At 44.0% G+C, this 121,896-nt stretch overlaps 2 protein-coding genes and 1 long non-coding RNA gene across 6 annotated transcripts; 1 reads left to right on the top strand and 2 right to left on the bottom strand.

The window, feature by feature from the left end:
- Window positions 1-3,149: 3,149 nt before the first annotated feature.
- On the bottom strand, window positions 3,150-5,051 carry LOC131506795 (uncharacterized). The gene is made up of 2 exons (XR_009259141.1): window positions 4,828-5,051; window positions 3,150-3,460 (listed from the first exon to the last, which is right to left on the bottom strand). It is a non-coding gene; the product is annotated as an uncharacterized LOC131506795 (long non-coding RNA).
- On the top strand, window positions 3,833-48,675 carry ZNF395 (zinc finger protein 395). 2 transcript variants are annotated; one of them, XM_058720773.1, is made up of 10 exons: window positions 3,833-3,946; window positions 32,269-32,515; window positions 34,121-34,326; window positions 36,273-36,382; window positions 40,291-40,526; window positions 40,988-41,088; window positions 41,826-42,102; window positions 43,682-43,774; window positions 44,655-44,758; window positions 45,059-48,675. In XM_058720773.1, exons 2-10 carry the CDS (start codon window positions 32,282-32,284, stop codon window positions 45,168-45,170), a joined length of 1,473 nt encoding a protein of 490 aa, XP_058576756.1. In that variant the 5' UTR covers window positions 3,833-3,946; window positions 32,269-32,281; the 3' UTR covers window positions 45,171-48,675. The 2 variants fall into 2 exon arrangements, with proteins under 2 accessions (XP_058576756.1, XP_058576755.1); XM_058720772.1 differs by lacking the exon at window positions 3,833-3,946 and adding an exon at window positions 3,955-4,109.
- A 1,676-nt stretch (window positions 48,676-50,351) lies between these two features.
- On the bottom strand, window positions 50,352-73,530 carry PNOC (prepronociceptin). Of its 3 annotated transcripts, none has more exons than XM_058720776.1 (4): window positions 73,396-73,530; window positions 62,796-62,953; window positions 53,794-54,187; window positions 50,352-50,769 (listed from the first exon to the last, which is right to left on the bottom strand). In XM_058720776.1, exons 2-4 carry the CDS (start codon window positions 62,919-62,921, stop codon window positions 50,684-50,686), a joined length of 606 nt encoding a protein of 201 aa, XP_058576759.1. In that variant the 5' UTR covers window positions 62,922-62,953; window positions 73,396-73,530; the 3' UTR covers window positions 50,352-50,683. The 3 variants fall into 3 exon arrangements, with proteins under 3 accessions (XP_058576759.1, XP_058576760.1, XP_058576758.1); XM_058720777.1 differs by lacking the exon at window positions 73,396-73,530 and adding an exon at window positions 73,123-73,215 and having other exon boundaries at window positions 53,736-54,187; XM_058720775.1 differs by lacking the exon at window positions 73,396-73,530 and adding an exon at window positions 73,123-73,215.
- Between the last annotated feature and the right edge of the window lie 48,366 nt (window positions 73,531-121,896).

Here is a 121,896-nt window from a genome sequence, read left to right as displayed (position 1 = left end):
TATTTTGAACCAGGGATTGCCCAGATCATGGATGAAATAGCTCTATCAGTCCCCCAGTCCAACTAGCAATTCATTGTTAATCAATGTTTATCAAGTGCCTACTACCTGCTGGCACTGTACCAAATGTTGGGTATTCAGTGGAGAATAAGAGACGTTCCTCGTCCTCATAAAATGTTTAGTCTTATAGCGGATTAGGACAAGAGAAAGAAGCTCTCAAGACAGTGCAGTGGGGTAAGTATGGGGTACTATTGGACACAAGGGAGAGGCACGTAATCCAGTCTTGGAGGCTAGAGAATGTGCTATGGAAGCCAGCCGACTCCTGAAGAATGAGTAGGGATAGTTAGGTAAAGAGGTGAGAGACAGGGCTGGAGAGTGTTCTAGGCAGAGAAAAGAGCATGTATCAAGTAAAGAAAAAGTCTGTTCAGGCAAAGGACAAAAATTCCGTTTAGCATGTCTGGAGTGCAGTGTGAAGGGGGTTGAAACAGAAGGGCAGGTAGTAGCTGGAGAATTAATTAGGAGTCACACCACGAAGGATCTAAATGAGCTTTGCCAGGACTTTATTATAAAGCTATGGGAAGAAAGCCTTTGAGGAGTTGCAAGGCAGAGGGAAGAGGCCATAGTAAAGAGTGAATTGGAGGGAGGCAAGGCTGGAAGCAGTTACATCAGGGGTTTGGGGATAGTGGCAATCTCAGACTCCTATTGCCCTAAAAATCACCTATAAATATACCCATATGATATGAGGCAGAGCCTGGGCTGCTTTGCTTAACCTTAGCTAATGGGAGATGCTTTCCAAGAAGATAATTACTGTGATGGAAAAGAGATACAAGATGCTTGCATTGTAATGGGGGGCTAGGGTATGGGAGGAAGCAAGGTGGAGGGAGAGCCTCCAGGAAGGGCAAGCTCTAGTCGCTGGCTGGCGGTGGGGGGAGCCAAGATCGCAAAGCAACAAGTTAAAGTCTTTCTACAGTTTGCTTTGTGTAATGTGTGTGCTATTCTGTGCGTCTTTAGGACAGGGCCTGGATTCTGTGTGAAGCGGCTGAGTGCTGGGTGTGTGTTTGGTACTGGATGTTTGTGATGGGAAGTTCTCTCTGAGTCTCTGTTAATGTGCAAAACTCTGGAATGCAAACTGTACAAGTACATACCTGCAGTGGAAAGGGGTATGCGTGCAGTACATGCTGTGAGAGAGCACAGGCCTTTTTCTGGCCTGTGTTCACAAGATAGTCTCAAACAGCATAAACTACGGGTTCTGTTCAAACTTAGAGACCCTTTTGGTTCATTTTGCACCCAGCGGGAACTCACTTATTTGTCAAATGAATGATTGTTCCTGTTTTATTAAAGTTCAATCGTTTGGGGGGGAGGATTTATAGGTTTGGTTACAAGCAGGAACTAGATGTTTTAAGAAAAATAAACTGACAGCCCAGCACCAACATCCATTTACAAAATCTGGCAGTTTACGTACTGTAATGGAGTTTATATACTAGTTGGAGTCCTACCTTGTGTAAAAAGCTTTCACTATTTCATTTTGTTCGACCAACATTTACTGAACACCTCAGCCACGTAGGCAGCACCGGGCTGTTGCTGCCGGAACTCATTTCCCTCTCCTCTGAGCCACCTTAGTCTGGGTGCTGCAATTAAAGCTTAATTATATGCTATCTTGTATTGTTCCTTAATTGTTGCATGTGCATGAATCCACTTCAACTAGGCTGTCTGTTCCTTGGGGGCAGGGACTATATTGCAAACTTCAGGAATAGGCGAGGAACTTAGCAAAGGTGAATATACAGTCAATAAACACCCGCTGTTTGAGAAAAAAGGGAAAAAACACGAACCTATTTGTAAACCGTAGTACTACATAACATATACGATACCTTAATAAGGGAACATAACATTATTGTAATTAACGAAAATATTCTTGTAATAATAAAATGTAAAATTCGAATCTGCGTTTTCCTGTTAAAGAAAGGTTTTGTGCATTAATAGAATTGCTATGATCCTCACAGTGGCTTCATTCTGGTTCTTTTTAATGCAAAACAAGAATGTTTCCTTGAGGATGAGATTCGAAAGGTACAATCAGTCTTTGGTGAACTATTGGATAGCAGTATTATCCGAAGCAGGATTTCTCAACAGTGGCACTATTGACATTTGACACCAGGTAATTCTTTGTTGTGTGGGGCTGTCCTGTGTGTTGCAGGATGTTTAGCAGCATCATTGGCCTATACAAATTAGATGCTGGTAGCACTCCCCTCCTCCTACTGCCCCCCACCCCCACCTCAGTTGTGTGCAGACATTGCTACCATCTCCTGAGGGCAAAATCACCCCCAGTTGAGAACACATGTCCTATAGGAATTTTGTTCTATTTAGATATTTTTCTAATGTAACAAATGGTGGGAGAAAGGGGATGGGAAACGATATTTATTGCCTATTTGATAGGAGCTAGGCACTATACCCATGTTTTCTTTTTTTTTTTTAATTTTTTTTTTCAACATTTATTTATTTTTGGGACAGAGAGACAGAGCATGAACGGGGGAGGGGCAGAGAGAGAGGGAGACACAGAATCGGAAACAGGCTCCAGGCTCTGAGCCATCAGCCCAGAGCCCAACGGGGCTCGAACCCACGGACCGCGAGATCGTGACCTGGCTGAAGTCGGACGCCCAACCGACTGCGCCATCCAGGCGCCCCAATACCTATGTTTTCTATTTCATCTTACAGGTAGAGAAGCTGAGGTTCAGAGACATAAAAATCTGCTGAAGATCATAAAGATAAAGCAGGAAAGTCAGGATTGCAAACCAGTCTTGTCTGACTGCAAAGTTTAGTCCTTTCCAGCACACACCCCACTGACTCTCTGCAAGAAAAACAGCATACCTCAAGTTGAAGAAGTGCAACAAGTATGTTCAAAAATATTTAAAACTTTTTGGGGGAGGGAAATTATTGCTTCTATTCCTTAAACTTACTTGAATGTAACTGTATATTGCCCATACCTATCGACCCAGGGGCCCCTCACTACCGTTGTAACTCTGGTCTTATCTCTGAAAAACATAGAGCAACACAATGGAATAGCTTCAATTCTCCTTGTTACAAATTATACAAAAGCCAGAGCCTAACGGTGCCAAAAGCAACTGGTGTCGTTTACATAAGGGCTCGAGAGCTAATAGTTAACTTTCTCTCATTTAATTCCAGAAAGAGTAAATACCGCCTTACTTTACAACTACAAACGGGTAAAATCGAGTAAAATGTCATAAAATGGAGAAGAAAACATTAACCCAAAAGGAAAATGGAAAGGTTGGCTCCGACGCTCCCTCCCTCTCACGCTTTCGTTTGCGCTCCGGGCGGGTGCCGGCTGCGCGGCCTCGGACTCTATCGCCCCCGCCAAGCTCCCGTCCTTGGCGCCTCGAGCTTTCTGGCTTCCTTTCCCGCCCTGGGGCGAGCTCGGCCTCTAGCGGAGAAGCCCGTCCCGGAGCCAGGCCTGGAAAAACAACAGCAAGAAACTTTGGCTCGGTTTGCGGTTCAGTGAAACAAGGCAAACACTCAAGTTTGGTTCGGGGCTGCAGCCGCCTGTTCCGATTTTGGGGTGGGGGTGGGGGGAGGTGTCACAACTCGGTCAGGTTCAAGTGCGCATGTGCGCGTGGAGTCGCTCGGGCACTTATTGAGCGCCCACTGTCTACAAGCCGCCGGGGGTGTGTATCCCCGGCGCGCGGTGGGTGTGCGGGGAGGGCGCGTGCGCGCGTGGCCGGCGGGGGCGCGCGGGCCGCGTGCGCGCGCGCGCGCGCGCGCGCGGCGCCTGTGGCTGGGGAGGGGGGCGGGCGGGGGGGTGTGTCCCCGAGGCTCGCTCTTTCGCTCGCTGGCTGGCGCGCTCCTCCGCTCCCTTCCCGGGCGGGGAATCCGGGCCGGGTTGTGGCCGCGGCCGCGTACGTGAGCGCAGTGTCCCGGAGAGGGAGGGCAGGCCGGCCAGGTGGGCGCGAACGGAGCCTCGGCGGGCGGGCGGCCGGAGAGGAGCGGGGCGGTGGGCCGCGCCGGGTGGGCGGGCTGGGGCCGCGGCAGCTGCAGCCCTGAGCCAAGCCGAGCTGTCCGAGCGGGAGCTGCCCGGCCCGCGCTGCTGCTCGTGGCGGGGCGAGGTGAGCTGAGCGGGGACCTCGCGGCGCTGCAGCCCGGGGACTGGGGCGGCCCGGGAACTTCCCACGCTCCGCGCGCCCGCGGGGGCCGGGCCGGCGGCCTGGGGGCCCGGGAGGCGGGCGCCGCCGGGGCAGCGGCCGGTCGGGGCGCGGGGGCGCTGCGGCAGTGCCAGTGCCCGCGCTGGCCGGGTGGGGGGTGGCCGCCCGCTCGCCCGTGCGCCGCCTTGTTTATCTCGCCCGCCGCGGGCGCTCGCAGAGGAACCCCCTCCCCAACTTTGAGCGGTTGTCCGGAGTCGCCTCTCCGACGGAGACTGAACTGCCCCCTCCCTGACCCTTTCCGGCTGGGCCGCCAGCCCAACCCTCCCGGCGCCTCGCGCGTTCCTGCCCACTCCACCGAGCGAGCGAGCGAGCGGGCGAGTGCCGGGCTGCGGGACGCGCGGCGCGACACACCCTCCACCTCGGGGGTTGCCCCCTTCCCTTTCTGGCCCCTTTTGTCCACCCCCACTTCCTTACATGCGGTTTAATCCTGCCTCTCCTCACCGGTGTCCCCTGGCCCTCCTTGGAACTGGCACTGTGGGCAAGTGGGGTGCTCGGGTGGGGGCCTGGGCTGGGAGTTTGTCATGTGCAAACAATTTCAAAGGCAGATTTTTCTTCCCTGTCTTGGAGTTCAGGGCTTAGCGCCTTCACTTTAGGAATGACTCAGAAATCTAAAGAAGCCCACCTGCCAGGCGGTGGGGGTGCCACCGCCTCCTTGATATCAGGCAGTCCTAGGCAGTTTTCTGGAGCTTTGGAACATTTCCACCAGGCAGGCGTTTTCATGATGTCAGGCCGCCAGGCGCAGGGTTACGTACAGGCCACCACTATCTTCTTTACACTCCTCTTTCTAGAAAAGTGTCTCTGGTGCAGTTTGCCTGAAAGTGAGTGATCAACAGGTATCGCAGGCTTTTGTGATGCCCTCCTAAGGTGTGTAAACAGAGGTTCCAGGTCTCAAGGAACTTGAAACACAGGGGAACACGGGAATTAAGTTAAACTCCACAGGCACTTTTGAGGGGCTGCTGTGTTCTCAGCACTATGCCAGGCTCTCAGGGAACGATGATAAGAGGCACACAAGAAATCTAAGGCCTCAGAAATCCCATTGGTGGAAGTGATTTGAGAGCTCCAGTTCAAATTAATGTGCTATGGCTGCCTGAGGCACTGTAAATGCTGGGGGTGGGAGGAGGAATATGGAAGGAAAGGTTACAGTTGGGGGATGGATTTATGGTACTAAGTCATGAAGTAAGTCAGCACTTGGAGAATAACTCGCTGGCCAAGGCCCAAAGGCAAGAGAGGGAGAAACTACAGGTGCCAGAGGTAGCAGAGGTACTGCCAGAGGAGAATAGGTCTGAACAGTTATCTCAGTGAGAGAGGATACAAAAGATACAGGAGATGATTCCGTCCAGGACTTAGTCTCAGGGAGGAGACAGAAACACTTAAGCGTGTGAAATAAGACCTCAAGATAAGGCACAATTAACTGTCGAAATGCAAGGTATAGGAGAGGTGCTGCTGGAGCTCCGAGAAGAGTGCTATGGGCAGGAATCACCAGGACTTTATTCCTGGAGGATGAGACCCTTGAGATGGGTCATGAGGTGTGATTGAACATGGCTTTCCTGAGAGACAGGAGGTGGGCTTGGCCAGACCAGGGAACGTTTCCTGAGCAGGAGATAAAGATGGAGAGGAACAATGGTTAGGATTGTGAAAGTCCTAGAAAGCCAGGCTGGGGAATTGCACTTTACCCTGTGTGTGCTGGGGAGACATTAAAGGATTTTGAGCCAGAGAGTGACGTAACAGGAAGGTATTTGGAAAGGTTTTTTAAAAGTAATGTTAGGAGACAAATCAGTAGACTGTTACAGTTGTGGAGTGCTCAGAATTTGGACTGGGATAACTGAAAATGGAAAAGAGGGTGGATTTTAGAAGCATTACTGTTGAAATAATCTGTTGACAGGGGCAGGGTGAAGGAAGGAGATGAATGGAAATTAATTCTTTGTGGAAATTGATTACACGCCAGGGCCTTGGAACTGCTGTCGTTGGTAACTCGAGAAATCGGAAATGTGTATTTTGGAGAGAAGCAATTGACACTCAGGCCGCGGAGATTTCCTGTATTTGCCAAGACATCCAAACATAGGTGTCCTGCAAGCCACTGAAGCTCTGGGACTGGTGGGAAACCAGGCTGCCCGAACTAGGGGAAAGAAGACCCTCAGAGTGGGGCATCGGCTTGGGCATAGCAGTAGAGGATGCTAGTGAGTGGGACTGAGAGTCTGAACTGGAAGACTGAGCTGTATTGCCATTCCTGTGACATTGTCAGGTACTGAACCTGAAGTTGGCAAAGCAAGTTGGGATTGGAGATTTGACGAAGAATGGAATTTGCTAAACACATAAATTGCTGGGCTTTGAAACAAGTTAAATTTTGCTCTCCACCGAGACCCTTAGGCTAGTAGTCCTGGTGTCCCTTCATAGGTGTGTGTGTGTGTGGGGGGGGGGGTTGGGGTGGGGAAGCAACAAGATGGGGGAGCAGCAAGGTGACAAGGAGCAAGGAGGAAATTTGGGGCCCAGGGATACTGCCTTTCCCAGGGCCAGGTCTGTCCTAACCTGTGCCATTACCAGTTCCCGAGGAACATGCAGTGGGAAGCTAGCTGGTGCCGGTTTTTTCCTGAGCTCTGAATTCTGCTTTCTTGTTGCAAGGATGACTTAGGGTGATTTGCTGAACAAATTCCCCAAGCCTCAGCTTGCAACATCTGAGGGCTGGCGAGTTTGAAGGATGATTGCAAAAAGTTGCAGAATGGAGTGGAGAATAGAATAGCAGTTCCTTAGCCTCTGTATTTCTCTGAAATGCAAGTTCAGTGAACTAGCAGGGGAAGCTGACTTGGGTGGGCAGAGGCGTCCATTGGATATTTTTTCTTTATAGGTAATATATAGGTATAGGTCAAAAAAATTTCACAGAGCAGTGGTTGAGCTAATTTACTCTTTAAGAATAGGGTGTTTTGACTGTGACCTACATTAAGAAATAAAAATTACGTCATGACCTAGGTACACTAAATCATGTATGTCAGAATCTTAATTTAAGTTCACAAAGCACTACCTTCTTTTGCGTGGTGCAATCTCCTTTGGTACTTTTATTCTTTTATTTTTCATTTAAAAATGCTTTTTGTCTCCCACTAAGGTGACTTAACTGCTCTGTAGTGGATGTAACCCATGGTTTGAAAACTGGTTAAAGAGAGTTTTCCAATCTAGTAAGTATTTATTAAGCTGCTCAGGTGCAGGGCTCCCCTTACTGGTGCCGTAAGTGGAAGCAAGCATGAGGAAGAGATTGAACATTTACAGGCTAGTTGGAGAGATAAGATATACCTGTGATTAAGAAGCAAGGCAAGATGATTAAATGCCAGAGTGAAAAGTAAGTACCTGTAGGGTTCATAGGAGGGGGCAAGCATCTTGTGCTGGAGTGGCTTGGGAAAACTTTTGGGAATAGTGAAGGGAGTGTGGGATGAACTCTTTGGGGTGTCTTATGGTGCCGCATAGGTAGGAGGGTGTATAACACAGACAGAGGCTTGGAGTTAGGATGTGCACAGTATATGTAAGAGTGAATCAAAGGGTTCTTGTTAGAGAGTGGGGGGAAACCAGTCTAGAAAGGTGGGTTACGATCAAAGTTAGGGGTTGTAAGCCAGCCTACAGAAGTGTTATAATTTTCAGTACACAAAGGTTTTAAAAAATTGGGAACAACCCAGAAAACCTCCAGGTTTGGGACTCTATAAAGAAGCAGATCAGGCAGTGAGCAGTGGCTGCCTCCTGTGCACGGGAGATGGGCCCTGTGGTCCCCAGTTGTCACTGTCCCCGGACTCCCTGTCACATCAGTGTGGCCGCTTGACACTCCCTGTTTAGTCTTGCAGGACTTTGGGTTTGCGACCTGATCTTTCAAGAGGCTTAAATGCCAACCTGGGGGAATTTGGGATGGCTGTGCAGGCTCCGGGTGGCCACTGGTGGATTTGGGTGGGAGTCTGACATGATGGAATCTGAGAGATTTGTGTGCAAGTGATTTGTTTTAGGCAAGTCAACAGTACTTTCTGAGTTGCTGCTGGCTAAGACTTTGGAATCTTTTTCTGATGATTGGAATGGTGCTAATTAGGGAAGGCTTTGGGCTGTATTCTCTTATTGTGAGGCGAGTTTCTAGTGACCCCAAGATCTCTCAGACACTCCCATTGTCTGCTTCTGGCTGGCATGATTAGATGGTGGCTCCTGGTATGTATGTTCTGAGAATGCTGTTGGGGTAATAATTTGGTGTGATGTGAGTCATGATTGTCAAATGCCATACGACATTAGATTAGATCTTTGGTCATGTGATTCAGTAATAAAGGAACAGCAAAGAGAGGGGCTGTTTCACTTCTTATTTCCTTACTCCTAGGATTACCCCAGGGGGTAGGCCTCTAGGATCCAGAGATTCATAAGCCAGTATTCAAAATGACCACAGAATTATTGGCTCAAACTCAGGTGTTTGTGCAAAACAACTCCTGAAAACTAGGCTTATTTTGGGACGAGCTGAAGTGAGTAAATTCAGGTCTCTGTGGTCTAGAGACAGTTTGGTTTACCCTGGAAGTCCATAGCCACCAGTGATTCAGAACATTTCCCCAGGTAAGCTACAGGTGAGAGGGACCAAACAGTAGTCACCCTGCTTTATACAGCTTGCACAATCTGATGACTTAAAATTTTGCTGTTGTAACATTAACAGAAGTCAAAACTGAAGTGCTCTTTGCTGAAAAATGTGTATTAAGGACATGGGTTTAGGACATGAGGATAACCAGAAGTCAGCCTAATGGTATCAAACTGAACCCATTTCCTGTCTTACGTGGTGGTTTGGTTACTAGAACAGAGGAATGAGGCAGTAGCTATGGTGCATTGTGACTTTGGTAAGGTATTTAACAGTTTCTTGAGATATGATGGTCTGTATTAAATAAGTTGTAGAATGTGCTGGTTGGTGTTATTAATTTGACAGTTGTATGCAAAATCTGTTAATTAGTGGCACTGAGTCAGCCTGGAAGGGGGTCTGAAAATGAGTGTCACAGGGTTCTATTCTTGGCCTTGAGCTGTTAACATTTTTTCCAGTGTTGCAGATGGCAATACAAGAAGGTGCGTTTGTCAACTTTGTTGATGGCGCAGAGGTGGGACAGATTGCTTATTTAGTAGATGAATCAAGGTTCACTATCATTCAGAATGAAGGCCCAAATTAAAAAAGAAATGCAGTAAGGGGTAAATGTAAAGTCTGATGTCGTTTTTAAAATTTGAATTGTAATTTATCGAGATGTTCATTCCAAAATGTAGATGATGTTTTATGCACAGAGATTATTCAGAGGTTTTTTTTTTTTTTTTTTTTTTTTAAACTGGAGTGAAAAATTAGAAACAGCCTAAATATTCAGTGGTATGAGTGGGCTGGAAGTCATCTATAAGTGATTCTGATGGATATGTCTTTATAATGGAATATTATGAAGCCATTAAAAATAACGTTTAGGAATAGCTTTAAAATAACATGGACAAATGTTTCTGCTAAAAGCTAAGGTGCATCTACAATATGATTTCAAATCTTAAAGAAACAAAGTGTATAGAAAATGGCTGGAAATGGGGCACCTGGGTGGCTCAGTCCATTAAGTGTCTGACTTTGGCTCAGGTCATGATGTCATGGTTTGTGAGTTCGAGCCCTGTGTTAGGCTATGTGCTGACAGCTCGGAGCCTGGCTCCTGCTTCAGATTCTGTGTCTCCCTCTCTCGCTGCCCCTCCCTCCCTCCCTCTCTCTCTGTCTCTCAAAAATAAATAAACACAGGGGCGCCTGGGTGGCGCAGTCGGTTAAGCGTCTGACTTCAGCCAGGTCACGATCTCGCGGTCCGTGAGTTCGAGCCCCGCGTCAGGCTCTGGGCTGATGGCTCGGAGCCTGGAGCCTGTTTCCGATTCTGTGTCTCCCTCTCTCTCTGCCCCTCCCCCGTTCATGCTCTGTCTCTCTCTGTCCCCCCAAAAAAAACCCAAAAAAACAAAAAAACAAAACATTGAAAAAAAAAATAAACATAAAAAAAAAAAAAAAGAAAATGGCTGGAAGTAAATATATTAGTAATTCTGATACCAAAAGACTAACACTGGATAGATGGATGGAGTTAACGGACTTATTTTTACATTTTACATTTATTATTTATATACTCTATAACATGTATTTATAACATAGTGGGGAGAAAACACTGCTATATATTTTTAAATGTATTTTCTAGAGTAGTTTTGGGCTTACAGCAAAACTGAGAAGGTACAGAGATTTCCCATTTGCCTGGGACGCATGCATAGCCTCCCCCACTATCAGTTTCCCACCAGAGTTGTACAACTGTTGCAATTGATGAACCTACATTGACCCATCTAATCACCCAAAGACCATAGTTTACATTAGGGTTTACTCTTGTACATTCTAGGAGTTTGGACAAATGTATAATGCCATGTATCCACCATTATTACAGTATCATACAGAGAGAGTACTTTTACTGCCCTAAAATCCTCTGTGCTTTGCCTATTTACCCGTCCCTCCCCCCAACCCTTGGCAACCACTTTTACTTTTTCCTGTGGGCAGTTTAGCTTTTTCCAGAATGCTGTATAGTTGGAATCATACAGCATGTAGTCTTTTCAGATTGGCTTATTTGGCTCAGTAATATGCAATTAAACTTTCTCTCTATCTTTTGATAGTTTGATAGCTCATTCCTTTTTAGCACTGAAGAATATTCCATTGTCTGGATGTACCACCGTTTGTTTATCCATTCCCCTACTGAAGGGCATCTTGGTTGCTTCCAAGTTTTAACACTTTTTAGGAATAAAGCTGCTGTAAACATCTGCAGCTGTGTAGGTTTTTGTGTGGACATAGTTTTCAACTCCTGTGGACAAATGCCAAGAGGTGTGATTGCTAGATCGTATGATAAGAGTATGCTTAATTTTGTAAGGGACTGCCAAACTGTTTTCCAAAGTGGCTGTACCATTTTACGTCCCCCCCCCGCAGTGAATGAGAGTTCCTGCTACTCCACATCCTCACCGGCATTCGGTGTGGTCATTACTCTGGATTTTGGCCATTCTGGTAGGTGTGTAGTGGTGTCTTGTTCTAATTTGCATTTTCCTAGTGACATGCAGGTGACATCTCTTCATGTGATTTTTGCCATCTCTGTATCTCCTTGGGTGAGGTGTCTGTTAAGACCTTTGGCCCCCTTTTTAAAATCGAGTTGTTTTCTTACTGTTGAGTTTAAAGAGCTCTTTGTAAATTATGGATAATTGTCCTTTATCAGATGTGTCTTTTGCAAATATGTTTTCCCAGTCTATGGTTTGTCTTTTCATTCCCTTGAACACTGATGTTTAAAAACACAAAACATTTTATTGTTCAAGGACAGGATAGGGTAAGGGTAGATGGTTTATTCAGTGACTGATCTTGAGTACCTACCTGCTATGTGTCAAGCAGTGGATTAGGCACTGGAGTCACAAAATAAGACTCAGTCCCTGACCTGACGTTGATGATCTGATTGCAAGGGGGAGATCGTCCTGTGAATAGACAAGCACACTGTAGCCTGGGTGGTACCGTAGGCACACTGAAGAGGGCAAATCACATGGGGAACAAAGTTTTGAGATTGCTCTGTTGTTCACGGTTTAATGTGAGCCCTGAGTGGGATGAGGCTTTTAAAAAATTGAATCTAGTTAGTTCATAACTGGATCAGAAATTCATTGTTCCAAGCAAAGGATCTAGTTTTAGCGACCTCTACCGGTCATTTGACATTTGGGCCATGAGGGGGTTTGGGAGGCATGATTTAAGGAAACATGAACAAGAATGACTTTATCCCCAGGAAGGACACTAGGATGATGCAGGATCAGGAATGATGGGAGTGAGGATGCTCGTGGGGTGGGTACACAATAGTGCTTTTGAGTATTTTCATGTATTAGCGGGTATAGGAAAGAGTAGATTTACTCATTGTTGCTTTTGGTGTTGGAATATGACCAGTGGATAGTACAGTTGGTTTATCCTTTCTAGCTTCAGATTTCTTATCTGTAGAATGATTATACATTATAGGATTCCTTATCTGTAGAATGATTACACCAGGTTGATGAGCTCTCAGTTTCCTTTTAACCCTAAATACTGGGAGAACAGACATCAGTTCAATACGAAAAAGGGCTTTTTAGCTGGCAGAACTGTCCAACAATGGAAATGTCTGCCCATGGAATAGTAAGTTTCCCGTTGTCAGAGGTATTCAATTCGGGCTGAATGCTGTTGATAAGAAATGCCGTAGAAGAGAAGGACAGGAATTAGGCTGACCTCCAAAGTCCTTTCTAGCTGTTAGGGTCAGGTTATTATGTGACTTGTCAAAGCTGAAAGATAATGTGGAGGAGGGGATATACCTTTAGTTGCGTAGTATTTGAGTCAACATCATCATGTAAGCTCTTGTAAAAATGTTTCTTAAAAAAAATGTTTTTAAGTGGGTCCCCACACTTGAGAGACACCTTTGGGGTCATTTTAGAAAGGTTGAGGAGACCCGTTTCCAGGTTGGTTAGGGTTGTGGCCCCCAGGGCTGCTGAAAATTGAATTTGGTCTTTACGAAAAGCAAGAAGGTGGTGGTGGGGTGGAAGTGGCAAGTACTAATAAAAGAGATTAACATGTAGAAGACCAATGTGTTTATTGGCCAGTTTTATTCAGTAATAATGAATGAATCAAGATGGGGTCCCTTAATTGAACACTGGGTTCTCTGCTTGGCTTTGGAAGGACCAGGGAGTGCCGTTGACCATCTCCTTCCTAGTTCATTTCCCACATTGCACACATATCACCAGGTATTGCACGTTAAACACCATCCTGACATCAGGGATAACACCGAGCCTCGTGATGGCTTTGTAGGTTTAGGGACAAAGAGAATGAGGGATGGATAAATTTAAAGAAACTTTGGAGTGGGATTTTTCAGGAATGTACATAGTTAGTTTATATCAGACAATAAGTTTGTGGTTTGAGTTAAAAATGTTTACTTTTTCATTTTTATTTATAGCTTACACGTAGAAAATTTGATTTAATTTTGTCTAAATTTTACTTAAATGTATGGTTTGTTTAGAATCCACTCTGATTATGTAAAGTTTTTAGATTTTCTTCCTGCTACTTTTGGATTACTTTTTTGTTGTTGTTGGGGGCACTGTTAGGGCTAAATCCATAGCAGAAGTTTCTCGGCTCTGCAGAGAGAATGGAGGTTTATCTCATCTTTGGAGAATATCATGAGATGGTTTCTGTCTCCATTGTCCATCTTCACATTTTGGCACTTGAAAAATCAGTATTTGGCAAGAAGGTGCTCTTTTTGCACAGAGTAAAAGAATTTGGGGGTACACAAAATAGGGAACGATAACTTTAGCTGCGTGTGAGAAACATAGGCAGAACTTGGTCATTTAGAACTGTGGTTGGAAATGCTTGTGTACTTAAAGTGCTCGGGTGTCCTCTATCTCAGTATCATTTGGGGCTCACAGTGTGCGGCACATCAGCTGTGCTTGTTGAATTGCTGTGAACTGGTTCCTTGGGCCACATACAGGAGGCATGGAAACCACTCAGAGTATCATACGCTTTTTTTTTTTTTTTTTTTTTTTTAAAGCAAAGTATGATAAGAGATAACCGCTCACAGCCTTTTTTGTCCTCTGAGTATTGGGAAGCCATAAAACTCTTTTAGTAAAAACAACCACATTCAGTGGCTGTTTTTTTTTTCTTTTCCCAAAGTGCTGGTGGAATGAAAAACTCCCTCTCCTCTTTCTATTTTTCTTCTGCTGCAAATGAATTGCTCTTGGTGTGCCGTTCTTAAATTCATGTGTCCTCTATCCATTTTAATCTTGTTATCTATTTTTATGGTGACTGTCGCCATGGTACTCGAGCTCTTTACATAGCACAACAGAGATTTCAGATGTCTGATAGGACAGCTCAAAGTTCTGCTGCAGCTAGCAGAGAAACAGTGTTTGAGTAGCTTTTTTTTTTTAATTGAGGTATAATTTGCATACAGTGGAATGCTTAGATCTTAAGTGTGCTGTTCAATCAGTTTTGACAAATGCATTTTGAGATAAGACATTTCCATCACCCCAGACATGTTCCTTATGACCATTACCAGATTATCCTCCCCTGTAACCAGAAGTATTTCAGCTCTGATTTCTGTCACCCTGGGTTAGTTTTGCCTTAGTAGGTTCTTAATTTTAAAATGTGTTTCTAGTAGTGCTTTGAAGAGGTGGAGGAGTATTCTATATGGCTAGGTGGCCCTGGTAAGTAAATAATTTTTGGCACTTGTGTGCTGGGGCATTCAGATTCTTTCTCATTAGTCCACGGCATCCAGATTAATGTCAGAAATTCTGATTCCCAGGTAGAAGAGTCTGAGGCACAGCCAGCCCAGTGTGGGATATGTGTGGTTGGGCAAGGGTGTTTAGTTGGTTGTGTTTGGGAGAGCTAGAACGCTCAGCCAGAAGAACTGGAATTGCTCCTAGGACATCCCCTTGGATTACCCAGAAAGCCCCCTGACATACTTTCTATCTTTTGCCTCTTCCTTGAGCTAGCATATAAATTTAAGAATTCACAGAGTTACAGTGTTGGGCTTGTAATATTGTAACAAGATTGGTGTTACAAAACCCACTCTCTGCACTGCTGAGCGCTCAGCCTCCTGGAAAGCATGTGTCAGATTCAGATAGAAATTGCCCCCAACACATTATGAAATGTATTGAACCGGGTCAGTTTCTTTCTTTTTAAAAAACTTAAATGGCTAAATGAAACTTTCATTACAAAAGTAGTACATGAATACATTCTCTGTAGGAAAAAAAACAATGCAAACCTTCCAGAGGAAACAAAATCTTCCTTGACAGCCACTCCTAATCCCAGTCCTTCTCCAGAGGTTAACCACTGTTAGGAGTTGTTGGTGTCCAGATGCTTTACATACTTGGGTTTATACCTATAGAACTTAAAACAAGTTAAGTGTATTTAACTGGCACTAGGAGCACTGTGCTGTGCTCCCTGTCTTCCACAACAGAACATCTTGGTGATTGCTTCCCGTCCGTATGTATATCTAGGACTTCTTGATTTTGTCCAACTCCTGCATGGCCTTCCTAAGAACCTTCCTAAGCAATGGACATTTAAATTATTTCTAAATCTACGGTTACAAAACCTGTTACAATAAACTCAGCTGCACATGCCTCTTTGCAACACAGGTGAGTATTTCTCTGGGGTAGGGAAAGAGCAATTGCTGAGTAATGGGGCACTCCAATTTGAAATCTTAAGGAAGATACATTATAAGGCTAGTTCTTAGCTTAGACTTAATGTAGGCCTGGGCATACTTGAAGCATGCTCACATACAAAGTAAAGTCTTCCCTCCCTCCCTCCCTCCCTCCCTTTCCTTCCTTCTTTCCTTCCTTCTTTCTTTCCTTCTTTCCTTCCTTCTTTCCTTCCTTCCTTCCTTCCTTCCTTCCTTCCTTCCTTCCTTCCCCCCTTCCCCTCCCTCCCTCTCTTTCTTGTTGACACACAATGTTATATTAGTTTCAGGTATACAACACAGTGATTCAACAATTCTATATCACATGTGTAGCTACCATCTGTCACCATGCAACTCTATTACGATACCACTGACTGTATTCCCTATGCTGTGCCTTTCATCCCCATGACTTAACTCATTCCATGACTGGAAGCCTGTACCTCTCACTCCCCTTCACCCATTTTGGCTGTCCTCCCACCCCTGTCCCCTCTGGCAGCCATCAGTTCTCTGTACTTATGAGCCTGATTCTGCTTTTTTATTTGCTTTGTTTTTTAGATTTCACATATGAGTGAAATCATATGGCCATTTGTCTTTCTCTGACTTATTTCACATAGCATAATACCCTCTAGGTCCATCCATGTTGTTGCAAATGTCAAGACTTCTTGTTTTTATGGCTGAGTAATATTCCATTGTGTATATACCCTGCATCTTATTTATCCATCCATGGACACTGGGTTGCTTCCATATCTTGGCTATTGTAAATAATCCTTCAGTAAACATAAGGGTGCATATATCTTTTCAAAATTAGTATTTTTATTTTCTTTGGGTAAATACCCAGTAGTGGAATCATATGGTATTTCTATTTTTAATTTTTTGGGGAAACTCCATGCTGTTTTCACACTGGCTGCACCAATTTGCATTCCCACCAGCAGTATATGAGAGTTCCTTTTTCATTACATCCTCACCAATACTTGTGATTTCTTTTTTTTAATATTAAAATTCTTAAAATTTCTTTTTGATTTTAGGCATTCTGACAGGTGTAAGGTGATATCACACTGTGCTTTTGATTTGCATCTCCCTGATAATTAGTGATGTTCAGCATCTTTTCATGTGTCTCTTGGCCATCTGTATGTCTTAGAAAAGTGTCTATTCAGTTTCTCTGCCCATTTTTAATTGGATTTTTTTTTTTTTTTTTGGTGTTGAGTTGTATAGTTTCTTCCTATATTTTGGATGCTAACCCCTTATTGGATATACTATTTGCAGATATCTTCTCCCATTCACTAGAGTTGCCCTTTTATTTTGTTGCTGGTTTCCTTTATTGTGCAAAAATTTATTTTTATGTAGCCCCAATAGTTTATTTTTGTTTTGTTTCTCTTGCCTCGGGAGGCAAGCCTTGAAAAATGTTGCTAAGGTTTGCAATGTCAAAGAAATTACTGCCTATGTTCTCTTGTAGGATTTTCATGGTTTCAGGTCTCACATTTAGCTCTTTGATCCATTTTCGGTTTCTTTTTGGGTATCGTGTAAACAAGTGGTCATTCTTTTGCATGTAGCTGTTCCATTTTCCCAGCACCATTTATTGAAGACACTGTCTTTTCTCCATTGTATATTCTTGCCTCCCTTGTCATAGATTAGTTGACCAAATAAGCATGGGTTTATTTCTGGATCTATTCTGTTCTTTTGATCCATGTGTCTGTTTTTGGGCCAGTACCATACTTTTTTGTTTACTACAGCTTTGTAGCATATCTTGAAGTCTGGCATTATGATACGTCCAACTTTGTTCTTCTTTCTCAAGGTTGGTTTGGCTATTCAGGGTCTTTTGTGGTTCCTTACAAATTTAAGTATTACTTGTTTTAGTTCTGTGAAAATTTCTGTTGATATTTTTGGTTTGCATCAAATCTGTAGATTGCTTTGGGTAGTATGGGCATTTTAATAATATTAATTCTTCCAATCCATGAGCATGTGTCATCTTCAATTTCTTTCATTGATGTTTTATAGTTTTCAGTGGTATACATAGATATTTTATTCTTTTTGGTGTGGTTGTAAATGGAATTGTTTCCCTAATTTTTCTCTCTGCTATTTCATTATTAGTGTGTAGAAATACAACTGATTTGTACGTATTAATTTTGTGTCCTGCAACTATATTGAATTTATTTATAACTTCTAATGGTTTTTTGGTGGGGCTTTAACTGTTTTCTGTGTATAGTATTATATCATCTGCAGATAGTGACCTTTTAACTTCTTCTTTACCAATTTGGATGCCTTTTTTCCCCCTCTCATGTCTGATTGCTCTGGCAATTGTTTTCTAAGACTAGGGCAGGATTTAGGTTGTGCTAGATGTATGCCCCCCATGAGTCAGGGCTGCTTGGCTAGAAGGGTTGGTGTTGCAAGAACCCCTTTGAGCCTCATGGTTCGTTCTGTTTGGTCTCCCCAAGGACTTTGGTCTGCATGTTGGTTGTGGTTATGTGGAGAAGAATCACAGGATGGATAAGCAGCACACTGAGGATTCTGGATGATAAATTTTAAATCCAGTTAATTTCCTAACGGGAGACCTTCAATGCATGTGTAATTCTTTTCCATGACATCTTTAGAATACAAAGTGTAGCTTAAATGCTCAAGCCAAGGGCGAGGCACATTTGGAAGCATTTTAGTGTTCTTAAAAAAAAATCTAGAACACTGTCATGTTACTTTTATTAACAGTTTCATTTTATTTGAGAAGGATGATGTGTGTCTCTCTGTATTCACACTTCTTGCCATCGTCTCTGGATTTCTGAGAACTCTAGAAATGATGAAAATTCATCATGTCAAGCCAAGTCCTTGCCTTTAGGAGCCAGTGTGGCAAAGGAGGACTTGGCTGTGTCCCTCTTGAAGGCACATGCTGGTGCTGCTGGTCACCTATTTGCTGGTGAGAGGTGGAACCCTTTTGCAGCCTGAATTATTTCACATGTATTTGCCTTCAGATCCCTTGTGCAGATACTAATGAAAACAGTTCTGGTTCTGACCCCAGGGGAACCCCACTGTTGCATTAAAACTATTGTCCAAACCCAGTAATGCATTTATATTGCATTTATATTGCCTTCTTTTGGGGGGGTATTGAGGCATCTCCTTCTCCCGTCTCCCTGGAGTGTTAACAGGCATTCCCTCCTCGGTCATTTAGGATTTGGGGACAAAGTTGGCATCCACCTTATCTCTCCCGTTTGATAGATTCTCTCGAGGCCCTCCTGGCCTTGATCTTTCTGGCTTTCTTAGCATGCCCTCCCCATCACACCACACAGCCTATATTTTACAGTATCTCTTTCTTGTTGGGCAGCAACCAGTGTCCCCAGTGTGGATGAATCTCTAAATTTATGGCGTGGGGGGTAGGTGGGCGGTGTGTTTCTTTTTGTTTTTAGTACTCTTGTAGTGGTGCTGGTGCTGGACAAACAGTTGGTTTGTTCGTCTTTTGACTTTTGTGATCACAGTAGTATGACAGTCTGATCTGTAGTGACATACAGTCCTTTTTTTTTTTTTTAATTTTTTTTTCAACGTTTTTTATTTATTTTTGGGACAGAGAGAGACAGAGCATGAACGGGGGAGGGGCAGAGAGAGAGGGAGACACAGAATCGGAAACAGGCTCCAGGCTCCGAGCCATCAGCCCAGAGCCTGACGCGGGGCTCGAACTCACAGACCGCGAGATCGTGACCTGGCTGAAGTCGGACGCTTAACCGACTGCGCCACCCAGGCGCCCCTATACAGGTCTTTTTATGGCGTTCTGACTGTTGCCCCAGAGCTTTACATGGTTATACTGTTTTTTCCTTAAATGTACTACATTGCCTTTATCATTGTTAAAATTTACTGGCTGCTTTCCGCCTTATTTGTTCAAAATTTCCCCTGTGATCTTCCCATAAGTTTGGCTCATCACTACCCGGAGTTTGGTGCCTTATTTCTATTATTATTATTATTATTTATTTATTTATTTTGGCTATCACTTATCTGCAAGGAAGGGACAACGTTTAGTACTTGAAGTGCATTTTTTCATTTTTTTTTCCTAGGCTTCTCTGTCAGACTGAGGGAATCAGAATCTCTAGGAAGAGGAGTGTGGAGACTCTTAAAAACCAAGACACTTTGGAAAAAAGCTGCATTGCTTCCTCAAAGCTCCAAATTATCCTTTGAGTAGGAGCCAATGTTTTCCTCATTTTACAGGTGAGGAAACTGAGGCAGAGAGGTGAGGTAATCTGCCTGAGGTCACATAACTGGGAAGTTAGAGTTCATTTGCAACCCAGTCTCACTGTGCATTCTCTCTGGGGTATTTATAAAAGTGTTAAATAAGAATAATTGTAGTCCTAATCCTGGGTAAGCCCCACACTTGATACTTGGCTATCATAATGCCCATTTCATTTCCTCTTCCAGGCCCAAACCACCAATACCACATTAACCTCTCAGTGACTCAAAGTTTTTACTAACAAGGAGCCTTTAAGAGGCTATTTAGTCTAGCCTCTTACTCTTCCTGATGCATAGTTTTCTTGCATAAGATAGTAGACAGAGCATAGCTTTTGGAGTCAGACATATCTGATCTGATCACATGTCTGTTCTGTCACTGTCTAGCTGTGTGGCCTTGGGCATATTACTTAACCTCTCTGAGTTTCAGCATCTCATCTGTAAAAAGGAAAAGATGATGGTACTTGTCTCATGAGATTATCGTGAGGGATGAAATGTGATACCGTATATGAAATGCTCAGCAAGTGACTGGCATATAAGTCTTTGGCAGATAATAGCTATTGGAACATTCCTGAAAGAACATCAGTCTTCGAAAGGCTGTTTATTCCATAGAAGATCCCTATTTTTCTTTTGCCAGTTTATTCTCTAACAGTTCTAGCAAAGTGGTTAGATGTGATTTTGTGTGTGTGTGTGTGTGTGTGTGTGTGTGCACACATGGCAGTGCCTTTTCCCTCAAAAGGTCCTAGTCCTCTGAACTAAGTATAGTCTACCTGCTAGCCTGATACAGGGCTGAGATTCCATGTGGTGGTGGCCTCCTTGACTGTCCTTGGGGCAGGCAGGAGCTCACCAGTGCCGCGTAACCATGGCCTGTGTATCTTGGCCTACTGAGCACTGATTTCATCCTTCACTTGTCTCAAAACTCAGGAGCGTGAGCCATCTGGTCTCTGTGATTGATCCACATTTGTTTTGGCATTTTGGCTTAGAACATCCTCTCCAGTGAGTGCTCTCTGACCAATGCCATTAGCCTATCCATTTTAGGAGAAACGTTCAAGAGTGGACACCCTGATATCCTGAGCCAAGACGGGGGTGACTGACCACTCATTCATCCAGTGTCTCCATCTCTGTTTTGTATTTGAACTCATCGTCAGCCCCACGGTTATGGGGGCATGAAGACGCCTTAAACAGCCTTCTTCAGAGAAAGGTACTTCCTTAGTGGTCATGCTTTGGGTAAGCACCTTGTCCACTGTGTTCATTTTTCACTGTGTATTTAAACAGTCTTCCTTTATGATGTCTGTAGTCTTTTCACTTAGGCCGACTTTCTATTTTCTGGGGAAACGTGTCTGTCTCCCTCACTCTCCAAGCACCCAGCCGATTTTTTTTTAATAGATTTATAACATACTTTATTTCGGTTTAATTAACTTATGTCAAACACTTAAAATTTTAACATGCACATTCATCCTAACTTTAGGAGCTTAATGCTAAGAACCGTCTTTTTCTCAGGTTTCAGTGTCAGAGTGCTGGGTGTTCTTTGCCTTTTCCTGAAAGAAGCCCATTCTGATTCATTCATCTAATTATACAGCGCAAATATATGAATGTAGCTCCGGAGCATATTAAGTGCTTTTATAAACAAGTGCTGGATGTGTGATCCAGGTGGGAGCTCATAGTTCTTTAAAGGCAGGGTCTGAAGCTTAGGCTTCTTAATTATTCTGTTCAGTTCATTGGTAAGAGCCTGGCACATGTGTTGAATATCAGCAGGTTTTTAAAAACGCTGTTCTGGGGTGCTTCTTTCCCTGGGTTTCTGGTGAGTTGGTGCTGAATTGTTTCCCATATGGGTCTGCACCAGTGTGGGCCTGATCCGGATCTGGGACAGCTGGAATCTCAGACTGAAGTGCCTGCAGGAGGCAGGCCCTGGAGGTTGTTCAGAGAGGCCGGTCAAGTTACGCCTCAGGGAGCTTTGGCAGCAGGCCTTGAACCACCCTGGGCAGGGCACCAAGAGTGAGATTTTGGCTTGGGGGAGGAGAGCAGGATTGGGACCTGTGTGCAGAGAGTGAAGTGAGTAGGGGCCAGGTCATGTGGGAGACGGGCAGTGGCCTGGGGCTCTGGCTTTCAACTGCAGGGGCAAAGCTGTCTGGCTTGGTGTTGAACTCTAAGCCCTGATCCCTGGGGTTGATTCATTGTGGCCAGCAGGCCTCCAAATGGAATATGCTGGACTCCCCTATCTTGCCGAAATCAGTTTTGTTGTGATTTCAGTTAATCAGTGGCTTACCTGCAGTCTACTTCTTGGTTTCCCTTGGAGCCAGTTGTTGTATTACTGGTTCTGGTTGAATATCCTTTGCTAATCGCAGTTCCCAGATGCCAGCTTGACAGTGGCTGCTGAGCATTCAGAGTGGCCCGTTGTGGTACGTAGCTATCTAGCACTGGTCTGGAGTAAGGGGACGGGGAAGGAAACACGTCTGTCGAGTTCCTTCCTGGTGCTGGGAACTTTTCTCAGTTTTCACAGGTGAGGCCGGAAATTGAGGTTCCAAGATGGTGACTGAGTGTCACAAGTCACACAGGTGGAGGTAGACCTGTTCGCATCCCTATCTACCAGCTGTTCTTTCCCTAGAGAAGTGCCCCCTGCAGGGAGTGTGCCTTGGCTCAGCTTCTCCTGCACAGGCTGGGCGTTCATTTTGATGAGCCAGGTTCAGCCCCTCAGCAGTGTCTAGCCTTTTTTCCTCTCTGAGCCATGGCATTCCTGGGGGATTGGAAGCATTCCCGTTGGTATTGGAGGAATGCTTCCCTCTCAGAGCATAGCAGAGTCTCCCAGGGGAAGGTGATAGAGTGATAGGGTGAGGAGCTGCCCCCCATCTGGAAACAGAAAACACACATAGTTAATTGGGGAGTGGGAATAAAGGGAAAAGTTAGATTAAAAGTTGATTTGTAGTAACTTGCCACCTCCCTTCTCGCCAGACAGGTCTGTAGCCATTGGCTAGTCAGCCATTTTGGTCTTAGAAAATTCTGGTGTCCAGCTCCTATTTCAGGATTTAAATGCTTTCACCCACTAGAATATTCTGCCAGGCCAACATCACGTTTCTTGTGATTTATAGTTTCCGAGATTATAGCTTCCCATTAGCTTGCCTTTTAGACCGGTGCCTCCCAGATGAATCTTGGATTCCTGAGAGATATTGGGGGCACCTTGATCCCTTTCCTTACCTGTTTATCTTTCCTGGTTAGGTGTCTCTGAGTTGACCTGTCTTGTCTTCATGTGCATGGTTTCTTATGTTTAATTTTGGGGCTCACTCTGCTGGCCCGCCCCCAGACAAGGTGGCACCTTTCTTGGGCACCCGAAGCCCCTTTGTGCTCTGATCATTCGCCACAGGACAGGGCTGCTGCCTTTTTATTACCTGTTGATTCCAGCCAGGCAAGGCAGCGGGTGGCTCACACCCTCCTTACAAGCCCCACTATCTGTTTACTTAGCATTGTGGACAAATGCGATTGTTATTTTCTCCAGTGTTATTGAGAAATAATTGACCTGTATCACTGCAGGAGTTGAAAGCATACAGCATGATGGTTTGATTTACATATTTTGTGAAATGATGATCGCAACAGATTCAACTAATACCTGTCATCTCATATAGATACAATAAAAAGGAAAGAAGAAAGGGAGGAAAGTGTTCCTCAGGATTTACTGTCTTAACATCTTGTCTATAGATCACACAGCAGTGTTGGCTCTAGTCATCATGTTGGGACATCACTTACTTATCACTGGAAGTTGGTGTCTTCTGGCCACCTTCCTCTGATTCCCCCCTTCGCCATCTGCCTGCCTTTGGTAACTACAAGTCTGATTTCTTTTTCTATGAGTTTCTGTTTGCTTGTTTGCGATGTTGTAAATGGTAGGATTTACTCGTTTTTCATGGCTGAGTAACATTCCATAGTGTATATATACATCTTCTTTATTCATCCATTGATGGACACTTAGGTTGTTTCCATTTCTTAGCTATTGTAAATAATGCTGCTGTGAACGAAGGGGTGCAGAGATATCTGACTTAAGGTTTTCTGTACCTTTGGGTAAATTCCTAGAAGTGGAATTACTAGTATGGTAGTGCTGGTTTTAATTTTGGAGAACCCTCCACACTGTTTTCCACAGCAGCTGCACCAGTTTGCATTCCCTCTGACAATGCACGAGCGCTCCCTTTTCTCCACATCCTCACCAGCACTTGTTGTCTTTTGTCTTTTTGATGATGGCTGTTCTGACAGGTGTGAGGTGTTATCTCATTGTGGTTTTACTTTGCATTTCCCTGATGATGAGTGGTGTTGAGCATCCTTTCATGCACCCATTGGCCTTCTATATATCTTCTTTGGAGAAATGTCTGTTCAGGTCTTTTGCTCACTTTTAATTGGGTTATTTGTAGGTTTTGTTGTTGTTTGTTTCTTGCTGTTGAGTTGGATGAGTTCTTTATATGTTTTGGATATTAATCCCTTATCAGATATATGGTTTGCAAGTATTTTTCCCCCATTCTGTAGGTTGTCTTTAGGGAATGTGATGATTCATTCAAATGACTGTTGAATCCAAAATAGTTTTTTCTACTTTAACCACTTACCTGAAAAAAAAAAAAAAGAATGAATTTCTCTGCCTTTTTTTTTTTTTTTTTTTTTGTCTCAGGATTGGCACCTTGAGCGTCATTACTGCACAGGCTTCCCTTTTGGCATGTGCACTACTCAGGGCCTTATGCTAATGGGCTCTGGACTGGTAGGCTTTTTAAATTCTCACCTCCATGTTTTATTCTTTTTTTCTAAATTCTTTTTAATGTTTATTTGTATTTGAGAGAGAGAGGGAGAGAGAGACAGTGCATGAGTGGGGGAGGGGCAGAGAGAGAGGGAGACCCAGAATCCGAAGCAGGCTCCAGGCTCTGAGCTGTCAGCACAGAACGCGATGTGGTGCTTGAACTCACCAGCTGTGAGATCATGACCTGAGCCAAAGTCAGACGCTTAATCGACTGAGCCAACCAGGTGCCCCTCACCTCCATGTTTTATATTTTTGGGGGTGGTTCTTTTGTTGCCAGCTTGAGCTTTGCATTACTATGAAAAGTAATAGGTCCCTTCTATTAGATCCCTTCTTCTGATAGATCCCTCTTCCCAGTGAAACTCACACTTTCTTTCTCATAGTCCTATGAAGATCAGATAAGGCCATGGGAAGGCATCAGGGCTGGGAACTCCAGAGCCCTCCAACCTGAGCCCCTGTCCTGCTGCTGGGTCTCCACTTGTACAGAAGACAGAACTAGATCAGAGAGGATCCAAGAAAGCTGCAAACACCACAGCTTGCTAGCTTGGGCAAATAAATGACCTTGAGGAGCCTCAGTTTTCTGAGCTGTAAAATGGAGATTATATTGTCCTTCCATATTTTTTTGAGTTGGTGGGAGGTCAGGAAGAAAAGGAAGACCCCAAATGTGTGCATTAAAGTGAGTGTAAACCCAAGTGTCATTCGAACAGTCCTTGGTGGTTTGAGTTAATGAGCAGATCTCTTATATGCCTACTCTAAAAACTGCTAGAGAGAACTGTTAGTTCTCTGTGGCTCGTTCTCCAGGACATAGTCAGCTCCTGGTTCCCTCCCTCCCACTGGGCTCTGGGTAAAATGCCGAGTCAGCAATCACTCATCTCCCCGCCTCCTTCTGGAACGCTCATAGTTTTAGCCCAGTTGAGATCAGGTTTAACCACAGTGCATGCACGCACACACACGTACATATGTCCTTATGTGCTCTCCCTTCCCCCCATGCATGTACAAAAACAGTGCTGCATAAACTGTCTCCCTCACACAGCACATTTGCAAGCATGTTTTTCCTTAATGCCTGCTACTTTATATAAATTCTCTGCCTGTTTTCAATAGAACACTAAAACTCTATCTTTGCTTTTGATAACCTGCCTTCATTTTAGGGCAATCCGCAGGTATTCTTTCTTATGACGTTACTTTTGAACCTGGGACTCTCCTCACCCACAGGAGTATCATCCATTTAAAAATCCTAAATCTGATGGGCTAAACGAGATTTTGTCCTCAAAGGGCTTACAGTCTAAGGGAGTTGCAGCCCTACTGGCAGCGGTAGAAATAGATCCCTGAGCCTGACCATGTGCCAAGCACTGGCCTGAGAAGTGTCTCGTGTAACACAGAGTAGTGTATGCAGGCCAGAGCAGTGGAACAAAGGGCATCACAGCAGCGGTTTTGAAAGCGACCCGGGGAGCTAGGTGTGAAGGAAGGGGAAGTGCTTGTTCCTGGGCAGAACTGTGAAAACAGCTTTCCTTCCCTGCTGGCAGTGCAAACAGAATGGTCCCTTTTACTTGATTGAATGATCGCTGTGCAGTCAGACTAACAAAAGTGTTTGTTGATGAGGGTCCTTTATTATTTGCTGGAGAAAATTCAGTGTAACTAGATCAGATGACCTATTTCTATGGCCCATCTGCTGGAATATGAAAATAGCAGTGCTATTTGGAACCCTTATTTTTTCCTTCCATTATTCTATTACATGTATTACAATAATGGGAAGGCTCGGTACTCACAGGGGGATGCTGTGGAGAGGATGGGGGATAGGCAGCCTTTAAGGTGCCTGTCAATCCTGATAGTCTATAATTTTAATTTTACTGGTAGTCTAAACCATCATATACCGATGTGGTGTAATCTAGCTTTCTGAAACCATCAGAAAAAGAAGATGATTAGAATGCCCTGAGAGTCCAAATGGTCATTTTTCAAACAGCTGATTTAGAAATGTTGGTACGGAATCAATCACTAATGTGCCCAGTGCTGTATATCTTAAAGCTTGTATTGTGAAAATCTAAAATGCACACCACATATTTTGAAATGCTATAATAGGGCCTGATAAATAACTTGAGAGGTCTGAAAGTTTTAGCTTAGGCCCTTGGCCACTCTTGGAGGGGTTTCTTTCAAAAGCCAGGCTGGGCAGAGTCCTCTGGGAAGAAAGGTTGAGGTATGACCAGTGAAGGCAGTATTTTGTTTGTTAGTTTGTTTTTACTTTTTCTGGAGAAGGCACTCCAGGAAAAAACACAAAGCTTTAGAACCACCAGTGGTAATAACAGAGTATGACAGCTGGTTTCTGCCAGGGTTCAAATGGTGATCTGAAAACTATGAAGACCACAGACATGTTTGCATATTGTCATAAATATGCTGTAAATGCACGTGGCATCTCTTGACAGAGATCATCCCTGGCTAAGAATTGCTGGAAAATGAATTGTGTGGGAATCCTGTTCTCCAGTGAGTTCTGTTGTAAAATAATAGATATGCTTTGCTACAATATTTTGACCTTTGGATGAGCTTAGAAAATCACTGTGGGGAGTGCCTGGATGGCTCAGTCAGTTAAGCGACCGCCTGGATTTCAGCTCAGGTCACATCTCGCGGTTCATGAGTTCGAGCCCCACATCGGGCTCTGTGCTGACAGTGCAGAGTCCGCTTGAGAGTCTCTCTCTGCTCCTCCCCAGCTTGCGCACTCTCTCTCTCTCTCTCTAAATAAAGAAACTTAAACTTTTTAGAAGAAAAAAATCACAGTGAAAACAATTTTAAGTTAAAACTTTATAGTTTTAAGAGAAAAAAATAGCTTTCTGATAAAAGATTTAAGACCGATATGCAAAATACTAGCCAAAGAACTGAAAACTCAAGCTGTCATTCTGGGTAGTGGTTACCCAGTGGAGATCATAAAATAGGCAGAAAGCTGAGGTTTAGTAGAGGACCTGAAACTCTTGGCAGAGGGTTGATGTCCCTCACCATGCTCCATAAACTATTCATTAGAGAGGAAGCAAGCACCCAGGATTTAGCAAATGGGAGCCTTATTCCAAATTTCACTCTCCTTAAAACAACAACAACAACAACAACAACAACAACAAGAAACTCCCAAGAAATCCCATTAGTTGTGTACTGAATCACGTTGCCTTACGACTTGCATCCTGTGCCATTAGGTGATGTCCTGGCTTGCTGCAGTGTCCTTGGGTGGTAGGAGAGAGCAGCCATCGTGCATGAGTACATGCACACACACGTACGTGTGCTGAGACAGGTGGTTGTCCAGCACCAGTCACATGTCAAATAGCAATTTGCAACTCAGAACCACAGAAAGGGTTTGTTTTCCTATTCTCTCTGTTCCAGTTATTTAACTGATGGCAGATGTCCTCATTAAGGGCTATTAGCACATCAGAATATGTTTGCTGAGCCTGGAAAAGAGTTAATCCCTTTTGGACACTGACCAATATATGAGGGCAGCCAACCCCACCCATTAGTGACAACAGCAGGGTGAGAAGCACAAGGTGACTCAGGATCCTCTTAAAACTGTCCATAACTGGGTAGGCTGTTTTTTAGAGTGAGTTTATGCTTCAAAGAATTCTACAGATAACTTCATAAAGTGGGATTTGGCTACTTGTTGAAACACTTTTAGCGTTAACCTGAAATAGATGTTTCTTGATCTCTTTTTGTTGCACTAGACCCATATAGTAAATTAAGGCATGGCTCTTTATGTGGACCACCAATAGCTCCCAAGAGAAAATCCATATGGGGAATGACTAGAAGTAGATATGAGGGAAGAGGGGTTTGAAGGAGGCTATAGTTAGACTGAGAGAAGCATCCTAAGGAGGGACGGTAGGATCCTCACTCAAGGTGCAAAGTAGTAGGTGATCCTAGAAAGTCACTCTAGGTCCAGAGTTAACCTGGCTCCTTTACCCACTTGCATCATAGACCCCTGTAGGTAATGCAGTTCATTTCTGAATCCCTGAAGGACTCTGTTGATGATGTTGTCCATAAAGCCATGTCCATAAAATAATGAGTTTACTAATGAGCACAAGAGAGGCATTGATCGCCCCTGGTGATGCTGCCTGCTCTACATTTAGTCTGATTTGTATTCTTCACTTCCATGCTATCAATTCCCAGTATAAACTTAGCGAAAATTTTCCTTAACTTTTGGGATTGTCCCATTATCTCTTTGTGCCCTCTCAGAGGGCAATCAATAAGTGTGTAAAGGTCTTCCTGAACCACTGAATGATTAACAGTGACTTGGACTGTTTGACAAGGTCATGCTAAAGCACTGACCTTTATTTTGTAGGTAGGAGGCCAAGTGGAGAAGAGATTTTCAAGGAAAGAAAATGCACAAAGAAATGGAGAGACTTGCAGGGAGCTATTTTTTTCTATCAAGGTTCATTGACATAGGAAAAAAATACCATGTAGATGAAAAGTGGCTTAATTGACTGTTTTATTTTGAAAGACCCCACACCTACTAGAAACCTCCCTTCCCCTGCCCAGGAGCACTGGCTCCTATTTGTGTAGCCTCAGCAAGCTGACCTCTCTGTGGCTCAGTTTCCTCATCAGAAATAGAAGACTGTTGATCTCAAGTTGTTTTTGAGGATTTAATTAGGTACAATCTGTGAAAGCTAGTGCCTATTAGGTACTTAATAAAGGCAGTTTCCCTTCCTTGTTTCTCTTCTGCTTTTAAAAATTAAGATGTGGGCATACTATAAATAAATCAAATAATAAAATGTATTTCAGTGGATTTGGGCCAGTTAAAGGAGAAAGGCTAGAGAGAATGAAAGCAAATGCTGGGATGAGCATTGGGTGTTGTATGTAAGTGATGAATCACTAAATTCTACTCTTGAAATCATTATTACACTAACTTCGATTTAAATAAAACTGAAAAATTAAAAAAAAATTAAAAGTAACAACAAAAGCAACGAAACAAGCATCACAACAAAATGAAAGCAAATGCATGTGGGGACAGGCTGGAAGTGGACAGGTTCACCAACTTGACACAAATCCAGCAGGCTTTGGAGGGCTTGGGAGTCACAAACCAAGTAAAAAGTATCCTTTAAATTAAAAAAGAAAAAGGCTTACAAAAACATCGTCAGAGTCTGTTAGCCAAATATTTCAGGCCCCATCTGAAGACTGGAAGCCCAGGAATTTTGGAAATATTATCCTTTCTTCATTTTCAGTGCTAGAAACCTCAAACTTCCTGCTGTGGAAAAGTGGGGGTGGCCACTGTGTTTTTTGGTCAAGAAAAGGTTGGTTTTTTTCCTTTTTTTTTTTTTTTTTTTCCCTGGATGGGTGCTGCCATCTGATGTCTCCAAGTGGCACTGCGGCTTTGCCTCTAGCTCTTAGGAACCCATTGAAATTAAAAAGTCAGAGGTTCTTGTTTCTGGCTGGAGGCTTCAAGGATGAGGGTAGATGACTGAGTTCCTAGAACTGACTTAGCTTGGATATACTTTTTTTTTTTTTGTAGTGGTAAATAATTTACTCCTTACATTTTTCTTCCTTTTTAGTGTTCTAGTAAAGCTTCCCAATAGTGTTATTCAGTAACACTGTGAAGTCACCAGACAGCTAAACAGGAACTCTATAGGATGCTGTGACTCTGACCTTTTCTTATCTGTTCTTTGCTTTCTAGGGAAATCATGGTAGAGATTCCATGCTATCTGGTTCCATCTGATTCCGATACCATGCTATCTGAAGCTTGGAGTAAAATACTTGTAAAAATGAGCCAGTTACTTTTTCTCGGTGTCTGCAACTTTATCGTTATCTTTTAAACTTATTTTTCCCATTTGTGTTACTGTAGAGATGTTTGCTTAGCATAATTTGCTGGAATATGGTTGGAAAGAGGCCAGGATTAGGAGATGTGGAGATAGCATGGGACCCAAACAAAGCCCTGAGACACTTTGGGACAAAGTAGGGAAAGTTTATGGAACTGTTCAAAATAAGTTTGAATTCATAGCTGTGATGATGGTTTTCTTCTGGTGTGAGTGTGGCCAGGGGAGGGGGAGTGGAAGGGAGGAGAAATGTGGCTGGAATAGTCTCTTGAAATGCCAAACTTAAGAGACTGCAGTAGAGTTAGCCTGGTGGGGAATGAATTATCATTGGTATAGAGGTCTATGAACATCCTTGTATTTTATACCTCCTACAGCACTGGGGAATGTGTTTTGCACATAGCAATTCCTCAACTAATTATTAACGAATAAATGACTAGGAGGGTACAGAGGACCTGGAACGGCAGAGATTAGGAATGTGCTAGCGAACCCAAAGGAAATGAACCACAGGACAGCCAAAGAACTATGAGTGCTGTGCAGAAGGAGGGCAGCCTGAGTTTGAAAAGGGGTGGGTCTAACTCTTCTTCTGCCAGGAGACCCAGGCCTGAGAGGTAGGCCCCCTGGTAGGCACCTGCCCCTGAAACCCTGTGTAGGAGCAAAGGGTTCAGGTCTGTGGTGGTGAAGGGACTGCAAAGGCCTGTCCTGTTGTTAGGTGACCAGTGGAAGTCAGTTATCAGGAGTTGGTGAGAAGGGCACCTAAGTAGGCTGGGGGAACCAAGAAGGAGGCTTCTGACAGTGCTACTTTGTATTTCTATCATACTTCACAGGTTGTGAAGAGCTTCTACAGAATGTTCTCATTTGCTCCCCCAACATATTGGTGAAGGGAGTATTAGTGTTGTGATTTACAGATGAGGAAATAGGCTGTGAATAGGCACTGACCATGTGGTCTGAGGGCAGATCTGTGTTTTCCCTGCATCTCACTTAGTGGGAAGGAAGGCTGCAGGGCAGGGGAGGGGTTTCCCAAGGGTAAGCTTGTTGACTGATTCAGATCACTGAGGGATCTGGAAGATGAAGTTCTTGTTTTCTGGAATGGTGTAGGTGCATGAAAGTCAGGGAGGGGCCCAGAGAACTCCTGAGGGTCCCACCCAGCCCTGGAGTTCACCGAGGGCCACAGTGGTTAGAACCCCTCCTCTCTCACAGGAGGATTTTGACTAGTGAAACATCAGACCAAAGTTTCTAGCTTCAGTCTCCTCCCTAGCTTTTCCCTCTCTAGAATGTGGAAGACAGTGCTACCCAGTTCCCTGCTTTCTGCAGTATGATAAATGGGGGTACATGGATGCCTCAGAGTATGCTGAAAGGACACTCCCCATTTTTCACAGTGGCTCCTGTTTATCATGGGATGAACACGCCGACCACTTTTACTGCTGTGAAGTCAAGCTCTCAGCGTTAGTTTCTCAAGTGTAAAGTAAGGAAAGGAGAGTTAGCTTCTCATTTCTGTGGCTCTTTGCAACTTTGAAGCCAACTAAGCTTGAGAATCTACGAGTCTCTGACAAATGTCCTCATGCTTTGACTTAGCGATGTCCTACATAAGGACCTGACCTAAGGAAGCGTCCTTGGTATGTGTGTGCTGAGGTTGAGCTTGGAGGACGCTCCTTGCAGGCAGAGCAGGTTAAACAGCACAATGCAGGATACAGCCCTCAGGTACGATAATAAAGGATGTGTTAAGTTAGCAATGATGCATCTGCCTAAGAAAATACTTTGTGGGTTCTAAAAGCATTTTTTATAGAATAGCATTTAATGATACAGTAGAACCTACACAAACTATTAAGTGAGAATTCATGATCCCATATTTGTAGAAACAGAAGTATGTAAATATGTATGTAGAAGAAAGCATGGAATGTTACATAGGAAAATTGGGTATCATCTCTGGGAGGCAGCATTTTGCCTGGTTTGTTTTTCTTTGTGCTTATCAATATTTTCTAAATGTCCTACTAGACTGGCTATTACTTTTGTAAAAACAAAAATTGTAGAAGTTACTTTACAATGTTTCTTCTACTTTAATGGATACTTCTGGACTCCTGCTGCATGTAGGGCGTTGTACTAAAAATCTTCCTGATTACTCCAGATAGTGGATAAAGGACTCCCTGTCCCCTTTGCCTCCCCAGGAAAGGCAGCAGCATGGCCAGCGTGCTGTCCCGGCGCCTTGGTAAGCGGTCCCTCCTGGGAGCCCGGGTGTTGGGGCCCCCTGGGGCAGCCCCATCCTCGGAGCCTCAGACTGAGCTGCTGGAAGGGGCGGCTACCCAGCACTTCCTCGCCTCTAAGGACACTTCCTGCCGGGAGCAGCCCAAGGAGATCCTCAAGGCTCCTGGCCCCTCGGGCCTCCAGCAGGTGGCCTTTCAACCTGGGCAGAAGGTAGGTTGATTCATGTGTGGCCAGGTGTCTGATCTCCCCAGGCTTGGGGCTGGCAGGCCAGCAGTGCCCTGAGCGACAGGCCACAAACTCTCTGGGCACCAGTTTGTACACAGACCTTTTACTTGTATCCCTGTGAGCCCTTGGGCAGCAGGCTTCTCTAGAGAATGAGCCATCGTTAGCAGACCCAGGGCTCCTCCATGACAGTGCTGTCTGGTGTCTGTTATTCTGGACTTAGGCCTACTCAAAACCTCAGCTCAAAGCATGGTAAGAGCTCAGTTTCTCGTCTGCCTCTGCCTCAGTTTCCAGCTTGATAAAACAAGAATCTCAGGCTCATGAGAGACAGATAATATTTCATCTTTGAATCACCTTTAGACATTTTCAAGAGGCAAAGGTGTTTGTTAAGTCAGGATGACATTTGGATTTCCTTTTCTAGTGTTCCCTCCCCTTGTGGCAGGGCTCAGTCATCACCTGTACCTGATATTATCACCAGGTCCAAATGCATTGCCTTCTCAAGGGCCCATAAATAGAGACTCTACCTTCTACCTCCTTGCTGAGGCTTCTGTTGTCCAGGCCTCTCTTCCCATGATATAAGTTGACTTGCCAACTGCTAGGCATCCCTTGAGAGAAGTCAGCCTACCTCTCCACCCCTCTATCTAGTCCTTAGGTAGACTTAGAATTCTCTGAAGGGAAAAATTCAGAGTGTGATCAATTCAAGGTAATAGTTGGAAATATATAGGCAGCAGATATAAAGGACTTCAAAGGCAAGACGGAGTAAGACATCAGGAGGTTGGATACAGATTCCAAATTCATTTGGTTAGAGAATTTAATCCATTTACATTTAAAGTAATTATTGATAGGTAAGGACTTCTATTTTGTTAATTGTTTTCTGACTGTTTTATAGTTCCTTTCTTCCTCTTGCTGTCTTTTTTTTGTGAATTGTTGATTTTTTTGTAGTCATATAGTTCGATTCCTTTCTCTTATCTTTTGTGTATCTACTAGAGGTTTTTTTCTTTCCTAACAGAAAGCTAACAGAAAACATCTTATGGTTATCACAGTTTATTTCAAGATGATAACAAGCTAACTGTAATTGTACATGGATTCCATGATCAGAAAATAATTCCAGAAAATGGCATGTTTGCTCTCTCCATCTAGAGAGTTTATACGGATCTGTTTTGGGAAGAACTGATCCGCTGTGGCTAATTTGGGTGCCCAGGTGGGAGCAGGTACTTGAGCTGGGAACATCTACTTGAATTAAAAATGAGTCAGAGATAGGGGCACTTGGGTGGCTCAGTTGGTTAAGCATCCAACTTCAGCTCAGGTCATGATATCATGGTTCATGGGTTTGAGTCCCATGTCCGTCTCTGTGCTGACAGCTCAGAGTCTAGAACCTGCTTCGGATTCTGTATCTCCCTCTCTTTCTGCCCCTCCACTACTTGTGCTCTATCTGTCTCTGTCTCAAAAATGAATTTAAAAAGTTAAAAAAATTTAAAAAATGAGTCATGGAAGTAGTTTGTGGCAGGTGGATCCTGGCTCTCACAACTGGGGGCATATGGCATAAGAACTACCAAGTACTGACCACTGGTTGCTCTTTTTTTCCCCCCTCAGGTTTATGTGTGGTATGGGGGTCAAGAGTGCACAGGACTAGTGGAGCAACATAGTTGGGCAGAGGACAAGGTGACTGTCTGGCTTTTGGATCAGAAGTTACAAATCTGCTGTAAAGCGGAGGAGGTGTGGCTGGCTGAGCTGCAGGGCCCCATTCCCCAGGCACCAGCCTATAGGCCTGTCTCCAGGAACATTGATGTCCCAAAGAGGTTTGTGTGGGAGCGCTTGGGCTCTGGGCTCTGGAAGTCATGTGGGTGGTGAGGTACGGGGTTGTGGGACGTCTTGTGATGGGAAAGGAATGTGAAAGTCCTAGCTGTCTAGTTGTCAAGATACTGGACAAATGGGGTACAGAGAGGGGGCATCCTTCCAAACAAACAAACAAACAAACAAACCCAGAATGGCGTCTTTTCTTCCCTGTAACTCTATTATGAGTGGTATATCTTTGGCATGGCTAAGGGCTATTTTTGCCCCTTCATTCTTAAATTAAAATTAGTAGTTTTTCATGATGAAAGATGGGAAAAATGGCTTAGATCAGGAGTTGGCCAACTTGTTCTGAGTGGGCCAGATAGTGAATCATGTAGTGTGTGGCCCAACCAGTCTTTGTCCCAACTACTTAGCTCTGCTGTGGCAGTGTGAAAACAGCCACAGACAGTACACAAAGGGCATGGCCGTGCTCCAATAAAATGTTACCTATGGACACTCAGATTAAAATTTTATCTAATTTTCTTGTGTCACATATCAAGAGAGAATTATTTTTAGAACCATAGAACAATTGTGCCACTCTTAGCTTATGAGCTGTATAAAAATAAGCAGCAGAGCACGTTTGTCCCATAGATTGCTGACCCCTGGCTTAGATCTTCAAAACCGCTGATGAGTGAAGAATGCCTATTTTGCTTTAGAATTTTATGATACAATTTTCCCCCAAGAATGAATGAATATATATATATATATATATTATATGAATATATATATGAATTATGAATGAGTATATATATATATATATATATATATATTCTCATCTCCTAATTTCTATATTATATATTCCATTGGTCTTGTAAGACTAAGAAGGAAAATTGGCCAGTGGGGATTGCCATATGTTCAGGGTGTACAAGTAGTCAAGCCCCATTCCATTATTTCTGTGTCTGTCTGTGGGTACTACCCTTGTTGACAGCATATCCAGTGTCTTCAGACCAGACCAGAGCAATAGTATTTGCTTGTGAATTCAGTAGAACGCTGGCAAAGAAATTGTTTTGTTATTCTATGGAAATAAAAATTCAAAGATGACACACAAAAAGGGGATGCTAATATGTTTACTATATTACTAGTCTTGGTTTAGCTGCCTCAAACATGGTCCCAGATTGAAGTGGATCTGAACTGTAGAGAAAGAATTAATATAGTCCTTTGAAATAGATGAGCCACCTAGAAATTTACTTCAGAATAACTTTTCATACATTGGCCATAACTTATAGACCGCTCTAAGTTTACTTCCACATGATGTTTATATGGATTTTTAAAAGTCCATATGGATTTTTTAACATATGGATTTAAAAAAATTACATGTAAAATTTTATAGACCTCTGGTTTCTAAGCATTGAGATTTACACCAGGAGATTTAGTGTTTCTGGTTTACTTGCTCATTGGCTTGTGTACTACGTTCAGGAGCTATCAGAACACCTCATCATTTTTCTTAAGGGGAAGGGAAAAGAACTGGTTAGTGTAATTGCACCTTTCTTAAATTTCAATAGAAGATGAGGAAAGGAGGGTAATTTTAGTGCCTTTGAATTCCAGCAGGCGTCTTTTATCCCTGTGGTTGATTTTATTGCTTTTGCTCTTCTTCCTTTCCCCCAAGTAAAATTCTCAATTTTAAGCCACAGTTAGAGTTACAAAGTGAATTTCGGGGACAGTGGCGCTGCCTCCAGGTGTCAGCAATGGCATGGGGACCGACCTGTTTGCATTGGAGTTGACTGATACTAGAAATGCAATTCAGAATGGGTATTTTTCATGAAGAATGAGGAGAGAGACCTTCATGCTTTAATTAGCACGCACACTGGCTGAGTGGAGTGGGGGTATAGAAGGGACAGTCCAGAAGTGCAAGACGATCATGCTACCCGCTGTGTCAGGAAGTAACCTTTGGCATTTACCCACTTCAATCTAGGAAGTCGGATGCAGTGGAAATGGATGAGATGATGGCGGCCATGGTGCTGACGTCCCTGTCCTGCAGTCCAGTCGTGCAGAGCCCTCCTGGGGCTGAGGCCAACTTCTCTGGTGAGGAAGGGGTCCCTGGTGGGTACTGGGTGTGGCACAGGCCCGCCACTAACTGCCTCTGCTTAGACCAGTCAATTGCCTGGCAGTAGGATTTCCGGAGTCTCTTCTCACTTGCATCTCAGACTGGCTGAGTGGCATTGAGTTAGATGCTTCCATTCTTTTTCTTCAGTTTCCTCAGCTGGGGAGGAGTTTCCTGGTGCATTGTGAAGATGATTGAGCATGAGGCTGAGCCACACTGGCCACTCGAGTAAGTTCTTCTATGGGAGTAAGTGAGTGAGGCACTTTGGTGGGGGCCTGAACAAGGCCAGTAGAGGAATATTTAGTTCACAGAGAAACTTACTAAATGGTCCCCTAGTGGCCTCAGAAGATTCATGCCCCCATTCCAAGTGCCTAATTCAGCCTTGTAAATTAGTGCGGGCCTACAGGCCAAGGACCTGGAATAAATGAGCTGAAGTCTAACAAATCCAATTGCTTAACACAGAGCAATAGTATGACTTCACAGCAAATTCCTGAATTAAAAGAAAATCCTTCTGGTGCGACCCCTAAAATATATATGATCAGTAATATGGGAGGAAGAAGGGTTGCCTTATGTTAGTAGTTTGACCAGACTGATAGTGAACCTGAAGTTGTTTTTGAACTTCATTATAGGGCTGGCCTAACTTACTCCCAGGGAATAACTTTTCTTCATTGGTGACATCTAACTGAATTGTAGGCTACTTAAAAGCTTACAGGAAAATATGAGTTAGCTGTGAACACTTGTCAGGAGGAAAGTGGCCTTTGCAAGTATCCCTCATAAGGAATTTCCCTAGATAGAAGGTAAATTGAAAGGTGTGGTAAAGCAGGCTTACTTCCTTCACCCAGAGCCTGCCAGACGGCACCTATGTGTGAAGCTGAGCATTGCACACCTGCTCTGTTAGTGCCTGGGAGCTGCACAGGCAAAATGGGGAGGAAAGGAGCCAACTTTAAGTTTTTTAGGAAATTCCACAAGTTTCGGACATCCAGGAGGAAGATCAGGAAAGTGTCATAAAGGCAAAGAAAATCATTGACTCCAATTCCCATCAGGTCGTGTGCGTCTTGTGTGTGTATCATACATAAGTACACGTTCACACACACACATCCCAGCACCAACATTAGGACACATCTAACTGATAATATGCCGTGATCCTGATATCTTAAGTCCCAGTTTGACAGACATTTTTAATGGTCTATTAAAGATTTTTTTTCCATTACAGTATATTTCTGATCTTATGGTTGAAGTCAGTGGAAAAATAAGGTTCCTTGGCAGCTAATTATATTGAAGTATTTTGCCAGGTGAGGTCTATGCCTTGCTGTAATAATCATGGGTACTATTTGCACAGAAACCACATATTCTCTTTGTTCTCTGTACTGTTGGGATGGCTGTGTGTGTGTGTGTGTGTGTGTGTGTGTGTGGAACAGAGGGAATTCTACACATTTCTGAGAAATTCACTGTAAACTCTCATAGCTGTGCATTTGCAGAGGAGCGCTTTGTTTTCATGGTATAGAAAATCTGTTACCCTTGCCCTAGAAGATCTTATGATCTAAGGTAGAGTCATTTATGTTTATCTTATAACATAGAGATTAATGTATGATACTACATTTTTCTTTTGTTTTCTGTTTTTCTCCCATTGTATGTCAATTTGCCAGTTCCAGTGTTTGAGCCATTTGGGCAGTTCCTGTGTGGAAGGCTGCTGTACTATAGGGTGAACCTGCCATTTGACCTGCCCTTTTTCTCCAGAGGCCTGGTCACACTAGATGCAGCACTCTATTCCCTGGCCTGTCTCTCCCTGATATACATGTGTGGGCCTTGGACCTGTTGGCCCATTGGTGGCTTCTGAGTTCTTCCCTGAAGGGTTATCCTGTTTTAAGCCCTACATGTGCATGTTTTCAAGACATGGGTCGCTTCAAACTGGGTTTTCAAGAAGTCATAGCTTTGAGACTTGACAGTGATACTTAGGGAGGGAAGAGTTCTTCCATCCCATTCTCTTCATTTGGAGGAGAGCCTGCCTTGGAAACACGGAATGCTGGGAATTTCAAATGTCTAGATTAGCCTAGAAGTAGGCTAATCGAGCTTGGGAATCGAGCAAGATGAGAGAAAAGCATTAGAGTTTTTATCCTGACCATAAGGGATGTAGTAGTTGACCTTAGAATCCAGGGTAGGGCAGCTGTTTGGAATGGCTACCCATGCCAGCAGGTGGGGCTTTAGGGGACATGGCCATCATATGACACATGTCACAGTTCCCCACCCCCCCCTTCTCTTGCTATTTCTGTATCTCAAAATTTCACATTCTCCTGTACTATAAATTAATCTGGATTTATGGCCTAGTCATGGAGAGTCTAGGTTGGATCTAAAGCAGCAACAGGCAGTTGTTTGTTTGTTTGTTTGTTTGTTTTAAATGTTTATTTATTTTTGGGGCAGAGAGAGAGGGGGACAGAGGATCCCAAGTGGGCTCTGCTCTGACAGCAGCGACCCCCATGCAGGGCTTGAACTTAGAAACCATGAGATCATGACCTGAGCCGAAGTCTTGTGCTTAACCAACTGAACCACTCAGGCGCCCAAGACAGGCAGTTATAAACTGAAAATTGCACCTGTCTCCCTGTGGTCTTCTTCCTGTCTAGACGCACCACTGGGAGCAGGGCAGTGGGTTCGGGGCTGTGTTGGATGGAAGGGCCTCCCCGTCAACTCATGATTAGTTTGAACTGGCTTTGCCACTCCATGGTGGGGCGGGGGGAACCCTAAAACCTCTCATTTCTGAGCTCTGGTAAAAGGATCCCTGCTCTGCACTACTGGCCATTTCTTACCACAGCCACGTGGGTAATCATTAACCGACAGACACACACTGCAACTTTGTTTTATGTATTATTAATAGAAAGATAACGAACTCTCAGAAGTTCGTCTTTCCTTCTCTAGATGTGTTGCTTGTGGATAAAAGCAGGAGTTACCCAGGCTGTAGCTAGTCTAGTAAATGTCACACCTCTTGTAGCCATAAGAGCTGGTGCAACTGTTTTTTCACGTGCAGGTTTTGAGGGCCTTCCCTGTGTTTAAATTCTTGAAAGGCATTTTTCAAGAAAGCCTGGCCCAGAAGCCCTTAAGTTGGCCTTGCCATCTGACTCTGCTGCTGGAGGAAGGATCCCACATGAGATCCAGCAGGCTTGTGGTGCAAGTTCTCATCAACCCTTTCAGGCCTAGATGCAGGAGGAGGGGCTCTCCCTCCCCACACCCCACTCTCATCCCTGCTTTTCTTTTTAACATATAAAGTGAGAAATACATTTTAATTAGGTTATCTTTCTATTAACAACACATAAAATGAAGTTGCATTGTGTGTATGGCGGTTAATGATTACCCACGTGGCTGTGGTAGGAAATGGCCAGTAGTGCAGAGTAGGGATCCTTTACTGGAGCTTAGAAGTGAAAGGTTTTAGGGGCGCCTGGGTGGCGCAGTCGGTTAAGCGTCCGACTTCAGCCAGGTCACGATCTCGCGGTCCGTGAGTTCGAGCCCCGCGTCAGGCTCTGGGCTGATGGCTCGGAGCCTGGAGCCTGTTTCCGATTCTGTGTCTCCCTCTCTCTCTGCCCCTCCCCCGTTCATGCTCTGTCTCTCTGTCCCAAAAATAAAATAAAAAACGTTGAAAAAAAAAAAAATTTAAAAAAAGAAGTGAAAGGTTTTAGGGTCCGTCCCCCCCCCCCCCCCCCCCCCCCCCCCCACCCCATGGAGTGGCAAAGCCAGTCAGAGCCAGAGCCAGGAATTGGATTCAGGAACCCAGACTGCAAACTAGAATTTCATGGTCTCTGACTGGGGCTGTTGGTCTGGATCTGGTGTAGACAGAGGTGTGCCAGAGGTGTCCCCTGCCTGGGGATAGCGTGTGAGCACCCTCTGTCTTCTCTCTGGTCAGTTTCCCGCGCGGCCTGTGATCCTTGGAAGGAAAGCGGTGATGTGTCGGACAGTGGCAGCAGCACCACCAGCGGGCACTGGAGCGCGAGCAGTGGCATTTCTACGCCCTCGCCTCCCCACCCCCAGGCCAGCCCCAAGTATTTGGGGGATGCCTTTGGTTCTCCCCAAACTGATAACGGATTTGAGACCGATCCGGATGCTTTCCTGTTGGATGAACCAGCTCCACGCAAAAGAAAGGTATGTGATGTGGTGTGGGGCTGACGTCAGCTTGGGGCTGGCTTTGGAGGGTATGGGGGGCCCCCCAGGTCCTGGGTGTTCTCAGGCTCCATCCCATTTCAGTTTTCCTTTGTTCCTCTGTTCTGTCATGATATCCCCAGGAGCCCACTCCTCCTCTTTTATGCTTGTTCCTTTTCACCTCTGCCCTGATCCCTGCCCTCTTCGCTGCTCTCACATAGGACCTGTGTGTAAGGGCCTCTGGCAGGGTCTTACCCACAGCACGAAGCACTGGTGTTGGCAGTGGGACCGAATCCTGGGACCAGGCTCTCTGCCCCTGCCTGTCAGTTTCTCTGGTCCCAAATCCCTTCCCTAGAGCCTTTTGTTGGCTTGTGTTTGAAGGCAGCTCAAGTCTCCACTGGATGAGGGTGAGGAGTGGGGAGGGGAGGGGCACATCCCAATGCTCCCATCTTCCTTTCTCCTAGAACTCTGTGAAGGTGATGTACAAGTGCCTGTGGCCAAACTGTGGCAAAGTTTTGCGCTCAATTGTGGGCATCAAACGACATGTCAAAGCCCTCCACCTGGGGTAGGTATCAAGCCCGGGGCATCTTTGCCTAGAGACCCACTCGGGTGTTCCTCCAGCCTGCCACCCACAGCCAAGAATGGTTCTGAGAAAACGATTTGCTGAGAATACCACCTGGTGCCTATCCCCGACCCCTGTGCCTGGCAAAATAACCTGTTGGAAAGAGATCTGTGCTTGGAAGGGAAGACCCTCTTCTCATGGTGAATGATGATGCCATTCATGGGGAAGGAGCGCCACCCATCCTGTGGACGTGTCTTCCTGCCTCACTGTAGGGAGCAAGATGTGTGAATTCTGGGTAGAAATTGGGTAATTTGACGACACCTCATTGCGGCTTCTGCACCTGCTTCCCCTCAGGGAGCTGGGCTCCATTAGCTCTGACTCCCTGGAGCCAGAGCTGCTCAGGGAGGTGGAAGATGACCCCCCAGCCCTCTCCCTTGAGGAGAGAGTGTGACCACAGGTAGGTGGGGCCTGGAGGGGACCCGGGGCAGAGCCAGATGGCTGTTGCAGGAAGAGAGACACGTTCTGTGAGAGGAGGAGCCTGAGGTGCCAGGAAAAACCGTGTTCAAGCACGTAATCCTCTATGACGCCTTCTGGCGTCCCAGGACAGGGCCTTCTGGATGTTCTCGCGGGCTCCTTCCCTGACTTATTGGGTGGGCCTGGGCAAGTGCTCTTCCCTCTTCTGCCATGTGTTTCCTGAGGCAACTTGTTCCTGACCCTCACTGCATCTCCTTCCCTCACAGAGACACTGTGGACTCCGACCAGTTCAAGCGGGAGGAGGATTTCTACTACACAGAGGTGCAGATGAAGGAGGAAGCTGCCGCTGGTGCCCCCACAGCTGACCCAGCCCCAACCCCCAGCATGACCAGCCCGCCCCTTGCTCTCCTCCCACCACCTCCTCCCAAAACTCAGTCCTCAGGCCCAGAACACCCTGGCCTGGAGTCTTATCTGCCCTCTGGTGCTCTCAGCAAGTCAGCTCCTGGCTCCTTCTGGCACATTCAGGCCGACCATGCATACCAGGTATGAGGCTGGGGCACATTGGGAGCTTAGCCGTGTGGCCGTAAAGGATATTTGGTGTCTGACATGTCACTGGCCAGCCTGATCACAGGCCACTGACCACCCTGACCGAAGGCTGAGCCCTTTGGCTAAATTGCTGATCTCTAGCTTCTATAAAGAGGGAAAGAAAAATGATTTCACACTCAACAAATGTGGGAATTCCAGAGTTCTGCATCAGTGGCTGTCATGAGTAGTCACTAGAATCTGGGTGAATCCCTGAGTAACCAGGTGGATGGATTTGGACTGGGGAATCATTACATCACTGCTTATAAAAGTGGATGGAATAGTGCAGTTGGGTTGCCCAGAGTAAATCTGTAACTTCTCTAAAATTGTGTTACATTAACAATCCAGCACCCTTTGTTTTGAATACCTACCGTGTGTCAAACATTGGGCTAAACTTTTTTTTTTTTTTAATTTTTTTTCAACGTTTTTTATTTATTTTTGGGACAGAGAGAGACAGAGCATGAACGGGGGAGGGGCAGAGAGAGAGGGAGACACAGAATCGGAAACAGGCTCCAGGCTCCGAGCCATCAGCCCGGAGCCTGACGCGGGGCTCGAACTCACGGACCGCGAGATCGTGACCTGGCTGAAGTCGGATGCTTAACCGACTGCGCCACCCAGGCGCCCCTGGGCTAAACTTTTTAAATAGAATAAGACATAGTCCCCAACCAACCTTGTGAAATGCATGGTTTAGCTGGAGAGAGAAATGAATATGTAAGTTTGATTGAGTATAATGAGTGGTCAAAGTACCTTACGAGAGGCATGAGAAATTGCTGTGGGCACAGGAAGAATCACGCTGTTATGCCCACGTAGCTGGGAAAGTTGTCATGGAGGGGGTTACATGTAGGATGGTCCACATAGATACTCTGAACACACAGTTTGCTTTCTGGCATTTTTTTTCTTAAAATCCTTTTATGCCTTCAGCTTGGTTTTATCAGACTCTAGGGTGATTTACACGTTAGTAATTAAAAAGCAGTGCTCTCAGTCAGACAGCCGTCACAAAATGAGCCAGCTCTCCTTCTCATTAGAACGAGTGGCTGCCTGGTTAGTTTATGTTTGGCCAACTTCAGGAGGCCCTTCGGGCAGCTGGCTGACCCTGCAAGTTGGGACCTATAGAGGGCGGCTGCATCCGGGCTTCCAGAAGAGTGTTGCTGCTTCCCAGTGGTTGCCTGGGGACATCATATACTTGGTGCAGCAACACCACCTGTGCTCAGAAGGGTTTTGGACTGCTTCGGGGAACTGCCTGTAGCATGTTCTTGGTAGGTGAGCCAGCTGAGAAACTAATCCACTGTGATGATTCAGTCATGGGGCTGGCCTGAAGACCAGCTCTCAGAGAAGGGATCCAGCAAACAACTGGAGCCAGGGACTAAGGAGGGCATCAGAGTTGGGCTCGCTCTGCCGGGAGCAGAGTATTCGCGTGCACCCCCGTCTTTTCCTCTTGGAGGCCCATGCTCTGTGGCGGACCGTGAAGTCGCAGGGAACATGGGCGGACTTGCTAGCTGCCTGACTGGGCTCCAGGCTGACCTGCTCTCATCTCTGGCAGGCTCTGCCATCTTTCCAGATTCCCGTGTCACCACACATCTACACCAGTATTAGCTGGGCTGCTGCCCCCTCCACGGCCTCCTCCCTCTCTCCGGTGAGTGTGCCTATCTCTGAGCCCGTGGGCCCCCCTGGGGGTAAGCCTCCGCGTGTTACCAGTGCTGGAGGCCATCTCCCCGCGCTTGCCTCCAGCGCCCAAGCTTCCTGAAGGCCTCCATACACTCTCCCCCTTGCCTTGCCCTCCCTAGTGGGTCACAGCCCTCCTAGGAGGTGCAAGGAGTGTGTCTGCAGAGGAGAAGCCAGATAAAGCAAGTTTACTGCCTAGGAAGTCACCAGGCAGGTCTGCAGTCAGTGACCTATTGAGCTCTGAGTGTGGGTGGGTGCTCGTTAAGGTTTCAGTGTGGAGAGAGAGGAGGGCAGAGAATATGGAGGAGGTGGGGAGGATGAGGGGAGGAGCATGAAAGAAGATGGGTGCTAGTGGGGGCACTGGGAGGACCGTGGCCTTAGGTGGCTTGCCTCTGAGCTAAAATAAATCAGATGTCCTTTTGAACCACCCATAGTGTCGTGGTCTTAAATATCGCCTACAGGAAGACATCACACATTGTCAAACCTGGGTGCCTGAAGGTGGCTTTCAGGTAGCGCAGTCTCTCCCTCGTTCCACATGTGGTAACTCCATCTAAACCTGCAGGGAGCAGCCCACCAGGAGGCCAGGTCAAGAGCCTCCCCTGTTCAGGGCACTCACTCTTTCGAAAATGTGGTTTAAAGGCCTGTCCCTCACTCTGCAGCCTTTCCTCCCTACCTGGCGCCTGCTCACCTGTGCCTGGAATATCTTACCAGGGAAGGCCTCCTGCCCTCCTGCCACAAAGAGGGGCTTGGCGGGTGTGGCTGACTTTCTGGTGGGATGGTTGTCTCACCTTTTGCTTCTGCCCTCATGCCCTTGGCCTGTGCTTATGGCCTCTCTCTCTCCCCATGGCCAGGTCCGGAGCAGGTCACTAAGCTTCAGCGAGCCCCAGCAGCCTCCACCTGCAATGAAATCCCACCTGATTGTTACTTCTCCACCCCGGGCCCAGAGCAGCGCCAGGTGAGACAGTTTGCTCCGTGGCCTCCCTTCTGGTTTCTGTCCTCACTGTCCCCACTACAAGTGTGGGTTCTGAGTCCACCAACCCTAGTCTCCTGGGTTAGTTCCCCCAGGGTGGCTGGGGGTGAGGGGGTGGGGGTGGATGCAGGAGAGGGTAGATGCAGGGGCAGAGGCCTTTGCTCCTCTGGCCCCTTGGCTCTTGCCCTTCCAGCCTCTGCTGGTTTGCTCAGCCTCTCGCCTGGCCACTGTCCAGGTCTGCAGCCGCCACTGCATGTCTGTATCCTCCTTACTCTTTTTTGCCAGGAAAGCCCGTGGGGAGGCTAAGAAGTGCCGCAAAGTGTATGGCATCGAGCACCGGGACCAGTGGTGCACGGCCTGCCGCTGGAAGAAGGCCTGCCAGCGCTTCCTGGACTGAACCCGCCCTGCCACCGGCTCATCCTCCCTGCTCCCTGCCCCCACCGGCAGCCAGACCGCGAAAGACAGACGCGTCCCACGCCCTCTGCAGAAACCTGAACGATAAAGAGTGGACATTGGGAGTTTGGGTTCTATTGGCTAAGGTTTAATACGTAAAACATTTCCCCCCTCCCTTTTGGGAACATATGAGTTTTTAAAAGAAGAAAGGAAAATACTCCCCCCGTACCCCTAAAATAGGAGAGAGCCGAAACTGACCAAGGGTATTCTGCAGTGAACCAGAGACCAAAGAATTAATTACCCTCTCTTTCCCACGTCTCTGTCTAGGGGATTAGTTTGCATGTATCAAAAGAAGGAACAGCTCATTCTGTTTTCCTGCTGAGTTGGTGAATTCTTTGCTTTCTCAAACTCTTCCAGAAGGGACTGTGAGCAAGATGAATTTACTTTTCTTAAAAAAAAAAAAAAAAAAAAAGAAAGAAAAAAAAGTTTCTGGCTGATGACTCCGAGAGCAGGACCTGCTGTGGTTGGTGGGGGGATAATGGGGGTATCTGTGCACTTTTTAAGGTGCAGCCAGCCCCTCTTCTCCACCCGAATCCAGGAGAAGGGAGAGCCTGTCCTCACCGAGCAGCTTCTATGGAAGTAAAAGGAAAACCCTTTCTTGATGACAACTGTTTGAATCTGGGTTCTCTCTGAAGTTGGGTTGCATCCCAACAAGTATTGTATGGCTTCTTCTTAAAGCCCAGACTAATAGGTTTTTAAAGACTGTCCCCAAATAGCTGAGCCAAAAGGCTATACGAATTCACTTTTTGAAATGTGGCAGTTAAACACTACCTTGATCATTCTTTCCTCTGTTCCTTGAGGAAACATTGGAGGGTTTTAGTGTTCGTGAAAGCCCTCTGCTGTTACCTGAGTGAATAAACTCCCTCTTGATGTTCCTCCCTCCAGTTGTGGAGGTGACACCTTTAAAACACTTTGTTTTCTTTTCCCAGTGTATTCAGAAGCCTTTTATCTGATTCAAGTTCCCTTTCATTTGGGTGAGAGACCCCACCCCCACCCCTGTGCAGGTTCTTCTTTGTCTCTGGCTTTACCTGGGATTTTCCTATTCCCTCCGAAGGCTGCAGTTGGGGCTGGCGTGGGGGATGGAGAGAAAAATAAAAAAAGGAGAGAGAAAGGTAAGTGGCAGCTTGCCCCCATGTTGGAGCATGAGTTGGCAGGTTCCCAATTTTTAGGTTGGGTCAGAGGGCCTGGGAGAATGTGATAGGACAGGACTCTGCCATCAATGCAGGAGGTCTCTGGAATTTTATCAGTGTTGGTCCAGTTCCTGAGATGGGAGGGTCAATTTGATGTGGTGCGACCTTCTGGGAGGTATCTGCTGAGCACCATTTCTTGCCTGCAGGTGGGAGGGGGAAAGTTAACTCTGAAGAACTCTCTGGAGGAGGGGTTGGGTTAGCAGCTCCTAGTGCTTTAGCCCTCGTTTCTGGAGGCCTGAAGAACTGAGAGCAGCCTGGATTGCATTGCTTGGGAAGTAAATATGCAAAACTATTCTTGTTGATGAGGGAGATGTGGACGGGGAGCTTGGGGCCCTGCCGATCAGTGCTTAATTAAACTGTTTCATCCATTTCTTGGATGAAAGACAAGCTGAGACCTCAAGGGAGGGCATGTTTTGTTTTGGGGCTCCCCTTTCTTTTAAGCCTGACTTGTTTGGGAGTTTGTCAGGCCGGCATGAGCATGGCCACTCGGTGCCCAACTGTCTGGGGTCCCAGTACTGCACTTATATCCCTGAAGTCGGGGGCTCGAGAATCCCACCAGACCACCTATCCTGGGGCTGGGCAGCAGTATCCGTCCCCTGGCTGTAACCAGGCCATCCTCTCTTACTCCCAGGTGGAGATACTGGCCTACTGAGGATCCTTTGGCCACTGCATGTGGGACTTGTGCAGGTGCTTGTCAATCTGTGACACACAGAGTATTAGAAAACCTGCCAACCTTAGAAGCATGGTGTTGTGAAGGGTGATAGTGACCCGGGTTTGGTGATGGAGGGAAAGACACTCATTCATAGGTGTCTTTGGTGGTAATGGGGTATATTTTTATAACTTAGTAAAAAAAAATGTGGAATCTGTCCCTAAAGCTAGAAACCAGGCCAGCAAGAGGTGGCCCAGTGTCCTTCTTCCTGTCTCTTCTGCCACCCTGAGAATTAAAAGCTGATGGCAGGTTGTGGATTGTCCTGACTGCTCACTTCCCTCGTTCATCTTCAGATCTTCTTGGTGAGGGGAGGGAGCTTCTGAGACGTGAGGACTCTGCCCAGCAGCATCCTCCCCTCTCTTAATCAGGCTCTTGTTGAGTCTTGTCTTCAGAAAAGCTGTTTTCATTTTCCCCCTCAGTTTGGACCGTGTCGATATAACTGGACAGCAAGACTTCCTCTAAGTGAGGTAGGCTTCTCATGTCCTTGGTACACAGGGCAGAAAAGGAAGAGGAGAAACAAGAAATGGATGAAACAGTTTAAAAACTGAGGTGGCTTTTTTTTTTTTTAATGTTTTATTTTGGTGCAGCTTTCCCCTATCTGTATGTGCTCCTCTCTCCTTTTCCATGGTGATGGCCTCCTCTAGCCTCTGCCCTCTCGCTCCATCTTGTGGCTGTTGTGTTCTTGACATGTGGTCTGTCCTTGGGGTTGCCCCGTTTGTTCTTCTCAGAGGGTGGGGGTGGCTTGTGAACTGATCAGCAATTTTGCCTGTTCTCTACATCTTTGTGTCTCTCCCTGCTTCCCAGCCCACCTGGGCAGCAGAATCTGATAGGTCAGGTGCCACAGGAGTGCATTTGAAACTAACAGGACTGATTTTTGAAAGAAGTGATGTTGGGAAACCCATTTATTCCAGGGATGTTGACCCTATTCAAAGTATTTCTTGGAATTTACCTTTGGGGTCTGTGGTGCCTGCTTGAAATAGCCTTAATGATACTAAATCTGTACCTATGCTCATTCAGTGCAGAGTCTGGTGAATGATGTCTGTGGTCAAGTAAGATCACAGGCGCAAAGCTCATGGATGGACCAGTGAGGAAAATAGCTTGGATTTATGTGGTTCTTAAGCTGGCTGTGAAAGCAGGTTTGTAATTTCAGAGAGCGTTTTGAGTGATAGCCACATTGTGATTCTAAGCCTATAGCTTGACTCCTTGGAGGACATTATTAATTTGGATGTGGAAACTCTGATTTGTTTGAAGAAATCTGTCCTGTTACTTTCTGGACCTCCCAGGTTCTGACTTTACCAGGGGCCAAAAAGAAAAAAAAAAAAGAAAGAAAAAAAAAAAAGAAAAGAAAAAAAAACAAAGGAAAAAAGGAGAGAGAGAAGAGGGAGATAAATCCCATCTGTGAATTTGTCTTATTGGCGCCTTTTCCCCCAGCTGTCTTCCAAGTATTATTTTTACTGTTAAAAATTTTTTTAAAAAAATGTGAAATGTAATGTTTTTACAGCAACAATATGAAATATATTTTATAAGGAATAAAATGGTACATTGTCTGATTTAATGTGTGCCTGTCCCTCTACCCCTTCCCCCTACAAAGGATAAGATTACTGTTGTTCTTGGTGTTAAACAAATGGTGGCATGTGGGCAAAGCGTACACATTCATTCATTCATTCATTCATTAGCTTATAATAACGATAGGGACCAGGGACCAGGCCAAGTGCATACATGAATAACCAAGTGCTGACCTAAATAATCCAATGAGAGAGTTACTACTACTATTCCCATTTTACAGATGAGAAGAGGGAAGCACAGAAGTCAAATAACTTACCCCAGGTCATAAACTATGAAATAACGGCACTAAGATTGTAATCCAGGTAGGAACCATTTTATATACTGCTTGTATTGACAGTGGGGAGCGTGTTCTTGGCTATATCCCTGAGTTGGTTGAGGAGTTGACAAATGACTTAGGAAAAAATAAGTCCTCTTCTGCTTATGGGATGGGTTCTGACTTCAGGGAACAATATGGGACACTCCCCGGTTCTTTGATTCCATGTACTGTGATGGCCCAAATGTATAGCTAAAAGCTGGCCTACGTGGGAAGCAGAGAGCAAACTCCCATCCTTGTGCACTGGGGCTGCTTTAAGCAATTTTAGCTTCCGGGACCATAGGCGTCTCTGGGAGCAGGATCTGGAGACCCCTAAAAGGCCCTGATGGTGAGAGTGGTGTGCCCCTAGACCCAGGGGCTGGATTACATCACTCAAGCCCAGCAGCATGTAAAGCTGGTATGGGGATGGCCATTTTCCTTACCTCGTGGTAGAGCACAGGGCTTCTTTTGCCCCGTTTTCCCTTGTCCCCTGCCTCCCAAGAAAAGTCCCAGTAGAATCCATTGCTCCACTGCCGTTTGCCCAAGCTCCTCTACATCACTTGTGACTCTGGGCTACATATTCTCAATTTGTACTTCCCAGGCTCACCTTTATGGCTGCATGCACAGACTCCCTAACTTTCCAGCTTCTAGTTGGGTTTGACCCACAGGTGACAGACTGGGGTTTGAAGGGCTGGAGGACAGAGAAATTGGGGGATTGCATCACCTAGCCCTTCCTGCAGTGTCTGAATGGCTAAGGTTCCCTACTGAGAGCTCAGCAGGGCTCTCCAGTTCCCCAGCAGAGCTCCTTACCCTCCTGACTGATTTCCCATCATCCAGTATACACTCTAGACATTTGAGTCTCCTCAATTGCCCTGTCTGGGTGCACCATATGTTTCTTCGCCTGACAGTTACACCTTGACATGTTTCGTGTTAAATTGGAGATAAACATGACATCAGTGAGTTCATCTAGGCTCTGCCCTTTTCCTCATGTCTTAATCCAGTGGTCTCAAAACAGCAAGATCTGCATTACTTGGAACTTGTTAAAAATGCAAATTCCTTCTGAGTCAGAAACTGGGGGTGGATTCTGTGTCTCCACCAGCAACCCGCCCCAGTGGTGATGTTGACAGGCACCCGGAGGTTCTGAGCACCCTGCCTCTCCCCTCCCCACTCATCCATTCATGCACTTGCTGGAGATGCAGTGCAATCGGAGTGTTTATGCTCCGTGTTCTTGCCTGTCGTGCTTTATATAAAGCAGAGCCATGTGCTTTTTGCTTCTCCTTCCCAAGAGAGGCAGCGCTGATGGTGTGTTTGGAGTCTGGGCCTCTCAGACTCCTCAGACGGACATACAGCCAACCAACTTATTAACTGTTTGCTGAGTAGAAGTTTAATGGAGAAATATCTGTTTAAAACAATCAGCCAGAAAGAACAGCTCTTTTACAAACAAGTTATGGCAGTGACAAGTCAAAACCCCGGGTTTGATTTCCTGTTCCTTTGACCCACCCCTGGAAGAGGAAAGAGGGAAGTGAGAAGGAAAGATGGGGCTGTCAATATGTTAGCTGGAGGAATTACAAAAATACACTCTGATGTAGCAACAAGATTATCATGAAACATGCCATGGGGGCGGGGTGGGGGAGTGGGAAGGGAAAGACAGACTGGGAGAGTCTCCACCCTGGGGTGGAGACCTGGAGGCAAAGCTTGCCTCAGTGTCTTGGGGAAGAAGGAATCCCGATTCCCAGCCGGCAGGTCTGGGGCTGGAGACATGCTGTTTTGGGGATCACCCGGACACCTGGGGAGACAGAAATGATTAAAATGGCAAACTCAGTAGTTTTCCTGACCTTTCAATCCTATTTGTCCTGGTGACTGAGCAATAGAAGGGAGGCAATAAAAAGCTTATCAATGGAATAAATAGCCACTAAAACAGCAAGTAGGGTTCCCTAACTTCTATACACCTTGAGTCTACCGGTAGGACTCACGGAATAAAGAGGAGGTCTGTGGGCTGGGACTTGAAAGGCATAACATAGGCCCCATGCCCAGAAACAGCTCTCTTATCCCTAGTATTTGGAATCCATATGTAGTAATTAATTCATTTCTTGAGGCTAAATAGTGTTCTCATTTATGGCTCTTTAAACCCAAGTTTCACTAATTCCTCACCATGAATGAATCTGCTCACTTTCCACTGTCTACAACGGTTAGGGGATGGGGGCATAAGACATAGTGTGGGGACAGGGAAAATGATGGTAAGTAGATACCCCTTTTCACAGTTCTGTCTAGGACTGGACCGCCATGTCCCTCTTTCCTAACACATCATTACGCATTCTAAATAGGGCTCTTTATCCCATTTCGCTGTTAGGTGGCCCTACTTCCTCTAACCTTCTAAGTATAGATTAGTATTGGATATCTCAGAAGTCCAGAACAGCCCTGGCAACAGGATCTCCCAAGATGGAGAAATCTCAGGCATGTGTAGGGCTGGCTGGGCTACGTGTAGGTGAGTGAAGACAAGGTTTAAGCTGCCTGTTGTGGACTCATAAGTACGTATCCATATTGGAACTCAGCTACCATGAATGTGTGCAAAAAGGAAATTCAGAGATCATTACAGTAAGAGGAAGGAGAGCAATCAATAATACCCAACATGAACTGGTTAACGTTTCCAATGGTTCCATCAAGAACTTCGTATCTTGAGCAAAGCAGCAGACAGAGGCTAGTTGCCAGTTATGTTTCAGTGCCTCTCAGCGGGAAGCTTAATAGAAAATTAGGAAAATCAGTTGCCTGAATAGGGGCTGAAATCATTTCTTTTTGTTCTGTTTTTAAATAAATTGATTCCTGCTAATGTAATTGATTTTAAACTGTCTTTAGGTAAAGAAAACGGTTGTGGTTCAGAATTAGACAAGAGCCTCAGTGTCCCTTAAGAGCCACTTTAAAGAAGAATAAATGTCTGAGATTTGAAAGAATTCAATCCATGCCACTTCTGAAGGATATACTGAGTTAGGTAATGTGCAAATATGGCTTAGGAAGAAATAGGGTGTTGGTTAAGGATCCAAGAGTATGACTTCAAAAATGGTGTGGGTTAATTCAGGGCCTTCGGAAATTAGTCATTCTGCTAAAATATACAGGGCAGGCTTCTCCTCACAACTTAATACATATGTCTGTATTTGGCAATGGGCCTGTTGCAAACCAGATTACCTGCAAGGAGCTATGTGGGCTGCCTCCATGCTGAAGTGTGGGTGCCAAAGATTAACATTTGTATTAATATACTTTGAATGAAGATTATTAACATTTATTTACTTTTGAGAGACAGAGAAGGAATGGGAGAAGGGGAGAGAGAGAGGGAGACACAGAATCTGAAGCAGGCTCCAGGCTCTGAGCTGTCAGTACAGAGCCCAACATGGGGCTCTAACTCAGAAACTGTGAGATCACGACCTGAGCTCAAGTTGGACGCTTAACCGACTGAGCCACCCAGGCGCCCCATTTGAATCAAGATTATTAATGATCTGCCTACCTTTGACATACGGGAAGCAAAACAAAACAGCACATATAGACATTTTTTTTTGTTTTATGCTTCTGAGTCAGGGAAGACCCCCCCACTTGGGTAATGTTTGGGGAATGTTTTTGACCAACTGGTTAATTCTTTCCATTAGGGTAAGTTTCTAGACTGTTAGAGAAGAGGTATGAGGCTCTGAAGATAATCAGAATCCCAAATATGAATTAAGGCACATATGCTTGATGGGTGGGATTTTCTTAGATTTTTGGAAAATTCCACTGTGCTAGTTTCCTATGCTATTCAAAGTTATGTACAGGTTGATGGGCTGAGGAAAGTGGAGTTTGTAATGACTGGGCAATAAACTAGGGTTTTTGATGTTTATTATCTGATATGTATTTTAGTATCCGTATAAGCATTCCCATGGGAGTAATGGCCAGGGCGGAGAGAGGAATAAAAGCAGGCAAGCAAACAAAATAAAACAAAAATGGCCTCTGGGAAGAAAGTGAGGAAAGATGATGATCTCTTAGTCTCTGTTCTAAAACTACTGGGTCAGTTGGGCCAAATCCTCAAAGGCTTGCTCAGTAATGATGCCATTGACATCAACAAATCAGTCCATCTCTGGCAAGGTGGCAGTATGGACAGATGACAAGTGGAAGAAAGAAAAGCAGAAAGTGTAACTCCTGGTCCTAACAAGAACTCCTTGATGGGGGAGAGTGGGAAAGTGTAGTGCTTTCTGTGGAATCCAGGCACCTTGAGATACAGGGGGTAGAGGAGGAGATAGCTAAGCTGTCTCTGAAGGTGAAATAGCAACAGCACAGCCACAGAAATCAGGCAGCGGATAGCTAAAGGTAGGTCTAGCTATTGGTTCTTAGAGATAGTCTCTGAGGAAAGGTGAATTGAATGGTTGTTATGGCAACCGGATAGGAGGATTGGTCCACTTAACTGTCCCCATAGTAACTGAGCTGCTGGAGAGCTATAGAGGAATTAGTTATCTTAACATGCTACTATTATCCCCATGGTAACCAATCTCTAAATGGCAGTGGTCAGCCTTAAGGAGTAATCCCAGGAAAATCTTTGCTCCCTAGAGAAAGGGTGGGTAGGAGGCAGGGAGGTGAATTGACTTCCCCTGCCTCCCAGAGGCTGAACACGTTGAGGTGGTGTAGGGTGTGTGTATGTGGCTGGGGGCTAATGTGCTTCCAGGCCCAGGAGGAAGGCTAAGACAGTTGGGTATATAAGGTTTCTTTTGGCCCCCAGCTCATTCGTGCCCAACTCACTCATGGGTTGAAGTGGATGGTGCAGCTGGGAGGGGCTCCCCTTCCGGCTACACATTACCATTCTGATGCAGAGTGCGGCGGCGCTGGCTGGACTGCAAGCTCAGGACCAGGTACTGCCTCATGAACTCACTGAACCGCTTCTGGTTGGCCAACTTCCGGGCCGACTTCCGGGCCCCGGTGAAGCCCCCAAACCTCTTTTGCAGCTGCTTCTGCTCCATTTCTCCAGTCTCATCCATGCCGGGCTCTGTCCCTTTCTGGGCTTGGATTAGGCTCCTGATGCGAGGCATTCGCTTCAGTTGTATCTCGGAGGAGGCGCTTGGCTGGTAAAGGGCAGCTGCCACGTGTTCTGGGTCAGCAGGGCTGAGCTGCCAGGAGCCCCTGGCCATGACCTTGGTGCATGGAGTCCAGAGAGGGCTGCTGAAGACCTTCCCTTCACACTCAAGGATGCACACCTGCAAAGACAGAGGTGGGAGAAGGGAGGAGGACCAGGAATGCATATTATATTAGTCCAAAGAAATAGTCTTTTTCTTTTTTTTAATGTTTATTCATTTTTGAGAGACAGAGAGCATGAGTGGGAGTCAGAGAGAGAGAGAGAGAGAGAGAGAGAGAAGAGAGAGAGAGAGAGAGAGAGAGAGAGAGAGAAAATCCTAAGCAGGCTCCAGGTTCTGCACTGTCAGCACAAAGCCCGATGTGGGACTCAAACTCATGAACTGTGAGATCATGACCTGAGCCAAAGTCGGACGCTTAACTGACTGAGCCACCCAGGTGTGCCAGTAGTCTTTTATTGTATACAAAATTTACATCGATACCAATACAAATGCTTCAGAAGCATCTCTTTATTAAGTCACCATTCAGTAGTTACTTTGGTTCACAGAATTTCCAAGTTATAAAGAAACAGAAAACGATCTGGCCAAGCTCCATCATGTCACAAAGGAAGAAACCTGGGACTCAAAGAGGTGAGATTAATTTGTCCCAGGTGACACAGAAAGTTAATGCAGAATGAGTGCCCCAAACTACACACAGAGCCCTCGTTGAGTTTTTGAAGCCAAACACAACTCATGGCACCCACAAAGAAGAATTTTATTTTGTTCTCTTTTTGGCTTGAGAGAGGTCGGATTGGCTTAAGAAATTGGGGATGTCAAAGCATGTGCTGAAATCTGCAAGGCTATTTTAAGGCCACCGTGTTAAGACGAACCCTGGTGTTGTTCATTTTTTAGCCCACATACTCTAATTATACTATCTGTGCATCAGCTCTAGAGAATGAGGGTCAAGACCCTTTGGGATGTAGGTAGGTTGGGCATTTGGGTTCCAGGTGGGGAAGAGGGGCCATCAGATGCAATCTTTTAGACTTGCCAGGCCCCTGGGAACTTCGGACACTGCTCTGTCTCTCCAGGCATCTCCCACTTCTACTCTAGACCAACAGCTTGACCATGCTGTTTCCACGTTCCTCCTAACTGATCCCGGCCTTGGCCTTGCCTCCCACATTCCTGTCTCTGATTGGGTCTTCTGGAAGCGTCTACCTCCAATTTTTCTTATTGTTTGCTGTTTTGGCTTCACCTCGAATGCTTCTCTGTGAAAATCCCACTGCAGCTTCTCTTTGGACAGCTGCAGGACATCAGAAGACTGGTGTACGTGCCAAGTACCCCCTATCTGGGGAGCAAAACCCTCGCCCCAGTGTTCAGAGAGGCACAGATGCCAATACGAGCAAGGTTTCCAACCTGACCCCTAACTGAGGAGTGAGATGTGCATGCAGCTATATCACAGACCTTACAGCCATTCCACCAAACCCTAGAAAATGTCTCCTCCAATCCTACTTCTCTCGCAACCCCTTGTCACCCCTGACCCTGACTCTCTTTTGTCCTCACCAGGCTTCTCCAAGATGTGGTCTGCACTCATGCTTCTATCTCAGCATCTTCAATTTTTTTCTCATGTCCTTGAAATCTGCTTCCCACCCTCATCTTCCACTAACTGCCTTCTTCAGGACCACCAGTGAATTCTGGTCACCAGATCCAATTAGCCCTCATTCTCTCTGACTTTGCAGCATTTGGCAATGTGCACCACACCCTCCCCCAAATTCTCTGACATTGCACTCACCTCTCAGACTATGCACCTTCCTCCTGTGTTCTATCTTTAAGATTCTTTCTTCTCATCTCTCTTTATAATCTACCTCTTGGTGACTGTTCATTTCTGTGATCATGGTCATTTCATCTAGGGCATCCCAGGTTTATATGTCCAGCATCTGATATCTATCGAACTCCAGACACTTCTCTGATCCCTGTCTGGTATCTCCACCAAAGTGTCTGACTAGCACTTAAAACACAATTTGTAAAGAATGAAGCCTACCTTCCCTTCTGGGGCAGAGACTGCCAATGCACATAGGATACCTTTACTAACAGGACACTTGTCCTCCCCAAGGCCACATGTATGTTTCTCAGTCTCCTTTGTAGCCAGAGGTGGCCAATGACATATAAACGACAGTGACCAAGTGAGGCTTCTGAGGAAAGTAGGGGGCTGACTTATCTGAGAAAAGCATCCTTTTTTAATCTTCTTCTTCCCCTTCTTCCAGCCTCCTGCTTAGAATGTGGACATTTTGGCTGGTGCTCCACTGGCCATCTTGAAGCCATGAGGTGACTCAGGGTATGGAAGCCATGTGAGGGTGGCAGCCATATACAGATAAAGCAGAAAGGGAAGGAGCCTGGGACATGGGTGATGTGGAGGAGCTACACAATACCAACCCTGTATTGTCCACCTGCCAACTTCTGCATAGGGAATCAAATCTCTGTCTTATTTGAGCCACTGTTACTTTAGGTCTCTCTTACTAGCAGGTGGATTTAATCATCCAGTATTACTTTTAATCATCCAATAGACTTTCACTACCCTAAGTCTGCCCTTCTGCTTGGTCTGGGTGTGAATCGAAATCATCTCAACTTTAAAAATATTTTTTAAATGTTTATTTTTGAGAGGGGGGGAGGGGGAGGGACAGAGAGAGGGAGACACAGAATCTGAAGCAGGCTCCAGGCTCTGAGTTGTGCTCTGTCAGGACAGAGCCCTACGCAGGGCTCAAACTCATGAACTGCAAGATCCTGACCTGAGCTGAAGTTGGATGCCCAACCGACAGCCTCCTAGGCACCCCCAAATCATCTCAACTTTAAAAAAGACAGAATTCAAAAGCCAGTTAAATTCCTGAGGAATAGCACTGGCATTTAAAACTTAACTTTTACAGGGGCGCCTGGGTGACTCAGTCGGTTGAGTGTCCGACTTTGGCTCAGGTCATGATCTCACAGTCCGTGAGTTCGAGCCCCATGTCGGGCTCTGTGCTGACAGCTCAGAGCCTGGAGCCTGCTTCAGATTCTGTGTCTCCCTCTCTCTCTGCCCCTCCCCCACTCACACTCTGTGTGTGTCTCTCTCTATCAAAAATAAATAAACATTAAAAAAAAACTTAACTTTTACAAAGCTCAGGTAATTCTGATATCTGCCTGGGTTTGGAAACCACTGACGTAGTCCATGTTTGCATGTTATGATAAGGTTCGGTAATGTGTCCAAAACTATACTGTTAGACAACGTATCACCTGAACAAGAAACCAAATGTCTTGAGTTCCAACCCAGGAGCTCTGTGTGCTTGCAATACAAATTGGTGGAAATTAATGCAAGAGTAAGGATCTTGTGAGACCAAAGGTAACGTTCTAATGGGAAAATTACTCATTTTCTGTTGGGTCAGAGTGGGGAAAGAGGCAGTATCCAGTGGGAGTGCCACTCCTCTTCACTGATAAAGTTTCCAAGGTGCATCCTTTGCCAAGCCCTCCCCCACGGCCCCCTGCTAGCCATAGGTGGTGACAGGGGTCCCTGTTGATACACAAGTCGTGGGCTTTCTGAGCATGTCTTTGCCATTTAGATTTTCCTCAGAGATGCTGACAGAACGAATATCATCAGTGCCAACTTTTTCACACCCACAATGTCACTGGGTATGAAAGAATGATAGACAACTTCCATTGGTGGGGATAGCAGAGTTTAAAACAATGGTACCTGCAAACTTGAGTGTTCTTTAAGAATTGCTACTGGTTTGCTAGAATCCAAAATCTTTTTTTTAAATGTTTTTATTTATTTTTGAAAGAGAGAGAGAGACAGAGTGTGAGCAGGGGAGGGACAGAGAGAGAGAAGGAGACACAGAATCCAAAGCAGGCTCCCGGATCTGAGCTGTCAGCACAGAGTCCGATGTGGTGCTCGAACTTGTGAACCACAAAGTCATGACCTGAGCCCAACTCATGAACTACAACATCATGACCTGAACTGGAGTCGGACACTTAACCAACTAAGCCATCCAGGTGCCCCTAGAATGTAAATTCTTAAACTACACCCCTGGAGACACTGATTAGTAAGCCAAGGGTGGGGCCCAAGAATCTGCGTTTTTAACAAACACTCAGGTGATTTGGAGGCTGGACTGTGAGAAATCCTGCTTTGGAACTTGTTCTGAGGAAGGTGTCATCATGGAAGTGGTCAGAGTCTCCTTCAGAGAAAGGGTTACTGGGGTCTGTATTTAGCCTGCTCCTGAAATATTTTGAATAAAACTAGGTAGAACCAATTTGTAGGATGTTCTTTCAGATCAAAATCCTATTGGGTTATTACTGTATAGCAGTGGGTGTCTCTGGGGACAATTTTGTTCCCAGGAGCTATTTGGCAATATCTGGAGACATTTTTGGTTGTCATACGGTGGGTGGGGGTGGGGGAGATGCTACTGCTATCCCATGAGTAGAGGTCAGGGATGCTAGTAGACATCCTACAGGACAGCCCCACATGACAAATAATAACCAACTTAAAATGTCCACAGTGGTGAGTCTGAGGAATCCTACCTTCCAGGATAAAAGGGAAAGCATGAATAGTATTGGGAAAACCAGCAGAAGTGTCAAATTTTGGCACCAACAAGGACTTTGAGCGGACTTGGTCCAATCCTCACAGTATAGGAGCCCCAAATGCTTGTTGAACTGTTCTGTGCCTTCAGTTTACAAGAACAGGTGGAGGTTGTTAAACCTAGAGGCTATTAGATCTTCTATGAGCCCCTGGGTTGCTAAGCCCAGATGGTAATTAGATTGTGTGTCAATCAGAGAAAATGCAATTCTATGATCAAACCAGATGCATAGGTTGTACAGAGACTCAACATACTGCTAGATGCATTAGGTACTAACAAGATCATCTCAACTCTTGATTTAGGAGAAGGTTTGGGGCAAATGTGGAGGATCCAAATTCACAACAGCATTTGTGGCGCCAGATGGGCATATGAGCTTAATGCCTAACACTCTGGTCTAAGGGACCCACCAGCCTCTTTCCAGAGATTGGATAATGGCCTCTTAAGTGAGCTGGACACATTTTCGCAGCCCACACTGATGACATTTCTATATTAAGCCAGAGTGTGGATGAGCATCTGGAAAGTTTCAGACTGGTGCCAAATTGATCTGTAAAGCTGGGTTTGTGGGGAAACTGAGCAAAGGGCCATTTGGACATCTGAGATCAAACATTAGGGAAATAGGCACATGAGCCCACTGGAAGGAAACGAGGAAGCTCATTGATATTGTCAAGCGTCTGCCACTAAAGAATCAAATCGCCTCTGACCAAGAGACATTTGGGGGCTATTTGTTTTAGGAGGTTGTTCTAGAATATCTGAGGGCTAACACGAATTGGCAAGCAGATGAATAGTGCAAAAGAAAAACATGCTAGGAACTCTTACTGCAAATTATCTAGGAAGAGTTTTTGTGTAATGAAGATACAAAGCACTACGAGAAGTTAGTTTCTTTTGCTATTAATCAAGTTCCAGGGAGTTTTAGATAAATTTCCCCAGACACTGAGGGTTACTTTCTCCTTTGTCTCTAAAACAACTCAGCGAATCTTGTTTTTTCTACTTTAGCTGAGGGGGTAAGTGCCATTCATAATTAGGTGGAAGGAGCCCAAGATATTACAATGGGTTTGAGTGTATGAGTCATTTACTGACCAAAATTATAGTCTAACAAAAAGCCAGCCATACTTGGACCATTGACCTGGAATGAGAAATGCAGAACTTCTTGATAAAACCAAGAACTTAGGGCATCCTAGGAATCGCTCAGTAATACATAACTTAGTGGAGGGATTGGAAAGGTGACCCTTGCTTGAAATATCTAAGTTCCCCCCACCCCCCATAATTCACAGAGTGGTAAAAGGTTGCAAGATTTGGAAATGAGGTGTGGTTGCCAACATTCTAGGCATTTCATCAAACGTTTGAAAATAGGTTAAAAGTGAATACAAACTAGAGGCAAAACAGCCAGGCAGTCAGGTCCTCTGAAGGTCAGCAGGCACTTTGAAGCATTTATCCCTCAACCATGAGGCTGTAACTGGCCATATTTTAACTTGTTTCAAAGAAGTATCTAACAGCGTTTTCAGGACCCCAGAGATTTAAGATGCTATGGAGGAATGAAAACAAATTCTTTAATGGCTTTGAAAGACACCAATGTGAAAACGCGGCAGCGTCTGCCGTGGATGGACCTATTAGACTAAGGGTCTTGCAATTTTACAGTTTCTATGGGACATGTTTATTGAGTACTGCTCTGTGCCACGCTCAGTGCTGCATGCTGGGGATACCCAGGACAATCAGAAGAGGAAGCTCACACATTATGGTGAGAGAGTAGCAGATACGGATATCTGTCAGAAGACAAAGGAGTGAAGGGCTGGCTCTCTTGGGGGCAGGTGGAGAATCAGCACAGTGTTCTCACAGGTGAAATTTAATCTGAGTTTTGAAGTAGGGGTATTGGATGAAGATGAAGGGAGAGGCATGTGCGAGATGGTGGGGCAAGTTCCCGAAGCCTTAGCAAGGCCGGGAAGGGAAAGTGGGATTTCCCAGGAATTATGAAAAGTGATTGAGCCCAGCAGAGAGGAGGTAAGGTGTGTACCTTTGGGAGTCCCCTACAGCCTGGGGAGAGCTGAAGGCCTGGGGTCCAGGGATGGCATCTCAGAAGGAGAGAGTATGGGGAGGAAAGAATTCCTGAATCTTGATCACTTAGGTTTAGAGGGTAGGGAGGGGAACAGGAACCCACCAGGAGGTAATAAAAAATGAATCGGAATGGGGAAGAGAACCAGGCGAATTCACCGAGTTGACTGGGAGAGGACAGGGAGGAGGAAACCTGCAAATTGGCTCCAGACCTCTGAGAGAGCAGATAAGAAGTGATGCAGCCCAAAGGGGTGAGGGCTGCAAGTGTAGATTACTCTCTGGGTGTACAGATATCTGTTCAAGTCCTAATGCTTTCTTTGATGGGGGAAAACAAAGCATTGCCATGAAAGCTAGAGATTCCAGCATTGTGCATAATTTTCAGTCTTGTCTAGGCGCAGATGGAGAATTTAGCAGTGTGGAGATGATCAGATTATTGCTTAATCAACTCATCATTGGTTTACATGTAAACCGAGTTGGCTGCTCTCCTTACTAAGACTAGGGCAAAGTGTTTTTTTAGATGAGCTTTTAAGCCTCTCTGGGCTGCACGGAAAAAGCCTGTGGGCCTTCTGTGTTCCAGCCAAACTCAGCTTTTCTCAGTTCCGTAAATGCCACTTCCCTCTGGCACAGGCATTTGAACGTGTACTCCCCACTCTCTCTATCACCTGGGACCCTCTCTCTGCCTCTTCGCTCCCATTCTTTAGGTTTCCTTAGAGACTTCAGTTCCTTCAAGAGTCCCGTCTGTCCTTCTAGTCTGGGTTGGGGTCCACTGTCTGTGCTTCCCCAGCATCCAGTAGTTAAGCCCTCTTGAAGGGATTGTGGGATCTTCTCTCCCACTGGTTGCAGACTCCATCCATCTGCTTCCTGGACCCTTTGGCCTGGCCCTGTGCTCAGCATACAGAAAACCAAAATGGGTGAATGAGGATGGGCCAACTTTGGATGGGTCATCTGGGGATGCTCTTCATGATGCTGTAGAAACCCACTGAGCAGGCGAGGGAAGAGCTTGCTGTTTGGGTCTGTAGGGCCTGTGTCTGCTCATCATTAGTGAGCTAGCCCAATGTAAATATGTGTTCTATATTTGTACACTCGCCTTAAGGAGCAGTAGTTACTTTTGGTTGTTTTTAACGGTTGAGGAGTTTGAATTATGACATCTTTTGAAAGAAGTTTGACTACAAAGAAAAAATGATTGAGTTATATTGGATTTAATAGAGGAATAACTCTTTAGGCTGACATGAAAGCAGTTGAGAAAGTTTATTTAAGGAAAAGAAATTTAATGCCAGATTAGAACCTCAAATTAAAAATTTAAAATATAGGGGCTCCTGGGTGGCTCAGTCGGTTAAGTGTTCAACTTCGGCTCCGGTCATGATCTCATGGCTTGTGAGTTTGAACCCCGCATCGGGCTCTGTGCTGACAACTCAATGCCTGGAGCCTGCTTCGGATTCCATGTCTCCCTCTATCTCTGCCCCTCCCCCGCTTGCACTGTCTCTCTCTCTCTCTCTCTCTCTCTCTCTCTCTCTCTCTCACTCTCTCTCTCACAAATAAATAAAACATTAAAAAAAAAACCTAGAAAAACCAAAAACCAAAACAAAATTTAAAATATAAACAAAATTTAAAATATAAGAGAGCATTTGGGTATTCACTGTAGAATTATCTATAATATCAAAAATGGAGGGCAACGTACATGTTAAACAGGAGGGGAATAGTTAAACAAATTATACTGTATTCCTAGAAAGAAAGAACTTAAAATCATGTTTAATAACATGAGGAAATTATCCTGGTATAATGTAGCAAGTGAAAAACTAGGACTCTTTCTCTGACAGGTGGGATTAAAGTAACGTTCTTCTGTTACACTTCTCTGAATTTGCCAAATTTTCTAAAATGAGTATGCATTATTTAATAATGGGAACAAAATGGCAGCACAGGCAGGTCTTTATTTGAAGTGGAAAAGGGGAAAGATGACAGAGTTTGCATTTAGAAGATGCTAAAGTCAGCATCTGTTTCCTATCCACCACGTGGCACCAGGTGAGTCACATGCCCCCTGGGCAAGGCCTTAATTTCTCATTCTGGGTTGGAGGAAGGAGGGAGAAGAAGACGGAGGGCGTTCCATGGCCTACCTCAAGGTTGAAGCTGTCAAGAGCTGGGCGGAGCTTCTCTCTGCAGGTCAGACAGTCCTTCTGGCAGCTGCTGGACACGCTGGAGAAGAGGCTGAGCAGCAGGAGGTCACAAAGCAGGATTTTCATGGTGCAGGAGCAGGAAGCAGGGGGCTAAAATACTAAAAGAAGTGAGGGTGCACCGCAATTAGAACAGCCTTTCTGGGGGGGTCTCACACAGGGGATGCCACCAGAGGGGACGGCGCCAGGCCCAAGATTCGCCTCCCAGGAGGGAGCGGGTTGTCAAGGATACAAGAGGCTTGCTCCTGCCAGCCAGGCCTACCGTTCATGCAGGGGTGAGTGTCTGGGATCCTAGGCGGAGCACCCCTGTGATTCCTGCCACCTAGCTGGCCTCAACGTGCACAAGCACTTCCAGGGGGCTACAGACCTCACTTTGCAACTTACTAACCTGTGGCTGTAAGACAACCTCTCCAAGCTTCAGTTTTCATGTCTGTAAAAGGGGGATAGTGCTACCTGTCTCGTCATAGGGCCATTGTGAAGAGATGAGATCTGTAAGGAGGTTTGGCAAAGTGCCGTGCATGAGTGAGACATGTGCAGTGAGGTTCATGGATGACTCGTGTCCTTTGTCTCCTCCTCCCCAGCCTTCCCTGCCTCAGCCAGGAAAGCCCCACATCCCAGAATTTGCTCTTCCAGGAAGCTCCCAGATTCCTTGTCTGTTTCCCCTGCGAGAGGTGAGCTTGCTTCCTGAGCACAGGGCCAGTATGTCCACCCTGCGAGGCCATCCAAAACACAGGGCCAGGTATGTGGAGTTATTTATTGAAAAATGAACAAAGACACTAAGATAATAGCTCAAATTATTATTAGTTGGACCAGTAGTGTATAATTTTTATGTAGGACGGCCTGAAAGATGTGCGGTTTTTCCTATTCCTCTTTAAATTTATCCTGTGAGCAAGCCTCCTGAATCAAAAAGCTATTTCCTTAGACTGCATCATTTTGGGTCCCTGTAGAAACATCTGTATTTGGAAGATTAAATGGAAAGGGAACAAAGGAACTTTCTGGCAATGTTGTGAATGTTCTTGATTGAGGTATAGGTCGCAGGGGGGGTATACATTTGCCAAAACCTGTGTGCATTTCCCTATATGTAAATTTTACCTCAACAGAGTCCAGCGTAGAGAAATAAAAATTATCGCCTTGATTGCTTTTTCATCAGACAAAACTAAGAAAATGTATAAGCCTTGCTACTCAAATGCAGTCTGCGGTCCAGCATCAACATCAGCTGGGGTCTTGCTAGAAATGCAGAATTTCAGGCAGGAACCCAGAACCACTGAATTTGATCTGCCTTTTTAGCAAGATCTTCAGGGGATCCATACACATGCTAAAGTCCGGGAAGCCCTGGGAGAAGATGGATGTGGAATGGAGAGGGTCAATAAGAGAAGGAAGGGGATCCTGCAGTTGAATTCACCCAATGGCCATATTGGGAGACTCCCCCAGCCCTTCTTGTGTGTCATCCAAGCATCTCCTACCAAGAGGATGTCCACTAAAAGATGCTCAATCAGTGTTTTGTTTTTTATTTTGTTAATGTTTCTTTATTTTTGAGAGAGAGAGAGACAGAGTGTGAGCAAGGGAGGGGCAGGGATAGAGGGAGACACAGAATCCGAAGCAGGATCCAGGCTCCGAGCTGTCAGCACAGAGCCCGATGCAGGGCTCGAACTCATGAACCATAAGATCATGACCTAAGCCGCAGTGGGACACTTAACCAACTGAGCCCCCCAGGCATCCTAGTGTTTGTTAAGTCAAAGAGGTGACATTTGAGATGGGTTTTGAATGAATGACAGTTTTCCAAGAGGACAAAGAAGAGGGCATCCGAGCGGCCCGAGAAATAGCCTTTGGAGAGGCAGAGTCAGGCTCACAGCCTGTGAGGCAAACAGGCCGATGTACTGGGGCCACCTGCCCACACTCCGTGAGGGAAGCTCCCTGCTAAAAAGAGAGGTTCGGTCCAGATGGAACCATGTCTTGTTTGCCATCAAAAGGGTTTGGGCTTTATCCTACAGGTGATGGGATGTCCAGGGCTAATGAACAATGAAGACAAACACCTATACAAATAAACATATCATACGCATTTTTCTTCTCTATCCCAAGGGCCAGTGCTGTAATTGAGACTTATTGCCTTGGTTATTGTGATGACCCCTAATTAGTCCACCTAATGATCTGGCCTCCCACCAAGCCATGTCCACATCTGATGCCATCACTTCATACTTAAAATAAATCTGTAACCTCCAATGGGACTTAGTATTCCTCCTGGCTGCTTTTTGTAGCGTTCTCTCCTATCATTCACCCTGCTGTCTCTTCCGGTCCTAGCGAATCATGTATAGCTCCCAATTATATCCTGTCCTTAATGCGTTTGTATCTTGGCAAATGATCTTCTTTCTGCACAGACTAGTTGTCTCCACCTCAAACTTCTGACACATCTCAAGAGTTATCCCCTCTGGAAAGCCATCTCTAACCCCTGGTCTGAGTTAGATGAATCTCTTCTGCTTCTATGGCATCGTGAAACATATCAGAGTGGGAAGGCACAGAGCCTCAGGGGCCTGTCAAACAGGCACAACAGACCTGTGTGATAGAGTTGTGATTTTCTTACCTGCTCATCATTGCAGAGTGACTGGGTTCAGATTCCATACCTGCAACTCAACCTCTCAGTTCCTCATCTGTAAAAACTGGACAATAATAGTACCTATCTCATATGATGATGAATGTGTTGATGTTTGTAAGCAGTTAAAATAGCACCTGGCACATAACCAGAACTATACCCAGGGGCACCTGGGTGGCTCAGTTGGTTAAGTGTCTGACTCTTGATCTCAGCTCAGGTCTTGATCTCATGGTCGTGAGTTCAGGCCCCATGATGGGCTTTGTGCTGGGCATGAAGCCTACTTAAAAAAAAAAAAAAAAAAAAAAAAAAAAAAAAGAAGGAAAAGAAAGAAAGAAAGAAAGAGCCCCAGTACATAGCCTTCACTTTATAACACTATCATTGTCTCTCACATGGCACTTATGACATTATACTGTAAACTTCGACTTAGGTATTTATTTCTCCCACTGGACTGTGACTTCCTAAAGGGTGGAAACCATGTTCTATGGTTCTCTGTATTTCCAGCACCCAGCACAGGGTGAACAGGCACCTAAGAGGTACTCAGAAAGTCTGATAAGTGACAGTGGAGACTTTTAGGAACACTCTTTGTTCTTAGTTACCATAGAGTTGAGGAGTGTCTAGGAGCATCGGCCCCACTAATGGCACAGGAGCCACTTGGGGACCCGTGTAACTGACAACATGTCCATTAGCTAATTGTTCAGTTCAAGACGGGGAGGGGTGGGAACCATGTTGTTCCAGAGCAAGGCAAGATGCCATCCTAATCTGGAACCCCATGCTTGCTGTGGCAGAAGACTGGTTACAAATGGCTGTGAGGGCATGGTTGGAATAGTGTTGTATGGTAAATTTGCAGGTTAAATAGGTGTTGGTACGCCAGCCACAGAAGCTCATCACACTTACAGACTCTTTTGAGGACTGCTTGCATATGTCTTTTGTTTAACTTGAGACTTGCCTTTACATTTCTTAATCTACTACACTTGAGTCATTCTACTTAAAGGGACATTTGTGTAGAACTTGTCCAGAATGGCATGGCTGTGCCCTCTATGGCCACGTGATGGCAGTGCCTGTACGTCACAGAGGAAAGGGAAGGCTAGGAGAAAAGGGACTGTTTCCTTCCCAATACACAATTGCAATACATAATGTTTGCATAGGCTGAGCTGATAAATTGTGACAGATGTTAATGAAATGCTCTCCAGCTGAGGTTTTTCACGAACCTCATTAACTGCGGCTACTTGTACATTCAGGAAATGCCTGGTGGATTGATTGATGTTTGTTATCTCAAATTCTGGGTAAATGGGTTTTTAGGGTGAGGTGAAGAAAGAAGATGAGCTCCTGGGACATTTAACGTGTAAAATGTGTTTGAGAGCCTCCCTGCATGTAAAATATGAGCTGTCCTTGGTTTGGCACTTGGCAAACCTTGTCGAATTTACTTGGCATTAGCTTGGCCCTCCGGCTGGTCCCTGATACGTTGCTCTTCCAGTCTCCAACCACCCTACCCTCTGTGTCCTTCCCACTCCTCATTTTGAAAAAGTGACTCCACCTATTATGCAAAAACCATCCACACACAAAGCTATTTATTCCCTCCAATTCAAAGAATCCTTAAAATGGGTCCGACCACATATGCCCATCTCAGGCCTATCCTGGTTGTGATATTTCAGTGACATCAATGTAAGTGAAAGCTCAAAGTAAATCTAATTAATCCTTACAAAGGGGACCATATTTTGTACCCTTTGGTATACTCCTCACAACACCTAGTACAATTGCATTCTAGGTTAAGTTAGATTTTGAACTGTATTAAAAACTCAGTAGAAGTTTTTCATTTGTCAGAAATCTCAACAACATCTACATGCTTTTTTTTGTAGCTCTGTGTACAAGTTCATGTCAATTACAATGAAGGCAAGTGGGGCTCCTGAGTGGCTCGGTTGGTTGAGCGTCCGACTTTTCGATTTCAGCTCAAGTCATGATTCCAGGGTGATGAGATCAAGCCCCACATCAAGCTCCATGTGAGCATGGAGCCTGCCTGGGATGCTCTCTCGCTGCCCCTCCCCCACTCGCGTGTGCATGCTCTCTCTCTCTCTCTCAAATAAAAAAATTAAAAAAAAAATAAAATGAGGGTGAGGAATTAGTTAATTCATGGGTTATATTTATATTTCATCTTTACTCTTTGTGCGACTCTGGGCAAATTATCTTACCTCCGAGAGTGTTTGTCTTCTCACCTGCACAGTGGGGATCATGACAGGTGGTTGTCATTTATTGCACAGTACTGACAGTCAGTAAGATAAAACTGCCCGGAATATGTTGGAATTTTACCTGTATTTACTTGTATTTCACTTGGCGACCCACGCTCAGGCTAACACGTCCATGTGGTGATACTATAATCTGGACATCTCTTATTGAATAAAGAAATGTTTAATTACCTTTTATTTCAGTAGTGACACCTCCTAAATTTAATTGTGCCTCACGGTTTATGAAGACAAAATACCACTGTGTGTTAGCCTTAATCTATTTGCATGTAATCTTCCTTCCAAGGGCAATATAATTAGTTGCTTATCTGTTTGGAGGATTACGTATGAAGCGAAAAGTTAATTGAGTTTTGTCTCGTGACCTATGAGAAAGCCTGTAATTTTGGAGCTTTTAGTGGAGAAGGGAGGAGGGGCCTCCTGATAGAGGCACATATGTGTAGATGTTGTTCTCATCAACTGTGCGTGAAGATACTGCTCTTCTACAGGTAACGAATGCTTTTCATATTCATATAAAACCCTATCATCTAGGGTTAATAGTATACTTCTTTTTGGGGCCCCTGGGTGGCTCAATCGGTTAAGGAGACTTCGGCTCAGGGCATGATCTCGCAGTTCGTGAGTTTGAGCCCCGTGATGGGCTCTGTGCTGACAGCTCAGAGCCTGGAGCCTGCTTCGGATTCTGTGTGTGTGTCTCTCTCTGCCCCTCCCCTGCTCATGCTCTGACTCTCTCTCAAAATAAATAAACATGAAAAAAATTAAAGAAAATAATATACCTCTTTTTGAGAGGCACATAAGTTCATAGGGGTTAAGCAACTTGCCAAAGATTATCCACCTTATAAATAGCAGAGCCAGGGCTTAACCTCAGGTGTTTGAACATCAAATTGTGTGTTCTGGGAAACCATAAATTCTATATTCTGATTCTGCTTCAGAAAGGTTGGCAGATTCTGGCGGAATCTCACTGGAATAGTCTCTCTTTGTATTTAACAGTAATCCCATCACTATTATATTCATAATACGATGTGCCAGGTGCTGTCCTAATTGCTTTGTAAGCATCCATCCTATGGAATAAGTGCTATTACCCCCATTTTACAGCTGAGAAAACTGAGACTGGAAGAAGAGAAGTAACTTGGAGCAGCAGAGGTGAGCCTCAAGCCCCTCTGATTTCCAAGCTCATGCTCTCACTAGGCTACTCGTTGATCTCTGCAGCTGTCTCCATGTAAGTGAATTCTTTCTAAGGAGCTGAACCCTAGGCTTCCCCTCTCTGATTGTGACATCCTTATTGTTGCCTCCCCTTCGTAGAAGAATTTTTCATTGCCTACAGGCACAGGGTTTATCTTCTACACCCCCCATTTCTTTGACCCATTGCAGACAGGACTCCTACACTGAGATTTTGCTTGTTTACCAGCTATTACTGAGGAAGGCGTCTGTAATGTCTTTTCCTCCTCTGACTAATGCACTTACATCCCAAAAGGTCCTTCTTCTGCTCTAAGCTTCCACCTGGAAGGAGGCAGTGAGCATAGAGGAGGTGGAGAGCAAAGCAAGTCTCCCGTCCTACAGAGACCAAGTGTGCCTGGTGCTGGTGAACAATGAATGAGAGCCCTGTGCCTTGAAGCAAGAGGCCTGGGCTCCAACTTCTACTTTGTAGTTACCTGTGGGATCTTGAGCAAGACCTTTTCTTTCTGTGGGCCTCAGTTTCCCCTTCTCTAGAAAGAGGCAATTGGGTTAGAAGGTTAATATTTTTTATTTTATAAATACCCAGATATTTGTGCTCTCCTGGTAAGAGGAAGCAAGAAGGAAGGAGGGAACAGGGAGGAAAGATGAGGGTTTCATGAGGCAGTGGCTTCGGGGCAGCACGGGACAGAGGTGGACACAGCTGGGGCTCAGGAGAGGACCTGGGGCAGGGCAACAGACACACTTCCTGTCAAAGCTGCCACAAAGTTAGAAAGGTAACACCTTTTTTTTTTTTTTAAGCAGTCTCCACACCCTGCTTGAAGCCCAATGCAGGGCTCGAACTCACAACCCTGAGATCAAGATCTGAGCAGACATCAAGAGTTGTCCAGCTCAATCGACTGAGCTACCCAGATGCCCTTGGAAAGGTATCGCTCTTAAATTTGATCTCCCGTAACTTTGAATTGCCCACGGTTCCACATACACTGTCAAAATAATGTAAATGGATTTTTAAAAGGCTTTTATGTACTTTTATAACAAAATCACTTAATGGTCTTTCAAAAAGATTCGAAAATACAAATAAGCAAAAGAGCAATGAATCTAGACCTATCATCTTCAAACTTCTTTAACTTTGTACCTCCAGCAATCCATTTTGAGCACACATTCCCAACTTACTTATAAGTTCTATACATTATAAAACCCAGTACAGTGCAAAGTAAGAGCAATAGCATAAAAAATAAGGATTTAATATCCCAAAGCCCAGTGGGTTGCTGGGCATCCATGCTCCTTTTGCAGACCATTAGCCTACACTCGTTAGCATTCAGCTACATGGATGTGGGTTCCAAGGAGGCAGAGGACAGTTTGACAGTCTTCCTCCCGCATTTAGCACTACTCAGCGTCTGTCAGGATCATCACATGTTTCTTGGCTGAATGAATGAAATGATGAATGGGGCGTGCGGGGTTGGGGAAAGAGGGGAGGCTGGCTCTGAGCCTTTGCTGTGTGGTGATTCACTGATATTTTCACTGGGACTTGGACTCCTTGGAAGCAAGCTTTGCACTTCACCTGCCAAGCCAGGCCCTTCAGAGCTGGCAAAACTTGTTTCTGCAATGCTGAGGCAGCAGCCAATATTTGCAAAACCACAGGATCACAGAAAGTCAAGACTGAATGTGATAGTAGCCTATCTAGGGAAATGCCCAGAAAAAATCAGCTTGCCCCCAAATTTGATGCGCCCCAAATCTCACGGTTTGTGGTTAGTGGGAAACCTTCATGTTAGACAGTGGGAGCACCTATAGGCATTTAAATAAAAGTGTTTAGAAAAATCCAGTGTGCTTAATGAATTCTCAGCCATTCAAGCCACTGCAAGATGCTGTCATGATGACTCCGTTTTCTGAGAAGGGCCCACCCCCTCTCAAGGATGTAGCTCCAGATGTGGGGTGATGGGTAGATTGCAAGTTTCCATCATGGGCTTTGGGAGCAGTGGGGCTATGGGGTGGGGCGCACTGAACCATGCTGACAAAAACATAGAACACTCACCCTAAACCTCACATCCCTACTGTGTATAGGGAACGTGGGGTTTATTAGTAAGGAATAAGCACGTAGAGAAGTTTAGCTCACTGCCTGGCACATAGTAGGTTTCAATAAAAATGAATTCTTTTGCCCTCCTTCTGTGCCTTTGTCCTGGCTGCCACCTCCCTCTCCAAAGCCCTTGACCCATCCAAATTTTACCTCTTTGCCTGCCCCTGGAATCTCTGGAGCATGTGTTCCTTCTTCCAAATCCCTCCAGCACTTGCTGTCTGGACCGTGCAATTTAGGACTTAATTACAGCCAGCCTTGCATTGTCTTCTAATTGTTTGTCCCCTTCCCCCCCACTGCCCCCCCCCATTAGTTGGTAAGCACCCTGGGCCCTGAGGGGGTGGCGTGCAGAAGCCAGGAGGGCTGGACTCAGTCCTCACAGGGCTCAGTCCAGTTCAGTCCTGAACACATTATTTAGCCTCTCAGCTTCAATTTCTTCAACTGCAACAAGGAGATAATGACACTACCTCACAGGGCTGTTGCTGGGGATAATGGGTGTGAAAGCGTGAAGATGTAAATCATTGTACGCATGGAAAAGGCTGTTATTGTCGCCTCTGTTGAATCCACCGGCCCCCGCCATGCACTTCCCTGCCTGGTGGAGTGTAGATGATAAATACCTGATTGATTGAATACAGAATAGCTTTGTGACAGCTCCTGTCATAGGCTCCAGAGAGCACGGGTTTGAGCCTAATCCTGCAATTACTCCCTTCATTGACAATGCAAAATCTCCTGCATCCTCTAAATCCTGGAGTACCCTCAGCCTTCAGCTGATAAAGCAGGGGCTCGTGCCCCATGGAGAACAGAGCTGCACCCCCAAAACAGCCCCAGGATGGGCCACAGTGCCCTCGAACGGCAGCATGCAGAACGGTGGAAACTGCTTCTTTTACTAGGGCGGTGGTTGAAGACAGTCTTTGCAGGCACCCTCGCCTGCAGAGGACTCAGCAAGCCCAAAGGAACACTAATCTTTTCTGTTAAAGGTATCACAGCATCAGTGGAAGTATATTGAATATTTCCCTGCCATACTTTATAAATGCGAAAAAGGAGCAACCACCCACAGGCAATGAGAAAGCAGCAATTTCTTTGGGAGGTTTTGATAAGAAGCCAGGCAGTTACTTTCCTCCTTCTATGTTGAAAACTCTGGTTTAGGCTTGCTGGCAAATGCCATGCAAAGCTCATCTTTTGTTAGTCTGCCGAACAATGTTATTGGTTATAATTGGGGCAATTATGGGCTGCTCGAGGAAGCGAAACACAGATGTTTAAGCCCAGGATCAGGGTATTCAAGTCCAAAGCAGCTTGCTTTAAATAGTCCATTTCCCGAATCATCCTGCTTTACTTGAAATTCCCCCAGAACTTGCCCATGTTCAGAGTGAGATGGGGGGGAGGGGTACTGAAGGGAGGGGAAGGAGACACACATGGGGCAGGGGGAGAGAGAGAGAGAGAGAGAGGCGCACAAAGGAGACAGAAAGGAGGCTGAGAAAGAGCAAGAGTTTGGATGACTTCTGAACGTTATATTCATCAGGACCCTCAGAGACCTTTTAGTGGGAGAGGTGGGCAGGAGGAGAAACATGCAAAGAAAGAGAAGAAACCGCCACATAATTCAGGGTCTGGGAGTCCAAGGTCATCCCTGCAGAAATCTACTTGGGATTCACACACAGTGGCCCTGTTCAGCACTGTACTGGTCGAGCACGGCGCCCCGGGTCCCACTTTTCCCCACATCATTACTAGCAATTTCTATTCAGTGCATAAGGGAGAAGGGTTCCCTCAGGACAGAAAAACTCAAACCCAAATCAAGTTCAGTGGTATGTTGAAAACCAGCCTGAATACACTACGAGGGAAAGGAAAGAAAGGAAGTCAGCCACAGAGAAAAATCACTCACAAGGATGCCCTGAAAGGCAAGTCCCCTGCCCCAGTGCCTGCTCCTCCCCTAATCCCACTCCTGCATCCACCTTTTCTCAGTAGGGGCCGCATCTGGGGAATCAAAACTTTTTCTCATTTCCAAGTTCAGCTCTTTCTTCTTCTGCGTCTCTTCAGGATAAAAACCTCAGCCCTCCCCTCCTACCCCCCATCTGAGCACTGAAACTAAGACGAACGAAGAAATAATTCCCCAGGAGGCCAGCGGCATCCACCCTGGACAAAGAGAGGGTGAGGAGAGAGCCCCGGGCTCCCAGCTGTTTGTCTTGGGGCTGGGGTTCGCATGCAGTTGCCTACCTGAGAGCTGTCAGTAGCCTGGCTCCTTCGGATGTGAGGCTCGGTTCCGCCGCCGTATCAGCCACACCAGCATATATATATCCTCCCCCCACCCGCTCAGCCCTCCCCTTCCCTGCCCACCTCGATGACACATACACACGCTGACCCCCTTAATCAAGCGAATAGCAGAACCTACAATCCTCCCTGGCTGCTCCCCGCCCCCTTGGCTCTGTGCTCAGACCTGTGACACCCCAGCCTCCCCCCACCATCCATCCATTCTCAAGCCTGCTTTACCTGGACTCTGTTCAGCCAGGATCCCACAGCTGCCTTCCCTTTGCTTCCAGAGGCACGGCGAGGGCTGATGGGGAGCTCTGGCAAGTCAGTCAGAAAAAAAGACTCCTGGTGACAGTGACGAGGCAGACCCCAATCCTGGAGTCTCCTTGAACAACCCTTTTGCACAAGGAGTAAAGAGTAGGAAGCGGGCAGAAGGAGGGGGAATCTCACACGAAGCTCCCACCGGCACAGGGAAGCCCAGAGCTGGGCTAAGCCAAGCCCCCTTTACTGCAAATGCCCCACGGGCGGCAACTATAAGGCCACTCCAGGGAGTGGTTCTACCTACGATGGGTCAAGTCAGGAGGCATTTTGCAGGTGCCCGCAGCCTGGCACAATGTAAAATGCTGAGCCTTTCAACTCAGAGTGAAGTGTCTGAGATTCTGGCTTCTGTCAGAGCAAGTTACTTCTCTTTGAGATCCTCAGGTCCTTCCTCTGTAAAATGGGTATGCTACTGCCCAGGGTGATTGTGAGTAGAAAAACGAGATTCTGTTTCTATTTGGAACATAGGAGACCTTTAATAAATGAGTGCTGCACCCGTCCTCTTCACGTTAAATAAGACCAACTGAATCTGACAATTCCCTGTCAACAGCTAGTGTCACAACAGAGTACTTTCAGAGCTGCTGCTGTACCTTAGGGCATTGCCCCCGAGTGCCTTGGAGTCTCAGAAGCTGTTGGAGATGCCCCCGCCACTCAGTGTGGAGCCTCCTTCCCTTCCCACGGGGAAGGCAGATCATGGTCAGCCCAGGCAGGCCATGTTTAAATCTGTAGCATTCTTGGGGATCCCTCCTTTCTTTGGCCCTAGGCGAATTACACCATGACTTCCTCCTTGGCTATCCTGAGAAGATGCAAAAATATTCCAGAATCCCAAGACATGAGGCTATGTCATTCAAGAAGTTCAAGCACCCTCTCATGTGGCGAATCTGGCTCTCTCATGGACCTAAGAACGGTGGGGAAGGATGAAAGAAAGCATCTGCTTTGACTGCTAATGGCATGGTTTTTTTTAGGGGGTGGGTGATTGAAACGTTCTGGAATTAGATAGTGCTGATGGTTGCACAACATTGTGGATATACTGAAAACCATGGAATTATGTCCTTTAAAACAGTGAATTTCATGTTATGTAAATTACATCTCAATAAAAAAAATAGAAAGCAGCGAGGAAGCACCTGCGCCAAGTTAAGATCAACAAGTTCTAAGAAGACAACTTCCCTTCCATCTGTATTCATAGCAAAAGGGTCCAGGAGACCAACATACCCTGATTTTAGATCTCTAGTGCCTGAAACTTACACTTTGTTGTTATTACAGGTCAAAGCCACCACTCTGAACTCTGAACAATTAGCATGATATGTGGTCAGTTTTGCATCCTGATGTATGTTGGAATGTAGGCATGGAGTTTGATTTCTAACATAATGGGGCAGATATTCCTGGTTGCCTTCCTGATACTCATTCCTCTGTTCTTTCTTACTAAATAGTAACCTTGATTGTATTCTAGGTGGCAATGTGCTGTGCTACCCAGCCTTCTTCAAAGCTAAAGGTAGCCAATGAGAATCAAGCTGCTAGTCATTGGGTGGGGTTTCCAGGAAATCTCTTTTAAAGGGGGCCAATTCAACTAGACAAAGCATCTTCTTTGCTCTCCTTCCTTTCTGCCTGGAACACAAATGTGATGGCTGGAACTCTAGTAGCTATCTTGGGTCATGAGACAACTTTGAGGATGAAAGCCATGAACTAAAGATGGTGATGCATAAAGACAGAAGAATTCTGGGTCCCTGATGACTATGGAGATGCCATATCCATCCTGGATTTCCAACCTCAACTTTTTTTTTTTTTCAAGAGAAAAACCTGAGATTTTTATTTTAAGCATCAGTCAGAGTTCAGTTAGCTATTGCTGCATAACAAGCCACACCAAAGTGAGAGGCTTAAACAAATCCTTTATGTGGCTCGTGATACTGCAAACTGGCCATTTTCGGCAGGGTGATTCTTTTGATCTCAGTTTGGCTTCCTCATGAATCTGCAGTCAGTGTGTGTTGGCTTCAGGAAGTTGGCTGCTGTTAACTGGGGGCACCTTGGTTCTCCTCCATTTGTCTTATCCTTCATGTGTCTTTCGGATCCCTTCAACAGGCTGGTCTGGCATAGTTTCATAGCAAGGCTGAGGTGCAAGCCCAAGCAAGTATAATCAAGCAAGGAAACCAGCAGATGCACGTAGTATCCCTTGAGACCTAAGCTCAGAGTTGGCACTCCACTGCTTTTGCTGCATTTACTGGCTCAAGGCAGTGACTCAAAGCCAGTCCAGAGCCAGGTTGGGTGGAAACTACAAAGTCATAGGGCGAAGGGGGTGGCTCTACAGAGGCTATTCACTGGAGCCATTGATAACTCTAATCTACCATGTTTTGTTTAAGCCACTTATTTGGATTTCTGTCACATACAGTAAGAAAATCATCTTGAATGATATACCTGCCTTTGAGCAGGTCATTCCCAGGGTGTTTGGTAGCCAAGTGCTTTTCTTCCCATGCAGTTGAGAGAAAGAAAGCACAACAGTGAGAAGTCACAGCTTCTTTGAACTCTTCTTGCCTCATACCGAATGAAAGAGTTGAGCCAAATGACCCAGAAGTTCTCTTTGGGTTGAATGAAGCTACATATTCTGATAGGGTCGTCTCCTATAATGCACGGAGGGGAAGGGCAGGAATGAATCTAGGACGGGACTTTACAACCATTGTTCTGTGGGGGGTATAAGAACCAAAAGCCAGAGAAGATTAGAAAGGGTGCAAATTGGGTATACTCACAATCACATAAAGGCTTTCTCCTGGGCACTTTGCCCCTGAATCATGGCACCTTCCGGTCCATAGCCTTCCCTTAGGTGTGATAACTGGTCATTGAAGAGTACGCTGTCCTCTACTTTTCTGACAGTGTACATTTATTAAAATCATTGGTGAGGAAAGGTCACACAGCCTATCTCTAGCGATTACGAGGCAACGGCTGTTCACTTCTGCTTGTACCTTCTTGCCGTCCTCTTGCAATAGAGACACCCAAGCCAAAGGGGCTGCAAGAATTAGACTCCATTCTGTTCAGATGGGTAAGTTTTGAGGCAGCCGTTAGAAGCTTTTAAAACCGCCACCAGAAAATTTCAGTAAAGAGAGTATAAGGGGAAGAAGCCAGCCATAGCTAGGCTCCCACAGTGAACTCCTGGAACCTCCACCCACCCAGCAATTTTCCCCTCTCAACGTAAAGAGCCTCTCACCATCAGGTTTTTGGCTGCTCAGAGTTTACTGATTAATTACAGCACCTACAGCCAATTGGTCTCCTTAGTAACCACACTAGCAGGGTCCCAGCTGGAAAAGCTGCTTCTTATTTCCAAAGAGGGCGAACCCTCTTCACATTTTAAAACACCTCCAATTGGAACACAAACAGACTTTTATTATATTTATTTATTTATTTATTTATTTATTTATTTATTTATTTATTTATTTATTTATTTATTTTTTAGAGAAAAACATCCCTGCTTGTTGCAACAGAGAACTTTATTTTTATTCATTTTTATCTTCACTTATTTTTAAAATATTATTTAAATCCAAGTTAGCAAACATACAGTGCAATATTGGTTTCAGGAATAGAGCCCAGTGATTCATCACTTACGTACAACACCCAGTGCTCATCCCAACAAGTGCCCTCTTAATGCCCATCGTCCATTTAACCTCCCCACCCCCTACCCCTCCCCTACATGTAGCAACCCTCAGTTTGTTCTCTGTATTTTTTTAAAAATTTTTTTTTTTTCAACGTTTTTTTTTTTTTTTTTTATTTATTTCTGGGACAGAGAGAGACAGAGCATGAACGGGGGAGGGGCAGAGAGAGAGGGAGACACAGAGTCGGAAACAGGCTCCAGGCTCCGAGCCATCAGCCCAGAGCCTGACGCGGGGCTCGAACTCACGGACCGCGAGATCGTGACCTGGCTGAAGTCGGACGCTTAACCGACTGCGCCATCCAGGCGCCCCTGTTCTCTGTATTTAAGAGTCTCTTATGGTTTGCCTCCCTGTCTGTTTTTATCTTATCAACAGAGAACTTTAAAGTATTAAGTCTGTTTTCCTTTTTCCTTTTTTTTTTTTTAAAGTACAGTTGACACTCAATGTTACATTAGTTTCAGGTGTACAACATAGTGATTCAACATGTCCATTATGCTGTGCTCACCACAGGTTTAGCTACCATCAGTCACCATATAATACTATTATGATACCACTGATTATATTCCCTCTGCTGTACTTTTCATCCCTGTGGCTTATTCATTCCATAACTGGGAGCCTGTATCTCCCACTCCCCTTCACCCATCTTGCCCAACCCTGTACCCTCTTCCTCTCTGGCAACCACCAGTTTGTTCCCTGTATTTATAGGTCTGTTTCTGCTTTTTGTTTGTTAGTTTATTCACTTGTTTTTTATTTTTTTATTACTTTTTTATTTGAGAGAGAGAACCTGCAAGCGGGGGAGAGGGGAAGAGAGAGAAAGAGAGAGAGAGAAGCTTAAGCAGGCTTCATGTTCAGCATGGAGCCTGATGTGGGGTTTGATCTCACAAAACTTGGGATCATAACCTGAGCTGAAATTAAGAGTCAGAAGCTCAACTGACTAAACCACCCGGGTGCCCCTTCATTTGTTTTTTTAGATTCCACATATAAGTAAAATCATATAGTATTTGTCTTTCTCTGGCTTAATTTGTCTCACTTGGCATAATACCCTCTAGGTCCACCCATGCTGTTGCAAATGGCAAGATCTCATTCTTCTTTTTTGGCTGAGTAATATTCCAGCATATATAAATCCCACCTCTTCTTTCTCCATCCATCTATCTAACCCAACACTTGCGTTGCTTCCAAATCTTGGTTATGGTAAATAATGCTGCAACAAACATAAGGGTGCATATATATTTTTGAATTAGTGTTTTTGTTTTCTTTGGGTAAATGCCCAGTAGTGGAATTTACTGGATCATAGAGTAGTTCTATTTTTACTTTTTGAGGAAACTCCATACTGTTTTCCACAGTTGTTGCACCAATTCACATTCTCACCAACAGTGCATGTGGGTTTCTTTTTCTTCACATCCTCACCAGCATTTGCTATTTCTTATCTTTTTGATTCTAGCCATCTGGTAAATGTAAGGTGTCATCTCATTGTGGTTTTGATTGGCATCTCCCTGATTATTAGTGATGTTGACCATCTTTTCATGTGTCTGTTGGCCATCTGGATGTCTTCTTTAGAAAAGTGTCTATTCAGGTTCTCTGTCCATTTTTATTTGGATTATTTGTTTTTTTGTTGTTGTTGAGTCGTGTAAGTTCTTCACATACTTTGGATATTACCCCTTTATTGGATATGTCATTTGCAAGTATCTTTTCTCATATATTAGGTTATATTTTCATTTGTTGATAATTTCCTCCATTGCGCGTATTCCCAGTAGTTTATTTTTGCTCTTGTTTTTTTCCCCCCCCTTAGGAGACATATGTAGAAAAATGTTGCTTTGGACAAAATTTTAAAACAAACCCATGTTTCTCTACAACCTTGCTTCCAACAATGAATGGATTTTTGAGCAATTGAGGGAAACTTGAATTTTAGTGATCAGTAAGAGATGGGTTTTATTTATTTATTTATTTTTTTAATTTTTTTTTAATGTTTATTTATTTTTGAGACAGAGAGAGACAGAGCATGAATGGGGAAGGGGCAGAGAGAGAGGGAGACACAGAATCGGAAGCAGGCTCCAGGCTCTGAGCCATCAGCCCAGAGCCTGACGTGGGGCTCGAACTCACGAACCTCGAGATCGTGACCTGAGCTGAAGTCGGACGCTCAACCGACTGAGCCACCCAGTCGCCCCAGAGATGGGTTTTAAATGAAGACCTAGTCAAATATAATTTTAAGGCAAACAACCAGTTTGACCTTTACAAGTGTAAGTTTGACTACTCAGAGTATGTATTCGAGTGCTATGCTAGGCGATGTGAGAACAAGAAGGACCTGGACACAGGTGTCTGCCTCAAGAAGCTGGCCTGGTGGACAAGACATATGATAATGAATGGTGGCTCGGACAGGGTATACTATAGTGTCTCAGACAACTTAAGAATTAGAAAGGGGCGCCTGGGTGGCTCAGTCAATTGAGTATCGTTTAGTATCCGACTTCGACTTAGGTCATGATCTCTCTCGCAGCTCGTGAGTTCGAGCCCTGCGTCGGACTCTGTGCTGACAGCTCAGAGCCTGGAACCTTCTTCAGATTCTGTGTCTCTCAATCTCTCTGCCCCTCCCGTGCTCGTGCTCTGTCTCTTTCTCAAAAATAAATGAACATTAAAAAAAAAAAAAGAATTAGAAAGCACACAGTAAGGTGCTAATTGTAGATCAGTCTAGAGGTTAAAGAGAAGTTCAAGTGAGAAGGGAGAGAGGGCATGATGTCTATCTTCTGTTTTGAGTGAAATGTTGAGATGCAGATGATCGACAGCAGGATCTGAGTAGGAGAAAAGTGACAGCAGGGCTTCAGTGTGGGTGAGTATGAGGACTGCGGGGACATTAGTCTGCTCCGGCCACCATAGCAAAGTACCACGGACTGGGGGTCTTCAGCAACAGGCACTTATTTTCTCACAGTTCTGGAGGCTGGAAATCTAAAATCAAGGTGTTGCAGGGTTGGTGTCTCTTGAGGCCTCTCTCCTCGGCTTGTAGGAGAGGCCATTTTCTCCCTGTGTCCTCACATGATCGTCCCTCTGTGTGTCTGTGTCCTAATCTCCTCTTTTTATTATATTTTTTATTTAAATGCTTATTTTTGAGAGAGAGAAAGAGAGAGAGCACAAGCGGGGGAGGAGCAGAGGGAGAGGGAGACACAGAATCTGAAGCAGACTCCAGGCTCTGAGCTATCAGCACAGAGCCTGATGTGGGGCTTGAACTCACAAACTGTGATATCATGATCTGAGCTGAAGTTGGATGCTTAACCAACTGAGCCACCCAGGCACCCCATAATCTCCTCTTCTTATAAGAACACCAGCCATATTGGATTAGGGCCCACCTAATGGCCTTATTTATCCATAATCGTTTCTATAGAGGCCCTGTCTCCAAATACAGTCACATTCTGAAGTGTTGGGGGTTAGGACTTCAGCATATGAATTTTTCTTGGTGGGGAGAACCCAGTTCAGCCTATAACAGGAGGGAAATGATACTGTGCCATTAGATAATAGTTCCAGAAAGGGAACTAAAGATCACTATGTGTTAGTGGGTGACTAGTGTGCACAGTGGATTTTTTCTACCCTCTGGCCCCCAGGCTCGGGCACTGGTATCCCCAGACACCAAGCTGATAATGTACATCCCGCTTTGACATATCACAGTGTTCCTGGAACATCCATGCATTAAAAAAAATTTTTTTTTGGTAATGTTTATTCATTTTCGAGACAGAGAGAGACAGAGCATGAGCAGGGGAGGGGCAGAGAGAGAGAGGGAAACACAGAATCTGAAGCAGGCTTCAGGCTCTGAGCTGTCAGCACAGAGCCTGGCTTGACGCGGGGCTCGAACTCACAGAGCCCAAGATCATGACCTGAGCTGAAGTCAGACGCTCAACCGACTGAGCCACCCAGGTACCCCCATCCATGCAGTTTTCATGGCTATGTCTTAAGAGTCTCAGCACCACTGGGAGGTGTATCCTGAAACTTGGAATGTGCAGAACAGAGCAACTTCAGACATGCCATGCTCAGAGTAAGAAGGCATCTAGCCACTTTGGGCACTTCAGATCATGGTTCCTGGGAAGTTTGTAGGATGGTGCGGTTTTTCTCTGTGGGGTCAGTATCTGAATGCCAGGGGGTGGCTCCGATATCCTAATATTCCATTACTCCCTATAAATAAGTGCATGTTCCACATTGTAGACACAAACCCCTCTCCAGCTTGTTTCTCTGTCAGATTAGGCATGAGTTTTGTGTGCAAGCTCATTTTCTTCCACAGCTCCACCCCTTGTGGGGACTCTTAGGTCCCGCTCCTGTCCACATCTCCCCTTGAGCTTTGGATGCCATATTTCCAATACCTTCAAGATCTCCAGATGTCACATTGATGCCCACAAGGATATTGTCATAGCCCCCTTAACTAACTCCTGCCCACATCTGCTAGGCCTATTACCACATTCATTCACCCCTACCACTCAATTATCAATAAACCTAGGGATGGCCATCCCTCTATGAGCCGGTACTGTAGTTACTGGATTCCGTTATAAAACAAAAGCATCCTTAGCTCACTTCTTACCCCAGGGAATGCCTCTTCCTTTAATTCCTATGCTTGTAATTATTGAAACTATTAGCCTCTCCATCCAACCAATAGCCTCAGCCATACGACTAATAGCCAACATCACTGCAGGCCCCATCTAATTGGAGGGGCTACTTTAGCCTTAATAAGTATTAGCACCTCCGTCACTCTGATCACCTTCATCATTCTTGTCTTACTAACAGTCCTTGAATTTGCTGTAACCCTTATTCAAGCTTATGTCTTCACCTTGTTAGTGAGCCTATACTTACACAACAATACTTAATGACCCACCAAACCCATGCATATCACGTAGTTAACCTGAGTCCATGACCACTCACAGGAGCTCTTTCAGCCCTCTAATAACTTCAGGATTAGCAATATGATTTCACTACAACTCGGTATTACTATTAACTCTAGGAATAACAACCAATTTATTAACCATATGCCAATGATGACGAGACATCGTCCGAGAAATCACGTTCCAAGGCCACCAAACACCTATCGTTCAAAAGGGCCTACAATATGGGATGATGCTCTTCAGTATTTCAGAAGTGCTTTTCTTCGCAGGTTTCTTGGGAGCCTCCTATCATTCAAACCTTGCTCTGACCCCAGAATTAAGAAGCTGCTGGCCACCTACAGGTATCACCCCTCTCAACCCCCTAGAATGGGGTCCAACACTTCCGTACTGGACTGACACTGAGAAATCTGGGCAGGAAATTTGTCTTGAGCGGACTTCCTTCTTGCTCTTTCCACATCCTGTACCCAGGGTGTTATCGAATGTAATCATTTCATCTTTATTGCCATTTGTTAGAGCTCCAGCTCTCCATCTTTCTTCAATCTCGCCTATATACAGCAGCTTGCAGAATATTTTCTAAGCAGCATTTTCAGATTTCTTCAATCCCTTGCTCCAAAATTCCAATTTAAAGGCAAGGAGTGATAGGGTTGGAAGATAGTGGAGGTGCACTACAGAGCCCATTGGACTTGAACTCTAAAGACCCGGGTTGGAATCTCAGCCCTTTTCCTGCCATGTGACTTTGGCCAAGTCACACCTGCTTTTAGGACCTTGTACTCTTATACATTTTTAAAAAAATTTTTTAACATTTATTTAGTTTTGAGAGAGAGAGAGAGAGTGCAAGCGGGAGAGGAGCAGTGAGAGGGAGACACAGAATCCGAAGCAGGCTCCAGGCTCTGAGCTGTCAGCACAGAGCCTGACGCAGGGCTCGAACTCATGAGCCGTGAGGTCATGACCTGAGCCGAAGTTGGACGCTCAACTGACTGAGCCACCCAGGTGCCCCAGACCTTCTACTCTTATTCTTTAAAAAGGGACATAGTAATACCTAACAGTGGTGGTGTAAAATTTATACAGTTAATGTAAATGAAGGAGCTTTGAAAACTCTGAGCTACCTCACAGATAGAAAACACACCGATTATCCCTTAAGACCATCTCAAGTAACACTACCTCTTATAACTAATTAAAAATTGGCCTTTTCCTTTCCTGAACTTCCATAGCACTTTTCTGGACAGTGTTTTGTATTCAGATTTGCAGTTTGCATTGGATAGTGTGCCCCTGCTGTTCTCTGTGGGGTGGTCGTGGGGGTTGATATCTTGCCTGGCCAGGAAGACTGTAAACCACCAGAGGGAAGCAATTTATATTCTCTCCTATTTCTCTCCAGTGAGCACAGAGCCAAGCACACCAAAGTCAACCAATCCCACATGCATGTGTTAAACAACAACTATTTGTTGATATGCACAAGGAACATATTAATAGGCAAGAGAGTGAATGAAATATAATAAAAATCCCAGCACTCAAAGAGCTCACAGTCTAGCTTGGAAGATAAACTGCAAGAGCTAAAAAGGGATGTACAGTTGACCCTTGAACAATGTGGCGGCTGGGGTGCCAACCACCCCCCCTCCCCCCCCCCCCCCCCCCCCCCCCCCCCGCCAACCATGGAAAGGAAAATACATGGAGGGGTGCCTGGGTGGCTCAGGCGGTTGAACATCCACTCGACTTTGGCTCAGGTCATGATCTCGTGATTCATGAGTTCAAGCCCTGTGTTGGGCTCTGTGTGGACTGCTCGGAGCCTAGAGCCTGCTTCAGATTCTGTCTCCCTCTCTCTCTGCCCCTCTCCTGCTTGTACTCTGTCTCTCTCTCAAAAATAAATAAACATTAAAAAAATTTTTTTAAGAATAAAAGAAAATACATGTGTAATTTTGACTTCCTCAAAACTAATAGCCTATTGTTGACCAGAAGGCTTACTGATAGCATAAACAACACGTATTTTATATGTTACATGTATTACATACAGTATTCTTTTCAGTAAAGTAAGCTATAGAAAAAGGAAATGTTTTTAAGAAAATCATAAAGAAGAGAAAAATATGTTTATGGTACTGTACTGTAGAAAGTCCATGTGTAAGTGGACCCATGTGTGAGTGGGCCTGCACAGTTCAAATCTGTATCATTCAAGGGTGAACTGCATAAGGCCGTTACACTGTTAGCACAGGATGGGTGGGCATTTAAGGGTGATGAATTCCCCTCTGGCTGGGATGGTAGGAAAGGCTTGGCCAAAAGGGAAGATTTGAGCTGGGACTTGAAAGATGGGTGGTATCTGGATAAGTAGAGATGGGAGGATGTAGGAGAGAGTGGACAGGACAGGTGAACTGAAACAGAGGAGCCTTTGCAGAAGAGAGTGGTAGAAGGGGCTGGACATTCGGTCTGCATGAGAAATAGAAGGTCTTGAATGGTGGCCTCAGTAATTGGTACATTGGTAATCAGAAGAGACTGAAGATTTCTGCACAAGGGGTGAAATGTTCAAGGAGGTCTTTTGGGAGTGTGAAGCTAGGACTGACACTAAGTACTTATTGATTGGAGAAAGCAGGAGAGTATCTACCTGTGTAGGTGTTCATCAGTCTCTGTGGCTGGTTCTGTTTGGATGACTGAAGCCTCAAACTCCCACAAGAAATAGACAAATAGTCAAGCAACTGCCCTGAAAGCTTCCTATTTTTTCAGCAAATAATGTCACATGAAAATTTCCTAACCTCTTGACATTTCCAGTTTCTAGACCAACTCCCACCTCTCTTCACCATCACGATCAGAGCCCTAACAGCCAGGGACAGTCTGAACCTGTGCCTAGCAAAGAAGGACCCCTTCTTCCTCCCTCTGTTCAAAAAGTGGCTGGCGTAAATCGTAGAATGACATTTCACGAAATTGTGTTGTTGTTCATGCAAGATGACTACCTTCCTAGAGCCATTTCATGGTTCTGGAAGGGGAAAATGTAAAAATAAAGATTTTTTTTTTTTTTGAGAAAGAAAATTGTTTCAGTCGTTTGCAAAGTAAAATAACGGATCTCCAAGTCCAATTCTTTTCTGCTTCAATTAAAAGATATTTCCTAAGAACATGGTTGTAACCTTCTCCCTCCTGCATATCCTCTGCCCACCCTGGGTCTCTACTGGCCACACACACACATACAGCTGGTACTTCCGGCTCTGTCTACGATCATTACAATCAAAGAGCTTTTTACCAGCACCCACATGAGCCGGTGCCATTAGAGTTACTTGCAAAATGTGTCTTGTTGAATCATAAGAGCACAGCGCCTAAAAGAAAAAAAAAATCCAAAGCCACTTGGCTGGTTAGGATAATGAAATTGTTTCTCCGAGGGAAAGCTAGGTGATTAACCTCTTGTGTCACATAATAACAAAACTGAGAGCGGACCGCCAGGAGAGGAACTTTTTCAGCAACGAACTGGTGCTTGCCAAACATTGGCTCTGCCTTTTTTTTGTCCCGTTGCCCACCAATGTGGAAGAGTTATCTAGTCCTAGGCCGCAGGAGTTCAGGCTTCTATCCTAATGACAGATAAGACTAAATGAGAATGGGACTCCCCCCCGAGGTAGCACATCTGTGTTCCAGGCTGCCACGCCGCCTCCGTGGGGCTGCATCCAGGACCTGAACGTTTTATTGAAGCATTAATAGTGAATTTTCTGCTTGGATTCCTTGCTGCTTGGAGACAAAAGGCACCAGAGGGCTCTGAGTCAGGGCTCAGGGGTGGGGTGGAAACATTCTTATTTGCATTCCATGGCTTCGTGTGTGTGCACAGTCTAAACGCACACCGACCATCCCCTTCCCGCCAGCATAACTACATATTCCGGTTAATTCATTCAGCAAACACAGACCGAGGGCCTCCTCGGTGGGCAGGCACTGTGCTAGGAGCTGGGCACACAGATGACAATGAGACAGGATCCCGGCTGCAGCACACCGTAGCTCTTGAAGCTTGAAAAATGCATTTAGGATTAACACAGAGCAGTATATCTGCCAAACATGAATGGATTGCAGGGGATTTTAAATTAATGAACAGAAGATTCAGAAGAAAGCAGTAAAGGAAGGCCAGATGATTACAGCTGGGTAAATGATATGGATATAGATTGGTGGGAAACAGGAAAGAGAGAAATCATTGACATGGTGATTTTTCCTTCTTTTCAGAATTTTGTTTCATGTGTTGCTGTAATATTTATGCGGTAAAATAGGGAGAAAACACTTAAGTTTAGATGAGAAGATGTTCAAGATATATCCGGAGTCTTTGCAAGCAACTCAGTATTCTCTCATACTGAAATATTTGCTAAATGAATATTTCATCACACAAATAATTGTCTCCACCATTTCCAGAGATGGAAAGACAATTTATGGAATAGGAAATGGTGTTTTCCCCCCAAAATGAAAATAGTTATTTTTCTGACTCTGTAAGCAATGTGTGCTCATTGTAACAAAAAAAAATAGACTATACCCCCCCAAAAGCATAAAAATGAAAGCATAAAAAAATCTGGAAACCCACAGAGATATAGTCAACTGATCTTTGACAAAGAAGCAAATGGAATACAATGGAACAAAGATAGTCTTTTCAACAAATGGTGCTAGAACAACTTGACATCCGCATGTAAAAAAAATACATGTAGACATAGACCTTACACCCTTTACAAAAATTAACTCAAAAATCCATCGTAGACCCAAATGTAAAACACAAAACTATAAAACTCCAAGAAATAACATGGGAGAGAACTTGACCTTGAGTATGGAGATGACATTTCAGAAATGCTACCAAAAGAACAGTCCATGAAAGAAAGAATTGATAAACTGGATTTTATTAGAATTAAAAATTTCAAACCCGTAGAAAAGTGGAAAGAACAGAACAATAAACCTTTCATGAAATTCATCAATTGTTAACATTTTTCCATGTTCATGTGCCTTCTCTCTCTCCATACACACTCACACATTGGTTTTTTTGCTGAACTATTTGAAAGTCATGATACTTGAATCCTTCAGCATGATCTCCTAAGGTAGAGATGTCTTTTGAACAACTATACCCTTATTGCACCTAAGAAAATTAACCACAATTCAACAATATCATCTAATGTCCAGTATATAGTGGATACCTGGGTGGTTCAGTCAGTTAAGCATCTGATTTCGGATCAGATCATGACCTCGCCGTTCGGGAGTTCGAACCCTGCATCCAGCTCTGTGTTGACAGCTCAGAGCCTGGAGCCTGCTTCAGATTCTGTGTTTCCCTCTTTCTCTGCACCTCCCCCGCTTGTGCTCTGTCTCTCTTTATCTCTCTCTCTCTCTCTCTCTCTCTCTCAAAAATAAATAAACATTAAGAAATTTTTAAAAATTGTTTTTAACATTTATTTATTATTGAGAGAGAGAGAGAGAGAGACAGAGCATGAGCAGGGGAAAGGCAGAGAGGGGGAGACACAGAATCCAAAGCAGGCTCCAGGTTCTGAGCTGTCAGCACAGAGCCCAACACTGGGCTCAAACCCAGATCATGACCTGAGCTGAAGTCGGACACTTAACTGGCTGAGCCACCCAGGTGCCCCTAAGAAAATTTTAAGGTCCAGTATATATTTAAAATTTCCCAAGTGTCCCACATTTTCCTTTATAATTTTTTTATCAAGGATCCAATCAAAATTTTTATATTGAATATCTTTGGTCATTTAAAAATCTGTAACAGTCATCCTGCCTTTCTTTTGTGTTTCTTTCTTTCTTTTTTAAAATTTTTTGAAAGAGTGTGAGTATACACAGTGGGGGAGGGGCAGAGAGGGAGGGAGGGAGAGGACTTTAAGCAGGCTCCACACCAGTGTGGAGCCTGATGCAGGGCTTGATCTCATGACTGTGAGATCATGTGCTGAGCTGAAATCAAGAATCAGATGCTCAACTGACTGAGCCAACAAGGCACCCCTCTTGATATTGACTGTTTTGAAACATTCTGGCCAGTTGTCATATAGAATGTCCTTCCTTCTGGATTTGACTGGTGTTTCTTCATTATTAGGTTGAGATGAAATATATTTTTTGGTGAATCAATTATCTAGGTGATGTTGTGTACTGCTCATTTCATCACATCAGGGGATAACTCCTAGTGATATTAAGTTTGATTACTTAGTTAATATAGTAACTACAAAGTCTTTCCATTGTAATGATACATTTTGACTTTCTAATCAGTAAGAAATCTGTGGGTGATAACTTTGAGATTGTTTCCCTATAAATTTATCTAATATTTTTAATGAACTTTGCCTGAATCAATTAGTATTTTGGAGTTTGCAAAATAATAATTTTCTATCATTCCTTCTTTATTTTTAAGTGGCATTTTTGTAAAGAAGAGTTTTCTCCATCCCCTGCCCCTGCCCCCAACCTTATCTTTAGGGGAGCTATAGAATGTATATCTTAAAAAAAAAACTCAACCTCAAAGTATTAGAAACACTTACTGTAATTTTTCTTTTTTGATACTCAGATTGCTCCCAAATTTGGCCAGTGAGAGTGCTTCAAGTTGGCTTTTGTGTCCTGAGCGGATGCTATTAATCTTTGAACACTGTGTTTTCTGGCACAATATGTTCCAGAATTATCTTGCAGTTCCTTGCCCCATATCTGGAATCAACAAAAAGAGAGAATCTAAATGGCTTAACATGAATCTGTTACCCCTCACCTTTGACCCCAGTGGCTATGGAGAGGGGTAGGGTAGGGGGTAAGGGCCCCACAGAACAAACCTTCCTACCTGTGTGTGAGTGTGTTAGTGTGTGTGTGTGTGTGTGTGTGTGTGTGTGTGTGTGTCTGGTGGGAATGGGGATGCCTGTGGGTGCTGGAAAAATCTGGAAGTTTTAATATTCCAAGACACCAAGACTAGGACCAGTGACTAAACCAAGATTTTCTCACGTTACCCTTTTGGGACATCTCTATCACATCTTTCCACTTTAAATCTACTTCTGATGTTCATTTGAACCAAGTTTCACCTGTTTGAAAATGCTGGTGGGAACACAGCAGTTTTATTTGGGCTCCTCACCTCTAGAGATCCACATTCAGAAAGACTCTCAGAAATTCAGCTAATGTTTACTGATCCTTCCACTACATTCCAGGATAGCTGATTTCACAAACATCATCTCATTTAGACCTAAAAACAATCATGCAAACTAGATACTATTGTTCTCATTTTACACACTTGGAAAAGAGTGTCAGGTTAAGTAACATGCTTAAGGTCACATACTAGTAAGTGGCAGAGTCCAGGCTTGAATCCATTCTTCAGACCCCAAATGTGGGTATCTCCCATTCCTTGTAACCTTATATGTGAAAACAACCTGGTGCCCTTATACAGTCAATCACCAAGTACGTACTAAGTACCTATTATGTTTTCACCGCTACATTAGGCATGTGCAAGGATATATCATTTATTAAGCACTGACTGTATGCAGTGTTAAATTCATTAATGTAGCAAATGAACAGAAGGTATGATTCCCATTGTTCAGGACTTTATACTCTTGCTTGGGAGTGAAGAGAGACACACACAGAAGCACTCATATAAAGAAATAAGTGCAGGTTAGCTGGACCCAATGTGAAAAAAGTGTCATAAGAATGTCTAATGAATAGATGCTGTAACAACCATGCTATGTTATTTCAACTTGTAAGAATTTTGTAAAAAAAAAAAAATTTGACTTGGGAGCCAAAAGACTTTAATAATAATTAGATACTCCACCCTCTTTTTAACTGAAGTGTAATTAACATACAGTGTAATACTAGTTTCAGGAGTACAACATATTCATTCAACAATTCTGTGCAACACTCAGCGCTCACCAAGATAAGCAAAGTCACCATGCAGCGTTGTTACAGGGTTATTGACTATATTTGCTACGTTGTACCGTTCATCTCTGTGACTCATTTAGTTTGTAACTGGAAGTTTGTACCTCTTCATCCAGAATCAAATTTTCTTTTTAAGGCATCCAGTCTGTGGTATTTTGTTATGGCAGCCCGCGCAAGCCAATGCGCACCCATTCAAGGAAGGCAATAGGACCTCCACCTTTCAGACAAAGAGAACACGGTTCCGAGAGGCGAAGAAACTTTCCTAAGTTCCTGCAAATACGAAGTAGTGATAGCAGAATTCAAATCTAGGGCTGTCTCACACTGAAGCTATGACTTTTTTTCACTGCACTCTCCTTTGATTGCATTTGGGCACTGCCGCAGCTGAAGTACGTGCCATAAAGGCAAGGATGATGTCTAATTTGCCTACTGTTATGTCCGTATGGGCTGCTACAGCACCAGTCACAGTGCTCAAATGTTTGCTGACTAAATAAGCTTGCCCTAAAGAGCTTTATGATTTAGTTAAGGTAAGAAGTGAAGCAAATATATAACTCACATTTAACCCCTGGTATGGAGAAGGGTTTTGGGATGGTAATTCTGGAAGGAAAATTCAGGGTGGGCTGGAACATGAGGGAAGGTTCTAGAAGGTAGGTGGAGCTCCAGCTGGACCTGAACTCTCAGGACACAAAGAAAAATAGTCACCATCAGGAAGGCTCAATGGTTTATTTATTGATCTTTTATATTTTAAGTCATTTTGTGAATACAGAAGTGAAAATAAAGGGAGAGTGAAAAACAACTTGATTATAATTTTAATAAGAATCCAAACAAGGCAAACGTCTTTGTATCAAGTAAGTTTTGAGGCACAAACACCGTCAAAAACGAAACAATGGTGTCACATGTCTTTTTAGCAAAATGGGATAAGCCAGGTTCTGTCACAACCTATTGCATGAAGAAGTTCTTCCTTTGACTGACTAACTAGAAGAAAATGCCATCTTCCCTTTTTGTCCTTAAAAGCACATTATTCATATGTTGATTCTTAAATTTGAGAAAAATCACGAGAATAGTGTCATTTGAGGACTCACTGTCTGAGATTTCACTTATGGGATACATTTTACCGTATTAATTGGGTCTAGTGTGCTGTTGTCTGTCTCTTTTCATGTCATCTTCTGGTTGTCTAATAATTTGAGATATCTTCTCCCGTTCATTTTCTTTTCTTTGCCTTTAAGAGTAGAAAATGAAAAATTCTGAATTGTCATTTGTTTCCAATGAAGGCTGAATGCAGACTACAAAGACGGCATGTCCCGCCTTCTGTTATCTGTTATGCCCCTTGAGAGATGATATATTTCTTTTAGCGATAGGAAAACCGAAAGATAGTGATTTCTTCACTACTGGTTCATCTTTCCAGACAATTCCATCATTCTTCCACCTAAAAGCTATAATTATTATCATTTTTTAGTATAGTTGGGGACAGTTGATGAGTAGTGATGAGGGATGATGAGTAACAATAATTCCAGGTAATGGAACAGTAACATGCTTGAAGATATAGGAAAAAATAAGATCATTAAGATCCCACATTGCATCTTAGACACATTGCCCTTTGATAAAACGGTTCATATGGTGATTTCAAGCTAAAATAAGTTTTGTGTAATTAAAAAACATTCAAGGGGTGCCTGGATGGCTCAGTCAGTTAAGCATCCGACTTCAGCTCGGGTCGTGATCTCACCATTTGTGAGTTCTAGCCTGGTGTTGGGCTCTGTGCTGACAGCTCAGAGCCTGGAGCCTGCTTCGGATTCTGTGTCTCCCTCTCTCTCGGCCCCTCCCTGCTCATGCTCTGTCTCTCTCTCAAAAATAAATAAACATATTAACAAATGCAAATTCTCCTTTTGTTCTTTGGAAGACCTCTAGGAAAGGATGAAGTCATAAATATCAATCCTTATTAACAATTGGAATTCAGAAAAGAAACACAAAAGGGGACTTCCAGCTGTGTGGGGCAGAGTTGGCAAAACACGCAACTGGGAGAGGCAACACAGCACTGTGTGTATGGGAGTCCGTGAGTAGATGAGATTGATCACAGCTGATATTTTGTTGGAAAGTAGGGGGCTGATGATGGCTACCATCCACTTGAGCAATGCAGTCTCTATTCTGCAAGGCACAGCATAATAATTCTGAAAGCTTTTGAGCAGGGGTGGCAAGATGTGTGCAAACATTTTCTGGCTGTTTTCTACTATGATTGTGAAGCTTTATTCCTAAGGAAAAAAATTTAACTTTGAACATGTAATAAAAATCATACATAAGAATCTTAATATTCAGTTCAGTGCCGTACGTATTTATTTTCTAGTCCTTCAACATGTATTTTATTCTTTTAAACAAAGCAAAAACCCATATGCTTTCGTCCAATTAAAAGCCAATGAAAACCATACCCATTGTAACAAATAAATTACTTAGTAATGTCCCATTTCGTTGGGAGTTTATGCTGACTCCATAGGCCTTGAATGTTTTAGCTGCTGAACTGGTTTGCCAGTAGGGGATGTGATGAGAAATTCTAGACGGTTCAGCTTGGAAAGGTGAAGTTTGAGTGAATATGATTGTAAGTTCTGAAATGGTAAGTGCAGTACATGAATCGAACATGCATTTGTTTTTCCAGTTCTGGAAGAGTTTCGTAGGGAAGAAGCTTATGGAACCATTATCCCAAGAGGGGGTAGTGCCTGAAAAAGTAATTTCAAAAATTAAGATAAATGTGGAGATGACAGCCATAATTGGCTATTAAAGAAACCCAAGTGCCCTGAGTGGTACTCCCCTAGAAGCTATTGTCAGGGCCATAATTTCTAGCTGCTTAGGCTGAATCACACCTAGTATAGCCCTTCTTACATTCTTAGGAGTCAGTCTGTACCAAGAGGAGAAACTCAGAACACATGCCAATTTCCTTCTGCCTCCCTCCCTCCCTTCCTTCCCTCCCTCCATCCCTCCCTCCCTCCTTTCCTTCCCTTCCTTCCTTGCTTTCTTCCTTCCCTTTCTTTTTCTTCCTTCCTTCCTTTATCTCTCTCTCTCTCTCTTAAAAAAACAATCCTTTATTTTTAACTGGGTTTAGGAGGTGGTTCTCACTTGGGGTTTCTCATGAGGCTGCAATCAGATAATGACAGGAGCTGGAGTCCTCGCAAAGGCTGTTAGTGCTCTCTGGTTGTTAGGACCTAGATTGGGGCTGAGGACCTGACTTCTCCATTTTTGTCTGGGCGTTCTCACATTATGGTGGCGGGACTGAAGAGTATCCCAAGAGAGGAAGAGCATCTTTTATGACCTAGCCTTGGAAGTCACACAATGCCACTTCTGCCCATTCTCTTCATTAGAAGTGAGTCTCTAAGTCCAGCCCAATACAAGGACAGGGGAATTAGATTCTACCTCTTCATAGGAGGCTCACTGACTTAACTGTTGTTACCACATATTGGCAATAATTATACCTAACATCTCTCTCTCTTTTCCATTCAATCAATCATTCATTCAGCAAATATTTATTATGTTGGCATTTCGTCTATACTTGACATCTCAATGGGGCCTCATTGCTTCAAAGCTCATTTACCTTTTTTGCTTGATATTCTCAACAGCCATGTATAATAAACTGAGCATATTTCATTACTTCAGGTTTTTTTTTTTTTTCAGATAAAGCAAGAGAGTAAGGAACTCATCTATGGCTGGTGCCTGGTACAGAGGTTATTCTAACCCAAGTCTGTCCTGGGACCATATTCTTCCTATCCGCAGCACCACCACATCTCATTCTCTTAGCATGTCTAAGATTGGGGAGGTTGATGGACAGCCAGACAGACTTGCTCTGAATTTGCATATCCTCTATACTGGGTGATAACATTATACCAAATGGGGATACTTTGAGAGTGAAAGGCAATGCTACTAATAATTATACAGTGATGACAGACATAGATCAGAAATGTTCCAGGTAAACAGGCCATATGGTCACCCTATCCACATAGTCAAACTGCATTGGAACCTATGTCCTGTGTATTTCCACCAAATTCCTGTCATAATTATTCAACTTCTCACCTCCTAAAGCAAACCCTGCAACTGTTAAGAGAGCCATCAGCGTGTGAGTGATTTACAGCTTCCCCGTATAAGTCACAGGGGCACCTACACACTTACATGCAACTGCTCGATCAATTCCTGGGACCTGGCTCATCCCATATGAGTGGAGGCCACAGTACAGGTTTGGATTGATGGGCAGAGGCCTGTGGGGAGACTGTCCAGCTGTCCTAGGCTTCTTTTCTCCTGTGTTGCATTGTTGGCTGGGGAGGCAGGAAGACCACAATCTTGAGAGTTGGACGTGAGGGTAAAGGGGGTGACTTGGGGAATGGGTAAGAAAGGAAGGCTGCCCTGAATGGGTGGCCTAGAATGAGGGCTCAAGCCTAGAATTAGGGTGGGCAAGTCAAGGATGAACAAAATTGAGGAGAAGGTGGTTGCCAGTTGAGTGTGGGTGTGGCATAGCCCGGAGAGGCAAGTGCGGCAGGTAGGGTGCTCCAGAAACAGATGCTAAGAAGTGTGGGATGGGAGATGTTTATTAGGAATCAGCATCTGTGAAAGAAAAAGGAGGGAAACCAGACTGGGCACAGGAAGAAGTCACAGTGTGATGCAGGTCTGGCAAAACCCTGGCTAGCCCAGTGGGAAGCTCTGGAGTGAATATTGCCTGCCAGTGTTGCCCCTATTAGGCAGAGATGTCTGGGTCTTTTTTTTTTTTTTTTTAATTCATTTTCGAGACAGAGAGAGACAGAGCATGAATGGGGGAGGGTCAGAGAGAGGGAGACACAGAATCTGAAACAGGCTCCGGGCTCTGAGCTGTCAGCACAGGGGCCCGATGCGGGGCTCGAACTCACGGACCGCGAGATCGTGACCTGAGCCGAAGTCGGCGCTCAACCGACTGAGCCACCCAGGCGCCCCATGTCTGGGTCTTTATATCCTGGCTTATTTAGTCAATGGATACAGGCTCCCCTGGGAAGGATGTGACTTTGGGTGACATTTCTACAAGTCCACTTCTACAATTGAGGCAGACCCTCATGGTGTGGAGAGCTGTAGGCTGTGTGCAGACCAGGCTTCTCACAGTGGACCACAGTCCTTCCTGGGAGGGAGTCTGGGTGGTGCATGTCTATGTCTACCCTGGGCTGTTATAGGAAGAACAGAAAAATAGGGAGAAATTTCTATTGTAAATTAGGTACAGTCTCACATTTAAGAGATCCAGAACTGCTGCAGATCCTGGTGCAGATTTGCTACTAATTAGTTGTGTGACCCCAGACATGTCTTTGCCTCTCCCCAGACTCAACATTCCCACCTGTAAAAGTGAGAGAGCCCAATTAGAGTTGGAGCCAGCCTCCAAGCAGGGCACTTCCCAGCTCAAAGTTACCTGGGCTAGGCAGACTTTTCTGCCTCCTACGTTGGGTTGAATGAAGCATTTTTGCTGTTGGTTAGGGATATATGTCACAGGCTGTTCAAAGTAAACTAGAATACCCCCTGGAGAATAATGTTTTAAATGGAAGTACAGAAAATTTATTGTGACTGTTAAGTGGCTAAAGAACAGAGGATCCCTAGGGAGTGATCAGATGCCACTTGTCACACTTGGAAAAGATTTAGGCTTTCCATTAATGGGAAAGAGTATAGAATTGTGGTTAATAACTGCAGTGTGCCATCCTTAGCATTTATGGAGAACATTTTTGTGTCTTCCCTCCTCTTTGGATTTTACTTCCTTCCTGAAAACCTGTCACTGGCCTCTTTTGTGTCTTGTGAGCACCAACTTTAAATTGCACACTTGATGTGGAAGGTTTCTTTTGAAACTAATGGATTATCTTTAGCTTTCGATTATTCTTATCTCCTGTTCCCAAGGTAATTAAAAGATGGCTGGGCCACTGAGTGATTTCAAGCGCTTCATCCAGTTATCTACGGTTTTTATCTTTCTCTGTGTGGCTGAACATCCTCTTTCATTTCATTGAAGAAATGTTGGCACCTTCATTGTTTCTGACAGATTGCTGGTAGGAAGGATGGAGGTCACTCTGGGACCTGCGAGTTCTCTGGGCAGTCAGGTTTAAATGAGGTTGAGGTGGGAGCCTTGGTTGGCATCTTAGAACATTTTGCCCCCTGACTCCCCCGAGGACAGGTGGAGGATAAAGGGGAACCTGGGGACTTTGGGAAGTGGAAGTCTCTGCAGCGTGTGCAGCTCTGTTGGGGAGAGGTTCAGGGGGCTGTGATTTCTGCCAGGTTGGGGAGAGTAGAAAGGGTCCCTTTTGGCAGAAGGACCACCTTTGATGGTGCTGGTCTTCAGCAGTGACAGGGGAGCTAGGGAACCAAAATTGGGGGGTTTACCCAGTTGATAATGGTCATCTGTGAGCTAATCCCAGGTTTCCTGGAGGAGAGTTGCTGGCTGGATATTGAAGAAGAGGGGTATAGATGAATGGAGGGGAGTCAGACAAGTGACATGAAGAGACACTGACAGCAGGACCCAGCCAGTCACTCATGCATGTCTGAAAACAGACCTTGGCTGGCAGCAGGCTCAAGGGGGCACACTACGTAGATGAAATAGGATGACTGTTAGTAATCAGAAGTCCTTCCTCTCCATTTTCTGCTAGGAATCTGAGAGGTTGAAGTGGGAACACTTCAGGTTCTTGAGCCAGTGGGAACATGCATTGGCAGCGTGATTCTAATAGTCTCTTGGGAATGGATCACTGTGTGGAAAAGACAGACCTGCGGGGGAGCAGCACCCGAAGGAGACTGGTGTAACCCAGCTATGAGAAAAGGGAAGGGAAAGTGGTGTGGAAACTCCAAAGTGCTGCACAAATGCTTGCTTAATGTCACCAATACTCTAGAAACCTGGACCTGAAACCCTGGTAATATCCCAAAGAGCTCCACAGTGAATCATTTCCAATATCACTGTCCTGCCCCTAATCGAGCCCATTAATAATGTGAATTTGGACTATTATAAGAGCTTCCTACCTGGGTTTCCTGCCTCTATCTCTTCTCCTTCTGGTTATGACTCCTTCACTGCATCTGGAGCAGTCTTTAAAAAATTTTTTTTTTAATGTTTATTTATTTTTGACAGAGAGAGAGACAATGCATGAGCGGGCGAGGGGCGGAGAGAGAAAGACACAGAATCCGAAGCAGGCTCCAGGCTCTGAGCCGTCAGCACAGAGCCCGACACTGGGCTCGAACTCACAGACCATGAGATCATGGCCTGAGCCGAAGTTGGACGCTTAACCGACCGAGCCACCCAGGTGACCTGGAGCAGTCTTACTAAAACACAGCTGTGATCCCCTCTTCTGACTGAAAACCTCTTTGCATCCCCCCAGCCCCTCCAAGTGTGGCTGACTTCCTTAGCAAACACTAAGCCCTCTAGCTTGCTTTTTATTCTTATGTCCTGTCTCCCCACTCCCCCCGACCTTTTAGAAAGTGAATTTTAATTGTGCTGCTTTTGTGTGCTTATTTATAGCTTGCCCTCCAGATTAGAACCTCCTTTTCTCCCCCACCCCAACCTCAGATATAGAACTCTTACCATCCCTAAGGCCTCTTTCTGATGCCACTTTGCCCAAAAAGCTGACCAGCTTCTCTGGGCAGAATCTGTCTTTTTTTTCTCTGATACCCTATCACTATTATTTATTGCATGTAACCCAGTTTGCCTTATTTATTGGTTCTTTTCTTGTCTTTCTTGTGAACTGCTGGTAATCGAGGGCAGGGGTGGCACCTGACTGATCTGTATGTGCCACATGGTACCTGGAGACTCAGGGACAAATTGTTATAACTGTTACTACTCTCTCCCTTGAACTGTGGGAATCATTTACTCTCGTCCTACATGCTATTCCTCTTGGGCACTAAGATCCCCTCCCCAAAGTCCTGGTTTTGATTCTCCATAGTACCAATGCTATTCTGCTCCCAATGTTCCCTTGGATATATAATAACATTATATTTTCAGCCCCACTCCTGTGGCAGAAGCGTGATCTCACATAAGATTCATTTTACCTGTCCCAACATGGTAACCCATCAGGGTCAGAAGGGCTGAATCACTGGGCAAGGTCCCTAGCCTCATTTTGTAGATGTTAAAAATAGTGGTCAATAATTACTTCTCGAGGAGTTCCGGAAGATGGCGGCGTAGGAGGACGCTGGGCTCACCGCGCGTCCTGCTAATCACTTAGATTCCACCTACACCTGCCTAAAGAACCCAGAAAACCGCCAGAGGATTAGCAGAACGGAGTCTCCGGAGCCAAGCGCAGACGAGAGGCCCACGGAAGAGGGTAGGAAGGGCGGCGAGGCGGTGCGCGCTCCACGGACTGGCGGGAGGGAGCCGGGGCGGAGGGGCGGCTCGCCGGCCAAGCAGAGCCCCCGAGTCGGGCTGGCAAAAGCGGAGGGGCCGGACGGACTGTGTTCTGACAGCAAGGGCGACTTAGCGTCTGGGAGGTCATAAGTTAACAGCTCTGCTCAGAAAGCGGGAAGGCTGGAGGACAAAGGGAGGGAGAGCTGCTGAGCCCCCGGACGGACGGCAGAGCTCAGCTTGGCGGGGAACAAAGGCGCTCGCCAGCGCCATCTCCCCTGCCCATCCCCCAGCCAAAATCCCAAAGAGAACCAGTTCCTGCCAGGGAACTTGCTCGCTCCGCGCAAACACCCAACTCTGTGCTTCTGCGGAGCCAAACCTCCGGCAGCAGATCTGACTCCCTCCCGCTGCCACAGGGCCCCTCCTGAAGTGGATCACCTAAGGAGAAGCGAGCTAAGCCTGCCCCTCCCGCCCCCGTGCACCTTGCCTACCTACCCCAGCTAATACGCCAGATCCCCAGCACCACAAGCCTGGCAGTGTGCAAGTAGCCCAGACGGGCCACGCCACCCCACAGTGAATCCCGCCCCTAGGAGAGGGGAAGAGAAGGCACTCACCAGTCTGACTGTGGCCCCAGCGGTGGGCTGGGGGCAGACATCAGGTCTGACTGCGGCCCCACCCACCAACTCCAGTTATACACCACAGCACGGGGGAAGTGCCCTGCAGGTCCTCACCGCTCCAGGGACTATCCAAAATGACCAAACGGAAGAATTCCCCTCAGAAGAATCTCCAGGAAATAACAACAGCTAATGAACTGATCAAAAAGGATTTAAATAATATAACAGAAAGTGAATTTAGAATAATAGTCATAAAATTAATCGCTGGGCTTGAAAACAGTATACAGGACAGCAGAGAATCTCTTGCTACAGAGATCAAGGGACTAAGGAACAGTCACGAGGAGCTGAAAAACGCTTTAAACGAAATGCAAAACAAAATGGAAACCACCACGGCTCGGATTGAAGAGGCAGAGGAGAGAATAGGTGAACTAGAAGATAAAGTTATGGAGAAAGAGGAAGCTGAAAGAAAGAGAGATAAAAAAATCCAGGAGTATGAGGGGAAAATTAGAGAACTAAGTGATACACTAAAAAGAAATAATATACGCATAATTGGTATCCCAGAGGAGGAAGAGAGAGGGAAAGGTGCTGAAGGGGTACTTGAAGAAATTATAGCTGAGAACTTCCCTGAACTGGGGAAGGAAAAAGGCATTGAAATCCAAGAGGCACAGAGAACTCCCTTCAGACGTAACTTGAATCGATCTTCTGCACGACATATCATAGTGAAACTGGCAAAATACAAGGATAAAGAGAAAATTCTGAAAGCAGCAAGGGATAAACGTGCCCTCACATATAAAGGGAGACCTATAAGACTCGTGACTGATCTCTCCTTTGAAACTTGGCAGGCCAGAAAGGCTTGGCACGATATCTTCAGTGTGCTAAACAGAAAAAATATGCAGCCGAGAATCCTTTATCCAGCAAGTCTGTCATTTAGAATAGAAGGAGAGATAAAGGTCTTCCCAAACAAACAAAAACTGAAGGAATTTGTCACCACGAAACCAGCCCTACAAGAGATCCTAAGGGGGATCCTGTGAGACAAAGTACCAGAGACATCACTACAAGCATAAAACATACAGACATCACAATGACTCTAAACCCGTATCTTTCTATAATAACACTGAATGTAAATGGATTAAATGCACCAACCAAAAGACATAGGGTATCAGAATGGATAAAAAAACAAGACCCATCTATTTGCTGTCTACAAGAGACTCATTTGAGATCTGAGGACACCTTTAGATTGAGAGTGAGGGGATGGAGAACTATTTATCATGCTACTGGAAGCCAAAAGAAAGCTGGAGTAGCCATACTTATATCAGACAAACTAGACTTTAAATTAAAGGCTGTAACAAGAGATGAAGAAGGGCATTATATAATAATTACAGGGTCTATCCATCAGGAAGAGCTAACAATTATAAATGTCTATGCGCCAAATACCGGAGCCCCCAGATATATAAAACAGTTACTCATAAACATAAGCAACCTTATTGATAAGAATGTGGTCATTGCAGGGGACTTTAACACCCCACTTACAGAAATGGATAGATCATCTAGACACACAGTCAATAAAGAAACAAGGGCCCTGAATGATACATTGGATCAGATGGACTTGACAGATATATTTAGAACTCTGCATCCCAAAGCAACAGAATATACTTTCTTCTCGAGTGCACATGGAACATTCTCCAAGATAGATCATATACTGGGTCACAAAACAGCCCTTCATAAGTTTACAAGAATTGAAATTATACCGTGCATACTTTCAGACCACAATGCTATGAAGCTTGAAATCAACCACAGGAAAAAGTCTGGAAAACCTCCAAAAGCATGGAGGTTAAAGAACACCCTACTAACGAATGAGTGGGTCAACCAGGCAATTAGAGAAGAAATTAAAAAATATATGGAAACAAACGAAAACGAAAATACAACAATCCAAACTCTTTGGGACGCAGCGAAGGCAGTCCTGAGAGGAAAATACATTGCAATCCAGGCCTATCTCAAGAAACAAGAAAAATCCCAAATACAAAATCTAACAGCACACCTAAAGGAAATAGAAGCAGAACAGCAAAGGCAGCCTAAACCCAGCAGAAGAAGAGAAATCATAAAGATCAGAGCAGAAATAAACAATATAGAATCTAAAAAAACTGTAGAGCAGATCAACGAAACCAAGAGTTGGTTTTTTGAAAAAATAAACAAAATTGACAAACCTCTAGCCAGGCTTCTCAAAAAGAAAAGGGAGATGACCCAAATAGATAAAATCAGGAATGAAAATGGAATTATTACAACCAATCCCTCAGAGATACAAACAATTATCAGGGAATACTATGAAAAATTATATGCCAACAAATTGGACAACCTTGAAGAAATGGACAAATTCCTAAACACCCACACTCTTCCAAAACTCAATCAGGAGGAAATAGAAAGCTTGAACAGACCCATAACCAGTGAAGAAATTGAATCGGTTATCAAAAATCTCCCAACAAATAAGAGTCCAGGACCAGATGGCTTCCCAGGGGAGTTCTACCAGACGTTTAAAGCAGAGATAATACCTATCCTTCTCAAGCTATTCCAAGAAATAGAAAGGGAAGGAAAACTTCCAGACTCATTCTATGAAGCCAGTATTACTTTGATTCCTAAACCAGACAGAGACCCAGTCAAAAAAGAGAACTACAGGCCAATATCCCTGATGAATATGGATGCAAAAATTCTCAATAAGATACTAGCAAATCGAATTCAACAGCATATAAAAAGAATTATTCACCATGATCAAGTGGGATTCATTCCTGGGATGCAGGGCTGGTTCAACATTCGCAAATCGATCAACGTGATACATCACATTAACAAAAAAAAAGAGAAGAACCATATGATCCTGTCAATCGATGCAGAAAAGGCCTTTGACAAAATCCAGCACCCTTTCTTAATAAAAACCCTTGAGAAAGTCGGGATAGAAGGAACATACTTAAAGATCATAAAAGCCATTTATGAAAAGCCCACAGCTAACATCATCCTCAATGGGGAAAAACTGAGAGCTTTTTCCCTGAGATCAGGAACACGACAGGGATGCCCACTCTCACCGCTGTTGTTTAATATAGTGCTGGAAGTTCTAGCATCAGCAATCAGACAACAAAAGGAAATCAAAGGCATCCAAATTGGCAAAGATGAACTCAAGCTTTCGCTTTTTGCAGATGACATGATATTATACATGGAAAATCTGATAGACTCCACCAAAAGTCTGCTAGAACTGATACATGAATTCAGCAAAGTTGCAGGATACAAAATCAATGTACAGAAATCAGTCGCATTCTTATACACTAACAATGAAGCAACAGAAAGACAAGTAAAGAAACTGATCCCATTCACAATTGCACCAAGAAGCATAAAATACCTAGGAATAAATCTAACCAAAGATGTAAAAGATCTGTATGCTGAAAACTATAGAAAGCTTATGCAGGTAATTGAAGAAGATATAAAGAAATGGAAAGACATTCCCTGCTCATGGATTGGAAGAATAAATATTGTCAAAATGTCAATACTACCCAAAGCTATCTACACATTCAATGCAATCCCAATCAAAATTGCACCAGCATTCTTCTTGAAACTAGAACAAGCAATCCTAAAATTCATATGGAACCACAAAAGGCCCCGAATAGCCAAAGTAATTTTGAAGAAGAAGACCAAAGCAGGAGGCATCACAATCCCAGACTTTAGCCTCTACTACAAAGCTGTCATCATCAAGACAGCATGGTATTGGCATAAAAACAGACACATAGACCAATGGAATCGAATAGAAACCCCAGAACTAGACCCACAAACGTATGGCCAACTCATTTTTGACAAAGCAGGAAAGAACATCCAATGGAAAAAAGACAGTCTCTTTAACAAATGGTGCTGGGAGAACTGGACAGCAACATGCAGAAGGTTGAAACTAGACCACTTTCTCACACCATTCACAAAAATAAACTCAAAATGGATAAAGGACCTGAATGTGAGACAGGAAACCATCAAAACCTTAGAGGAGAAAGCAGGAAAAGACCTCTCTGACCTCAGCCGTAGCAATCTCTTACTCGGCACATCCCCAAAGGCAAGGGAATTAAAAGCAAAAGTGAATTACTGGGACCTTATGAAGATAAAAAGCTTCTGCACAGCAAAGGAAACAACCAACAAAACTAAAAGGCAACCAACGGAATGGGAAAAGATATTTGCAAATGACACATCGGACAAAGGGCTAGTATCCAAAATCTATAAAGAGCTCATCAAACTCCACACCCGAAAAACAAATAACCCAGTGAAGAAATGGGCAGAAAACATGAATAGACACTTCTCTAAAGAAGACATCCGGATGGCCAACAGGCACATGAAAAGATGTTCAACGTCGCTCCTCATCAGGGAAATACAAATCAAAACCACACTCAGATACCACCTCACGCCAGTCAGAGTGGCCAAAATGAAGAAATCAGGAGACTATAGATGCTGGAGAGGATGTGGAGAGACGGGAACCCTCTTGCACTGTTGGTGGGAATGCAAATTGGTGCAGCCGCTCTGGAAAGCAGTGTGGAGGTTCCTCAAAAAATTAAAAATAGACCTACCCTATGACCCAGCAATAGCACTGCTAGGAATTTATCCAAGGGATACAGGAGTACTGATGCATAGGGGCACTTGTACCCCAATGTTTATAGCAGCACTCTCAACAATCGCCAAATTATGGAAAGAGCCTAAATGTCCATCAACTGATGAATGGATAAAGAAATTGTGGTTTATATACACAATGGAATACTACGTGGCAATGAGAAAGAATGAAATATGGCCTTTTGTAGCAACGTGGATGGAACTGGAGAGTGTGATGCTAAGTGAAATAAGCCATACAGAGAAAGACAGATACCATATGGTTTCACTCTTATGTGGATCCTGAGAAACGTAACAGAAACCCATGGGGGAGGGGAAGGGAAAAAAAAAAAAAAAAGAGGTTAGAGTGGGAGAGAGCCAAAGCATAAGAGACTGTTAAAAACTGAGAACAAACTGAGGGTTGATGGGGGGTGGGAGGGAGGGCAGGGTGGGTGATGGGTATTGAGGAGGGCACCTTTTGGGATGAGCACTGGGTGTTGTATGGAAACCAATTTGACAGTAAATTTCATATATTAAAAAATAAATAAATAAATAAATAAATAAAAAATAATTACTTCTCAAGGGGTATTAAGGATAACAATCAAAAGTGGGCAAAAAAGCACTGGTAAATAAAAGTTTAAACCTCAAGATAAAACACTTAGATGATCCTTTGTTCATTGTTTGTATTTTGGATGTTGTTGAAAGTATTGGTTAACCTCCATTATCACCTATAATGTTAGAATTCAGGGTCCTCAGAAGAATTGTCTGACCCCCTGGAAGTGTGAGGGGTGGACGGAAGTTTAGTAACTGGCCCAAGGTCACACAGCTAGTGGGTGCTGCATTATATACATGACACAGCATTAACCCAAATACAGAGAGAAGGAAGTTCTGATTGAAGCTAGCTAAAGGGAAGATTTCCTTCCTGAACAGATAGACCTGGCATCTTCTCAACATGTTATTAAGTTGATTGCCGAGGCCATGGCTGTTGACTAAATGGGTCACCTGACTCACCTGTACCTCTTTCCAAACACAGACTCTGCCTTTGGGGTATCATGCTGAAGCTAGCTTACAAATGTTGCCATTATGGACAAAAGCAGTGTGAAAATGCATGGCCAGGAAGACATTAGCTTTCTCGTTGAGTCGGCTTGGAGAGTTGGTGCAAAAGTTAAGAGAGATAACAGGTTCGAAACTCACTCCCCAGCTCCCAACACAGAGTAAGCATTTAATGAATGTCACCCATTGTTGTTATGTTTATTCATTCCACATTCCAGAACTGTAGTGTGAACTACCTTTATATCATCTCAGAATATTCAGCTGGAAGAAACTTTGGAGATCTAGTTTAACCTCTTCAAAGCGGAATTCCTGACAGATGGTGTAGACTGGAGACTTGCTACCCATTTAATCAGAACTATTGCATTTTCATAGGATTTTTAAAAATAGGAGATCCTGTTAAAACAATCTATATACCTTTAAGTATCACTAGGGAAGGGGTTCTAACTACTCCCCTATTGGTTGGTTTTGTTAGTTCTTCCTTATACTGAATCTAAGTCTTGCTCAAGTGATGTGCACCCCTTGGTTGGAGTTTGGCATCTTGGTGCCACACAAACAAGGTCTTCCCTGCTTTCTCAAGGGCAATCTTTCAGTTATTTGAAGACAACCATCATTTCTCCCCTGAGTCATCTTTCTGCCCAAAGGAGCCTGATCCCTTTAATTGTTCATTCTGACCCATGACTTCCTGAGACTTCATAATCTTGCTTCCCTGCCTTTGGACATTTTTTCGGGTCTATAATTAATGCAGAGCATCCTTCCCAAAAGGATTAGAGGTGGTTTATGATGACAAGAGAAAAAATGCAACAAGGTTTGGCTTTATTCCTTAGATTAAAGAGAAACCAAGATAAGGGAAAATGAAGGAAACAATATGAGAACTCTAAGGATTAATGAAATCGATGTAATCCAGTGTAGCATTTGGCTCTGAGCATCTGAACAGCAAAAGTAAAAAGAAAAGGACAATAAGTTGTGGGTACTTATTGTTAAAAAAGAAGAAAGCATACATAATCTCTTGGGAGATATATATATATATATATATATATATATATATATATATATCTCCCAAATATATATATATATATATATATATATATATATATATATATATATCTCCCAAATATATATATATATATATATATACATATATATATATATATTTATCTAACTCTAAGCTTCTCACACAAAATTTTTCTTTCTAAATGAACTTAATTTTGTAATAATTTTAGATTCATGGAAAAGTTGCAAAGATAGTACAGTGTTTCTGCAGACTCCTCACTCAGTTTCTCCTAACGTTAACATTTTACACAACTATGGCATGTTTGCCCAAAGTAAGGAATTGGTACTGTTGACCTTAAAAATAAAACAGCTAGTTATTTTACAAGGAAAATGAGTTTAGTTGGAAATAGCAGAGGAATTACAATTTGGAACAGTCAAGCTATAGCAAAAGCAGGGAGTTGGGAGGGGCTATTATAAACAAAAAGCCCATTGGTACAAACCAGAAGTTTGAAGTATAGTGGCTTTTCATTGGCTGAGTTGTGATAGTCTCTCATTGGCTGGGCTGTTGCTGGCCAAGGAGAAAATCTTCTTTCCCTCTGCTGAGGTGGCAAAACATCAGCTGAGTATTGGTGGAAGATTTTTTCCATAAAGAGGATAGTAGCAGATCCAATAGGGACAAATGATCAGTATCCTTAGACTCAGCCATAGTGCTGCTAGAGGTGGGACAAACACAAGATGTCTGGAGGTCATTTAATTCACTTGGTTGGCCATTTTGATTGTTACTGTCAAATTCCAGAATTGTTACCCCCTTTTGGGAGAAAGAAATTCCAGCATAATATTTTTCTAAGAAATCTTGACCCAGTAAATGAATAGTGGCAGAGGAGGAATTAAGGAGAAAAAGATGGGTATCTCTCAAAAGGCCTAGGCCAAAGGGAATAGGTTCAGAGAATGGAACCTGTTGAGGTTTATTAGAGACCCCCACTATTTGGACCATTTTAGTACTCCAAGGCAGGGGCTGCTTTATAGAAGCTGGGTTGAGCACTGAGAGTGTAGCTGCAGTGGCAATAAGACACCAAGAGATAAGAGAGAGATCAATTCCCAGTCTGGAGAGTTGTTTTTCCAAGCTGATTAAGAGGGAAGATTGGGAAAAGTCCTTGTTGTTCCTCAAAGCCCCATCACTTCGAATTAGAAGGATACTGGAAAGGCTGGTTAGGGGGCTTAAGGCTCCTGGAGCACTTCAGTTTATAAAAATATTTTTCCCAATGTACTGGCTTTTTGCAATAGTGGAGACCATGAGGTTTTTGGTTTTATTTTGGAGCCTCCATTTTCCAGAGCTGAAATTTAAGACTTGTGGTGGTCTTCCTTTTAGTTGAATCATCAACTAAAAGTTGAATCATCTAGGGAGTGGGTAAGCTGATTTGCCAAGTTAACTAAATCTGGAGTGGATATAGTTTCCCATTCTATCCTGGTACTTTTAACTAAAAGAGAAAGATCCCGGTTTAGCCTCTTAATAAACATAGAATTAAATGCTACCAGAGTGGATTCAACATCTAAAGAAAGACCAGATTTATAATAGTCATGAACAGGTTCATCAGGCTTTTGTATGCTAGCCTGAATTTTGTTTCAACCAACAGGCTTAGGAAAAGCTATGGTAATTGCTTGGTGGAGATTTCCAGTGAGTGTTCTAGCATTTTGCTAAAAGTTAGGGGTCTGTTTCTCTAAATCTCTTTGTGAGGATATTCCCAGTGGGGCAAGTTTCATCCAATGTTTGGCCTGACCCTCACAAACAAGCATGTGGACTAATTAATATAATCTAAGAAACCATGTTGGTAAATTTGAATGACTATGTTGAATTCTTCAGCAAACCTGTGGGGGTCCTCAGTTACTTTAGGATACACTTTAACTATGGCTTACACTTCAGCTTGAGTCCAGGGAGCAAAATTTGGGACTTATTTGGATCCTCAGAAGACTTAACTTTAAAGGGACAGGTTTTAATAGGTTCAGGAAAGGAGGGAGTAGGGAGAGTTTGGGAGGAAAAGGGAAGTTGAGCAAAAGGAATAGAATGAGAGAGTGGGAGAGGAAGTGGGACCCTGAAAAAGGAACAGAGAAAATGGCACCAGATGGGGCCTTAAGCACAAGATGGTTGCTGCAAGCGAGACAGGGTGGGGGGTTAGGGGGTTGGGGGGAGGGAGGCCTCAGAAGTCATTTTGACTTCTTTTGATTACTTGCCTCAGTTAATTTAGAAATAGTATTTTGCAAAGAGGCAATTTTAAAATCCTGAAAACATTTGGAAGCCTCATTGTATCAATTAAAATAGGCATCCCATTCAAGTTTTTTTTTTTTTTAATTTAAATTTTGGAGCTTTCTAATTTAATTTTGAGAAAAATAAGTTTTGGGAGATTGAAAGTTCCCCATAATGGCCATTGAGGCTCTAAATTATCTTTAGCCAAGTTGGTCCATTTAGTTAAAAATGAACATGAGGAAGAACCATAGTTTTTAAACATAAAGCCAGCCAATGTTCCTGAAAGGGGTTGCCCTTAGAGCATTTAGATGACTAGGATTTTCTCTAGGGTTTTCCAGGGTTTTTCTCTAGAGCAAAAGAAAAACTAAACAGCCTGGCTGCAAAGGAGTGAGGCCAAATGAGCACAGTTCCAATAGGAACAGCCTGATTCCAAAGCATTTGGGCCAAATGCACAGTTCCAGGGGGAACAGCCTGATTCCAAAGGAGTCAGGCCAATACCAAATGAGTACTCACAAAAAGGACAAAGCCTTTAAACACCACCCTCCCCAAACAGGTCCCAGAAAAATCCTGGAGAGCTCAATGTGCAAAGAGAGTAGAGCTTGAGTTCAGGAGAAAAATTACCTTCAAACTCAAGAGTCTGTGAGAAAGAAGTGAGCTCAATGGGATCAGTGGGTACAGGCACCTATTTGCTCTTCAGCCTCAGAGTTGTTGGGGCGTCTTCTCTGGATTCTCTGACACCAAGTAATGTCGACTTTGAAAGCAATACGGCTAGTTATTTTACCAGCCAAGTGGGTTTATTTGGGAATAGCAGAGGAATTGCAATTCAGAGCAAGCAAGCTATAGGAGAAGCCATAGGCAAGTCCAGAGAACAAAAGAGGAATCCTCCTCCCGAGAGAAAAGGGGGAGGTTGGGATGACTGTTGTAAACAAAAAAATCCATTGGACTAACCTAGGAACTTGAAGTATACTGGCTTCTCATTGGCTGAGTTGTAAGAGTTTCTCATTGGCTGGGCTGTGGCTGGGCAAAGAGAAAATCTTCCTTCCTCCTGCTGAGGTGTAAGCACAGGCTTCTTCCTATTGGGTCTGCAAAGGGCTGTCACATGTGGAAAGTTGTGAGAGCTCCCCTTCCTGGCTCCTGAGTCCATTTTAAATAGGGTTTTCTATATTCATTTTCACAGTACACAATTCTTTTTTTTTTTTTTTAAATTTTTTTTTTTTTTTTTTTTTTAACGTTTATTTATTTTTGAGACAGAGAGAGACAGAGCATGAACGGGGGAGGGTCTGAGAGAGAGGGAGACACAGAATCGGAAACAGGCTCCAGGCTCCGAGCCATCAGCCCAGAGCCTGACGCGGGGCTCGAACTCACGGACCGCGAGATCGTGACCTGGCTGAAGTCGGACGCTTAACCGACTGCGCCACCCAGGCGCCCCTCACAGTACACAATTCTTAATTAAACTCCAGAGTTAATTTGGATTTCACCAGTTTCCCCACTAATATCTTTTTTCCTGTTCTAATGTTTAGTCCTAAATACCACATTGAATTTGTTATCTGGTTTCTCTAGTCTCCTCTGGTTTGTGAATTTCTCAGGCTTTACACAGGGTTTGTATTGTTGTCCTCATTGTTGGGACTGCTGAATAATTTCCTTAATCACAAGATTTTTAGCAAAAGCAGAATCACATTTCATATACCACCTCTTGTAGTGATGCGCAATAAGAGTTGGTGTTAAAACGTTTAAGTGCACTTCAGTGAAGATGTTTCTGTAGCTCAGGCTAATGGGGGCCAAGTATAAATCCTTTTGGAGGTTTGACCTGAATGAACAATCGGTAGATTGAAGTTAGCAACAGATGACTCTAGGCTTTCTTTAAACCTCACATCTCTTAACAAGGCTTTCTAAAAGAGCCAGAGTATGTGATTCAAGGTTATATTCTCTGACAGTGGGCTGCAGTACTGGTGTCTATATTGCTGATTAAAGTAGTGTCTATATTACTAAATCCTCATCTTTTGAAAAATCAGGTAATCATGTGGTAGCTCTTTGTCATACTGATATAAAATCCATCTTCTTGTTACGTTTTAAAATTTAGTCTATGCTGCTTTACTCTCCTTCCTTCCTTTCTTCTTTTTCTTTCTCTTTCCTTTCCTTTCCTTCAAACTTAGAAAATGAGTATTCTCTTCAAAAGTGTTTTTTTTTCAAGTTGCTTTCACCTCAACTTGTTGAGTGTTCACTCAACAAGAGCATGAGTGAACAGTGAGAATTGTTGCCGAATCGAATTCCCTACAGGCTGTAGGTCATGGAAATTATATGGTGGTGATATATGCCAGTTGTTAATCAGGCCAGATAAAAAGGGGTTTCAAAAAGAATGTATTGAATGGACCAGAAAATGTTTCTCTTTCTTCAAAGAGAAACTGACGTCGGTCTGGTTGAAGGAATCCTCTGGCAAAGCAGCCAAGTCTTTTACCAGCGTGAGAATCATACATTCACTGCCGATAGCACATGTTGGCCTTCTTCACGTGGTTCATTATAGAATTTTGTGACATTGGCAGTATGAATGAGTTCTTCTGGTCTAGATGAACAAAAGTGTCAAGTTTGGATATACAGTGTGGTATCATTTTGGCCAAAATATTCATGTACAGAAACCCAAGTAATATTCCAATCTCAAATTGCTCTTAAAATCCAGTATTACATGTAAAATAATAGAAAATTATTTATCATGTGAATTGCACATGATAATAAAGTTTAAATACTTAAATTCATTAAGTAATTGTCTTAGTCCTGCAGGGCTGCTATAACAGAATACCATAGACTGGATGGCTGATAAACAATAGAAATTTATTTTTTACAGTCTTAAATTATTTTTTAGCAGTCCAAGATACAGGCACCAACAGATTCAGTGTCTGGTGAGAGCCAATTTCCTGGTTAATAGGTGACCATCTTCTTGCTGTGTCTCCATATGGCAGAAGGGGCAAGAAAACTCACTGAGATCTCTCTAATAAGGGTGCTAATTCCATTCATGAGGACTCTACCCTCATGACCTTATCACCCCCCAAAGGCCCTACTTCCTCATGCTATTATATTGGGGATCAGGTTTCAAATATATGAATTTTGGGGGACACAAACATTCAATCTATAGCAATAGTTATGGAACATTTGTGGAAGGATTGTAAAAAAAAAAGTAGAAATTTCAGTTCAGTTGGAAACTGTTTAACTCAATAAATAATATTTTGTGGACATGCCAAGTGGTCAGCACTGTGCTAGGCTTTAGAAATACATAAATGAATAAGACAAAGTCCTTCACCTTGAGGAGGAGTTAACACTTAGAAGGAGACAACGCAACCGAAGTTCAATAAAATGTGTGGTAAACATTATGAAAGAGGCATTCACAAAGTGCTATGAGAGTACTGATGAAGAGTATTCAACCCAACCTAGGGGTTTAGGGACAGCTTCTTAGAGGTGGTGACACCTGAGCTTATCTTGAGAAAAAGAAAACTTGGAAATGAGATATAGCAGCATCAGCAAGTGTGCATGGATGTTGGAACTACAAGCAGTTCTGTCCTATTCAGGTGTAAAATATGCATCCGTGATTGGTAGAATAAAACTAGTAAACTCTGGTATACAGCTTGCACCTCATTTTTGTGTGAAGGAGTATCACAGAGGGTTCTCATCAGGTATGTTTTTATGTGTTAGATACATCCCTCTGGAGACTATTTGAAAGATAAATTCAGTGGTCATAGGACTGGATGCAGAGACTCTGGAGAGGTTGGATGGAGCGCACACTTTTATGGTCCCCCATCCTCTTCTCTGCTGGGATCATCAACTAATAAGAAAGTTGTGTTTCACTGCTGGAGCCTGGAGGGGAATCCCCAACACATCTGGAGCTCTGAGTGGGAGAAGTGTGGGTATGGACCAGTAGAAGGTTACATTTGTGCACCATTATTTGCAATTTCAGGGAAAAGCCAAAGGACTTGGGAGGAAGCCAGACTTTCTGGCCAAGGCTAGGCCAGAGCCCACTGATCCAAAGGGCATGGACTACTGGTTCCACCAGTCCTTGGGAACTTCTTTGCTGGTTGAACTGCTTTCTTTCCATGTAATTGTGAGACGACTTTTCCCTCTGTAGTTCCTGTGAAATTGGGTGTCTCTTCAGGTGCCTCAGTCAAGAGATCCCAGCATGCCAGGCCATTTGACTCTGACTGAGAGTCAGAGATTCCTTCCTAAGCAGCCAGCTCCCCATTGCCTGTAAGAGCCCAGCATCCTAACCTGTATTAAGTGATGCAAGTAGGCAAAGAAAGTAGCTTGAAGGCAAATCTAACTAAAACCTGATTTGGTTCTGATTAAGACTCAGGAAGAAACAAGAGATTTAAAAAAATTATATAAATCTTACAGAGATATTAAACTATATTGCAAAGGGATGGTCAGAGAGCCAAAAACGTTTCTAGAAGTATAAAATTCTTTCTCAGTTGAAAAAAGTGAAGAGAATGCCTGAAAAAATGGAACAAACATGACGATTTAGTAATCTGAAAGATCAAAAGGAGAACTGAATCTGTAGATAATTGTGATCTCTGCTCAGTTATCAAGGGGTTACCAGGGATTTTCAAAGGTAGAAACAATGGGGCCATATTATACATATGCATTTTACAAATTTATAAGCCCAATTATATATTTTTTTAATTTTTTAAGTATTTATTTATTTTTGAGAGACAGAGAGAGACAGAGTGTGGGGGTGGGGGGAGGGGCAGAGAGAGATGGAGACACAGAATCCAAAGGAGGCTCCCGGCTCTGAGCTGTCAGCACAGACCCCGATGCAGGGCTTAAACTCACGAATGTGAGATCATGAAGTCCAATTATATTTTAACTAAAACTTTACTGCATTGTTGTTCACCTTCTCAAAGGTTGTGTATGGGTTGTATTTTGCGATGTCATCTCCTGTAACATTTCAGTGAATAGATTCAGTTCTTCAGTTTAGTTCTTCGGTCTATATATTTACGTCATTTGTATGTTATTGTACACATTTGTTGGATTTTGCATCCATCACAGTTACTTTGTATTGTAATGTCTGGAAAACTAGTGGAATGAAGAACAGGAGAACATTTTATATCAAAACCAATTGGAAACAGCGAAAGTAACATGTAAGGGAATCTTTGTCTTAAAATGTAGTGTAGTATTTGCCCAGTTTACAAAGAAGGATGGATGGCTTGGAAGTGGTTCAATGAAGCGTAAAAATAGAGGTGAAAACAATAATGTAAACACTACAATTCAAATGTAGAATGTGCTGGAACAAGTAAAACTGCACAATTTGTCAAAAGAAGTGCAAGTAAGAAGTATTACAGTAAATTAGAAATTGGATTTTGTTGGACAGGTAATCCATTTTCCCCCTCGTCTCTAATATGCTGTCTGCTATGAAACTTTGTCAAGTAGTGGTATAGAGCCACCAAAATTCTTGCAAATGAAGCACAGAAATCTCTTCAGTAAACCTCCAACTGATTGATTTTGATGCATAAAGCAAAAGAGACGCCAAATCTAGCGGCATCTTTCAGAGTTGCAATCCCCATAGCAATAAAAAGGTATTAGTTACATTATTGATGGGAAGTTTGTAAAACCAACCAAAAGGTGATGATAAATATGCTTGGAGAGGAAAGCATAACAAGTTGTTGAAAAATTCATTAAAAAAATAATGCTGTTGGGGCGCCTGGGTGGCGCAGTCGGTTAAGCGTCCGACTTCAGCCAGGTCACGATCTCGCGGTCCGTGAGTGGGCTGATGGCTCAGAGCCTGGAGCCTGTTTCCGATTCTGTGTCTCCCTCTCTCTCTGCCCCTCCCCCGTTCATGCTCTGTCTCTCTCTGTCCCAAAAATAAATTAAAAAAAACGTTGAAAAAAAAAATTAAAAAAAAAAATAATGCTGTTGAACATCATAGGCAATATGAAAGAGCAATTACCATCAGGTAAGTTTGGACGAAACTAGTGATGTATAGAGTATGAAATAGCTCTGGTATAGGTGTGATATATACATAAGGGAGAAGGGCTTTGAGACATTTTGCCTTGCTTATCATTTGAAAAGCACATGCTGCAGAAGAGATTTTTCATTTTGTTGCTAATTCGCTCATGAGTGTTGGTGTAAATTGGAAATTAAGTGTTGAGATCTTCTCTGAACTTACTTAACTAGGTGTAGAGCAAGAAGGGGCGTTCATTGCTCTACAAAGAAAAGAATTGGCTCCATAATGTCTTCCACTTATTGCCCTATTCACTGAGAACAGTTGGTGGCCAGCAGTATTTATGCTGTATTAAGCAGGTCTTTTATTTTCTGTTTGTTGATGCTTTGACATCTAAGTCCTTGCAAACACTGGAGGGACTGCCTGTCCCAGGGTTGGCCAATTCTTAGAGACAGAAAATGATCCCCATGTGAGTGTAACTTTCATATGCAAACCAACCAATCCACAGCCCATACTGCACCTATTTTATAAGGCTGTCATACCCTGGGGCCAGTATCCATCTGCTAATCACTCCAGGACCAGATAGCAGACCACTAGTGACAGCCCCTGTGCCCCAGAGCGTGATGAAATTATCCAAACCAGCCAATCCTTACCTGGTTTACCCTGCTTCACCTCTTCCTTCCCATTCAAACCACAATAAAGGCTCTTGCCCACATTTCTCCTCCTTCACCTTTGCCTCAGGACGGACCCTGGTGCTTCCTCATGTGCTCTCCCCCACTGCCACGAAGTGGTGTGCTCCTACCTCCTGGTATCTGTATAATCTATATAACAATCTGTCTTTTCAATGGCAATTTTCTGTTGGCTTCTGTTGGCTTCACCATACCTGAATAATAATAAAGTCTACATTTCAAACACAATCTGACCTTGATTCAAGGTTAATAGAAATAGTGAAAGTTGTAAACCCATCCAAATTATGCCCACCGGCAGTGTATCTTTTCAACACGGTATGTCAAGAAATGGACATCTAGTACAAGACGTTTTACACACGGAAGTACCCTAGCTGTCAGAGAGAAGGTAGCTCTCAAGAGATTTTGAAATTAGGAATGAAATAAAAACATTTCTTCAGGACACCGATAATGTCATAAACTCCATTTCTAAGACTTCAAGTGTTTTGCTCAACTGTGTATCTCAGCAAGGTATTTATGGTCTTTAGAGCCTGAGCCTATTGCCTAAGGGTTGAATAATAATGAATTTTAATATGGAGGATAAGATATCAGAATTTGTCCGTGGTACAAATAGCTCAGTTGCAGAAAGTTTGTCTTTTTTCTAGCACTTGCTGATTTTCTTCTCAGGGAGAAAGAAATCAATGATATATTATTGGGCATATTTTAAAATTACCTCCAAGGGCTGCAATGGAGCATGAAAAGCTACTTTCCAAAGAGTAGATTAGGAATCCATTCAGCACCAATTCCCAAATTCAGAGTCATCCGTCCAGCCTTTGAGTGTGATATGCTTACTGACTTAGCATCTGATGGAGAGCTAAAAGACTTGTGACTCATCTCTTCATGATTTCTGTGTCCCTATTCAACCCAAATATCTAGCACTATGTGCCAGAGCCAAAGTCTTGCTGTCCTGCTCAATAACATCATTGAAACTTAGTATTTTATAATTTGGTGGAAATAAAAGAAACTAATTGGATGTAGAATCTGGTGGCACAAACTAGGTCATCAAGCCAAAAAGTACAAGAGTTCAAATTGTCACCCCTTTCAATTGATCTGAAATAAACAGTATTGACTTTAAAGGATTTAATTTTTATTAAAATTATGATGACTCTCTTTAGAAATGACCTAAAATTTGGCCTGTTAAGTGGTCTGTGGATGCCCAAAGTCAGAGAAGTCCCAGTTTAATGTAACAGCTCCTGAAGAATTGCCCTTCCATTCCTTACTGGGTCAAGTACATTTCCTTATTCTTCTAGGATCATTTCTCTGGCAACAGGGTCTGTATTAGGGTTCTCCGGACAAACAAAACAAATAGAATATGTATGTATGTATGTATGTATGTATGTATGTATGTATGTATGTATTTAAGAATTGGCTCACATGATTGTGGAGGCTGAGAAGTCCCTAGATCTACAATCCAAAGGCCTGAGAACCAGGAGAGTCAGTGGTGTAAATTCAAATCTGAGTCCAAAAGCATGAGAAGATTGGGGCGCCTGGGTGGCGCAGTCGGTTAAGCGTCCAACTTCAGCCAGGTCACGATCTCGCGGTCCGTGAGTTCGAGCCCCGCGTCAGGCTCTGGGCTGATGGCTCGGAGCCTGGAGCCTGTTTCCGATTCTGTGTTTCCCTCTCTCTCTGCCCCTCCCCCGTTCATGCTCTGTCTCTCTCTGTCCCAAAAAATAAATTAAAAAAAAAAAACGTTGAAAAAAAAAATAACAAAAGCATGAGAAGACTGATGTCCTAGCATGAAAACTATCAGGTAGAAAGCAAATTTTATCTTACTCAGCCTTTTGTTCCATTCAAGCCTTCAGTGGATCAGATGAGGTCCCCCATCATATTGGGGAGAGCAATCTGCTTTACTCAGTCTGCTGATTCAGATGCTAATTTTATTACCAAACACCCCCACAGACAAACTTAGAAAAATATTCAATCAAATATCAGGATACCCTATGACTCAGTCAGGCTGACACATAAAATTAAGCATCACAAGGTCTTCAGTCCTCCTGCACAGAGGATTATGTGTGACCATTCCATTAGCCTGCCATAAAAGGTATGATGAAGTCCAGCAAAGAACAGATCTTAAATTTTCTTTCCAAGAGGCACCACAGCCCATATAATTCCTGCACTAATAGACTTCTGGTGTGACTGTGCCATCAACTTTCTAGGTGTGCCTAGAGCCTGGATCTTTCTGGAGTTTCTGGATCTTTCATCCTCGTCCAGGATCTCTCATCCTGGATCTGTCAAAGTTCTTAACTGCTGGCAACAGAAATTGATTCTGATTGATGTTAGTGGCAAAGTCATTTATTAAAAAGATATTCGGAAGGAAACTCTTGTGTACTATTGGTGGGAATGTAAATTGGTGCAGCCGCTATAAAGCAGTATGGAGATTTCTCAAAAAATTAAAAATAGATATACCATATGATTCAACAATTCTCCTCCTGGATATTTATCCAAAGAAAGCAGTCACTAGCTCAAAAAGATCCCTGCGCTTCCATGTTCCTTGCAGCATTATTTACAATAGCCAAGACATGGAAGCAAACTAAGTGTCCATCAACGGATGAATGGATAAAGAAGATGTGGTGTACTGGAATATTATTCAACCATAAAAAAGGAGGTCCTGTCATTTGTGAAAACATGGATGGAACTTGAATTATGCTAAGTGAAATAATTCAGACAGAGCAAGATAAAACTGAATGATCTCACTTGAATGCGGAATCTGAAAAAAGGAAATAACCAGAACTCAAAGATAGAGATTGGTAGTTGCCAGAGGCACAGGGTAGGTGTGGGGGTGAGGGAAATGGGTAAAGGTTGTCCAAAGGTACAAACTTCCAGTTATAAGATAAATAAGTCATGGGGATATAATCTGCACAATGACTATAGTTAATAATATTGTATTGTATATTTGAATATATTGCTAAGACAGTAGGTCTTAAAAGTTCTTATCACAAGAAAAAAAATTGTAACTATGTGTGGTGATGGATGTTAACTAAACTTATTATAGTGATCATTTTGCAGTATATACATATATCAAATCATTATGTTGCACACCTAAAACTAATATAATGTAATACATCAATTATATCTCAATAAAAAAGAATAAAAATAATAAAATTATGATAATTCCAAAAAAAACAAGAAAAGATATTGGGTAGCTCACAGAAGCCCTGGCTGAGGAAGGGTTTGGAAAACTAGGCTTGGAGGCCATACAACCAGGAGTCATGATCAAAATTATGCCTTAGATCTATCTGTGACTCCCACTGCTGACTCCACCATCAAGCACTCAGGTGTAGGTTGTTGACACTTTTGACCTTGGATAGAGAAATAGCACGGCTGCCATGTGGCTCAGGAGCTCAATCAGTGCAATGCCACTGCCTCCAGGCAAGTTCTCCATGGTTTTCACTTCTTTGCACCGTACACCTGGCTCCAAGTCTGGGGCAGGTGCTTCAGATTGGTAGAGTCTAGATTCTGGGCCCATGACTGCAGGGGGTTCCTGGGAAGTAAATTTCTGAAATTTTCTAAATGCTTCTAAAATGGCAGTTGGGTTCTGCCTTCCACCAGAAACCGCAAGATGGCAAATGTTCTGAATACAGTTAATAGAGTGAGGGCAATAGAGAGTAGTAAAGTGTGGACTTTGGGGTCAAACTCTCTAGGTACAAATTCAGGGTCTGCCACTTACTAACTGTTAAGTTAAATTATACAACATCCCTGTGACTGAGTTTCCTCATCTGTAAAAGGTGGAGAGTGATAGTACCTATCTCATAGGGTTGCCATGAGGATTTTATTATTTAATATAGATAAAACATTTGAAACAGTGCCTGACATATGATGAGCACTCAATAAATGTGAGGTATAAAGATGGGGAGTTCAAATGCTGTGTGGCCAAAAAATTGGATGTCCATCAGAGTCCACCATTTTGATTGTCCAGTGTCATATACACACACCCTTCTTCCCATATTTATATTTCCATATGTAAATTTAAGAGCTCTAGCCTCACATAATATAGCAGTAGTACAATAGAAAATGCATCCATCAAAGAGGGTTGACTCAAATACTCATCAACGATCACATCTAGTTCCATTTTAGGATCTTGGGATAAAAGCCATTCTTGTAGTCTACCTACTACTAATCCTATATAGTTGATGAGGGAAAGGGAGAGGGATATCAGGGTAAAATTAAAATGCAGAATGTTTATTTGACATGTCAGAAAAGAAGATATGGAGAGATGTTATAGTTCTTGTTTCTAAATTACTCATGAAGCTGAGGTTGAGAGTTATGACCACCCTTCTACAGCACCATCCATCCCTTCTTCTCTTTGTTGTCAGCTAGCACTTCAGTTGACTGGAATTTGTCTCTCAGTAGGGTGAACCAAATCTTCATTCTTGAAAGCCCAAAGTTTTGATGGTCCTGCCTGTTTAGGGTAGCTCTGACCCTCCATTAATTTAAATGACTGTACATGTGCTTTAGGGTGCTTTTGTCAGCAAGTAATAGAAAACCTATTGAAATGGCTTAAAAGAAGATGACATTCATTCATTCTCTCATTTGAAAATGTTTATTGGGTGCTAATGGTACCCTAACCCGTCTAGGTGCTGAGGATTCAACAGTGAACAAAATGTTCCTCCTTCATGAAAAATTCTGTTTGGAGGAAGTAGGAAGGAAGAAAATAAATCAATAAACTATATATAGGGTATTAGTGATAAACTATTTTTGGGTGTATAAGTGCAAAGGAGAAAAACAAAGCGGGTTAGAGTAACTAAGTGAGGTAGGGTCTGCTATTTTTAATAGTGTGATCAAGGAGAGGTTCCTCAATTAGGTGAAATTTGAGCAGAGACCTGAAGGTAATGAGGGAGTCAGTTATGTGAATATCTGGGGGAAGGGCTTCCATTTTCAAATTAAGGTTAATTGGATTATTCTGACAAACTCTGTTTCTGAAAATAACTAAAAACGTTGGATTAATTTTTTAAGCAAACTTTTCCTTTTGAAACAGATTTAGGGTTACAGAAAAATTGCCAGACTAATACAGAGAGTCCCCATTTACCCCTCATCCAGTTACCTTTATTGTTAACATCTTACATAAGAATGATACATTTGTCATGACCCAGCAAGAGCACTGCCAGGAATTTACCCAAGGGATACAGGAGTGCTGATGCATAGGTGCACATGTATTCCAATGTTTATAGCAACACTTTCAACAATAGCCAAATTATGGAAAGAGCCTAAATGTCCATCAACTGACGATTGAAAGAAGATGTGGTGTATATATACAATGGAATACTACTTGGCAATGAGAAAGAATGCAATCTGGCCTTTTGTAGCAACGTGGATGGAACTGGAGAGTGTTATGCTAAGTGAAGTAAGTCAGAGAAAGACAGATACCATATGTTTTCACTCTTATGTGGATCCTGAGAAACTTAACAGAAGACCATGGGGGAGGGTAAGGGGAAAAAAAGTTAACAGAGAGGGAGGGAGGCAAACCATAAGAGACTCTTAAGGACTGAGAACAAACTGAGGGTTGATGGGGGGTGGGGGAGAAGGGAAAGTAGGTGATGGGCATGGAGGAGGGCACTTGTTGGGATGAGCACTGGGTGTTGTATGGAAACCAATTTGACAATAAATTATATTAAAAAAAGAAAAAATAATTAATAAAAAAAGAATGATACATTTGTCAAAATTAGGAAACTGGCATTGACACATTACTATTAAATAAAGTCTAGATATTATTTAGATCTCATTAGTCTTAAACTAATACCCTCTTTCTGTTCCAGGATCCAATCCAGGATATACCACATTACATTTAATTCTTATGTCCCCTTCTGATCTTGTCTCAGTCTGTTCGGGCTGCTTTAACAAATTAATATAGCCTGGGTAACATAACATACATAGAAATTTATTTCTCACTGTTCTGGAGGTTGGGAATTCCAAGGTCAAGATACTGGCAGATTTGGCATCTGGTTAGGACCCAGTTCCTCATTCATAGATGACTCTTTTTGCTGTGTCCTCACATGATGGAAGGGCAAGAAAGCTCTGTGGGGTCTCTTTTTTTTTCTTTTTCTTTTTTTTTTGTGGGGTCTCTTTATTAAGGGTGCTAATCCCATTCATGAAGGTTCTGCTCATGACGTAGTCACCTCCCATATGCCCCATCTTCTAGTACCCTCTCCATGGAGGTTAGGATTTCAACGTATGAATTTGGGGGGACATAAACATTCAGTCTATAGCAGTTCTGTATAAGCTTTTCTGTATTTTTCATCACCTTGACAGTTTTGAGGAATACTGGTTAGGTATTTTGCAAAATGACTCTCAGTTTGATTCTGTCTGATGTTTTTCTTATGATCAAGTTGGACTATTGGTTTGGGGGAAGAATACCAAAGAGGTAAAGCATTCTTGTCACATCATATCACAAGGTACACAATATCAACATGACTCATCATGGGTCGTGTTAACCTTGATCAAGGTAGTGTCTGCCTGGTTTCTTCAGTACTGAGTTGTCTCTCCACCCCCGCCTGCCCCCTTCCGCACTCTGATCTTTGGAATCAAGTCATAAATCCAGTCCACACTGGGGTCTGGGAGGTGGGGTCAAAGATGAGAATGGTTGATTAAACTCCACCTCTGGGAGGGCATATCATCTACATAAATTATTTGGAATTCTTCTGTAAGGAAGATTTGCTCCTTCTTTACCATTTATTTATTTATGAAATGATTTACTTTACATTATAACCCAGTACTATGATATTTATCTCACTGTTCATATTGTTCCAACTTTGGCCATTGGAAGCTCCTTCAGCTGCCTCTTGTGCCCCTTTGACATGTCCTTTTCTCTTATTTTTTGAACATCTTCTTACTTTCTGGCACTACAAGATACTCCAGATTCATCTTGTTTTTCCTTTGCCTCATCCTTAGGACAAGCCATTTCTCTACAGAATCCTGGTTCCTTTTATTGGGGAATAGTATTTAGAAAACAAGATTTGGGTGCTGGGTGATTTTGTTGCTAGTTGGGTGTTACTGTTGTTGGTCACTTCCACAGTCAGAGCCAGGACATGCATGTATATATACTAACCCATGTGTGCACATATAATTATTTCTGTATCTGTAATAAGGTTGACATGAATTCATACTGATGTCTTCAACTCTAATTCACTATCTTCACTCTTGTCTTCCTTTCTTATTTGTAACTTACCTATCGAACATAGAGAAACTTGGCTCCCAGTGGCTCTGTCCAGTCCTACATTTACTGCTTTCCTCTGGTGGTGCTGGTCTCACCCAACATCACGGCTAGGTGGTTCAGAGAATATCTAGTTCATAGGCACTTCAGCTGTCATGGCCTCCTGGAGCCCCATGTCATGTGTTTCATTCCTCAAAAAGAAAAGTTTTATGTACGAAGGAAGTAATATAGCTTTGTCCCCACAACTTTGGGGCTACTATTGAGATTATCCTTTTCGGGTGGGGTGCCTGGGTGGCTCAGTCAGTTAAGTGTCCAGCTTCGACTCAGGTCATGATCTCATGGTCTGTGAGTCAAGCCCCGTGTCAGGCTCTAGGCTGACAACTCAGAGCCTGGAGCCTGCTCAGATTCTGTGTCTCCTTCTCTCTCTGTACTTCCTGGCTCATGCTCTGTTTCTCAAAAATAAATAAACATTAAAAAAATTTAAAAAAATATTATCCTTCTTGGGTTTACTATGGCTCCCAAAGAGCATCTCAATGTGGCATAAGCATGCGGAAT

This window comes from Neofelis nebulosa, chromosome 3 (assembly GCF_028018385.1).
Source record: "Neofelis nebulosa isolate mNeoNeb1 chromosome 3, mNeoNeb1.pri, whole genome shotgun sequence".
Classification (NCBI taxonomy): domain Eukaryota; kingdom Metazoa; phylum Chordata; class Mammalia; order Carnivora; family Felidae; genus Neofelis; species Neofelis nebulosa.
Note: the sequence above shows the minus strand (reverse complement) of the source record. Positions and strands in the feature narration are given on the sequence as shown.

Excerpts from the sequence above, each read along its gene's own strand:
- ZNF395 (XM_058720773.1), top strand. The coding sequence starts at position 32,282 with ATGGCCAGCGTGCTGTCCCGGCGCCTTGGTAAGCGGTCCCTCCTGGGA. Across the intron at positions 36,383-40,290 it reads GGCTGAGGCCAACTTCTCTG|TTTCCCGCGCGGCCTGTGAT; the intron begins GTGAGGAAGGGG and ends CTCTCTGGTCAG. Across the intron at positions 42,103-43,681 it reads AGGCCGACCATGCATACCAG|GCTCTGCCATCTTTCCAGAT; the intron begins GTATGAGGCTGG and ends CATCTCTGGCAG.
- PNOC (XM_058720776.1), bottom strand. The coding sequence starts at position 62,921 with ATGAAAATCCTGCTTTGTGACCTCCTGCTGCTCAGCCTCTTCTCCAGC. Across the intron at positions 54,188-62,795 it reads TTGACAGCTTCAACCTTGAG|GTGTGCATCCTTGAGTGTGA; the intron begins GTAGGCCATGGA and ends CTGTCTTTGCAG. Across the intron at positions 50,770-53,793 it reads CCGCACTCTGCATCAGAATG|GTGTCCGGGTGATCCCCAAA; the intron begins GTAATGTGTAGC and ends CTGTCTCCCCAG.